Source organism: Primulina eburnea, chromosome 1 (genome assembly GCF_022965805.1).
Source record: "Primulina eburnea isolate SZY01 chromosome 1, ASM2296580v1, whole genome shotgun sequence".
In the NCBI taxonomy this organism is placed as follows: domain Eukaryota; kingdom Viridiplantae; phylum Streptophyta; class Magnoliopsida; order Lamiales; family Gesneriaceae; genus Primulina; species Primulina eburnea.
In genome coordinates, this window is record NC_133101.1 from 64,441,653 (window position 1) to 64,579,153 (window position 137,501).

General features: G+C 34.8%; 22 protein-coding genes across 47 annotated transcripts in view; 11 read left to right on the forward strand and 11 right to left on the reverse strand.

Moving 5' to 3' along the window:
* Positions 1-10,419: 10,419 nt before the first annotated feature.
* LOC140841645 (4-hydroxyphenylpyruvate dioxygenase) lies at positions 10,420-13,575 on the forward strand. The gene is made up of 2 exons (XM_073209206.1): positions 10,420-11,670; positions 13,159-13,575. The coding sequence occupies exons 1-2, from the start codon at positions 10,445-10,447 to the stop codon at positions 13,343-13,345; spliced, it is 1,413 nt and encodes a 470-aa protein (XP_073065307.1). The 5' UTR covers positions 10,420-10,444; the 3' UTR covers positions 13,346-13,575.
* Positions 13,576-15,567: 1,992 nt separating this feature from the next.
* On the forward strand, positions 15,568-20,995 carry LOC140841652 (WD repeat-containing protein 26 homolog). Its single transcript, XM_073209218.1, has 5 exons — positions 15,568-15,851; positions 16,744-17,629; positions 18,106-18,207; positions 18,649-19,278; positions 20,634-20,995. The coding sequence occupies exons 2-5, from the start codon at positions 16,835-16,837 to the stop codon at positions 20,847-20,849; spliced, it is 1,743 nt and encodes a 580-aa protein (XP_073065319.1). The 5' UTR covers positions 15,568-15,851; positions 16,744-16,834; the 3' UTR covers positions 20,850-20,995.
* Positions 20,996-21,804: 809 nt separating this feature from the next.
* On the reverse strand, positions 21,805-23,591 carry LOC140841656 (oxygen-evolving enhancer protein 2, chloroplastic-like). The gene is made up of 4 exons (XM_073209232.1): positions 23,287-23,591; positions 22,768-23,000; positions 22,316-22,366; positions 21,805-22,196 (listed from the first exon to the last, which is right to left on the reverse strand). Exons 1-4 carry the CDS (start codon positions 23,546-23,548, stop codon positions 21,936-21,938), a joined length of 807 nt encoding a protein of 268 aa, XP_073065333.1. The 5' UTR covers positions 23,549-23,591; the 3' UTR covers positions 21,805-21,935.
* A 9,105-nt stretch (positions 23,592-32,696) lies between these two features.
* Positions 32,697-37,634, forward strand: LOC140841689 (uncharacterized). Of its 2 annotated transcripts, none has more exons than XM_073209301.1 (7): positions 32,697-32,964; positions 33,499-33,646; positions 34,082-34,273; positions 34,963-35,091; positions 35,907-36,076; positions 36,506-36,600; positions 37,353-37,634. In XM_073209301.1, the coding sequence occupies exons 1-7, from the start codon at positions 32,697-32,699 to the stop codon at positions 37,425-37,427; spliced, it is 1,077 nt and encodes a 358-aa protein (XP_073065402.1). In that variant the 3' UTR covers positions 37,428-37,634. The 2 variants fall into 2 exon arrangements, with proteins under 2 accessions (XP_073065402.1, XP_073065391.1); XM_073209290.1 differs by having other exon boundaries at positions 36,470-36,600; positions 37,353-37,633.
* A 528-nt stretch (positions 37,635-38,162) lies between these two features.
* Positions 38,163-43,500, reverse strand: LOC140841665 (polyamine oxidase 2-like). Of its 5 annotated transcripts, XM_073209259.1 has the most exons (12): positions 42,332-43,500; positions 41,763-41,800; positions 41,579-41,676; positions 41,196-41,290; positions 41,029-41,117; positions 40,839-40,952; positions 40,447-40,534; positions 40,048-40,133; positions 39,861-39,963; positions 39,472-39,569; positions 38,951-39,380; positions 38,163-38,570 (listed from the first exon to the last, which is right to left on the reverse strand). In XM_073209259.1, the coding sequence occupies exons 1-12, from the start codon at positions 42,392-42,394 to the stop codon at positions 38,262-38,264; spliced, it is 1,611 nt and encodes a 536-aa protein (XP_073065360.1). In that variant the 5' UTR covers positions 42,395-43,500; the 3' UTR covers positions 38,163-38,261. The 5 variants fall into 5 exon arrangements, with proteins under 5 accessions (XP_073065360.1, XP_073065343.1, XP_073065352.1 ...); XM_073209242.1 differs by having other exon boundaries at positions 41,579-41,800; positions 42,999-43,500; XM_073209251.1 differs by having other exon boundaries at positions 41,579-41,800; positions 42,332-42,353.
* Positions 43,501-47,149: 3,649 nt separating this feature from the next.
* LOC140841690 (protein PAT1 homolog 2-like) lies at positions 47,150-53,097 on the reverse strand. Of its 2 annotated transcripts, XM_073209322.1 has the most exons (6): positions 52,781-53,097; positions 52,442-52,552; positions 52,341-52,396; positions 51,688-51,744; positions 51,156-51,231; positions 47,150-49,574 (listed from the first exon to the last, which is right to left on the reverse strand). In XM_073209322.1, exons 1-6 carry the CDS (start codon positions 52,842-52,844, stop codon positions 47,488-47,490), a joined length of 2,451 nt encoding a protein of 816 aa, XP_073065423.1. In that variant the 5' UTR covers positions 52,845-53,097; the 3' UTR covers positions 47,150-47,487. The 2 variants fall into 2 exon arrangements, with proteins under 2 accessions (XP_073065423.1, XP_073065415.1); XM_073209314.1 differs by having other exon boundaries at positions 52,341-52,552; positions 52,781-53,095.
* Positions 53,098-56,659: 3,562 nt separating this feature from the next.
* LOC140841714 (protein CYSTEINE-RICH TRANSMEMBRANE MODULE 9-like) lies at positions 56,660-59,458 on the forward strand. Its single transcript, XM_073209354.1, has 3 exons — positions 56,660-56,912; positions 57,993-58,155; positions 59,229-59,458. The coding sequence occupies exons 1-3, from the start codon at positions 56,888-56,890 to the stop codon at positions 59,272-59,274; spliced, it is 234 nt and encodes a 77-aa protein (XP_073065455.1). The 5' UTR covers positions 56,660-56,887; the 3' UTR covers positions 59,275-59,458.
* Positions 59,459-60,148: 690 nt separating this feature from the next.
* On the reverse strand, positions 60,149-68,870 carry LOC140841703 (uncharacterized). Of its 2 annotated transcripts, none has more exons than XM_073209343.1 (7): positions 68,721-68,870; positions 65,458-65,581; positions 61,583-64,828; positions 61,231-61,473; positions 60,937-61,095; positions 60,505-60,763; positions 60,149-60,408 (listed from the first exon to the last, which is right to left on the reverse strand). In XM_073209343.1, the coding sequence occupies exons 2-6, from the start codon at positions 65,542-65,544 to the stop codon at positions 60,518-60,520; spliced, it is 3,981 nt and encodes a 1,326-aa protein (XP_073065444.1). In that variant the 5' UTR covers positions 65,545-65,581; positions 68,721-68,870; the 3' UTR covers positions 60,149-60,408; positions 60,505-60,517. The 2 variants fall into 2 exon arrangements, with proteins under 2 accessions (XP_073065444.1, XP_073065436.1); XM_073209335.1 differs by having other exon boundaries at positions 60,149-60,413.
* Positions 68,871-71,716: 2,846 nt separating this feature from the next.
* On the reverse strand, positions 71,717-75,706 carry LOC140809623 (gamma aminobutyrate transaminase 1, mitochondrial-like). Its single transcript, XM_073167314.1, has 17 exons — positions 75,607-75,706; positions 75,288-75,372; positions 75,117-75,189; positions 74,622-74,719; positions 74,451-74,543; positions 74,148-74,221; positions 74,016-74,054; positions 73,826-73,914; positions 73,676-73,752; positions 73,489-73,563; positions 73,083-73,214; positions 72,893-72,980; positions 72,725-72,803; positions 72,312-72,402; positions 72,134-72,212; positions 71,920-72,035; positions 71,717-71,788 (listed from the first exon to the last, which is right to left on the reverse strand). Exons 1-17 carry the CDS (start codon positions 75,648-75,650, stop codon positions 71,717-71,719), a joined length of 1,404 nt encoding a protein of 467 aa, XP_073023415.1. The 5' UTR covers positions 75,651-75,706.
* A 5,679-nt stretch (positions 75,707-81,385) lies between these two features.
* On the forward strand, positions 81,386-85,165 carry LOC140841734 (choline-phosphate cytidylyltransferase 2-like). The gene is made up of 8 exons (XM_073209386.1): positions 81,386-81,624; positions 82,074-82,187; positions 82,517-82,612; positions 83,226-83,268; positions 83,402-83,557; positions 83,671-83,751; positions 84,402-84,512; positions 84,629-85,165. Exons 1-8 carry the CDS (start codon positions 81,485-81,487, stop codon positions 84,812-84,814), a joined length of 927 nt encoding a protein of 308 aa, XP_073065487.1. The 5' UTR covers positions 81,386-81,484; the 3' UTR covers positions 84,815-85,165.
* Positions 85,166-85,609: 444 nt separating this feature from the next.
* LOC140814052 (uncharacterized) lies at positions 85,610-86,788 on the reverse strand. The gene is made up of 2 exons (XM_073172916.1): positions 86,303-86,788; positions 85,610-85,889 (listed from the first exon to the last, which is right to left on the reverse strand). Exons 1-2 carry the CDS (start codon positions 86,711-86,713, stop codon positions 85,761-85,763), a joined length of 540 nt encoding a protein of 179 aa, XP_073029017.1. The 5' UTR covers positions 86,714-86,788; the 3' UTR covers positions 85,610-85,760.
* A 2,101-nt stretch (positions 86,789-88,889) lies between these two features.
* On the forward strand, positions 88,890-92,742 carry LOC140841722 (serine/threonine protein phosphatase 2A 59 kDa regulatory subunit B' zeta isoform-like). Of its 2 annotated transcripts, none has more exons than XM_073209365.1 (3): positions 88,890-89,134; positions 89,252-90,515; positions 91,949-92,742. In XM_073209365.1, the coding sequence occupies exons 2-3, from the start codon at positions 89,445-89,447 to the stop codon at positions 92,336-92,338; spliced, it is 1,461 nt and encodes a 486-aa protein (XP_073065466.1). In that variant the 5' UTR covers positions 88,890-89,134; positions 89,252-89,444; the 3' UTR covers positions 92,339-92,742. The 2 variants fall into 2 exon arrangements, with proteins under 2 accessions (XP_073065466.1, XP_073065476.1); XM_073209375.1 differs by having other exon boundaries at positions 89,367-90,515.
* A 249-nt stretch (positions 92,743-92,991) lies between these two features.
* LOC140841741 (uncharacterized) lies at positions 92,992-94,426 on the reverse strand. Its single transcript, XM_073209396.1, has 2 exons — positions 94,271-94,426; positions 92,992-93,621 (listed from the first exon to the last, which is right to left on the reverse strand). Exon 2 carries the CDS (start codon positions 93,572-93,574, stop codon positions 93,143-93,145), a length of 432 nt encoding a protein of 143 aa, XP_073065497.1. The 5' UTR covers positions 93,575-93,621; positions 94,271-94,426; the 3' UTR covers positions 92,992-93,142.
* A 4,170-nt stretch (positions 94,427-98,596) lies between these two features.
* Positions 98,597-102,019, forward strand: LOC140841752 (uncharacterized). Its single transcript, XM_073209409.1, has 5 exons — positions 98,597-99,082; positions 99,526-99,647; positions 100,725-100,816; positions 101,582-101,668; positions 101,764-102,019. The coding sequence occupies exons 1-5, from the start codon at positions 98,697-98,699 to the stop codon at positions 101,869-101,871; spliced, it is 795 nt and encodes a 264-aa protein (XP_073065510.1). The 5' UTR covers positions 98,597-98,696; the 3' UTR covers positions 101,872-102,019.
* Positions 102,020-102,636: 617 nt separating this feature from the next.
* LOC140841758 (ribonuclease 3-like protein 3) lies at positions 102,637-105,638 on the forward strand. Of its 2 annotated transcripts, none has more exons than XM_073209421.1 (4): positions 102,637-103,023; positions 103,426-103,796; positions 104,967-105,113; positions 105,265-105,638. In XM_073209421.1, the coding sequence occupies exons 2-4, from the start codon at positions 103,659-103,661 to the stop codon at positions 105,544-105,546; spliced, it is 567 nt and encodes a 188-aa protein (XP_073065522.1). In that variant the 5' UTR covers positions 102,637-103,023; positions 103,426-103,658; the 3' UTR covers positions 105,547-105,638. The 2 variants fall into 2 exon arrangements, with proteins under 2 accessions (XP_073065522.1, XP_073065530.1); XM_073209429.1 differs by lacking the exon at positions 102,637-103,023 and adding an exon at positions 103,966-104,133 and having other exon boundaries at positions 103,658-103,796.
* A 504-nt stretch (positions 105,639-106,142) lies between these two features.
* Positions 106,143-108,622, forward strand: LOC140841773 (uncharacterized). Its single transcript, XM_073209438.1, has 3 exons — positions 106,143-106,418; positions 107,800-107,823; positions 107,949-108,622. Exons 1-3 carry the CDS (start codon positions 106,226-106,228, stop codon positions 108,266-108,268), a joined length of 537 nt encoding a protein of 178 aa, XP_073065539.1. The 5' UTR covers positions 106,143-106,225; the 3' UTR covers positions 108,269-108,622.
* Positions 108,623-110,112: 1,490 nt separating this feature from the next.
* LOC140841783 (uncharacterized) lies at positions 110,113-116,823 on the forward strand. 16 transcript variants are annotated; one of them, XM_073209450.1, is made up of 6 exons: positions 110,113-110,411; positions 111,522-111,727; positions 112,544-112,598; positions 114,704-115,072; positions 115,180-115,777; positions 116,552-116,823. In XM_073209450.1, exons 2-6 carry the CDS (start codon positions 111,696-111,698, stop codon positions 116,674-116,676), a joined length of 1,179 nt encoding a protein of 392 aa, XP_073065551.1. In that variant the 5' UTR covers positions 110,113-110,411; positions 111,522-111,695; the 3' UTR covers positions 116,677-116,823. The 16 variants fall into 16 exon arrangements, with proteins under 16 accessions (XP_073065551.1, XP_073065559.1, XP_073065586.1 ...); XM_073209458.1 differs by having other exon boundaries at positions 112,547-112,598; XM_073209485.1 differs by having other exon boundaries at positions 112,547-112,598; positions 114,735-115,072.
* A 1,814-nt stretch (positions 116,824-118,637) lies between these two features.
* LOC140841866 (cyclin-U1-1-like) lies at positions 118,638-119,607 on the reverse strand. Its single transcript, XM_073209583.1, has 2 exons — positions 119,205-119,607; positions 118,638-118,967 (listed from the first exon to the last, which is right to left on the reverse strand). The coding sequence occupies exons 1-2, from the start codon at positions 119,588-119,590 to the stop codon at positions 118,691-118,693; spliced, it is 663 nt and encodes a 220-aa protein (XP_073065684.1). The 5' UTR covers positions 119,591-119,607; the 3' UTR covers positions 118,638-118,690.
* A 1,058-nt stretch (positions 119,608-120,665) lies between these two features.
* LOC140814063 (myb family transcription factor MOF1-like) lies at positions 120,666-123,163 on the reverse strand. The gene is made up of 6 exons (XM_073172925.1): positions 122,609-123,163; positions 122,416-122,492; positions 122,207-122,249; positions 121,697-121,769; positions 121,388-121,589; positions 120,666-121,079 (listed from the first exon to the last, which is right to left on the reverse strand). The coding sequence occupies exons 1-6, from the start codon at positions 122,736-122,738 to the stop codon at positions 120,843-120,845; spliced, it is 762 nt and encodes a 253-aa protein (XP_073029026.1). The 5' UTR covers positions 122,739-123,163; the 3' UTR covers positions 120,666-120,842.
* Positions 123,164-127,030: 3,867 nt separating this feature from the next.
* On the reverse strand, positions 127,031-128,727 carry LOC140841874 (D-galacturonate reductase-like). The gene is made up of 4 exons (XM_073209593.1): positions 128,307-128,727; positions 127,930-128,173; positions 127,451-127,630; positions 127,031-127,346 (listed from the first exon to the last, which is right to left on the reverse strand). The coding sequence occupies exons 1-4, from the start codon at positions 128,624-128,626 to the stop codon at positions 127,134-127,136; spliced, it is 957 nt and encodes a 318-aa protein (XP_073065694.1). The 5' UTR covers positions 128,627-128,727; the 3' UTR covers positions 127,031-127,133.
* Positions 128,728-133,099: 4,372 nt separating this feature from the next.
* On the forward strand, positions 133,100-134,753 carry LOC140841881 (uncharacterized). The gene is made up of 5 exons (XM_073209607.1): positions 133,100-133,249; positions 133,410-133,594; positions 133,719-133,803; positions 134,024-134,161; positions 134,328-134,753. Exons 1-5 carry the CDS (start codon positions 133,120-133,122, stop codon positions 134,615-134,617), a joined length of 828 nt encoding a protein of 275 aa, XP_073065708.1. The 5' UTR covers positions 133,100-133,119; the 3' UTR covers positions 134,618-134,753.
* A 1,112-nt stretch (positions 134,754-135,865) lies between these two features.
* LOC140841891 (sodium/hydrogen exchanger 7-like) overlaps positions 135,866-137,501 on the reverse strand; it is a 3,097-nt gene continuing 1,461 nt past the window's right edge. Inside the window, exons 3-4 of one of the 2 annotated variants that reach the window (XM_073209627.1) lie at positions 137,313-137,501; positions 135,866-137,084 (exon numbers count right to left, since the gene is read on the reverse strand). The exon at positions 137,313-137,501 is cut by the window's right edge and continues 110 nt beyond it. In XM_073209627.1, coding sequence (XP_073065728.1) covers positions 137,022-137,084; positions 137,313-137,501 — 252 coding nt within the window. In that variant the 3' untranslated portion in view covers positions 135,866-137,021. The remainder of the gene's footprint in view (positions 137,085-137,312) is intronic. The other variant, XM_073209619.1, reaches the window with a different exon arrangement.

Here is a 137,501-nt window from a genome sequence, read left to right on the forward strand (position 1 = left end):
ACTCTAAAATCATCCTTTTTAAAAAAAAAAAAATTCCTCATTTTTAATTGTTCAAAATACCAGTCTGAACCATGAGAGAGAGTTTCTTGGGGTGAACAAAATTTACAAGTACGATATGTTAAAAAAGGCGGTGAAAGATCACAAAGTTAGGTCTAGATTAATAGGACTGTGCTTGCTAGATTCGGATACTTGGTTGCTGCCAATCGCTTGTGTTTCCACATTTGCCCTCAGAAATCCACGTGCGGCGCCTGGAGTGTCCTGCGCTCAAGTTTTATTTTGCCTTGTTAGGTTTCGTTTTTTTTTTACTAAGAATGAAGTTCAATTTATCTTCCAAATTTATAAAAACAAAATTACCTCTCTTATTTTTTTTTTTAAAAATAAATTTAAAATTCGATTATAATTTATTTGACATAGGCTAGAGTAATAACTTTAATTACTCAAATCGAACATAAATTGTAATTCTACAAAATATTAGCCCGAAATATGCAAATATTATAACACTACAAGTAATCAAAATTACAAAAGAACATTATTTTATTTCTTATAATTGTAAAAGTTGGTAGACATATGAAACACTCCGATGGATGAATTTATTTCCGTGAGACGTTTCGATTCGATACATGAAATATAATATTTTGACATAAAAAATAATATTATTCATGAGTTGAACTGGTTCGATGATCTATCTCATAAATTTGACTCGTGGACGGTATATATAATAATAATTGTGAGTGTAAATGTATGTAAATATAACAAAGGAGATTAATTACCTTATGGTTAATGTTGTGAAAAAATACGTGTTCTCTGTTTCGGTCTGTTGTACTCTTTCCTTGGCGAGTGAATGGTGCTTTAGAATGACTTGTCTGATCATGTGTTGGTACCTCTTTCACTCCAATATTGCAAACATGTCTAAAGGCTCGTAGACAATAAAATAAAATATAAAAATTAATATATATAAATTCGAGCCAGCTCGATCGAGTAGAAGAGACGGGATTTACCGAATGGCTAGACCGATCGGACAAAAAAAAGGGTCGGATTCGAGCTGGCTCGGTTGATTTGAGATAGTTGTTAGAAGATGATGTGATAATTAAACTCAACGAACGACAATATATATATTTTTACCTTTGCGCGAACCAATGGTTGCAAATTGATTTATATTCTCGATAGTTATTTATAGAGAAATTTGTCGGCTCCTTCATGCTCCTATACATCTGATCATAAGATTCAAATAAATGAAATTTGATCAATAATAAAAAAAATCCCACACACATTAATTGTGTGTGTTTCCTATAATTTATCCTATCTCAAATGTTTTAACATCATTCCTTTTCACCGAGCAAAATATTAGTGATTCAGAATTTCAATCTCTCTTTCATCGTAATTGTTGATAACAAAGATAATTAATTAACAGGCTTATTAAGAATATAGTGAAGAGATTAACCATTAATGAGAAACAACATAGGATTTCTAACCTTTTTATTTTTCCAACACACTTAGGTTAAGCAAACCTAACCTAGTTTAATTTCCACGAAAAAATTCCGATTATATTTAAGAATTTTAATTCGTCTAAGATCAATGGCGGACTCGACGAGAACATGAGGCTATTAATGTTATCAAAAAATTTAAATGAGAACTTTATATATTTCTTAGTTTGTGTATGTATACGTTGGTCAAAAGATTATTTATCAGGCAAAAATTTATGTGAGACGGTCTCACAGGTCGTATTTTGTGAGACGGATCTCTTATTTAGGTCATCCATGAAAAAATATTATTTTTTATGCTAGGAGTATTACTTTTTATTGTAAATATCGGTAAGGTTGACTCATCTCACAGATAAAGATCTCACGAAGGCTCACAAGATACATACTCTATTTATTATTAAATTTTTCGCGACTTATCATTTGATATAACCCTTTCGATATATTAAGCAAGTGAAGATCATAAAAACTGTATTGATAGATTGATATGACCAGAAGTAAAATCACTAATCTAACCATATTTTTTACTAGTTAATTTATACCTAAAAAACCTCAAACAAAAATTCTAGATAAACAAAAAATTATACCAATATTATTAGTTTTACAGGGAAAAAAATATTTCACATAAAATTAAAATTTAATATATATAGCGTGCCAAAAATCGTTAGTATATATAAATTGTGGCTCTCAAATACATAAATTTTTGTATCTGAAGTTGAACTGCTGTGTATCTAAGTTCATCGTCTATGCTTGATTAACATTGCAGCTTTTATTATGAGAATTGGATGCAGTAAAATTTCACTAATCTTACATATTTTCACATTTATTAATGTAACAAACATCAATTAATTAATTATTTCGTATTTTTTATTGCGCTTTTTTCAATTATTTTTTAAAAAATAAACTTAATACATCATACCTGCAGATGACTTTTGATGTGAGAAACCTTCAACCCTTTCACTGCCATAACTTGCATGATCCGCTTTGGCGTAGCTTCTATTACATATATATATATATACAGAAAAATAACTCATGTTAAATATCCTTGCAGATTCTTCTTGTTGCCTTAATTATCTTAATAAAAATATTAGCTTCAGTATATTTTTATCCTAAGTGGCATCATTCCATGAAGAAAAACTAATTAAAAAATGGAAACCTTACTGTATTTGCCTCCAAGATTATGAACTGCTTGAACGAAATGATCGTGAAGCTCGGAGGTCCATCGTAACCGCGGAAGAGAAGATTTTCTGTATTGCCTGATCCTAGTTTTTTGAGAATTTTCCATTTCAAATAACTATACATCAGGCGATAATTTTTTAAACATAATAGAATTATATATATTGGATATCAGAGAATGTATATGTGTGTGTGTATCTGTATTAATGTGGCTATAGAGAAGGAATAATTAAAATTGTAGCGGTAGGAGTACCACATGCAGGAGAGTATTATTTTTTCTTTTGGTATCAAATCCAAAAATAAAAAAAAAAATAAGAGATTCATGTTTTCGATTTATTTTCCAAAAGACATTATGTTTTTTTTTCCTCTCCAAAGATCCATGTTCTTAAAATGCAAATTCTATTTCTCATGAATGTTTAAAGAAAAGTAAGCCTCATGTGATACGGTCTCATAGATCTATATTCGTGATCATATTGAAAATTTATCTCATGAAAGTTTTGGTGTTTAAAAAAGTGTTCCCCTATATTAAATATTGAAACAAATTAATAACAAATGAAACTTAATATCACAATCGTTTGTGCACCTAACTTTCGAAATTACGGATTCGATCTGGATATATACTTTTTTAATTTGTTTTAACCTTTTTTCCAGAGACAAAAATACGAACCGTGATGAATATTTTTTTATTTTTACAAACTTTGTTATTTCTTAATTGTTGGGTTTTTTTTTTAATTATTTGTAAGGGACCTCGATATCTCATTAGGAGTTAGTATAGTGACCTAAAAATTCAAGAACACTCGAAAATACTAATAAATTAAATTCAATATTTGTTAGGATTTGGCAGTAGAATTGTAGTGACCCGTTCCAGAATCACCTACTAGTCAAGAACTAAGCATGCAACTAACTTAATTAATTATAATCAGAGATAACAGCGGAAATATGGCCAACAACAATAGTTATACAACCCAATCGAAATCGAAGTCTAGACTAACTCAAAATGAAATATCCAGTACAACCATATCGAATCAAATGGAAAACACTGAAAACTAAACCAACCAGCTACTCAACGTCCTCCTCCTGCTCCTCCTGAGCCATCCAACCTGAGGCCTGCCCCGTGGGAATGGGGTGTCCAAGAATAAATAAAACCGAGGACGTGAGCGATAAGAACGCCCAGTACAAAAATATGAGTATACAAACCTATATGAAATGCACATGCTATGATATGATACCAGGGTAGTCAAGAAACAGGAATCACAAAGGATCTCAAAATGCTCAGTCTAGAGGCGCCAAGTGGATAGTGCCGCGCGGTCCAACCTCTGGGTCACTGCATCCACTACAAGACAGACGTGGACCTAAAATGTCCCGGACCACCGAAGCCCTCCCGACCCGTCGGCCACTGTGTACTCTCGGTGTCCATGCGTCCACAAGACAGGGCTGAGCGGCCCCAAGATATAGCTTATCTCGAAAGAGATACAGCTCAACAGTAAAGGCTATCTCGAAGGAGATACGGCTCAACATGATATGCAATATGCATCATAACTCGTGACATAATAGCATGCATCATATGACATATAACAATGCAGCAAATACTCATGCAACACATATATGAATGTATACTCAACCAGGATATCTCGGATAGTACTTTCGTACCTCTATCACAGCAAGCCTAGCCTTACGCAACACCGCTAATCAGGTTTAGCACAAGCCTACGCATCAAAAGCATACTCAATCAATACTACCATGCTCGACTAGCAAAACCAGTACTCCCTAGTACTACCAAAGGTTTAGGGTTTACCTTCGTCCGTCGACAGCCCTTTGATGTCGATTGCCTTGAAACTCAGGCGCCGCTACGCTACTACTCCTGGCAGCTCTTGGCTATCGCTCGACCAACAACTAACCCTAGAAACCTTCCAAACTCTCCAAAATGAGAGAAAACTCAAGAAATTGGCAAGTCAAAATGAGGAAATCCGAGCACTATTTATAGGCCATGTTCGGATCCTCCGAACAACACTTCGGAACGTCCGAACGCTACGTGTCCATTGGCTCTTGACAGCTCATGATCGGATCCTACGATCATACACTTCGGACCGTCCGAACATGCATGGAAAATGACGTGTCGATCAACACTTGACACCTATGATCGGATTCACCGAACTACACTTCGGATCGTCCGAACTCTTCGGTGCTTCCGAACCCTCTTCGGTCCGTCCGATCATGACCATAGCCAAAATTACATCTTAAACCTTCTTAATCACCATTACTCCGTTAATTACCCAATTTGGAATTCGAGCTACTACAAGAATAACCTGCCTTGGTTACTACTAATGTGGTGGGTGATTGTGATTCATGACGAGATTATATATAAGAGAAAAAAAAAATTAAATGGTGCTATATTGATTAAAAAAATACTTTATATATATTTTAATTTATATATAATTGGTCATATATAATTATAATACAACCAAAACGCATGTTGATATTGTAAACTTGTAATTATATTGATATTGTAAACTTGTAATTATATTGTTGGGTTTAGTTTTCGATATCAATTGTAAAATCGAGTATTATTGTCAAAATTTTGATTATTTTAATTTTAATTTGAGTAAGTCTTTTGTGAAACGATTTTACGAATCTTTATATGTGAGACGAGTCAACCATATCGATATTCACAATAAAAAGTAATACTCTTAGCATAAAAAGTAATACTTTTTCGTGGATGATCAAAATAAGAGATCTGTCTCACAAAATATGATCCGTGAGATCGTCTCACACAAGTTTTTGCTTTTTATTTTTTAAAATAAAAAAATATAGCAACATATAAAAGAATATTTGCTCCAACTTTATTCAGTATTTCAGTTTAGGCTAAGTCCACCCTAAGTATGGAATTTAGATGCATGCATGCATGTATGCCCACAGCTAGCCCACCCTGGCTCCCTCGAGTCATAATTAATAGTACATAGGGTATTTTAAGATTCTATATATATATATATATATATATATATATATATATATATATATATATGGGCTACGATCGTCTCGCCTTTCGATATTAACCAATAAAAATTAAATAGGCATTTATGCAATAGATGCTTACGAATTAAAGGGCTCGTTACTTAACAAAGTTTACATTATGATAATTAATTATTTGTGACTAAGAGCAACATTTTTGCGGCTAAATCTATGCCTTATCAGTCCAAATTTTATATTTTAAACCATATCTCGATATCGTGTATATCTTTTATTTTAAGATGGGTAACATATATTTTTTAATAGATCTCTTACGAGACAGTCTCACAGATTTTTATTAATAAAATGAGTCGATCTAGTCTATATATACAATGGAAAAATAATATTTAACATAAAAATAATATGAAAACATAAGTTTTCGATTTAGGACTTGGGTGAAGCATCTTTTGTATTTGAGATACAGATCTATAGAGATAGATCAAGAAAATTGTTTGGTCTCACCCAGTCCACATACATTGATACCATCGTCAAGCGGTTCTCGATTGATGACTCCAAGAGAGGACATCTATCAATGAGTCATGGCGTGTCGCTATCCAAGTCTATGTCTCCCAAGACTGATGCAGAGATAGCGACGATGACAAGCATTCCTTACGCATCTGCAATTTGTAGTATCATGTATGGGATGATATCTACACATCCTGACGTGGCTTTTGCACTAAGTGTAGTGAGTAGATATCAATCGAACCCTGGTCTCCGTCTCACAGATTTTTATCAATAAAATGAGTCGATTAAGTCTATACATACAATGAAAAAATAATATTTAACATAAAAATAATTGATAGGTCTTATGTGAAACGGGTCGATTCGATCCATACTCGTAATGAAAAATAATATTTCTGACATATAATAATAACACTTTTCATAGGTCAAATCGAATAGGAGATCTGTACCATAAAATTAACACGTAAAACACTTTCATACGAGTTTTTGTGAAAAGCACGTCATAACGACATAAACTTCTATATATTATTTTAGGGAGATTTCAAATCCACGTTTAGTTATTAATATAAGATTCTTTTATAATATCGTTGGTTTTTTATACGTATCATGTCGGTCTTATTTTATGGTGACATCATATAAATGATTTTTCGTTCTTACAAGCATCATTGTGAATTTGCTTATGGATCGAGATTCTTTGAATATGCTGTCAAAATTCCTTATAATGGCACTGTCATAGGATTTAACTTTCTTGCAAGCATCAGTCTAGGCTATTGCGAATTGTTTGATCGATTATCTTCCATAATTTCGAAGGGATTCAAACATGAAATATCCACTAAATTTGAATTTTTTTTAAAATCCAATTTTTTTTATTTTTATTTATATTTTTATCTATCATGGGTTGATTGCGTTGACACTTTCAGGTTTTCGGCCATAGGAACCAAACCTTTCGACCATACTGATATACTAGAATGAAATAAAATAGGAATAACATCTATTTTGAAATTTAATAAGATTAATACCATTCTAGTTATTTTTATAAGAAAAATGAAATGAAATGAAATTAATCATCGAATAATTTATTAGATAAAATTCAAAACATTAGCTACTAACAAATGTTTATTATTATTATTATTATTATTATTATCAAAAAATAATAAAAATTATAAGTATTGATATTCTATTAATTTTGAATAAATAAGAGAGATTTTATTTTTTTTAAAAAAAACTCTAAAAAGTAATCGACTAAATTCTTAATTACACGTTCGAAAAAATATATATTCGAAAGTTTGAAACTCAAAAGATATAATGTTATCGACATATACGTATAATTTTATTTTATTTTACTACAATTAAACTCACAATTGCTATATGTGTATTGAATAAATCTTCAAACTACATAGTGACTTACAATTTACAAATCATACTAGTCTGGTAAACCGAACTAGAAAAACTCATACCATATATTAATATTTAGGATGATATGAAAGGGAATGAAGTATTGGCACAAATTGAAGTTGGTATGCACCAAAAAAACAAATGTGTGCATTTTTTGGATTATTTATTCGTAAATCTACTGGATCCTACGTTCTATTTGCATACAAAAAAAGGTGAAAACAAAATTATTTTTGCTGATGAAGTTTCCCTCTGGTCTCCTACATTCATCTTTGGTGGCCTACAAGGCAAATTCTTAATGAGAGGGGTGAGAGTATATCGGGCTACGATGCAAAAATCGACCAAATATTTATTATAATATTGACTAGTCGACAAGGTAATCCATTAAGGGTGTGTTTGGTTGAGTGGATTAAATAAGGATAGATTAATAGTCCAATATTTATCGTTAAAATTTTAAGATGTTTTAATAATCATTTTGACTCGGTTTAAGATTCAATTTTATTAATCAAATAGTTATCCATAAAATTGGATCTTAAAACGGGTCAAAATGATTATTAAAACAACTTAAAATTTTAACGATAAATATTGGACTATTAATCTATCCTTATTTAATCCACTCAACCAAATACACCCTAAGTATTTGAGTTATTATATATTTAGGTATAGTTCAATATTTATAAGGGAAATTTTTTTTATATTATATTATAATTTACTCGTGCGATGAACAAAGTTTTATTTTATGTAATTAATGATTATTGATTAGATATAAATGATTGAAAAATTATTTAAGTTTATTGATATAATATAATCAATATATTTATATTTTAAATATTAATTAAAAAAAATCATTTTGCCCAAATGAGAATAAAAATATATTTTAATTCTTTATTTTGGTTAAGTAAAATTGTTATTAAAAAAATAATAATAATATAATATGTTATTTTGTTTATCAAAAATAAAATAATATTTTTTAAAAAAAATCAAATTTTTATTAGATTAACATATTTTGATTAAAAATTATTAGTGTTAAAAAATATTTATATTAAAACACATAATAATAATAATAATAATAATAATAATAATAGCAATTTACCGTCGATTAATACACCAAAATTTACGACAAAATTATTTTAAAAAGTTGAAAAACGTAATATTATTTTTTAAAAAATATTATTTAATAGGACAAAGACAAGTGATAATTAAATATATAAAAGTAATACAAAACTTAAAATCATAACCGAAATTGAATGAAATGATATAACCAATGCGGATATTTAGTTATAGTTTATATTTCAAGGAACATCAATTCAAATTTTAGTTTTAGAAAAAAAGTAAAAAGACTTCATATTTAATTACATGTTTATTTTTTTCAAATATTTAATGTGGTAGGTGAATGCGTTAATATTAATAAATATTTTTTTATAGCATATTGTCAAATATTTTTGTAATACGACGAAAACACTGTTTTATATGTATATATAGAGATATTATTGTAAAAATATATATACGTGTGACATATTTTTTTTTTTTGAAATATTTGAGATAGAAATTATATAATTGATTGCATAATTCCAAAATAAAATAAAAGAAGTGAATGTTCGTAACTTGAATTCTCTTCGTCGGATGATTTTATTCAATATTTTAAAATGCAAGAAATAATGAATTTATTGGAATCTAAAATCACGTTTATCATATTTCTATTTGCTTTTATCTATCTGAAAATATTTTTTTTTACTTTTTATTTAAATTAAAAATATTGATTTCATTTGTATTTAACATAATTTTGTTTAACACAAATATGCATATGAAATTTTTTTTTTAATATTAAAATAATACTTTTCATAATAAATAATTAAATTGAAATCTCGTGAATATAAATCCGTGATAGACAACCATTCTTTCGTGATCATTTGTTGACTATGAGATAAAAGTTAGACTAGTACGTGTAATGTATATCCATATAATCCATGCCTAAACCGATCATCTATGTTAATATTATTTATATGGATATTTTTTACATGTATATTATGATTTAAATATCACACATAAAATTATAAATAATATTTTTCTTTAATTATAATTTAAATGTGTCAATTCGAGTGGGTTAAGGTTGAGTTGACACATGATAGTGTTAAAAACTGATCAATCCCGACCTGAAAACCCCAAACCTAAACCCGGCTAACTCGATTCCACCCGATCAATTCGATTTTGATTTTTTAATTTTTTTAAAATAATTTTAAAAATAAAAAAACAATAATAACAATATTTGTATTTAAACACATACTAACAAAACATCTCTTAAAAATATATTTATTAACTCAAATATACAGTTATTTAAAAAATAAAAAATGTATAAAATAAATATTAAATAATGAAAAATTATAATAAAAATATATACAATATTTATTAATTATATATAAATATTAAAAAAATTAAAATGTTCGTATTAACTTGAACTCGACCCTATTACTTTCTCGAGTCAGATTTCGGGACAATCCTATTTGGCTTTTACTCAAAAATCTCTAACTCAAACCTATTTTTTTTATTTTTTTTTAATGGAACAAGGTAGAATTTGGTGGGTCTAGTACGATTTTGATACCTCTAAATAAAATACGGGAAATTTGGGTTCAGTCCCCAGCCGCCATTTTTTTTTGTGTTCAGTCCCTAGGTACTTTTTTAGTACCACATTTCCACATGAAGTGTACCACATTTCCACATGAAGTGTACCACATTTTGTATGACATAGTACCACAATTTTGTGGGTAGGGAGTGAAGCCAAAAAAATTTTTTGATTGAGAATTTTTCAAAAACTTCTCCAAAAAAATAATATAGTATTTAAATAAAGTACAAATATATTTTAATTAAATATTAAATTCAATAAAGGAATATATTGCAATTTGGCGCAAATCCTTCTCGCTATAAAACAGACGATGCTGGCACCGTTTTCGTCCTCGTTCACCTCGCCCACAATCCTCCATTCTCAAACCGACTCCACTCAGCACACATCAAATCAAACCGAACAAATGGGCAAGGATTCCTCCTCCGCCACCGACTCCACGGCGTTTAAGCTCGTGGGATTCAAGAATTTCCAACGCAGCAACCCGAAATCCGACCATTTCCTCGTCAAAAGCTTCCACCACGTCGAATTTTGGTGCGGAGACGCTACCAACACCTCTCGGCGTTTTTCATGGGGTCTGGGCATGCCATTATCTGCCAAATCGGACCTGTCCACGGGAAACTCTGTTCACGCCTCTTATCTTCTTCGTTCTGGCGACCTTAACTTCCTATTCACCGCCCCATATTCACCCTCTATTGCTTCTGCTGTATCGGCCTCTATTCCTACGTTTTCTTTCTCCAATCACTGTTCATTTTCCTCATCTCATGGTTTCGCTGTGCGCGCTCTCGCCATTGAAGTCGAATCCGCCTTCTCTGCCTTCTCTGCTTCCGTATCCCGCGGTGCCAGACCCGTCTCACCACCAGTGTTTCTGTCAGACAGTAAAACAGCCATTGCTGAGGTTCATTTGTATGGTGATGTGGTTCTACGTTTCGTCAGCTATGATGGTGACGATTCGGCGATTAATAATAAGTTCTCCTTTTTACCCGGGTTTGAGCCGGTGGAACACTCCGAATCTTATCAAGAACTGGATTATGGGATCAGGAGGCTTGATCATGCGGTAGGAAATGTGCCCGAATTGGGCCCTGTCGTGGACTACTTTAAAAAGTTCACCGGGTTCCACGATTTTGCTGAATTCACAGCTGAGGATATTGGTACAACGGAGAGCGGTTTGAATTCTGTGGTTCTGGCGAACAACAATGAGAATGTGTTATTCCCATTGAACGAACCGGTATTTGGGACGAAAAGAAAAAGCCAGATACAGACTTATTTGGAGCACAACGAAGGGGCAGGGGTGCAGCATTTGGCATTGGTGAGTGAGGATATTTTTAGGACTTTGAGGGAGATGAGGAAGAGAAGTTGGGTAGGGGGATTTGAGTTCATGCCCGGGCCACCTCCTACTTATTATAAGAATTTGAAAAGCAGGGCTGGAGACGTGCTTACCGATGAACATATTAAGGAGTGCGAGGAGTTGGAGATCTTGGTGGACAGGGATGACCAAGGGACTTTGCTTCAGATATTCACCAAGCCTATTGGTGACAGGTATATGTTTGTGTTATGATTGTTGTGGTTATTGTTCACTCTCTATGACTGCTGTAAATCAGGCTTGGTTCCCTGCATTGTGTTTGATGATACAATATGATTAATTCTGAAAGATCAATATTGGAATTGATTTTGGACAATGAACTTTGGGGTATTCAGAGTCCACATGTGCATGGAAAATTATAAAGAGATTGAGATGTATTCCTCAGTTACCTCAATATGACGACGTGATTAAAGAACGGATAAAAAGCAACACTTTTTCTTTGCATACGATCCTGTCTAGAATTTGTTACAAGCCAGTGACTTGGCTCAATGCTATGCAAGACTACTGCTTCGATCCACCACTTTATTCTTGTTGCCCGAGGGTACCCAAAGGGTACATAAGTTTGGTTAGAGCTAATGTGAACTGTAGTCTCCTGTTTGAGCTTTTACTTCTTGTGGACCAGAATTGATGGTTGACTCTTACGGTAGTTGATTCGATTTCCCAGCCTCCAACTGTGTTGTGCAACTAGCAGGGAATTCGCATGATCTCAGTCCTTTGTGAATCCCAAAACTTTCACGGGGAGCTTTATTGATTCCTTTTCATACTCTCCTCACATCTCTATCTTTTGATGAGATTTACACATTACATAGCTTCATCTAACAGGAAATAGACATGTCAACCTGAGAAAGCTGCTTGTGGAAGCCTTTCTATGCCTATGAATTCATTTTTAAGTGTTTTAACTAATAAAAAGAAATAAAGTTGATAGTAGAACTAGCAATGTTAAATGATGTGTGCTAATTTGCTTGTTTGGTGATATTTTCTCTTCTCACTTAGCGTCTGCCGTCTCTTTTCTTCTTATCGGTAAAACCACAAGGCATGATTAACTTGGATTGTTTGTTCTGCTTCTCACTTTGGAGCGTAAATGATATGAACTTTCTGCAAATATCAGCTAATATATAAATAGCACTATCCTGTTTTTTTTTTATTGCACAATATATTAGCTTATCTCAAAGGTTCTTTTCTTTACAGTAAGCTCATTCAGTTGTCACTATGGGTCCCATTGGCCATTGCATTTGCACTGAATTCATAGAACCAAATGTTTACGCTGCTGTAAAATTCAGGGAGACTATCAGTGTTGCTCTTTTTTGGTAAATGCCAAGAAAGATGCAAGCACCTGTGACATCAAGGGGACAAGGCATTATTTGACTCAAGAGACATTTTCCCATTGCTTGAGAAAGTATAGGACATTTTCACTCACACCAAGTGTTCCCATGGTCCTGATTCCTGACTGAATTTTTATCGTTATCTATGAATTTTCTTTTGAGGTTCTGTTTTCGTCGTTTTTAGCTTTTACTTGATTTGTTTCTCTTTCTCTGCAATAAAAAGATTGGAGTACTTTTTATTTTCTCATTTAGAATATCTGTGTGGGAACGGAAAGCAAAATGCTAGATCCTATATCGAAGAGTGTTTGAAAAGACTTGTCTAACTTTGTATACGTAGCACAGGCCAACAATATTTATTGAGATAATTCAAAGAATCGGGTGCATGCTCAAAGACGAAGGAGGAAAAGTATATCAGAAAGGTGGGTGTGGAGGATTTGGGAAGGGAAACTTCTCCGAACTCTTTAAATCTATTGAAGAATACGAGAAAATGCTCGAGGCAAAACAAGTCACTGAAGCAGCAACCGCTTGAGAATGCAACCATGCTTTCATCTCAAGTATGATCAAGTTTAGAAAACTCTATGCATATATATATATATATCATATTAACCGATAAGTTTGCAAATGAACGTTTATGTAAACAGAATGATATGATTTAGTTTTTCTTTTTGGTGATCTGATGTAATATTGCCAACAAACTTGGACTTCTGTACTGTTCATCTGTTACAGATTGATTATTATGCAGATATATTTTGCACAAAAGTCGTGCTTTGGCTCTTCTCGTGCTTGTGTGGCAACTAAATACTAATGTATACAACACATTTTGTTATCAAGAAACACATAAAAGTACCAAAATTTACTTAGAACCCTTGAAAGTTTGTTGGAAACTATACTAGAATGTTATATTGCTATTTCTGTTCATTATTTTATTTAACGTGTTTCTATGAAAAATGCATGTTCTTCTTGAATTTTAAGAGGGAGATAGATTGGAAAATCTTTTAAAGGTATAAAAACAAGAAGCATTTCCAAGCTATGGACATGATCGATGCCCCATGTTACTGGATAGTGCATTTACTACCGCACAAACTGTATTCGTTTTTCCCAAAAAATCACAAACCAGCCTAGCAAACTTCAAATTTTTAGATACTTGAATCAAATCGAACAATTAATAATTAATTGGTGGTTAGCATCCCTTTCAAGTATTGTGGACTTTAATCGGCTCCTTTCAGATTCGACCGAAGTAGAAAAGAAGTACTTTGAAGGCCAAGAGATGGCTTCAAAGACTTCACTCTTTCCTCTTTCGATATTAATGTTCAATCTTTGGTCTGGTACGATACAGTTAGTTAGCTTGCTCTTTGCTAGGGGATTGGAAAATTTTGGCATTGACAATGAATCATTTACGAGAATCCCTCACTCCAAATCCTTCTGTAAATGTTGTAGGATATAGAAACACACCATACCCTAAGGTTAAATCCGACAGACCACGTATAAATGGACGTGAAGTTGCTAAAAAATATAGGTACCTCACATGTATTTGGTTCGTTGTATATGACCTTGATGTATTACCATAAGGCTAGTGTTGAATTTATGACTAATGATATGATTACATATGATAATATGATTTACATCCGTTAAATTTTTTTAATAATGTATATTCAATAGTTCATCTTGATGTGTTATTGGACGAAATCAAAAAATGCAGACAGCACCTCTAATTAACTTTTAGACTCGAGAGTCCACATTCAAATCGTCATCTTGAATGCATATTTTTTTTATACAATAAAAATCAATTTCTTAATTTACTTACTATTATTTTTATTCTTTTTTTCACTTATCAGTAGCCGAAAACAATAAGATGACATTTTCCTACTAGATAATTTCTATCCCACTTGGATAAGAGTAATAGACATGATATGTCCATAATCAGATGTTTCAACGGGGATAGTGTGTACAGTCATGAATGATCTATATGAGTGGATAACAATGAAGTTTCAAGGGAAAACTGATGATGGCAAATCTCTAAACAGAACAGAATGTGTGTGTGTTGTGGCATCCACCTCCTGAATCATTTGTCAAATGCACTGTTGATGTGGCTTGTCCAAATGGTGCAGATGTTACGGGCTTGGGTATGATCTTGCGGGATGACTCTGGTGGTCTTGTAGACGAAGGGGAGGCTATGAGTTTGTTGGAAGCTATTAGTTGGGTGCGGAATATGGTTTATCAGAATGTGGTGTTTGAATTAGACTCGAAAAACGTGGTTGACGCAATTAGATATACTTGGGAAGACCTGTCTCAATTTGCTTCTATTATTGTTCGTTGTAAGCTGCTAACGGTGGAAAAGCCTGATAACTCGGTGCTGTTTGTGCGACGAAAAACGAATGAATTAACGTGAGTTTTGTCTTTCTGAATGATTTCAAAAAATTATATTTCGTCATTTCATATCTATCAATCAAGCGTAACATCATGTAATTCGAGTGAAATTTTCATTTATATAAACTTAAATTTTGCATTGTGCATGTATTTCTTAACTCAAAGAAACTTATCAAGAATTTAAAATCAAATTCAAATTTTCTTATACGCATTTCTTAACTCTACAAATTAATATAAAATCAGTTATTGTCTTAGCACGAGGTTTACTATCGATAGATTATTATATAAAAAAATTTAAACCAAAACCAAAACCAAAATCAAAATCAAAATCATGATCATGAAATAATCTTTTGAAATAAAAAAGAGAAGAAAAGGAAAAAATAATATGAAACGATAATCAAACCATGGTGTGTCGAAGCATATTTCGACAGATGCGGGATACGATATATATAACTTTGCCACGATCCCTCAGAGGATAATACTCCAAAAAATTATACAAGAAACCACCCACAATCTACTCACCAATCTATAACCCTCTATATCCGCCGCCGCTCGCCTCCGTAACGTCCTCACGCCATTAAAGTTCCTGCACATCCATCGGTTCCTTGCGTGGCCTCTCGGCTTTCTATTGTTAAATTTATTGTTTCCGCGATTTATCTTGATATTACGTGAGTTGGATTTTGATTTTAATTTGTTAGATATAATTTACTGATTTCCATTGATCGTTGTCCTTGTTAGAAATCAAACCTGTATCTGGTGAGATTTGAGGCTCGATGTTTGATTTGAACCCAATTTGGTTAAACCCTAGTGGTTTCGATTTGCTTCCACTTTGTTTAGATTGGGTTCATACGATTTGCTGGGGGTCTGAATGCTCTGGGGATCGGTGTATGACTTCCCTTTGTTTATACATTCGGTAGACGTGATTAGATTCATGGGTTAATGAATTGTTCTGATAATTTTGTGTTGGCTTTTGTTTCATGTGGCCCGTTCATCACTTGGTTTTTGGAAAAGCAGCTAGACTTTTAGCATTTTTTCCGTTTTCCCAGATGTTGCCTTGCCTGCTCAAAAATGGATTCCCTCCCACCACACCAGCCCACCCGATGATAAAAATTACTTCGGGAGTTTTTCTTGTTTGTTGTTCATGAATATGACGTTACTTCATTAAAAGTTTCATTCCGAGTGATTTATAGGATACTAACCATATAAAAATCCATCTTGATTCTCTCATTTTCGTGTGTGTACATGTGTTCGCCGATAGTTTACTCATTCTAATGGTTGAGCATTCATTCAAAGTTAAAATATTGAGAAAAATCCCTTCTTGATGCATATGACATGCATATGACTTTACCTTTATTGCTTTGATATTGATCATTAATATTTCATCTAATGCTTGTCATTCTTCTTGTGCATTTATAGTTATTGATGTTGAACTTTGGTTGCTAAATCTATGCTAGACACTGGATGCATTATTTGTGTTTTTACTCTTAGTCTTGCAGTTGCTGGAGGCAACATTTTATTGACAGATCAATTTATATCCTTTTTGTTCATCGTGATTTGCAGAACTTTGTCTTTCATTTATCGATACTGGAAAGAGTCATACTTTTTCACTGCTGTTTTGTGGCATTCATATATGGCCTGAATTGTGCTTTTCATGGGAGGTGTAGAGGATGACGAACCACCATCAAAACGTGTGAAAGCATCCTCTGAAAAATTAAGAGGTCTTTCAAACGGTGTATCCGTTAGAGATCGAGCTAGTTGCTCATTGGGTTACTCAATGGCTCGCCCCATAGAATCTGAAGGGGATGTTGAGGTTATTGGTTCAAAAGGTATTGTTAAGAAGGTTGAACTTGTTCGAATCATAGCTGAGGCGTTGTATTCTCTTGGTTACACAAAGACAGGGGCTCATCTGGAGGAAGAGTCGGGAATACCATTGCAGTCAACTGTAGTAGATTTGTTTATGCAGCAAATTCTTGATGGTAAATGGGATGAAAGTGTAGCAACATTACATGAAATTGGCCTTGCAGATGAAACTATTAATAAGCTGGCATCTTTTGTAATAATGGAGCAAAAATTTTTTGAACTTCTGAATGGAGATAATCTCATGGATGCTTTGAAGACTCTGAGGACTGAGATTGCTCCACTTTGTGTAAATGATGACAGAGTTCGCGAGCTGTCTTCCTCTATTTTGTTTCCCTCCCTGAATTTGTTCGATGGATTTTCTGGTCAGGAGTCTAGGCTAAAGTCGCGTAAAAAGTTACTGGAGGAATTGCAAAAATTGCTTCCTCCAACTGTGATGATTCCAGAAAAGAGATTGGTTCATCTTGTTGAACAAGCTCTTGATTTGCAAAGAGATGCTTGTAGGTATCACAACTCATCAGTCGGAGAAATGTCCTTACTCACTGATCATCAGTGTGGAAGAAACCAGATTCCTTCTCAAACCTTGCAGGTAATACCACTTTCGATTTTGACTAGTTGAGAATAATATGAAACAGTTTACTGGTAACAATAGCATGAGGCAGTCAATATGGTTTTCATTACATTGATGACTATGTGAATTCCAACTTAAACTTCTTCCTTTCATTTGTTATTCAAACTTGTCTAATTTTATTCTTATGTGAAAATAAAAAAGGAAGATGGTTTAAATGAGTAAAACAGCACACGTAATTGTCTGCATAATCGGTATTTGTGATCACCATCATTTCTTCTGTTTTAATTGAAACTTCTAGTAAACCAACTTATTTACTTTGTTTTATTGACTATGTTTTCTTTTTTTGCAAATATAATGACAGGCTTACCATATGTCTGATTTCTCAAAAAAATTATTTACTCCAAATAGGACTGGAATGCTATAATTTGTATTTTCCATAAAAGCTGCTGTGTTCGGTGACTACTGATATCTTGCATTGTTTTTTAACCCTCCAGATATTGCATGAACACAGTGACGAAGTTTGGTTCTTGCAATTTTCTCACAATGGAAAATATTTGGCGTCTTCATCCAGTGATGCTCTTGTAATTGTATGGGAGGTAATTCCTAAGTGTCTTTCGTTTTATTTATGAATGAATTGGTTAGTGTTGGTCATGTTTTTTCTAAACCCTTTAGACTCCTTTATGTCAGATAATCGGCTTGTGTATACTAGTTTTCCATGTCGTCATTTACAGTTACTGTACTCTAAATAACAATGAATCTTTAACGTATATTTTTTGATGAAATCTTTGACATAATTGGAGTTCCATTAGTTTCATGCATTTTGAACTTTTTTTACAAAAACGTTTTCGAGGAATGTGGAAGAGGCTTGCTCTTTAGATGATAAGTTGATATCCACCTCATCCATCAAGTGTTTATGACTACTGTGTTATCTTTTTTTTCTTCGCGATGATATGTTTTGGATACAGCTGTCTTTATTTGCAATTATATGTGATTGGATAGCTAGATGGACTACTCTATCGTTTTGTTACTCATTGTAGGTTGCAGTTGATGGTGGAGTTTCTGTAAAACATAGATTATCTGGTCACGAGAAACCTGTTTCCTATATGTCGTGGAGCCCAGATGATCGTCAACTTCTTACCTGTGGATCGGAGGAGTCTGTTAGACGATGGGATATGGTCTCCGGTGAATGCATTCATATATATGAGAAAAATGGTCTTGGCCTGATCTCTTGTGGATGGGCTCCAGATGGGAAGAGTATATTTTCTGGTGTTACTGATAAAAGCATCAGCATGTGGGATCTGGAAGGAAAAGAGGTAGATTGTTGGAAAGGGCAGAGAACTATTAGGATTTCTGACTTGGGGATCACTACTGATAGAAAAGAGCTGATATCTGTTTGTAAGGAAACCACAATACTATTATGTGGATGGGAATCAAAGTTAGATAAATTTATTGAGGAAGATCAGACAATAATTTCATTTTCTCTATCTGAAGACGGCAAGTTTCTGCTAGTTAGCCTTATGAATCAAGAACTTCATCTTTGGAATATAGACGGCTGTGCCAAGCTGGTAGCAAAATACAAGGGCCATAAGCGTACCCGCTTTGTTGTGAGGGCTTGTTTCGGCGGATTAGAACAAGCTTTCATTGCCAGTGGAAGTGAGGACTCACAAGTAATATTTCTATTCACCTTCTGATCACGATGTTATCTTTTATATTCCATGGTATTCTTGTTTATATGTTTTCTTTTGCTTCTATTTTATCTAAATTTCTAGTCCTGGGAAGAAAGAATACTCAGTTATGCATTTCTGTGGACTTCGTAATGCAAATTGAGAGAAATGGTTTTCTTGAAAAAAATCTAACTAGTCATTCGATGGTTTAGTTGAACTTTTGATTTATTCATAAGAGACAAAACTGGTGACGACTTGAGTCTTCCCTTTGTTACAATTTATGTGTCCATATATTCCTTCTTGTCGGAACTTTTAAAATTGATTGTAATTTGTGAAACTGGGAATTCTTCGAAAGACCTGTGCTTAATCGACTCGAAATCGGAAGATTTTGTAACCAATTCTGAGTCACACTGGGCCCGTACATGTGAAAAAAGAGGTTATGACGTTGTGTACTTACTGGTGGTAAAATTTACCCTGACCCTTCACCTACCCATAATGAATTTGTTGAATGCTTCTACCAAGTGGTTTTTTAATTGGAATCTCATAGGTACATGCGATGTGTCATTTAAGTTTTGCAACAAAACGTAATGATGCCTAATTTAACTTCAATCCTCCCTGTCTCCATTTCTTTCCCATATCCTCAAATGATAACTCCATGCCGCAGCCAGTCCAGGAATCACCGAACCTAATTCATTAGCACATTCTGCTATTCCATGATCTGTTTTTTCAGGGCTAAGAGTGGCAATAGTACGGTTGCTATTTCCTTGTATTATTGTATAATCAAACTTTGAAAATAAGAAAATTCCAGAACGTACTCAGTTTCATATAAAGTATAATAATTTTTCCTAGTAGCAAGGTAACCGAAGTATGGACAAGACAAGGAGGCAGGGTTACGGGTTTACTTTGCTTCAAGAATTAAAATTGCTTTTTCAAATCAAATTATTTCAAACCCAAAGTTTAAATCTATCCCAGTGGTTAGTGTCATCTTGAAATCCATGGATTTGAAGTCCATCTATTTACATGTTTAACTTGTTTGTATTGGATTTCAAATTCCTATACCAAGTCCTTTTTTATCCTTGAATATTTTTTTGTGCTGAATATCCATTCGTTAACTGTGGAATAATCAGATCATGGATGTTCTCTGCTAATATGTATCAGATTATCCATTCACTTAACTTTTATGGACTACGATACGATCCAGAAAAGTTTTGGAATTTCATGGATTGAATTTAAACCTCGATCCTCTTCTGATGATTACGAATTCTTGTGCGTTTTAATTGGAACAATAAACATGCTTTTTTTCCCTCAAATCCCCATCTCATGGAAGATAATTGCTAATAGCTCAATACTTTCTGTAGATTTATATATGGCACAGATCTTCAGGAGAGCTGATATTGACATTGGCTGGACATGCGGGAGCTGTCAACTGTGTTAGCTGGAATCCCGTCAATCCCCATATGCTTGCTTCTGCAAGCGACGATGGAACTATACGTATATGGGGCTTACATCAGGTAAACATGAATTACAATGGAAAGCAGAGTAATGGTGTCCACCACTGCAACGGAGGAACTTGATAAACACCATTCCTTCAAACATTGTATTCCTTTGCCATTGCTTTTATGTATATTCTTTTAAATGTCAATCTAACGATTAACTGAATTCAATGTGGACTTGCGCGGTCAGCGTGATAATAATTCTGGTACTTATTATTCTTGATTCATCATATTCTCGAGTGGTTTATATCCTGTGTGAATTATGGAAAATCTCAGTATCTGGCCTCCGTTTGACAGCGAGTATTGATGAAATGATATTCTGCACCAAAGGGGTGTAGATGAACTAAATTGAGTCGAATTTGAAGAAAACTTTAAAGCTCGAACCCGAGTTTGAGTTCAAGTTCGAGTTTAATGCTGAAATTTCTAACAATTTTGTGAGTTCTTCAAACTATCACTGAGAAATAAATATTTGAAATATTCAAAAATGTTTATTTTAATATAATTACATCACGCACCAGCTCGGTGATATTGTTTAAAGAATGCCGTTGTGATTTATTTTTTCATAATTTGTGAAAATATAGAAGATACAATTTTTTTGGCTGATGTAAATGTAAAAGATTATATTTTTTTTGGAAAATAAAGATACAAATGTGTTGAAGGAATGAGAGTAAAAAGAGAAGAAAAGTATGAAATAGTTGGTCTGTATTTTCCAAAAAGTTTCATCTTCAAAATATGTTATTCATCCTAATCTTGCTTCTTAATAGTAGACCGTAGACGACATGGAAATCTTCTTTGAAAAACGAACATTGTTTTTTCTTTTCTTCTCTTGAAATAGATTGATTTAAAGAATTTGGATTATTTTGTGATTTAGTTTCAGAATCTTGAAATGATAGAACTATACAGCTCTTTCTTTAGAAAATAGACGAATAATTCTTTTTGATATAAAATTATAAAATATATATATGAATTAAATTAAATGTATGTACATAATTTTAATATGTTGTAAATTCGTCGTGTATATTTACGTGAGCACGGCTACAAAACATGTTTGACATGTTATCCAATTGATAAGCCAACAGCTTTGGGCTGAGATAAACAGAAGGGATCAAGTACCTTAGGCCTGGGGTTAAAATTACATACAAAGTACTCGAATCTCCATCTCTCCATTCAGGCAAGAGAGAAAGAGTTTATCGCATTCTCAACATATTTCCTAGCACCTTTGAACCATCTTTTGTCTCCTGCCTGTGACTTGCAAATGTACAGCTTCCCATTTGACACCGTGGCAGATATCAGCTGGTGTTTGCCCCCCTCATCTCCATCGGCTGTTCGTGTCAAAACCGATAAAAGGTAGAAAGGCTTTCCACCGACCTCTGTGGTTGAAGCCTCCAATATATTTGCAGCTGCCACTGCTCCTGAATCAAATCCTCCCTGAAAATTGACAATGAAGCTTGTTCATGACCAGAAAATACATCACCAAATGTTAAGGATCCACGCCAATGATATTGCTACTGTATATGTAAATCTATCAGTGTAAACAAGTGATTTACCTCTGAGTCAGTTTGACCAAAGTATACTTGTTTTCCTAGAAGATAGTTCACCTGAAAAATTAGCAGATACACTTCCACATAAGCTCCGGTTTATCGTCTAAATCATGCTTCCAACTTAACAGAGAACACTCATGCTAGGAAGGTATAGATTATCAGAATGAGCTTTACTTGTTACTTGTACACATGTTACAAGGTTTGGTCGACTGAATTCATCATTGAGTTAAGGGAACTATCATGTCAAGTTTCGTTCTAAAGCTATTCTTGGGATAGCATAGATCGGAGGTGGAGTGGGGAAAGTTAATAACTGGGGAATGGCCAGATATCGGCATGGAATGATGGTAACTTTCAAAGTGTTGCAAAAAATAAAAATCATCCGGAACGTAGACCAGTACACCAAGACAGTTCCAGGGGTCCTATGTTTAAACAAAATTTAAGAGGATATGGGAAATTACTGAAGAAAGGAAGCTTTCCGGGGGTCCATAGTCAGTGATGGACTTCTTGTCAGTAGGAGTGATCATCACAGAAACATTGGTCGTGGAATCAAAGTTGTCCTCGTATCTCAGAATCTGTCCTGGAAACTCTACTTCTTTGCTTGGATTCCACTTTGATGGGATGGTTAATTTGAACCCGTCCCCGTTGTAAGGCGTGAATTCTGTGTTGGTCTTTGGTTTCCCAAAGATATTGGCTGCATATACCAAAAACACCACCAGTCATTATTTAATTGAATCTTGATCTGCTGTGAGCCCCAAGGTGGGAATTGAAGTAGGTGCTTTTATACTTCTCAAGTGAAATCGTTCACACTTTTACGTATAAATCAAATATTTGAAGTCATCAAAACACCTTAATCTGACCTCACATGTTTTGCACTAAAACTTCCCTTGCCATAGTATGTATTATTTTTCAGAGGCTACAACTTTCTAATAACCTTAACAAAACAATGGTTGACACGAGTATATAAAAGTAGCATCTACCAGATTCTCCATAAGCAGCATCGGCAGGTGAAACCTTGGACCCCACCGCAGCAGCACCGATCAACACAGTGAGAGCCAATCTACGCGACATTGCAGCCGCCTCGGCTGTGCTGCCACCGTCTTCATGAGCCGCAGACTGTTTCTGGGCGGCCCGGCACACCACCAGACCGGATTTCACCGCGTTGCTGCGCTGGGAAAAAGCTCTTGCAGCTGGAGAGGACAGTGCTGCAAGATTGTTCAAGAAACATGCAGTTGACGCCATTTCTTGAATTATATTTACCACTCTGTCACGACATATTCTTATATATTTTATAAGTAATATATATTTATTTATTGATTGTCTGATTTAGATGAACGTGGAGTGTGTGGGAAAATTTGTGGTGGTGATTTTTGGAGGATTGGATTTATGATAAGAGGATAAGGCTACATTGTTTAAGATTGGTGCCATGTCACAAGGAAGGACCCACAAAATACGAAATATCCCAGTAGGATAATCATCTCCAGTGAATCTCATGTTTGAATTTTGAACCAAGATAAGATTATTTTATCAAATGTTTGATTGTTTATCTCAGACTAATCAAACAACCAGATCATTAATACAAAATTAGGATATTATCATTAATATATTTAATTTTATTTATATTAATTATCAAAAAATATAAAATCGTAATTTACAGTTTTATTCAAATATAATCATTCGAAACAAACATATTGGTGATGTCTTGGAGATGTCCTAGTCATCTTTGGACTCGAATAGGAAGGAATGACCAAAGCAGAACCAAATTCCAAGTTGCTCCTAGGAAACTGAGTAGCCCCAGTAGAAGTTAGCCATGGGTCATCTCGCCCGATCGAGGTTCATCTCCTCCGACCAGGACTAGGGTTATCTCGCCCAACCAGAGTCATCTTGTCTTACCAAGGTTAATCTCGTCTGACCAGGGTTCATCTCCCTCAACCAAGGTCATCTTGCCTGAGTAGAGTTCATCTCGCTCGACTAGAGTTCATCTCGCCCGACCAAGGTCATCTCGCCTGACTAGAGTTCATCTTCCCTGAAAAGAGTCATCTCGCCCGACCATGGTCCATCTCCCTCGATCAGAGTCATCTCCCCCGATCAGGGTCATCTCGTCCAACCAAGGTGGGTTTCATCTCCCCCGGCCGGTTTCATCTCCCTCGACCAGGGTCATCTCGCCCGACCATTGTTCATCTTAGTTAATCATTAGCAAAGATATTTCTAGATCAGGTTCTTTCCCACTTTGGCCGATCGCAAGGAGATAGGCCCACTAGTATGGGTCATCATGCCTACTGACAAAGGACATTGTATGTATAGTGGTCAGAAGACACAACATGGGCAGTTGACAGAGGGCATGTCATGAGCAGATGTCTAGTCATGAACAATGTCTAAGCACTATAATCAAAGTCGTCTTTCCCCTATAAATACTCAGGTTTGCTCATTTATTCGAAACAAGTGATATTGCATTATACTGCATTTAATGAATTCTCTATCTACTTAATGAACCCTATGTCGACTTGAGCGTCGGAGTAATCACGCCAGAAACTTTTCCAACTCCCCATTGACATTTTACTTATTGAGTGTGCAAATCGTCTGACCCGAGTTGATCCTATCAGGCCAGTTCAGACTCATTCTACTTGGTCATGCCACTCGGACTCATCCCATCAGGTCGAACTAGGTTTATCCCACCAGGTCAGGCCACCCAAGCTCATCCCATGAGGCCAGGCCACTCGGGCTCAACCCATCAGGTCAGGTCAGCTCATCCTACCTGGTCAGGTCACCCACGATCATTCCATCATGCCAAACCAAGCCATCCAGGCTCATTCCATGAGGCCAGGTCACCCGAGCTCATTCCATCCGGACATGTCAGACTCATCCCACATGGCCATGTCAGACCACTCAGGCTCATACCACCAGGCCATGCCAGACCACCTTGGTTCATCTCATCAGGTCAAAAATCTTCATAGAGAAATAACGCTTACCAGGCTATTTAGTATTTATACTTTAAAAAATTACTAATTTTTTAAAACATAAAACATCGATCATTCAGAATTAAATGTATCAAAGTATACACTCAAAAGATCATCAATATATATATCGGTGTTTTCAACCAAAAAAAAAATACTTAGCAACACATGAACAATTTCGTTTGTTTGTCTACGAACAAGATGAACAGAGAAATTTGAGTTTACAGATAATATTTCTCGGCAAACTCAGTCAAATCCACATTTGTTGCCTTCACAGTTAGGAAGACTAGCTGTGTGTCCACCTCGAAGAGGACAATTGTGAAATATGTGTTGCATATCCATGACAGAGCTTCAAACATGCCTATAACTTTCTTCTCTTTCTTTGATACTTCATAGTCCTTTTATCAAAACTATTTTGACTATAATGAATTTTTCCTCTTCGTCGCGCATCACCATGCCTACACCAACGGCAAAAAAAGTAACTATTAAAATGTGGTATAACCGATATTCCATTTTATGTCTTCCAAATTATATGCATGCATAAATTAGAGTATAATATAGTTTTTATCTGTCACTTATACCTGACCACTAGTTAGCAAAATTTTGAATTATTATGCTTGTCTATTAAATACAAGTGAATAAAACATACATATTATATATGCTTGTCTATTATATACGTACATATATTAAATTGTGCTTTAGAACAATGTATTTTTACTATTTAAATACCTGTTAGCATAACATATACATGTTCTTTTTTTTTTTATAAAAGTTGAATCAGAAAATGATAAATTGAGTAGAACTTTCTTTAAAATACACACTTTACAAATACAAAAAACTTTTATGTGACTATATTATCTCTTATGAGAATAAATAATACTTTTTATGTCCAAATATTATTCTATCCAAAGTCATTTCTTCGTTGATTCAAGAGCAAAGGATCAATAAATATCTATCTTAATAGTTAAATGTGTGTCCAGCTCATATCAGATCGAATTTTTTCTGCAGTCTTTGACTAACCCTAAAAGAGTTTAGCAGTCAATCAGTTGACACATTCTCTTCGGATGAAACTCGGTACAAAGCATAAAATCTAAAACAAATATATGATTTTTCGAGACTAAATGTTTTAATGTGACATTAATATATGATTTTTGAGTATCTGAACATATATAAGTTTTTTTGATATTAATGATATGTGTTTTTCGGATGAAAATTCGACAAAAACCTTGAAAATATAGTATTAATATATGATATTTTAACACTAAATATTTCAAGTCAGACATTAAAATATGATATTTTTAGTACTTTAACTTGTATAACAATTTTTATTAATGACATATTTTCAGATGAAAATTTATATAAAACATTAAATATATGATATTAATAATATATGATATTTCATTATAAACTCCTTTCAATCGGATATGAATATATGATATTTGAGCAAACAAGTGTAATAAGTATTGATATTATTATAGTTGTTCTAATTTGATACTCAAAATTTTATATTTTATATTACATCTAAAATAATTTGTTCATCAATATCATATATATATATATATATATATATATATATATATATATATATATATATATATATATATATATATATATATTATATTAAATGTTTTGTATCGCTTTCATCGAAAAATAGTCGTGGGTGTAAGTTAGGGGTGTTCATCGGTCGGTTCGGTTCGGTTCGGTTTTCGACTTTTTATTTCGGTTTTTTTCGGTTTTACAAATATATAATCCGATATCCGAACCATTTTTCTTCGGTTCGGTTCGGTTTTCTACCGAAATGGTTCGGTTATTTCGGTCGATTATTTTGGTTTTGATACAATTATTTAAATTAATAATATAAATATATTATAAAATATAATATGTTATTTTTTTAAATGATTTCTTAGTAAAATATTTAAATATAAAGTACAAATGAATTACATAAATAACAATCAACTAAGTATTATTCAAAATAATTCTTCATTCACTAATATCATCTCAATAAATAATATAAAATAAAAATAACATTATTAATTTAATTAAATTTCGATTTTTTCGGTCGGTTCGGTTTTGATATTTATAATCCGAAACCGAACCAAATTAATTTCGGTTTTAACATTTATATCCGAATTATAAAATTCGGTTGCCGGTTCGGTTTAGTGTTCGATTTTTTCGGTTTGGATTTTCGATTTTTTCGATTTTATCCGAAGTTTGAATACCCCTAGACTATAAGTATTGCATAAACACCTTTTTTTTAAAAAAAAAAATCAGAAAGAGAGAAAATTTTGATATTACATAAATTAAACTCACATTTAGCTATGTGCCACAAATTTCGTCGAATATATTATAATATGCGGTCCACAAATAAAAAACCTCAATATTCAATTCATTTCCACACTCGTCCATTTCACAGAGTTAAACCTCAAGCGTTTGTCCCATTGTTGCCGGCCAAATACTATATTTCCCAAAAACACTGATACCCCCGGATTGAGGATGGGCTCGGCCCGCTCTCGGTAGCCCATCTAATTGAGAACTCTGCATTCAGGGAAGCGCGGGAGGTCATCTGGGAGGTCATCCCAACCGACCTCCCATAACAGCAGTTCCTTCGATTGGGGAGGTCAGCCGACCTCCCACGCCGAGCTCCCAAGCCGACCTCCCACGCCGAGCTCCCATGCCGACCTCCCAAGGTCATCCCAGCCGACCTCCCATAACAGCAGTTCCGTCGATCGGGGAGGTCAGCCGACCTCCCACGCCGAGCTCCCTGGCCGACCTCCCAAGCCGAGCCGACCTCCAAGAAGGTAATATCGGGGCGATTGGAGATCCTCTGCCGAGCTCCCGAGCCGACCTCCCATAAGGTACTGGCTTCAGGCGGGCTCATACCTACGAGAGCTCTTACTCAGATATTAAGCGCGTAGCCCACAGAGATCAAAGCCCAGAAAGGTAAAGCCCATTAAAGATCTAATTAAATCTGGCATGATATCTAAATCAAATCTGGGCAAGATCTAATCAAATCTTCTGAAGATTCTGAAGATCCTAATCTGCCAAACTAGGACTCTATTGTTCTCCTATAAATATCAGGTTCCGTTCATTGTTTAATTCAATTCATATATTCACATTCTCTCTGCACACACATTACTCTCTCTCAGTTTTCTGTTCTCTGACTTGAGCGTCGGAGGGGCTACGCCGGAACAACCTTTCGGCCCCCTTCTAACACTCTTGTTTGTGTTTCTTGATTTCGAGGTGTTTGATTCGAGCTCCCAAGGTGAAGATCCAACCTCCCAACCACCCTTCGAAGGTTTGAACCGAGCTCCACCAGTGAAATCCGACCTCCCAATGAGCATAACCGATTTCAGCAACATCAATTGGCGCCGTCTGTGGGAAGATTGAGCAAAGACGTAGACGTGAGAATGCAAAAGGAAATTGGGTGGAAGAGCTCCCAAGCATGCTATGGTCGTACATAACCACTCTGAAGATTGGCATCAGGGAGACGCTTTTCAGCTTAGTTTATGGAAATGAGGCCGTGCTCCCGGCAGAGATGACGAAGAGACCTCCCGAGTAATATTCTATGATGAACAAAACAGTGAGAGGCGAGCAGCAGACTTAGATTTCTTGGAAGAAAAGAGGGAAGCCGCGGCCATAAGGATGGAAGCTTACAAGAGACGCACAGCCCAATCGTACAATAGGAAGGTCATTCAAAAGGAGCTTTCAAGTGGGAGACTTAGTTTGGAAGAAGGTTCAAGATGTGGACGTGGGAAAGTTAGATCCAAGATGGGAATGACCATTCAAGTTGATGGATAAGCTTAGCTCGGGTGCCTACTACTTCGAAGATCTGGCAGAGAAGAAATTGAGGAGGCCATGAAATGCTTACAACCTCCGCAAATAACATCACTTAGATATTATACCTTTAATTTCTTTTATTCTGTCAGTTACTTTTGTAGAAAGGACCTAAGTATTCGATGCTATATTCAGTTACATTATTAAAATTACACTTTTTCTTTCAAAATTATTGAAGCTTACACGGGTTTTCACCATGTTTTGCAGGAGCCCAGAGCTCACCTCATCTTGGTTACGCCAAGTTTACAAGGGTTTTTAGCCTCAGTCAGTTCAGGAGCTCAGAGCTTACATCATTTTGGTCACGCCAAGTATGATAAGTGTTTTCACCCTCAGTCAGTTCAGGAGCCCAAAGCTCACCTCATATTGGTCACGCCAAGTATGATAAGGGTTTTCACCCTCAGTCAGTTCAGGAGCCCAGAGCTCACCTCATCTTGGTCAAGCCAAGTATGATAAGGGTTTTCACCCTCAGCCAGTTCAGGAGCCCAGAGCTCACCTCATCTTGGTCACGACAAGTATGATAAGGGTTTTCACCCTCAGTCAGTTCAGGAGCCCACAACTCACCTCATCTTGGTCACGCCAAGTATGATAAGGGTTTTCACCCTCAGTCAGTTCAAGAGCCCAGAGCTCACCTCATCTTGGTCACGCCAAGTATGATAAGGGTTTTCACCCTCAGTCAGTTCAGGAGCCCAGAGCTCACCTCATCTTGGTCACGCCAAGTATGATAAGGGTTTTCACCCTCAGACAGTTCAGGAGCCCAGAGCTCACCTCATCTTGGTCACACCAAGTATGAAAAGGGTTTTCACCCTCAGTCAGTTCAGGAGCCCAGAGCTCACCTCATCTTGGTCACGCCAAGTATGAAAAGGGTTTTCACCCTTAGTCACTTCAGGAGCACAGAGCTCACCTCATCTTGGTCACGCCAAGTATGATAAGGGTTTTCACCCTCAGTCAGTTCAGGAGCCCACAACTCACCTCATCTTGGTCACGCCAAGTATGATAAGGGTTTTCACCCTCAGTCAGTTCAGGAGCCCAGAGCTCACCTCATCTTGGTCACGCCAAGTATGATAAGGGTTTTCACCCTCAGTCAGTTCAGGAGCCCAGAGCTCACCTCATCTTGGTCACGCCAAGTATGATAAGGGTTTTCACCCTCAGACAGTTCAGGAGCCCAGAGCTCACCTCATCTTGGTCACGCCAAGTATGATAAGGGTTTTCACCCTTAGTCAGTTCAGGAGCCCAGAGCTCACCTCATCTTGGTCACGCCAAGTATGAAAAGGGTTTTCACCCTCAGTCAGTTCAGGAGCCCAGAGCTCACCTCATCTTGGTCACGCCAAGTATGATAAGGCCAAGTATGATAAGGGTTTTCACCCCCAGTCAGTTCAAGAGCCCAGAGCTCAGCTCATCTTGGTTACGCCAAGTTTGAATAGGGTTTTCACCCCTAGACAGTTCAGGAGCCCAGAGCTCATCTCATCTTGGTTACGCCAAGTTTACAAGGGTTTTCACCCGATCTCAGTTCAGGAGCCCAGAGCTCACCTCATCTTAGTTATGCCAAGTTTATAAGGGTTTTCACCCTTAGACAGTTCAGGAGCTCAAAGCTCATCTCATCTTGGTTACGCCAAGTTTACAAGGTTTTTCATCTACACTCAGTTCAGGAGCTCTGATGTCAGCATAGCTCGTCTGACCACGATCACGATGGACAGGTGTTAGTACTCACATCAGCTCGGCAAGAAATCCGTTGTTCAAAGTTTCATAATTTTCTCAAGTATTGGGCCGAGCTGAGCTCCCTCAGCGCGACCTCCCATGGCCGAGCTTACCTCCCACGGCACGATCCTACCGAGTTATTATTTTGTCAAGGGTTCAGCCGACCTCCCATGGCCGAGCTTACCTCTCATGGCATGATCTCCTCGGATTATTACTTTATGAAGTGTTGGACCGAGCTCTCGGTCGACCTCCCTCGGGATGACCTCCTCGGGTTATCATCTAAGTGTTGGGCCGAGCTCACGGTCGACCTCCCTCGGGATGATCTCCTCGGGTTATCATCTAAGTGTTGGGCCGAGCTCCCATAGCCCGGCCGACCTCTCTCAGGATAATCTCCTCGTGTTATTACTTTATGAAGTGTTGGGCCGAGCTCCCGGTCGACCTCCCTCAGGATGACCTCCTCGGATTATTATTTGGGCCAAGCTCCCAGCCGACCTCCCTCGAGATGACCTCCTCGGGTTATCATCTCAGTGTTGGGCCGAGCTTCCATAGCTCGGTCGACATCTCTCTGGATGACCTCATCAGGTTATTATCTATCAAGTGTTGGGCCGAGCTCCCATAGCCCGGCCGACCTCTCTTAGGATAATCTCCTCGTGCTATTACTTTATGAAGTGTTGGGCCGAGCTCTCGGTCGACCTCCCTCAGGATGACCTCTTCGTGTTATTATTTCATTAAGTGTTGGGCCGAGCTCCCGGTCGACCTCTCTCAGTATGACCTCATCATGTTATTATTTAGTGTTTGCCGAGCTCCAAGTACCTGGCCGACCTATCTCAGGACAGCCCATGGGCCACCGAGAGCTCAAACCACAACGAGCTTTTGGCTTACAACGTCAGCTCGACTTGAGGGGGGGACTCGTGATACCCCCGGATTGAGGATGGGCTCGGCCCGCTCTCGGTAGCCCATCTAATTGAGAACTCTGCATTCAGGGAAGCGCGGGAGGTCATCTGGGAGGTCATCCCAACCGACCTCCCATAACAGCAGTTCCTTCGATTGGGGAGGTCAGCCGACCTCCCACGCCGAGCTCCCAAGCCGACCTCCCACGCCGAGCTCCCATGCCGACCTCCCAAGGTCATCCCAGCCGACCTCCCATAACAGCAGTTCCGTCGATCGGGGAGGTCAGCCGACCTCCCACGCCGAGCTCCCTGGCCGACCTCCCAAGCCGAGCCGACCTCCAAGAAGGTAATATCGGGGCGATTGGAGATCCTCTGCCGAGCTCCCGAGCCGACCTCCCATAAGGTACTGGCTTCAGGCGGGCTCATACCTACGAGAGCTCTTACTCAGATATTAAGCGCGTAGCCCACAGAGATCAAAGCCCAGAAAGGTAAAGCCCATTAAAGATCTAATTAAATCTGGCATGATATCTAAATCAAATCTGGGCAAGATCTAATCAAATCTTCTGAAGATTCTGAAGATCCTAATCTGCCAAACTAGGACTCTATTGTTCTCCTATAAATATCAGGTTCCGTTCATTGTTTAATTCAATTCATATATTCACATTCTCTCTGCACACACATTACTCTCTCTCAGTTTTCTGTTCTCTGACTTGAGCGTCGGAGGGGCTACGCCGGAACAACCTTTCGGCCCCCTTCTAACACTCTTGTTTGTGTTTCTTGATTTCGAGGCGTTTGATTCGAGCTCCCAAGGTGAAGATCCAACCTCCCAACCACCCTTCGAAGGTTTGAACCGAGCTCCACCAGTGAAATCCGACCTCCCAATGAGCATCACCGATTTCAGCAACATCAAACACAAATAGCTTAATCCCACCAATCACACTCTCCTCTCCAAACAGCCCACTTCACTATATTAACAGATGCAACTTCTTGCAGGTTCTGAGTTCATTTTACGACCAAATGAAGCGGTATCGGAACCGGGAAATCTGGGATTTCGAGCATGAATTGGTGGCTGCCGCACGCGGGTTTAATGCGTTGAATGGTGGCGATGATGTGTTCTTGAATGGTGGCGTTGATGGCCTAAAAGTGATCCTGGGTATTGATGGTGGGACCAGTTCTACTGTTTGTGTGTGCATGTCTTTCTTACCATTCACTCAGCCGCTGCCCGACCCTCTGCCCATCCTTGCTCGGGCAGTGGCTGGCTGCTCCAATCACAACAGTGTTGGAGGTATATTTGTATCTCTTCACGTATGCATATTTACGATTTTTGTACTTTGTTACGTGTTGTAGTTGGAAAATTCGTGCTCATTTTTTTAGTTTAGCATGGTGCCTTGGTGGGATAATATCATTGGATAGTAAAAATTATCTTGGTTGTGTGGATTAATTCCTAGCAAAAGCAGCTGGGATACAGATATATACACTGTTTTTTTAAGTGGGTCGGAGTGGCTTTTGAGCATTGGTCAAGATTTTTCTTATAGTTTTGGTTTCAAGAAGATTACTAGATGAGGATTTCCCGAACAATAAAATTCTTCTAGCTGAAGACGAGTCATTTTCTTTTCAAATATATGTTGAATGCTGAATTTATGGAAAATCAATTGATATGTTACAATTTGCATTGACGTCCTGGAGTTAGTGACTTGATATTGTAAATGTGAAATATCACCTGAACTGAATGCATTAAGTGAAAAAAGATAAGGCGACAGGTTCGTCAACCTCATCTTATAACAGGAAATATGAATGATTCTTTGTCCTTTTCTAACAGAAACTGCAGCTAGAGACACTTTAGAGCATGTTATGGCAGAAGCTCTCTCAAAGTCAGCTTCAACACGTTCTACTGTTCAAGCTGTTTGTCTTTCGGTATCTGGTGTTAATCATCCAACAGATCAGTATCGAATACTCAGTTGGCTGAGGTCTACTTGACTAAGATTTTATTTTGCCATGCATTCTTATACATTTGCATTCATTCTTTTTCAGTGTAGAATCACTTTAACTCAGCATTCTTAGAACTTAGAAGGCCCTTACCCCACCTCCAAGTCTCAACTGGTCGCCACTATATACATGCTCGAATTTCATCATAAGATAAGGATAGTTTTGCAACATGACATTACCATCTGATTTCTCTGCCTCACTTTGGTACAGAGACTTGCTGGGACAACTTAAATATTAAGAATTTTACATTTCCATTCCGCGAATGTTTGCGAGATGATTGATCTCTGAGTATTTCAACTTTGATGAACTTGATCCATAAAATTTAAATAAACTGACACACCTTTTTAACCCTTACTCTGCCATTATTAACCACTACCTTTTCTGACTTTTAAGCTCAATTTCCATTTATATCTCAGGGAAATATTTCCCAGCCATGTCAGATTATTTGTCCAGAATGATGCTGTGGCAGCTTTGGCTTGTGGGACTATGGGAAAGCTTCATGGATGTGTTCTCATAGCTGGTACGGGTACCATTGCCTATGGATTTACAGAAGATGGGAGACAAGCTCGGGCTGCTGGTGCTGGACCAATTTTAGGCGACTGGGGAAGGTAGAGGTTTTATAGTACTTGTACATGCATGCCATCTTTGTCGAGATGTATTTACTTCTTTATACATGTACATATTCCAAAACTTATGCTCCTCTACATTATTGATAGAACGGTGCTATCATCATTCTAAATTTTGCCTTCAAATATTCTGAATCTTGCATATTGCAGTTTTAAAAGACCTTGTTTAATTGCCACTCGTCAGATGTTTTATCATAATTGTCAGAAAGATTTTTTTGAAGTAATTCAATCATGAAAGCAGTATTTAACTTTTTATCTGTCTTACTGATGAGTTTTTGGTAATCTCTAGCATCCAATTGGGCCTTCGGGCTTCATTATTAAATTTCACTTGGCGACGATTCAGTTACTACGACTTTCTTGACCTAATTCTGAGGAAAGCATTCATAAACTGAAAGATGCGATTCCAAACAAAAGAATTGCTAAACCGGAGAGAAAGTCAAAGGATTAAGATTTATCCGATGTTATTACCTCCAATCTTTGATGAATGAGCTTATCCGACCGAGGGCAGTTACAGTTTACCAAGGAATAGTCTAGATATTTAACAGTTGTACTTAATTCCTCCAATAAAAAATTATGTTCTATATGCCCATTGCATCTTTCCAAGTAGTCACAACTACATTTTCAATTTTTTTAGGTTAAAATTTTGTTATTTTTCTTATGTTGAGTTTCAGTGGGTATGGTATAGCTGCACAGGCACTGACAGCTGTTATAAGGGCTCATGATGGTCGAGGCCCAGAAACAACACTGATTGACTGTATCTTGCATGAACTCCAACTTTCTTCACCAGATGAACTAATCGGGTATGCTATTGATGCATAGACCAGCAGTGATAAAATTTCAATGTGCTAGTGGTAGTTGCATTTGAATAAAATGACTGTAGCTGATTGACAGGCACTTTGCAGATGAATTTGATTTTACAAAGTATACTAATATCCATGCCTTGTATCATTGTTGTCCTCAATTTTTGTTACATTCATGCAAGTTTGCAACACAACCAAACAGATGCTATTTGTTTTCTTCGATGGAAATGTGACTTAGAAGTTTGTAAGGTTGGATGCTATAGATTAGATGGGTTTATTCAAGACAAGATTTGGGCTTTGTGAAGATGCACTTTCTGTGGTAGCAGTGTAAATAATACTAATTTAGCTATCCATACAGTTAAGTTGGTGGCTGTTCTTACCGTGTTTGTGATGGAACACCTCTTGTTAGCTATAATATTGGTGTGCAAAACGTACTCCTTTGTTTGTTTTTCACTCCTTTGTGCTGTGTATTTGTATGTTTCCTAACCCTTTCTCTTAACACTATGCTAAGAACGACAAACTTTTGTAGTGTCATGGCTTCTTCAATAAATATAAAGTAGCTCATATTTACATATTAGCTCAAACTAAGATGAGAACAAGGATCCATTGATAATATAAATTAACTTTGAGCTGCTGTGTGGTATACCTCTTGATTCAGTCAGTTGTATGGCAGTGTGTGTCAATTGGCACCAGATAAAGCTAGAACCTGTACTCGCAGTTTTAAAAAAAAATCTTGTGCAATTTGATATGTGGAGAAAGATGAATCATTGGAATGGCAATACTGGGAAATAAGAATCACTTAAATTTGATTTTAGGTGGACCTATGCAGATCCATCTTGGGCAAGGATAGCTGCTCTTGTTCCAGTTGTGGTTTCTTGCGCAGATGCCGGTGATCCAGTGGCCAACAAGATTTTACATGATGCTGTTAAAGAGTTGGCTTCAAGTGTAAAAGCTGTCGTCGAGAGATTGGAGCTATGTGGCGAAGGTGCGTCATGCCATTCCATGGGCACAGAACTTAAAATTTATGATGCCATGTGATGTATGTTTTGCCTCTCTTGCATTTCCTATCTACCTATGTTACTCCAACTTTCCCACTGGTTTGAAAGTGGCAATGACACCAAATATTTATGTTTGAGATCCGAGAAATCTTTGAGCTTCTACATTTTTTTTATCAGAATGACTGCATGCTACTTACGGGTTTCTAATTGGACTCTAATTTTCTCCTACGTGAAAGCATCTATGAATAGGATATATTGGTTTTGCACTCGATGACAATTTGTTTTCTTGATAATATATCATCTGCTGTATTGGCAGTATACAATTAAGCCTAAACCACAAATTCCATTCACTATAAATCCTACTGAATTTTTCTATTCAGATCTAATGGATAATTTTCCTCTCGTAATGGTTGGAGGTGTTCTTGAAGCCAATAAGAGATGGGACATTGGTAGCGAAGTAATCAATTGCATCTCCAAGGACTTCCCAGGGGCTCTTCCTATTCGTCCAAAGGTGAGTATATCTTATTTGTTTGCTTCCCTTATTCACGCCATTTACATTAGACTCTCTGACATCTCATATATCATCTAATTTTTTTTATTTCGTCTCAAGATTGTGGATACTTGGATTAAGTAATCTTGTTGCGCAGGTAGCAGAATTTTTTTATCTTAGCAGGATATGCAGAAGAGGATTTAACGCCATGCCTTATGTTGTAGAAACCATAAGAAACTACCTTTTCATTATAATTGAGACAGTTGCCTTAACGCAATTAGGTAACCAAGTGGACCAGAAACTATCAAACCTCTTCATAACAAAATGATCATAACTCGCAAAATTCCGGCCGACTCGTCTTAAAATTGGTACAGTCATTCGTCCAATAATCTAATCTTTGTGCCAACAAAGGCAAGAAGTGCATACAACATCAAGAACTTTTATGTTATGTGATATCTTGACAAGAAGATCAAGTCATTCAAATTTCTCGCAGTCTCGTAGTGAAAATGCCAGGAGTTACCATCCTTGTCTGTATCTCTGACCGGAATATTACCATTCGATACTTAGGTTTTAGCTTATAAGCATCTTCAATTCCATTATTTACGTTTCTCATGTTCTCCGTAACACTCTTCTTCTCGGCAGCCTGCATCTCATGAGTGGAAAGCAATGTTTTTCGACTTCATTAAAATACTAGAAAATCCCATTTTGTACTCGTGATCATTCTCGGATGTTGACCGCGGTTTTTTCTTGTGTTTTTCCTTGGACAAAACCAGGTTGAGCCGGCCGTAGGTGCTGCTTTGCTTGCTTGGAACTCTTTAATGAGACAATCTCACACATTGGGAAGGTGACTCTACATATTATCGAGGACACCATTATTTGTACATCGAACGAGGTGAAATCACAAAGAAAGCAATCTTTTTTTTTTCTTTTTTTTGTGAAATTGTTATTATTATGTGAAACAGTGTTTCTTGCTGCTATATGTAGTCATCAAATGAACGAGATTTGCCGTCCATATATAATTTCAGAGTGATAGAACACACATTTTTTATGTTGGTTTTGTGTCATAAACCGAGTTGTTGCTTGAAAACTGTCATTATCTCGAGTTTTTCGGGTAAGTGTCTTTTAAAAAAAAAAAAAAAAAAAACTAAGGTAATGCACTTCTAAGCATTTGAAATAAGAATGAGTCTCATGTGAGACCGTCTCATGGATCTTAATATGTGAGACTCGTCTGTGAGACGGGTCAACCCTACCCATATTCACAATAAAAAGTAATAATTTTAGTATAAAAAGTAATACTTTTTCATGGATGACCCAAATAAGAGATCCGTCTCACAAATACGACCCGTGAGACCGTCTCACACAAGTTTTTGCCTTGAAATAAATGACAAGGTATCAAAATTGTAAACTCGACCATTACCTTCATGATAGATCTTACATATATATACATACACAAATGCATAAAGAAATTGAGCAAGTTTGTGAAACAGATTATTTGAAATATATATATGTGGATTGAAAGATTTCATTTAACACGAGTGGTGTTCGCGGTTCCTTTAGCAACACACATTCGTTCTGGAATATTCCATATTTCCACAATTACTCACAAAGCATCAGACGTCTAATGTGTTAGCAAACTCTCCATCTCCCATGCCAGAAATTTTCGACAACTTACTCTCTTGAGGTTACATACGAGAAATCAACAGCGGTATGGAAACCGAAACCTCCTCACACATGACTGGCTGGAAAAGTTCCAACTCCCCATACCGTTCCAGGACACGCATTCTGCAATTCTCGGCTGCCATTAATCCAGTGGAGTACGCACCATGGACAGTCCCTGTGTAATCCAAACTCGTAGCTTCTCCAGCGAAAAATAGGTTATCGACGGGTATTCTTAGCTTCTCAAACAGATCATGGGGTGTGCCTACAACATCATAGCTGTAGGAGCCCAATGAGTCTTCGTCCGAGCCCCAACGAGAAACTAGATACTGTATCTGCGTGATTCATAGAAAGAATTGAGTATGATAGGCTCTTTGGTTTCAATAAATAAAGTTGTTCGGCTTTGGGAATACTATTAAATAATTACTAGAATGACAAAACTATGTGATAGCCTGGAAGAAAAAAAATAATCTATAATGAAACAACTGGGTAGCATTTAACTACAAGTGTAAGGCACACTATGAGAGATTGTGTCTTTTAGAGGTAGAGCTAGGTAGAAATTGTCGGGAGCAGCTGTTCCTAGAATTCTGCTAGATTTTAATTATCTTCCTCAATAAACTCCTTCCGCTTTTTCGATTATTCACATGCACAAGAAGTTAAAGAGAAAAAGGTTGAAGTGAAAGCCTGAATACAGAAATAGAAAACACAATAATACCGGTGGAGACGCATTTGGAAGGATTCTTTTGAGTTGAACAAAAGCAAAATTAGCAGCAGCCTCATCAGACATTTTCTCGAGGACCCGTGCCAGTTGCCCTGCAGGCATGTAAACAAGGACAGGATGCTCTGTGGCCTTGTTCAGATTAAGAAAATAACTGCATCCATATGATGTATCTGCAACAACTCCAAGGAACTCAACATTTGGCCAAAAGACGGTTTCAAAGTGCATGACTATTTTATTCTCGAGCCCAACTCCAAGGGCATTAATAGCCTCTTCCTTCCATGCGGGTAATCTCGGCTCAAACTTGATGCGATTTGATTTGAGGACACCAAGAGGAACTGTGACAACTGCAGCATCCGCTACAAAGGTTCTCCCATCTTCAACGGTTACTTTCACTCCATTATGATGCCTAAAAATCTCTGTCACTCTTTTATAAAACAGAAACCAAAGGCCAAGTTAGAAGTAAATGGGATAGAAGAAAAATAATCCGTCAGTAGGAGCAGCCAACTATTTCTTACCGGTGTCTTAAACGGATGTCGATGCCTTTGGCTAGTGTATTGATAACAGGAAGATATCCCCGCACCATAAGCCCATGACCACCGGGAAGCAACTGTTCCTGCAAAACCCAAATGTTACAAAACGTATTAACCACTCAGGTCAACAAGCAAAGTTCATGATCTTAATTTCCAAATGATTTTAGGAACATCTCTACTGGCTCATGTGAGCTTCTTGCAAGTTTTAGGGAGCCATATTCTCTAGTTTTGGCGAGTCTCAAATGTTTTTGTGAAAGAATAGATGACATGTAAGAAGACATTCACAAGAATTAGTTTCATGTTATTTGAAATTATCTTTGACAATGACAGAAAGAAGAGAGAGAAAAGGGGGGAATCAATGACGAGGAAATGACCTGGTCCCAACATTTGAGTGATATGGTATCAGCATCTGCAGCAAACCACCCTTCCATTCTGCATATGTACCACTGCAGCACCTTTTGAGCAAGCCCCTCCAGTCTGTAATGCAATTTTTTAAAAAAACTTTGTAATGCCTTATAAAGACATAAATCAGAGAAAAATCATGTTTATACATCATAAAACCTTAAATCTGGTCTCCGCTCCAAAACAATGGAGATGGCACGTTGCATAGACATGTCCTCACTATGATCCTGTCGTATTACATCCGTCTGCAGATGGGACAGCAAAAAAAAAAACTGTTAAAAAAACATAGAGAATATATGCTATGACTTCCTTTCATATTTTTCTCCAAAATATTATATAAAGGGTAACGATGGCAAGAAAAAGCTAGAAGTTTGGGCACATCGGCATCTAAAAAGATGCAAGCCTTGTGGATGAGTTATGTTGATATTTCTCACTATTTCTCTTTACCCTATTCTTAATATTCCAGATTCAACAGAGACCCAATCCAAAAACAATGAATTTCCAGTGAAAAATAACATTCGCAGCAAGCGAGTAGAGAAGATGGTGAGGAAAACATGCCTCTTTCAGTATACTCTCAAATGTTTTGCCAACCTTTGATACTAGTTCTTGACAAACCTTTTTCCCATCCATATCGAACAAGGCATAACTGAAACAGAAATAATATATTAGCCACCAAAAAACACTGCCCAGTGATGCTAGAAAAGAATTTTCAAATGTATGCTGGCAAACAAATTAGAAAAGATATTACATGAAAACTGTGATGGAATAAAATGAAAATAGTCTAAAAAACTCTCACTAAAATTTATCAACGAGTTGCCTTAGTTATGAAGTATATTTTTTTCTTTTGAAGTGGATTTCACATACAAACTAGATGATTGGCAGAAAATGAATGGAACACATTCATCATCTTGAAGATGATCATATAACAAGTTGAAAGGCCAAAGAATAACCTTTCCAGATCATGGTCATACAAAACTGAGTTATCCTCGCTCGTGCGATAAAGGGGTAGCCCCAGTCTTCCTATAAGAGGTGCCAATGGATTCTCATTACAAATACCATGCAACCTGAAACAAGGATGTTCAGGTGGAGGTTAGAAGGTAACACTCTAACAGAGACTCCACGTATATAGAACTGAATTACCAAGATGCACCCAAATCAACGGGGAAACCAAGAGAATAGTCAGTTCGAACTCTACCGCCAATTCTATCCCGAGATTCCAGCACAATTACCTGGAAGAACTCGTACTTTTAAGACCACCCCTATCAATAATCATGAAACTGATACAAAGATATATACCAAGTTTATACCTGAAAAGAGGTATCATGAAGAGCTCGTGCAGCTGCAATGCCGGAAAGACCAGCGCCAATGACAATGACAGAAGGAGAGGCTGCATGCCTCGTTCCTGAGTAGAAAATAGCTAAAAGAATTTTAAAATTGACTCAGATATAACCTTTGAAATATATTAGAGAATACATCTCCTATCTTAGAGCATATATCTCCTCCCACCCAACGAGGTTGCACGGGTAGCAGAGCTGGTTAAATAAGAACGAATTATTTGTCATATGACAAGTATTCTGCCATTTTTATTAATATAACAGATCACAAAAAGAAATTTTTACAAGTATCAAACAAAGTAAATGATAATTAGTGAATTAGGGAACTTTAATCCATTGCATCTCAATTTTCACACCTGAATATTTACTTGATGAGGACGTATATAATTTGTTTGATTCTTGGAAACTGTTAAGAACACCCAACCGTATCTGGACAACCACCGTACTATTTTGCCTAGAATCCCCAATCAAATTTACAATTTGAAACGAAATAGGATGTACAGAATGCCTAAAATTCAAAGCAGGACAGCAGGAGCTTACCACCAACCTTGGCTTGTAGCCTTCAGATAAACTAGTTTCTGAAAATAAAGAAGTAACCTGAAGGTGAGCAATAATGTATCACCCAGTGAGTTTAGGGGGAAAAAGAATTTACATCTCAACCTGTCCCATTTCCTGATTACCTTTTTCACTTCACCGGACCTAACCAAACTTTATGGTCCCCACCCCCTTTAAAAACCCAAAAAATCATCACAGCACCCAGCCTGTAAATGATGCCATCACCCATTCCACTACCAACTACCAGTGCCTAACCCCACTTCGTCACTGAAAGTTAAAACCCACCCACTAGCTCACTTAGACCTCACCTCCCACTGCCATCTACCATGCTTCTCAACCCCATTAAAAAATAATCCAACCTGCAGCTTAATATACGACATCTATGCACAGTGATCGTGACATGAAAGTTTATCGATCAGTATGTTTGAATATGATATTACTGATGGGTGCCAAGAAACATTCATTTTCGGATTTATGCTTTTACGAATTAATGGCAGGAACATTTTTTGTTTAGAGAAACACATGACACGAAGCAAAGAAACTGAAACTGCCACCTGACATGGGAGAAAGAGAGGAACAAATATCATTTGAGATGGTAACTCGCAACTCTTTCGCATCTAAATACTTATCGCGTCACATATATAATATAAAAATAAATATATAGCATCCACGTATGAAACCCATAATTGTTTTTGTTGTGGTATAAAATTATGGGTTTCTACAAAGAGTAAATAATAATTTTGTATCGAATAAAATCATAAATGATGGTTCAGCTGGAGATATTTTTATGTTGAAGAACGATTACCCATTGCTGGGTAAAATACCCATCCTGCATAATATTTTTCAGATTTTAATTAAATCTGGGCAGACCCGAACCTGTGGTGAAGGATTCACCAAACGAGTCAAATGAAGATGCAAAAAAACCAGTGGTCCAAGTCAACATCGTACAGCCAAGATTCTGCCGATAATTTTACATAAAGCTAAATTATTCTTATTTTCCGCATATCATTTTTTTTAAAAAAAGATAATCTTTTACTCCAAAATTTTATTTAATTGGTTGATCTATAGACCTGTGGAACGAACCATTGAACCAACCCTTCTTCAGTTACTGTTCGAATTATCGAATTGTTCGGGTTCCCCATTTATCCAAAGTTCAGAGCAAATACTAAAACCAAAGCAATCAAAAAGGAAAAGATAGATGAAAAAGATACAAAAACGCACCTGCTTGCAATTGGAGATTATTGTTGTTGCACTGTGAATTCATGTTTCCAATTAAACAACAAAAATTGCGTCGAAAAGTTAACAGCAAACACAATCAAAATCAAGATCAATGGAAAAATCGTTCAATCTTAATCTCTGTCTCAACAGAAGCTTCGATAATCTCAACAGCAATATGAACAACAAGAAAGTGTTCGCCTTGGAGTAAGGAATGATGAAAGTAATGAAATGGTTGGAAATCGAAGAGATGCCCAGCTTGACCAACCCACTCATGCGTCTTCCAAACAACTCCTCGATCGATCAACGCAAAAAAAAAAACGAAGAGAAAGAAAAAGAAAAAAAGGAAACAAGTTTAATTAAGGTAGACCAAATCAAGTTACGATCACAAAAATATTGAAGAATCAGAAGCAAATTATGCTCAGATATCGCGCCAACTTTGAATGCAGAGTACTTTTCGACCGAGGAAAGAGTAGAAGTTGGGGGCAACGAAGAGTGCTTGTGGTAGTGGAAGTGAATCGGGGTTTTATTTATAGAGCACGGTCATGTCACGGCTTTAGGCCGTATCTAGAGACACGATTGTGTATATATAATAGATCATTCTTTTGTCTCAAACGATGTATTTTCTGAAGATGATCGAAAAATTCATTTCACATAATTATTCAATGAAGTTTTTGTAAGACCGAATGTTTATCGTTTTATTAAATGCTGTAGTTAGTAGTAATGATGCAACTCAAATTTTTTAAACCGCACAACATCTCAAGCACTACGGTTGCAATCAATGGGAATCGAACCTGTGACATTGACACTGATATCAATATTAGGACCGAGTGCTTACCGCTTTACCAAAAGCTATAACTAGTAGTAATGATGAATCTTTTAAACCGCACATCAGCTCAAACACCACGGTTCGATCGATCTACTAAGTTGAGAGAATTATTACACCCATCATTTTTTTTATATATTTAAAATCTCATAAAAATATAAGAAATCTGAAAAGTTTCTTTAACTAAAAAAGTATTAATCCAATTGTTGTGAGGTTAATATATAGCGGATTAAAACATAAATTTTCTTGGAGTCAAATGTGAATAAGATTAAATCAAATCTTCTCGTAATTAAATTTGGATAAGATTTTAATAAAATTCCGTATCGTTAATTCAATTCAGACAAGTTTTATCAACCGATAATGAAATATATGGTAGTCATATATACAAATTTTATCAGAAAATGAATTTTTTCTCGAGAGACAAAAATAGATGGTACAAAAGAATTTTTGTGTTGTATGAAATTGAGAGTATTTTGCTCTTGTAACCATAAAATTTAATATATCTATATGACAACTTAGAATTTGTCACTAATATTTTTTTATTTCAAAATTATCAAAAAATTTATATATAAAAATAGTAATAATTAATCTAAGCATTATCATAAGGCAAAAACTTGTGTGAGACTGTCTCACCAGTCATATTTTGTAAGACAGATCTTTTATTTAGGTCATCCATGAAAAAGTATTATTTTTTATGCTAAGAGTATTATTATTTTTATTGTGAGAGTTGACTCGTCTCACAGATAAAGTTTCATGAGACCGTGTCACAATCTGATCTTATCATAATACACTTAATTTTAGCTAATTTTTAAAATATTTTTATTGGCTTTTATCTTTGAGTAGAAGATTTTTGGGAAACGTCTACTTTTATGCGGTTAAAATCACTTGTATAATCATAGTTTTACGTGATAACAACATTCTAATGTGGTTATTTGTGACATGATAATGATTTAACTACCAAGTATTTGCCAAGCACGATGTTATTGTATGATAAATTATATATTTTCTAAAATATTATAGTTCTAATATTATTAAAAATAATACGTTAGCATGTAATATGACCAATAAAAAAATATTTTTTAACTTATAATAATTTTTTATAATATCAAATAACATTGTCTATTTATTCTCATTAATTTAAAACATTTTTTAATTCCTAATTTAAATGGAAAATTAATAAAAGATTGTGACTAAAGCATCAATCAAATAGTCAAAAAAGGACAACTACATTTGTTGGGATCATGGAACGCTGTTTTCTTAATTACAAAATCATAGCACATCAAGAATGCAAGTAATTATAAAATTTATAACATGTGTATATATAATTGCATTATTAAAATTTATAACATGTGTGTGTGTGTGTGTGTGTATATATATATATATATATATATATATATATATATATATATATATATATATATATATATATATATATAACATGTGTATATATAATTGCATTATTAAAATTTATAACATGTGTGTGTATATATATATATATAACATGTGTATATATAATTGCATTATTAAAATTTATAACATGTGTGTGTGTGTATATATATATATATATATATATATACACACATCTAACAAACGTTACGTTGACACATCCGGAAAATAATAAAATTTACAAAAATAAAAAATTAAAACTAAAGTTTAATAATGTAGAGAATCAAAATCCAAATTTTTAATAAGTATTTATCTTTTATCAAAGTTTTTGAAGTCGTCAAAAACTCCAAACCACTTCAATTCGCTCACGTAAGGATATTATAATGGCAAGTACGTACACGCATCAATAATCTCGAATGCATGCGTCTCTTGATTATTTATACATAAAAACGATTTAAAAACAATAAACCAAATGGACTTTATTTCACCATAAATGTGCAAAAGCCCAATAATCTCGACTAATATAACTTGTGGGTTAGTAATTTATTTAGCTTATTTTGGTCATTGAATTATCGTCACTTGGTATCAAGTTTCATTAAAATATGATAGACTCGTACGATTTATTATATAATGAAATGACCATTTTATCAAAACAAAATAAAAGTAAGTTTATTTTTCTTCTAACTCAATAATTTTCTTGGATTTATTACCATATTATAAATTCATGGTCGGGGAATTATTTTCCAAGCACCATTCTCCCTTCCCAAAAATTAAAATGAAATATCTCACTTTTTGAATTCGTTTGAAAAAGTATTTAAAATTTTTTCTTAACGTTTTATAAATTTAAAAAACTCAAAGCATAAATTTGGATAAGATTTTTGTAAAAAGTTTTTGAAAAATATTTTCCTAAAAATGTTATCCAAATATGTTTTTTAAAAACATTTGAGACGTGTTTATTTATGTTTTTAAAATAATCAAACATCTCATCAATCCTAAAAATATTTTTATACAAACACATTTGTCCCTAAAACAACATTTAAAACATTTTATAAAATTTTTGTAATTTTTTTTAATAAAAACATTTCATTTTTTTCCTCCAAAATAATCATCCTCATTTTCGTGCGTCCCATTGCAATTTACTGTCATTATTTTAGTTTCAACTTTCAACATTTCTAAGACGTTCCACATTATTACAAATCAATCAATTTTAATTGTAATATATATATATATATATATATATATATATATATACCTTACAATCTTTTGTTAATTCTTCTAGAAAATCCATTTTTATTGGATGGAATGTAAATTATGTAATCAATGTTACATATTTGTGAACAGGGGTCAGAAATCAGCGATTAAAAAACATAGCAATAGGAAAATCTGGACAGCACAACGCTCCACAAAATTTAGAAAAAATTACATTTTTTGTTATGCACGTTTATCTCTTTGAGATTTCGATCATATATGTTGCAAAATTCAGTCTTAGTCTACTTTCTTACTTTTTTTTGACAATTTCAGTCATTTTTTCATGTCACATCAGCAATCCAATGCATGATTACATCACAAGAAGAAATCATACATGACAAAAATACAATTATCCCTAATTATATTATATAAAATAACAAGGGAAAAGGAATAGCCGCATAAACTAATCAAAAACAAGAACGTTGTAAATTATTCATTCAAGTTTCCCAAGAAAAACAGGATCCAAATCTTCGCAACTGGGACAAATTAAGTAAATGTGTACAGTAAAACACCAAATTCATTCATTCTGATCCTGTTAACCGAGCTTCTATGTTTTCTTGATGACAACTTAATGCTACTTTCTGTTGAGAAAATATAAAATTTTCTCGTTCACCACCACCACACCCCCACCTAAAAGATGTGCATAAATTCACCCTTCTCAAGTTCCAGGTTCTATCCCAAGTTCAAAAAACAGCAATAAAACGAAGCCCTTTGTCATCACATTCAAAAGGGTATTGTTACCGAGTTTTTCGAGAGGTTTTACATAAAACACAATTATGCAAGGTATTATGTTCATCCAAATTAGCAGAACATAACCCTGACCTAAACATAGAAAACAAGGGGTAGGCAGGGCTAGGCGGCAAGGAGGAAACGTAAGACACTAAAATATAGCTAAAAGTAGAACTTTAGGCAATAAAAACATACCTAAAGAATGCATCATGCTTTGACAATAATAAAAGCACATAAACGGCGGATTGGGCTTCAGATCAGCATCTACTATGCACAGTTCCACTTGCAACTTTGCCAAAGTCACTGCTAACCTTTAACTGATTCTGGATTTATTTGGCTGCTACTTCCGCCATGAGTGCTAAATCCAGTAACAGGCATGGATCGCTGAGCAAAATTCAGCAACAGTTTCTTCTGATTCTCGTCAGTGTGTGGGAGACTAGCACGTAAAAGTTCGACGGGCATCTCCCTGCTTATAGCATTTGCAGCTTCTGAATCAATTACCAGCGCGTGTGGAGGATTTTGAGTGATTAATGATTGCACAATGCTGTCATATTTATTCACACAGTACTTTGTCAGAAGACCAAAGAAGGCATCAAATGAAGCCTGCCATAGGGTAGGATTCGGTATACAGAAGTTGCGGGCCAAATGAGGATCTTTTAATAAGTGAGTCGCTCTTTCAAGAACAGTCTTCAAGATGACAGAGGCACCATCACCAGCAGGGCCGCCTACCGGACGAAGAGGTGGCTGTTCCAAGGAACAAACGACGGCAGCTAGACAAGCACTGAGTGAATTAAGATCCATACCATTAACACAAGTAGAGACTGTCTCAGCAAGTTTGTTGACGGTAATAACAGCTTCTGGATCAGAGGGAAGGATCCCGAATATAAATCTTAAATGGCGGAAAATGGCCATGCAGACTATTCGAGCAAGCTCGCTACCTGGTAAAAGAAGTTGAAGAAATCTAGAGATGAGTTTTCGACCCTTGGATAGAGAAACCAAACGAAGAAACACGGTATCATCCTTGGGAGACAACCCAGCAGTATTGCCTCCTCTTCCAAGTGGGTCAACGAGCTGAAGAGAGGCTGCTAAGCCTTCTAGCAGAGTGTGGCGCTTTCTCCTAAGCTGCTTTCCACCATCTTGGGGTTGAGTAAACTGTAAGATCCTGTCAATATCATCCACATCCAGAAGTAGACATAGGCCATCCTCGATTGTCACCCTTGCTGCAACCATTGGTTCCTGTTCCAAAGGCTTTTCAGATAATTTCTGATTCGCGCTAACATCACCACAAGCAATGGGAGGAGGGTCAACTTCAAGAAGTGGGTGAGGCCGGCGAACTGAAGAAAAACATACACGCCCAAGAACATCCACATGGAGATGTGGTTGTGACTCAGAACTATTACGAGACCGGGAAGATTGCTCCTTCGGGTGAGATGGGCAGAATAGATATTTCGACCTTGTTTCAGAAGATTTCTTGGCAATACTAGCTTGATGGTAATAATCATCCACATACAAGTCATTACCATGGGTTGCAGCATGCTGCAATTTAAGAATGCTCTCTATTTCTTCGGCAGTCATGTGCTTTGATCTGAAATGTGATATGTTACTGTCACTTTTTTTACTACTAGCATCAGATCCTTGGTCAGAGAATCGCACTGTGTGTCTACCTTTTTGTACTGGTTTAGGTTTTAACTCCCTCTTATCAATGGAACCAGATTTACCAAAGGGTGCTGGTGTAGGAAAGGTATTAAATAAGCGAGATTGCATAGCTGAAAAATGGGCTAATGATGGTTGAAAAAACTGTAATCTCTGCTGTTGTGGAGACATCAGCTGAGATGGTAATAGTCCATTTTGATACCGATGCTGTAAAATATTATTTAAGAGGATCGAATTATCCCCATGAAGAAGACCAGCATGGCTATTCCAGTGGTTTTGCAGACGCGCATTATATGATATATTGGGTGAGGCCAGGAGCGACATGTTTGAAATACTATTATGGAACCCTCTTGGGATACCACCAAGCGAGAGAGAACGATTAGACAATGCAGAGTTGTTCAATGCAGAGAGGGGTGACTGCGTTCCACCAGTTAAAGATGAAAAATTAAGGTGATGAGAATTACTCAATAGAGCTTGTTGAGATACTGGGAGAGGGAAGGAAGTGAAAGATGACTCAGGTACTAAAATAGGCTCGCTATTATAGTGTTGCAGCTGTTGCGGCTGCTGCTCAGGGTATGACGATGCTCTGTATAATGGTTTTGGTTCTGGATGATATATCGAAGAGTGACGAGGATGCGATGACCATCTCTTACTTTCCTCGTAACATTCTGAGTCAGACATGTGATGGTCAAGCCAATCGGGAAAATCAGTCTCTCGTGCCCATTCTGTAGCTGATGAACCTGAAGTAAAATGGTATTAATCAGAGAGCACCAAAAGGTCCAATAATAATTATATGTATAAGGATATTTTCAAGAAATCGATCTTAAAATAAAGAAAATTCAAAAGTTTTAAGCTTATATTTTCTAAACCTCATACACAAAACACACACACACACACACACAAAAATTATATGATGCTACCATTCACAATGTAACTAGATAGCGATGAAAAGATATAAAATGAGAATCCACCGAAAAGCAATATAAATAAACCATTTTTAGAACAGATCACAGAGGAAAAACCTTGAAGTTAGACACCTAGATAAACTTTCTATACAGATATCTAAAAACATTTAGGAAAACCCACCGTCGCTCAAAAATCGTTTTTCTATCTCTAAGCTTGAGATTAAGATGGTCTGCCTTGGTATTTGCAAAACTAGTGAACAACTGCACTCAGAGTTAAAAAGGTTTTGGTTTAATTTGAAAAATGTGGCTTCAACAATTTCCTACTAGATCAATAATGTGATCCTAACTCATTTCATTACATTTTGCGATTAATCAAGTACGTGGTTGAAGCCCCTAAAAGCTCAACGATCCTGACTGGATTAGATCGCGCAATAATGGGAAACTTAAATGAATAGCAAAGTTATATCAGTATTCCAGAACAATAACACTATTTCAGTACAATGGTGCAGATAGTTATTTGCATCACATATAACAAAAGAAAACTTCGTCAATGCTTTACAATTTACATAATAATTAAGGGTTGCCCATGTCACTATCATATTTTTCTGGCAAAACTCGAGAAGTCAAAATATTCATTCCAACAATCATAGTTCTCCAAGGTTCCTCATCCCACCTATTATCTCAAACCCCATCTTCACCACAATCAGCCACCACTTCTTCAGAGAAAAATATTTTCCAGGGTGTTCGATACTGAAGCTGTAAAAATTACATACTAGATTTGGAATTTGATGGGTAACAGCTCAAATTACCGTTGAACTTGAAAGCTATCTAAAAGGGCATCTTATAAGTCATATTTACGCCTCCATCCATGAACATGATTTAAAATTAAAGTGGCATCGATGTCCAGCACAGGTCATGGCAGTAAAAAATTATAACAGCCCAGGATGTTCACAAAAGCATTTGATTTTTGCCGAAGGTTATATGAAGAAAACACAATTTTCAAACACTTGAACTAAATACTTTGTTCAAAAAAATTTAATAAAATCAATATCATGCACTTAATCTTCCTTAGAGCATCATTATTTTACTATGCTCTTTTCACTTAGTCACAACACAATATTACTCGTAATGTATCAAACCAACATTCATATCCAAACACAATTTCAAAAATACGTCAAATCTTTTTTGAGTTGGATCGAGCTTTAAGCCCAACTAAACACCACAGTAATTTCTAAATTTTACACTAGCATGTGACGGCGTGGAGCAAGTCTGGCTCGATATTCAGGACGGACAATATTTTGTCATTCCTAACAAGATATGGGTATGAAGAATTGACCATATAATACTTATAATACAGCAAATAACATGAAGAAAAATGGGAGTGATTCTACAATAAAGAAAAAGACAAGAACTAACTCTCCCTTGAAAACGATCCAGATCCCCGATCGCCGATTACTCCAGGATGTCTGGGTCCAGAAACAACTTTGTTCAACTGTGAAATTATAATCGAGGCAAATGAAAAAACAGAACAAGCAATAAATTGAATGGATAAAACAATTAGAAATGAGTTCCTTTAATTTTCTGTGTCAATAAAGGTACTTTCAATTACGTTTTTTACCAGATTTATCAGTTGAGAAAATTTCAGTATTCCATAGTTTACTTTGGATTATGCTTACCCAAAAATATACCTATTTGACAATGCCCAATGCATTTACTGTCTAGTCAAATGCCCACAACAAGGTAGTAGTTTCTCATATCATCCTGTTCTATGTTGTTTTCTTTTCTTAAGCCACGCTCATGGTTCTCAAAATTTGATAAAGATCAGTTACAAAATATTGTGCACGCTAAAAAAAATGAGAATCAGGTTGTCCTTTAACACACAAAGCACAGCACCCCAATTTCATTTTCTTATTTGGCTTGAAAAATATTGGTTATGTGGCAAGCTTACCTTCGCAAATGTAGTAGTCAAATCATCCATATCAGATAATGATCCAAATCCTGATCCCTGGGAAATGTAAATAAAGTTCAATCAGTAGGCCAATCACTCCATGCAAATAACTTCCAGAACAAACATATGCATTAAAAACCACTATTACAGATATTAACACAAAATACAACATCCATGTATGCAAATGCAAAACATTGAGATGCCGGAAAGTATATAAGAGTCAAGAACCAAGGCCATTATTGCATAAATTATGAAATGTATGTGAGATCAATACCGAGAATCAAATGAATGGTTCAAACAGTCTATAATTCTAGCAGCACGGAGAAAGCCTGGGATAGTGAACATGAAAAGGAATTTTTTTTATCATGGATGAAGCAATTAGCAGTAATTAGCAAGCTATCGACTTAGGATAGCATGTGCAAAATCAAGAAGCCCTTAGTTATTCTCTCATAAATAGTATTATAGTAACCATGAATGAGATGGTAATAATTTACACGCGTCTTTGAATTTCCAAACAGGGAATTCCTCACAGGAAGCAAACACCAAGAATGTTAAAATTCAAGAGCCAAATCTATGAATCGCTAGAGTCTAAACGTCATAGTCCATACAAATAATATTCGTACATCAAATATTTTACAATTATATTCCTGTACCTCATCTTTATCAAAAAGATGATACTGGTGCAACTCCACATCACCACCAAATCCACCTCCAATCACAGAAACGTCAGCTTCTTCATCTCCACCAAATCCACCTCCAATCACACGAACACCAGCTTCTTCATCTTCCAAACCCCCTATTTCCACATCACCTATTACATCGTTTCCAAAAAAATCATACTGGGACGCATCAAACAGCGCGCTGTCTGCACCACAAAGAATAAAAAACCAAACCATGATCAGGAAACTGAAACGGTAAATCCAGAAAGCTTTAAAACTAATTATCTTCTAACCGAAACCAAACATATGCCTAAATAGTCCTAAAAGTTCATTTCTTTTAAATAACAAATCATATATATATATTGATATGGATAGACAAAAAGTGGATCGTTGTAGATAAGGGGAAAAAACAAGATGGGAAGCTCAGCGCGAACCAGAGATGGAGCTGCTTGAAGGGTCGGAGAAGTCCGTAAAATCTTTTTCATCAGATCTCTCCATAATCAAGAAATCAACAAGGAAAAGCTAAAAACCGAACATTGCAACCAAATCCCTCCTCCTTTCCAATCCCCAACTGGGATTTCTGGGATAATCTAGGGTTTAGAAGCAGCTCACATGGCGAGCGGTTAGTTGTCGCGTGTAGTGAGAGGGGAATCTGTTGCTTTGTATGTGCGAATATTATGTATATAATCATGTGAAGAGAGGATGAATTTGATGCTCGTTTCCACGAAAGTGAAAGTCAATTTGTTTATTCAATTAGATATTCATTGCTCCTTTTAGTAGCTTACGTAGTAGTTTCTACATATTGGGATCACTTTACTATTCATGCCCTAATTTCTTTTTACAAAACAAACTTTATTAATTTATATAGTATGAAAAACAAAGAAATTTATACATTTAAGATGAAATTATATAAATATAATATAAAAAAATCATCGATAACTTCGCTTTTTCTTTTTGAAAAACTCAATATTCAAATATTAATTCGAATTATATAAATTTTAAATACACGTGGAAATTTGAACAATTGACGGACATATTCATCTATCAAAAAATAGGCAAAAACTTGTGTGAGACGGTCTCACGGGTCGAATTTGTGAGACAGATCTCTTATTTGGGTCATGCATGAAAAAGTATAATTTTTTATGCTAAAAGTATTGTTTTTTATTATGAATATGGGTAGGGTTGACCCGTCTCACAGATTAGTATCCGTGAGACGGTCTCACATGAGACCCGCTCCAAAAAATATAGCCTCTAAAGACAAATAAGGCTAAAGATTACCCTCTTCACATAACATAGATTATTTCAAATAAGACATTTTATTGTCATCTTGATGTATAGTTTCTTGCATCATATATCCGAAATTGGTTTGGACACACAAATTTTGAAATTATATTCAACATGACAAAAACTTGTGTGAGATGATCTCACGCGTCGTATTTGTGAGACGGATCTCTTATTTGGGTCATTCACGAAAAAATATTACTTTTTATGTTAAGAGTATTATTTTTTTATTGTAAATATCGGTAGGATTGACCACTCTCACATATTAAGATCCGTGAGACGCTCTCACATAAGACCCATTTAATCAAAATATCGTCATTCAAATTTTTATAATAAGATGTATTACTTTTCAAATTAATCATCAAACCGTAGGATATAAAATTATCATGATTATACATATGCTTAAAAAAATTTATTCTAGCCATATAATTTTTTAGACTAACGTATCAATAACATTATTTGAGAGTGACATTTTTAAATTTTTTTTTAAAAAAATAAGTAACTAAATGAAATTAGAGAATGTTATCTATACAATAAGAGTGACACACACGGTTATCCGTTGCTTTTGAGATTATAAAATTATTACAAATGTATTTTTGAAATTAAAGTATATTTGGAGTAGTTTTGTATTATAAAAGAGTGTTTGGTTAATAATTCGTAATGGTCGACACCTAATTCTTTAAATTAATGGGGAAACTGTTGAGTGGCATGTACGCCAAAAAATTGCGTGGGCTTCCATCAAAGTGTTTTAAATCAACCAATTTATGCGTACACAATTCAATTAAAAATACTAAGAAATTCTTTACAATTTAGTGTTCTTACGCCAGGGAAGAACGAACTCCATTTTTGCTTCCGGATAACATTTTCTCACATAGCAACTGTATTTTCAAAATAGTAGTAGCTCATCGTTCAATTCATATAAAAGTTGATACGACGGAAAATTTTAGTGCCTGTTTCCAGCAAGTGTCACTAGTTCAGACACAATAACGAATAAGATCGTTAGAAGGGGACCGAGAGGGTGTCCTAGCGTAGCCCTTCCGACGCTCAAGTCAGAGACTGATGATATATGAGGAGCAGCTAAGGGTGCTGCTGAAAACAATATCTTGAATACCTTGATGAGCTAGTCTTCCATTTGGACTAAGGATGAGCCAAAGATAGTGGGCTCATCCATAGGGTATCAAAAGTAATAATTTGGGTAGTTTTCGTGTCATTGTTTTATATTTGTGAGGCGAGTAGACTCGCTCCATACTTGTAATTAAAAGTAATATTTTGACATAAAAAATAATAATTTTCATGAAATAAACGGGGTTGGAGATCGGTATCACAAATTGATCTGTGAAACAATATCACAAAATTTTTTATATTTCTAATTTCTGTGTGTTTAGAAACCATGATTCACGTAACGTAATAAATCTACCCGACCAATAGAAGAATCAAAATAACGAAAAAGATAGAAATGACCTAGCTTGGAGATCAGTATTACGTGGGTCACCAAATATCAATTGTTCGTATATCATATCTACAATATTGATGCACATTAGAAGTCAACTGCATTTATTTTTACAAAAAGATAATTAAATAAAATAAAGTGAAAAGACGATGAACGATTAAATTCACGTGTATAAGTAATATCGCTTCAATTAATTGATTATCTATATTATATTATTCTATGTCAAACGAGTAACTGCTATGGTTATTTTAATTGATGAACAAAAATATAATTTACTCCATGACAAAAATTTGTGTGAGACGGTCTCACGAGTCATATTTGTGAGACGAATCTCTTATTTGAGTCATCCATGAAAAAGTACTACTTTTTATACTAAAAGTATTACTTTTTATTGTGAATATGAGTAGGGTCGACCCAGTCTCACGGATTAAGATCCGTGAGACGGTCTCACATGAGACCTAAAGTGAGCGATTTCACCTTTTGGAGAAACGTGCACATGAATTATCGTATTTGTGGATTGCTGACATGTATAATATGAATCAATAAATAAATACTCCATAAGGTGTAAAAGAATCACAAAGATGAGTTTTTTAATTTATAAAATTTCAAATATTTTTATTGAATTCAAATTGGTAGATTGAACGAATTAAAGTTCGAGGATAAATATTTTATTTTTATTTTTCAGCTTTAATTCGATTAAAATTTTATTTTATATAATAATTTTTTCATTAAAATCATATGAAACCGTCTTATCAGTACATTTGTTAGATAGATATCTTACCCAATTAATTTTATGAAAAATACAAATTTTTATGTCAATTTTTTTTATTATAAATATGAATGAGTTGAATTATCTCGGATATATAGATCCGGTAAACCATTAGAAGCTCATGTAATCCATAACGGATTAATCGTTTTCTGGGCCGAGATAATAAACATATTTGAAGTAGCTCATTTCGTTTCAAAGAAGTCTATGTACCAACAAGGGTTAATTTTATTTTTTCGTCTAGCTGCTCTAGCTGGGTAGGTCCAAGAGAGAAGTTATACTTTTCTATATTTTACATTTGAAATACTTCATTTAATTTTCTCTCCGGTATTGAACTTTGATAGTATTTGCATAAATAATAGGTCTTTTGTGATACATTTTTACGAATCTTTATTTGTGAGACGGGTCAATCTTACCGATATTCACAATAAAAAGTAATACTTTAGCATAAAAAGTAATTTTTTTTTCATGGATGACCAAAATAAGAGATCTGTCTCATAAAATACGACCCGTGAAACCTTCTCACACAAATTTTTTTCTTGAATAAAATCGTCCCGGTGTTTCTACTGCTGACCAACCTGGCGCTATTATCTATGCATGCATAAAACAAACATGTCCATGTTTTGTGGTTGTTGAGGATGAGTGACCTTATAATTTACAAACAAACAAGTTAAAAATCGAATCTTAATTATTAATCTATTTTTATATTATAAATTATGTAAATTGTATTATTTTATGAATAAATTTTCAAATATTTATTTTTTAAAAAAATTATAGTTATAGTAACATACATTTGCCGTGTGGTTTTAAGTCTCATATATGATACGGAAGTTTCCGCTGGGTAGCGTCGCCTCTTCATTCACGCGGTTTTAGCCGCCAAACCCAGATTCTCTTTTAACAACTTCACCACGCTCGGCGATCTATATATACACCTATACAAGCACAAATATTCTCCATACTTTCCTAATTTTGCCTCGCGATTAATCTCTCTGCGACGCTTAATTCTTGTTCCTTCCGTTTATTTTGAATCATAAATCCATCGATATGAGCAGCCCCAACGAGCCTCAAGGTATGTTTCTCACTTCTCTCCGTGCATTTATGCTGCTCGTTTTTGATTTCACAGCTGTTAGTGCATTTTTTTGCTGATTTCTACGGATCTAGTGAGAAGCGGATGATAATCGAAGATCAGTTGACTGTGGATGACGATTCTGTGTTTTTTTTTCGGAGTCATAATGATGATTCTCTCGTGAATGTTTGTTCGGTTTGTTTTAGGTGTTCGATTTGATTGATCGTATTTGAGCACATTGAATATGATATGGTTTGCTATCCAGCTGTAATTTGGTGGATCCAAAAATATAGATTATAAAATCAATAATTTCGTTGAATTAATAAAGAAAATCATGCTTGTTCCAAAACCAGTAGTACTATCCATACTAGGAATTATATTTATTATTATAATTACAATTTACTAAAATCATCTGTATCATTTTTTGAATCTATTATACTTGTTCTTTCTGAAAATTTAAATCTGATTTATTAATATCCAAATGTTTGGTTTCAAATTTAAATTAATTTATTGTATTGTATAAATAGGTATTTATGTCATTTTCTTACTTATAAAAAATGTCCAATAATATATTTTATTCATTTTTGACTTCTTTTTTTTTTCTAAGATAATACTATGGTGGATTAGTTCATATTTAGTCGATTTAGTTATTAAATGAGCTCTTAGTCGATTAAATATTTACATTTTTAATTTATTTGTGCAAAATATACATTTCGTACACATGTTTGTTATATTTTCACGACTTTTTTCTATTTCAAAAATACTGTTAACAAATCCAAGAAAATAATTTTGGAAATCAAAGGTGAACTTATAACTCATTGTAAACTTATTTGACTTTCCTGATAAGAAATTTTAACATGAAATAAAAATATCTTAGATATTAAAGCTTGCTTTTAAATAGCAAGTTTCTTAATGTGACTTGCTATATTTGTCTTCTCCACAAGCCACATTTATGCATGGATAAATATAAGTTTTTTAAAAAATAATTTTGTTACACAACAGATAAATTTTTAATTTTATTCCTGCGGTTTATGTTCTCGTTTCTTCTTAGTGCATTATAGAGTAATCACGTTGCTTTTTCAGTTGCATATCCCCCGCCGGCAACCGCGTACCCCATGGAAACACATGGTGGGTTCATGGCTCCGCCACCGCCGGCTGGTTACCCGACGAAAGATTGCCATGAGGGGCAGATTCAGGCACCAAAGGCCACCACCAAGTCTAGAGGTGACGGCTTCTGGAAGGGATGGTCAGTTATCTACATCTATATTTGATGAGAAACTATTACAATACAGAATTTGGTGAATTAGTTACTTTATTAAAAATCTAGTTTCTCAGTTATAAAGGAAATGGTTCCATTTTTTAATATATATAATATATGTGATATGAGTTCTATAAACTTAGGTTGCGCTTGGATTCCAGATCCATGAATTTCAAATATATTCAAATATATTTCTGTTGTTTAGAGAAGTAAGACCATAAATTTCTAGTACACCTCTTACATATTTATATAATATTTTATGTTAATTATGATATATTTTAAGTTCATCCGATAATTGTGTCATTTGAAATATATTTTATTTTATATTATTAATGTGCAAAAAAAGCAAGGTATTTATTTAAAATTTGATATATTGTTTCATTTGGAGTAGTTTTATTGTTTCATTTGAAGTGATTAATAAAACTAATCGAAATCCATGAATTTGAAGTACGTCAATCCAAACACAGCATGAGATAATTTGGTAGTTTGTGATTTGAGTATCATCACGTCGTGATAGTTGATTTAGAATAGCTTTTTGAACAATAACTTCGTATAATATCTGAACATCCATTGAATAGATGTGAAGACTGACTTGAGTTTTTTCCCCTCAAAACTCACAATTTTTTGTTTCAAATGTCGGTTTACTCACAATTTTTTGTTTGTATGAAATGGTGTATTTAAAAGTTTTGATTGTGAGGCATTTAACATATTGAGAGGATGGAATTTATATTCGATGCGCACAACTTCATTTTGTTTCATTTGAAAAAATTAGGTTCCGGTCCTTTTGCCCCTCTTGTAAAAGAATCAGTGAACTTCACAAATAAATAGAGCAAAGGCAAAAGCTTCATAACAAGACTCCTAATCCACAGCATTCCATTCCATATTCTATATTAAAATTTATTTTGGAATCAATTTATCGACAGATAACATTAGTCTCATGTTACAAACAAGTGGATTTAGAACGAAAGATTTGAATACACTAGGTATTTCCATTGCTCCACATGTTCAATGTTCCAATTTAGACATGATTTGGTAACAGAATGTTGCTATGTTTTCTGCAGTTGTGCTGCCTTATGCTGCTGCTGTGTATTGGATGCTTGTTTCTAAGTTCTTGCCTGGAGGCTTGTTTTTCGAATTTGTTGAGGTTTCTATGTTATCTTTTGGGCATATTTTATTTTATTTTATTTTGTGTAAAGATTACTTGCGTATCTGTACTTTTGTTCCTTCCATCTATTGAATTCTTGATAATGCTGCTAGCATTATACGGTTTTATTGCAATTTTTTTACCCGACCCAAAGGTCTTAGATGTTCGTTAAAAGATACATATAATTTCTTTATTTTCTTTTTTAAAGAATATAGAAGATAATTTTCCTCTAAAGCTACTGGTGTTGGGTCAGTGGCATCAGCTGATTAGCTTTTCTCCCTCCCACAAACCATTCTTTTAAGTCTAGGAGGTTTGATAATGTAGAAACTGACTATGAAACGAAGGGTACAAAATCAATCAGATTTATTTTCGATCAAAAGTACTATTTAAATCTTCGGTTTTTCTCTCTCTCTGTCCCTGTCCTTCTCATAGATATAGTGTTTGGATCAAAAGAGAACCTTTTCCGTTCCAATGTTTGAATCAAAAGAAAACCTTTCTTCTGTATTTATTCTAGTTCCATTCCAATTCTTTCCATATATCTCCCAAGGAAAATATCGAATTGGATAAGAAGTTTATATAAAAAAACACCAGCAAAGTAATAAAAAAAAAGTAATGAATTTAGCGAAGGAGAATTGTACAATCCAAGGGCCGACCCAAAAACAAAAGTGACGGCGTTGCGATGTTGAAGGATGATTTTGAACATTTCAAGAGAGTGAAACTAATATTATTCAAAATTGCACTTAAAATTTTTACTTTCTTTTGGAGCTTAACCACCCCAATTGGCAGAGGATAACCTCAATTAGGAATGTAACTATAAATTCATTAAAGAAAACAAAATAATAAATAAATAATTTATCTGTGACAAGAATAATAGTGTGCTTTTAAGAAAGACAATACATCAAATCTGAAGTTTTTATCAAAGTCCAACCACCCCCGCTAGAAAATTAGAGCTTGATGAGGGAATATAATGGTCAATCCTTCAAGAGACAATATAATAAGTACAGACTTGATTACATCGAGAATCATGGTGAATATTCTTCATTGATCCTTTTTCCATGCTATGTAACTACGGGCCAGGTTTCAAATCAAAACCAATCCTGACCTAATCAAAAGATCAAACATCAGAGAAAAATAAAAGTACAAAGCTCTAATCCAAGTGGCGAAAATAATTAAAATGGAAGCCGAATCCAAACCTCAACTCCAAAGCTAATACTTCTTCCCAAGAATAATGCCAACGATAACTGAAACTAGAGCCACACCTAAAATGAATTTACGCGTCATGCCTGGTGACACCTGTGAGGTTTGAATCTGTGTGTCTGAGGAAGATGTTTGAGCTGAACGTGCCTCCAATTTTTTCTTACTCTTTTGTTTGGGAGGAATGTTGGTAAAGGAATCGATTTCCCGAGATTTTATTGTTTCATCCTTGGTTTCAGCAGAAATATTCTCAACTTCCTGTATTATGATTAAATCAGTAATGCTTATGCCAAGTATTTAGCTACTTCAAGACTATTTTGTTGTTAAATGTAGAGCATGAATTATGAAATGTTCTGCAATTGATAGTTAAATTGGTGATATGAAAAGATGACAAATATGCACGTGTAAGTCGATGCAAAGTAGAATCGAACCTTTTCTTTAAGTTTTGTGTCAGCCAGATGCAATTTCTCCTCAATTTCTTTAACTTGAGTTTCCAAGAGTACAACTTTGTGTTTATTGGCGTCAAGTTCTTCCAAGGAATGTTTCAAAGCATTTTTTTGTTCCAGCTCCTGTTGAGAGTTCAACTCTTTCTGTTTCCAGAAATAGTAACAGGAATTTACCAAGCAATTCAAAGCAGCGTATTAAAAATAGTCTCAATATTTACAATCTACAACGATCAGTTAATCAAACTGGTAGACTCAAACTGGTAAAATAATTGTCGTTACCTCTTCTTTAAATCTAGCTTTTGCACTTGCTAAGTGTTCTTCGAGTTCCTTTAGTTGATCTTGCAGCTCAGATTTTTGGTTTACCTCAGTGTTGAGGATTTCCAACTTAGCCTTGAGGGCATCTTCATTGGATTTGTGGTCTTTCAACTGTTCTTCAAGATTCATTATCATTGCTTCAAGATCCTTCTTGGAACCATGATATGTTTGTGTAAGCATGTTGTTCTCTTCCATAATAGAATGTATCTGCACAATGAACATATTGATAAGAAAACCTTGAGTTTCACAAACACAAAAAGTCCCTAATAATCTATCTCAAGTAGTACAATATGTCGCAGCCGAGAAGATAACTAACCTGAGATCGTAGCTTCTGACCTTCAGAAGCAAGCTGCAGAGTCAGCTCTTCTATCTCCTTTTTCGAAGCATTTAGTGCTTCACTTTTACCATCTTTCTCAGATGACAGAATGGACAAATTCTTTTCTAACTCGTTTAGTTTAGATTCATACGAGGCAAGCTCCAGAGTAAGCTTTGAGTTTGTGCCAATTAGTGCTTCAACATCCTTTTCAAACTGACCTGATTTTGTGTGAAGTTCTCTCTCCAGATCAGTAGATTTCAAGAGAGTGTGTTCCAATTCTAATTCTAGACTTTTCACCCGTGCAGATGTTTCCTTAGCCTGTTCTTCGTATGCTATTACCTGTGCTTCAAAAGCTTTTACCTTCTCAGTCAAGGCCTTAGCTTCTGAATCTCTCAGGCCAAATTTCTGAATTTCTTCTTGCAATTGTGCTTCGGCTTCTAAGATACGGGCTTCAGCTGTCAACTTAAGTTCAGAAACTTTAGAATGGCGCTCTGTTAGATCAGCGATAGTGTTTGTGTGGGAAGCTAGATGCTTGTTAGAGGCTTCCAAGTCAGAAAAGGCGGCATTCAGCTTTTCTTCGAGATCTCTTGTTTTGCTGCTGAATTGTGCATTAGTTTCAGACAACAGCAAATTTTCTTCAATGTGCTTATCGACTTTACCTTCTGCTTCCAAGATCTTACTTTTGAGTTCCTCATTGGCATTTTCAGAAGAAGCTAGGTTCTCTAAAATCTGATCCATCTCTTTTTTATTAGTTTCATATCTTTCAGCTGCTTCGGCAAGCTGCTGTTGATAACTGATCACTTGATCTTCAAGACTTTTTACTTTATCGATTAAAGATTTAGCCTCCGAATCCCTGCTGGTGAAATTTGCAATTGCCTCCTGGAGTTTCAACTCAGAGTCCCTCGTTAGAATCTCATGAGATGATTCAAGTTCTGCACTTCTCGCAGTCTCTTTCTCCAAGACTTTGATTTGTTGCTCTAGCTGTTCTTCTGCAGACTTAAGCTTCTGCATAGCTTGGGTTTCATTCATTCCCGAAGCCATGAGCTCCTTTTCAATGGTCTCCAATTTCTCTTGGGAAATATTGATTTCCTTCCGTAAGACATCTAGTAAATTTTCTGCCTCCGATAGCTTTTCATTCGAGGTTTTTGACAGATCTTTCAAGATTCTGTTTTCTTCTGTAGTTACATTCAAGGACTCTATCAGATCATGTTCCTTTTCAGTGGACGCTTGCAGGGCAACCTCTAGGCTCGACACTTTTAATTGGGCCGCCTCAAGCTGTGCTTCAAGTTCAGATACATTATTATGGCTTTTCGTGAATTCTTCTTCTACACCCAAACATTTCTTTTCCAATAAGCTCGTCATCTCTTCAAGCTCCTTAATCCTGAATTTCTCAGTTTCAAGAAGGAGCTCTAACTCGCTCACTTTTTTGCTAGCATCCACTGCTTTGGAATCTGATGCCTGCATTAATTGCTCAAGATCAAGGCTTCGCTGATGAATCGTATTGGCTCGTCCCTCGTGCTCATCTGATTTGTCTATAGCATTCTTTAGCTCCAGCTCAAGCTCCGACTTATGTGCCATCACCTTCCCCAATTCGGACTCCATTTGATAAACTTTGGCCTTGTATTCTTGCAATTGGGCATCTAATTTTTCTTTCTCCTCCTCCTCCTTATTGAGTGTGGCATGCAGTTCTGATATTTTGTCAGATAACTCTCTCGATTCTCTCTCAGAATCATGGCATTTCAATTCCGTCATATTCATCTGTTGCTCTAGCTCGATTTTTTTCTGTTCCAATGCGGTACATCGTGTTTCATATTCTCTCACCTGCAACTTTACTTCTTCAGTTGCTAAGTTCAAGGCTTTTACCATGTCTTCGAGCTCTAGGTTTTTCTGGTTCGCATTATCAGCTACATGACCGGACTCGGCGTGAAGCTCTTCAATGGTTTTCAGTTTCTGCTCCAGTTCTTTGCTCTTCGCCACTGCTTGGGATAAAAGAGAATCTGTTTTGCTAAAATTCTCATCCGAGTGCTGCAACTTAGCCTCAAGTTCATCACACAACTCCTTCAACTGGGAACTTTTGTTGGTTAAATCAGCCACCTCACCTTCCAGCGTTTCTTTTTCTTTACTTGCTTTGGTTAGTTCTTCCTGCATGCCCTCCATCTTTGTTTGCTGGAGTTTCAAATTTTCTTCTATGTTTTCCTTTGTCCTGAACTCCTCCTCTAATTTCAACTTTACAACTTCAAGATGGGATTCCTTCTCTGTAAGATTTTCTTTTGTTGACGACAGCAACTTCTCAAGTGATTCATTTTCTTCCTTAGCTTTAGATTCAGAAGCCTTGGCCAGTTCCAATCCCTTTGTCAATTCATTGACAAGATCTTCCTTCGAAGCTAGCTTCTTCTCCAAATCTTGCGTCAGTGATTTTGATAACTCCAATTCACATTGGACATTTGAAAGCTCAGTAGTAGTGTTCTTTAACGCCTCTTCGATTTTCAGGCTTTCAGCAATCTTTTCATTTAAGCTTCTGAGCTCATCTTGTAAAGAAATCATACGATCTTCCACCTCTTTCGTGCTAGATTTTGCGACCTCTAGCAACCTCTCCAACTCCAAGGCTTTCTGTGACTCCGATTCAGCATGTAAACCACTTTCCTTATGCAACTCCTCAAACTTTTTGGTTTCCACATTAGAATTTTCGAGCTCGAGCTCCAGATCAGTCATCTTCTTTCTTGATGTCTCGAGCTCAAGACTGAGACCATCAAATGCTTCCTTCACACCAGTCAATGCTTTGTGCTTCTCTTCTTGAGCTTGTAATGCATCTTGCAGAGTTTTCAGCTGCTCATTGTATCTCTTCTCAGTTTCTAATATCTGATCCTGCAGTTTTGTGTGTTCGAGTTCAAATTCTTCGTGTTTCTTTGAACTCTCCAGATGCTTCTCTTTTGTCCGCAAAAGTTCATCCTTCAACTTCAAGTTCTCGGATTCAGATTCTTTCAAAACACCTGAAATTCTCTGCAATTCGTGTTCAAGATCTTTAACTTTTTCTTGTGATTCCAACAACTCTCTACCAGCCTCAGGATTGCTGGTAGCGGAGCTACGCTCAACGATAATTGGTTTTTCATCGGCTATGGTCTCAGCAGGATCCTTTGCATCAAGAGATTCCCTCTCTATTTTTACGAACTCACCATCAAGATTCGACGTCACTTCTTCCTCTTGCTTTCCTTCCTTCTCCCCCTGCTTTGTGTTTTCTTCTGTTATCTGAAATTAAAATTTTGTGAAGAAATAAGAAGCACACTTGACCAATTCCAGCTTTGAAGTTTCCATAATGAAACAATTCTTTCTATTTTTTAGAATTCGTGATAAAGTACCGCTTAATTTTTCGACTTATATCATGTTTACCAGAATTTCGTTTTAGAGCATATAGAACTCTACATGATTGACCACCAATAAAAGTCTGATGTTATGATGTCGAGCGTGAGAAGACATGATGCTATGTGAGAAAGGAATGGCAGGAACAAAGGGTGCGAGTGCGACACCGGGGCAGAGGGGAGTTCAATAAAATTCGAAGTAATTACAATTTTTACTTATATTAGGGATGTCAACGAATCAAATCACTCGCGAGCTATTCGAAGCTCGGCTTGATAGAAAGCGATCATATCAAGCCAAACTCGAGCTCGATTTTGAGCTTGACAATTTAATCAAACCAAACTCAAACATAAGGATATCCGGATCATGCGCTTGAGCCATAGAGCCCGGAGTCTTCAGGTTGAGTTTTATAGAGAACTTTCACAGAAACAACAGCAAAATTTGTATGAAATTTATTTATTCTGGGTTCCCAGCCCAGCCCATTATAACCCCAAGGAAGACCCTAATCACTATAACTTTACCTTAGCGGGAATCACTCCCTTGCTCTCAGCACCCTCCGCCACCTTTTCAACTACAGTCTCCTGGCTTATAGGTGTCTCTTCTGCCATCACCGAATAAGATTGCAGCTTACCGATTTCTAAAACCCTGAAAAGAATTTTACGAAATTAATAGATAAAGTCGATTTTTGATTGTAAGATTCCGTCATCTTTTGCAAAGGACAAATGGTATAAACTCATATTCTGGAAATTTTCAAGGGCGTAACTAATTATTTGACATAATTATTCTTGAGTTATATGTTTTTTCAACGATATTTAAGTGCATTATATTAATTTCATAATAATGGTAAACGTAAAGTATACGTTGCTAGTTGAAACGCTTAGTCCCATGATTAGTGACTAATGATGTTGCCTAGACGTATTGATAACTATGACCCACACGCAAGATTTTAATGCTTGTTACAATCCCTGCTATTTTTGAGCGGGAAAGGAAATGATTTCATGACAAAATTCACTAAGAGCATAGTATATTTAAAATATGTATGTATAATAAAAAAATTATCTTGATGACTCTTTCAACTATTGATTTAGGATTAGATTATAAATTTTCTAAGACTAAAAATATGGGAAAGAAACAGATATTTCCGTTTATGAAGGATTTTAAGGGAGAACACTATAAACTTTTTTAAATCATAATAATATCATAAAAATAAAAATAAAAACGTTTTACAGATAAGGATAACATTATATTTTAATCAAATATCACGTCACTTCGATTTCTCGGGGTATTGGCCACTCAGAACTCGAATAATTTAATAGAAATAAGCTTGATGTGATAAATTCCGTAATGCATAATACATATATGTTTGGATAGTCACAAGCAGTTCAAGGTGTTAATCATCAAGACAAGGACTTTGGTTTCGATGGTGCTTTAATTCTAAAAATTAGAGAATTTGTCAAAGCTCACAGATTGCTAACCATCAACCACAAGACGAACACCCAATGAAGCGGCGCATCAACTAGCTAGACGGGCTCTTAAGAATTCAGTCAACATAGAGTAGCTAAAAGGTGTTTTTCTAGTCTGATTTAATGATATTGTATATAAATACAGTTCCAATTCGTCTTAATGTAATGTTAAATTTTTTTTAAAAATAAAAACATATAAGAAGTCATTATATACTTTATTATTCCCAGACAGCAAGGAATATTGACACACCAGATATAAAAGGACATTCTAATTCTGAAATAAAACAATATATATATATATATATATATATATATATATATATATATATATATATATAAATATATATATATATATATATATATAAAATATAATATAAAATAAATAAATGCATACAACTGTGAACAAATTCATCGAACCCATTGCACCTACCACCAACACTACCAATTCCAATTTGATTATTATACTATATATTCCATACACGTGAGGTAATGAGGCATGTGAAGGATATTTCTAAACGGAAACCTGGGAATCTGAAATTCGGGTTCAATAAATCCGGCTAGATTAAATTTGGCTACGTCGATTTTGGTTATTTTGACCTATAACATTTTTCTTCCGCGCTTAATTTGACCCCATATTAAAACCTGGGAATTTTGAAATTCTGGTTCAATAAAATGTGGAAAGATCTCATTTGGAAATCAATCTAGAGGATTGCATTTGGACTAGAGGGAATACAGGAGAGAATGATTTTAAAGGATTCCGCATATTCGAAATCTAACACAGTGATTATCAAGATAGATAGGTGAGATTTAGAGTTGTTAAACGAATTTTTCCAAACAAACAAATGTATTTGAAACTAAACATTTTAAATTCATCAATCAATGTAATCTCCACTGAGTTTGACCCTATATTAGATTTAATAAACTTCTATTTTTTAATTTTTCATTTATATATTTTTATAATTGTATATGTTATTTAAAAAAAATCATTGAAATTTTCACAGGAGAATCATGAAATACAAGTTCATGTGTTTCAGAATTACATTCTTTATTTCTGACGATAGAGTTATTATTTTATTTTATTTTTAAAAATAAAAATATAAAATGTGAAAAAAATATTATGGACCCACTGGATCCGGGTTTTATCCGGGAAAATTTAAATAGGATTGATTAATTCCATGTCAACCTGGATCGATTAGAAAAATAGACCGAAATAATCTATTCCCCATGTATTGAAATTGAATTAGAGAATGAGATAACCAGAGTGTGTACCCCATTAAGGGAAAGAAAATAATTATTGTTTTCTAATCTAAACAAAAAAGAGAATATTGAGAATTGTCTTTATCAAAGCTAGTGGAGCCCACAAAGGTTTTGTAAATTCTTGTGATATTTTACTATTTCCTTTTTTTTCCACAAATACTTTACCATTTCACATACATATACAAATACAAAATAAATAAGTGAATCACCGCCACTTAAAGACAAAAAGTTGACATGGCATTGACCAAACGGACCAAAGTATTTTGGGAAATTTTCAGTCTGCCGAGACTGATGCACCTTTTCCGTTTACAAGGGCAATAAATTTAACATTCAATAATAAGTGCAGAAAAATATACATGCGTAAATTATTAAATCATTCAGCGTGTCAAAAATTTTGTGACAAAATCCGCGCATTTTAAATTATTGAAGATTGTAATTTTTATCATGTGCGACTCTTTTGGACTTTCACATGGAGTAGTGTACAGGCTGTGAAGAACAGGGAAAAAACAATAGTTGAAACTTCGTTTTCTAAACAGGTTACAATGTTAGGAGTATTCTGATGCCAAAATTTATCAATTAAATTGTAAATCTGCACCTAAGATTTCAAAAATCACACAAATAATCAGATTAATCGTAGAAATAAAGTATCAACAGGGAAAAACATTAATAAAAATTGATAGTGCAACCAAATTCCTCCTATATGATCATCACCATCATAAAAGTGCTATGCGATTTGTTCATATTAAGAACTTTTTGTATATAAAAAAAAAAGCACGTTGAAGATCGTCGATCAATCCAGTTTCAGTGTCTATTTTTGACTGATTTAAGTCAAAATCAGCACAAAAAACAAATCATCAAATCAGTTCATCGATAAAAAAGGATAAACACACGCAGAAGAAATTCAGAGAGAGCAATAGATTGAAGAATAAACAGATCAGATTCGATCAATCAAGGAAGTATAATAAGCAATCAACAGAGCAAAAATCACAGAGAATCTGCAGAAGCACATCAAATTCGAGAGAAACACAGAGATCAAACACGCAAATATATAACACACAACTTGCCTATGGAATCGGAGATGCGTGATGAGCTGATCTTGCCTTTTTCTGCTTTAGATTTCGGAGGAATATCGTTTTTTTTAATGCGAAATTGAGAGTTTAGGAGAAGAATGATGGGGAGAAAGGGTCTGAATTTGGATTTAATAGGGAGAGGAGAGGAGAGGAGTAGCCCTCGTCTACGCGGCGGTGCAGTGGGCTCGGTGTGGCGGGACCTTTGTTGGCCAATTCGAAATGTTCGGTTCCAACCTAAGACGCGTTTGATAGGGTTCACATATACTATTATTATTATTATTATTATTATTATTATTATTATTATTATTATTGCAATTTGCCATTTATTGGATCGTCAAAATCCCAAAAAATTAGATTGTCAGACGTATTTATGATTAGCGTAATTTTATAACACCGTCTGGATTTTGTTAATTTTGAAAATTGATTTGAGAGTGGGTCTCATGTGAGACCGTCTCACGGATCTTAATCTGTGAGACGGATTAACCATACACAATTCATAATATAAAGTAATACTCTTAGCATAAAAAATAATATTTTTTCATAGGTGACGTCTCACAAATATGACCCGTGAAACCGTCTCACACAAATTTTTACCTTGATTTAATCATTCGAGATCCAAACAAAATGTGGACCATATACCGTCAAATTAAAAACTTGAACATTGAACCTATTATGATTTACCATGAAGTTAGTCTCATGCTTATTAAAATTTAATTGTAAGTCTTTATTTATCCATGTATGATATCAGGATTATGACTATATATTTCATATTTTAGAAAACAAAATAACGTTGGTTTGGTCAATGGACAAATTAATTAAACGAAAACTTTAGATTAAAAAAAAAAAAAAAACTTAGACATAAAAGAACATGTAGTGGTGGAGGCCACAATCAGCCAACCAAACCGCCCTGTGTACGTCTGCGACGATGACATGGGATAAAGATACATTATTCTTACTTTTTAGCACCCATTTCCCGACTATCTTTTTTATAAAATATTTATTTTTTCAATTTCTATAATAATAATATATAATAATTTTTCCTAGCATTCTTCACCCCTTTTTTTATCATGACTCACTCGACTTTGAGGAGTCAAAAAAAACTTGAAAAGAAAAATAATGTGGTTATTATAACTGTTTAAAAAATCATTCATCGATGGAGTGTTAGTTCATTTTTTTTGTGAATATAGATATTTTCGTAATAAAATATATTGATTCTTTTATATTACATTGTGATCGATATACATAAATTAGTTTTTTGAGATTACATAAAAAAATAATAACTTTAAAGAAGATATTTTATAATATATTATGATAAAAAAAGCATATTAATTATTTAGACCATGTGAATATAAATTTGTTTTTTGAGATTATATATATATATAAAAAAAAGAACTTTAAAGAAGATACTTTGACAGATTTTGATCATAAATTAAAATATTTATTTAAGTAATATTTTTGATTAGTTGTTTTTAGAATTCAGGGTGTTCTATAATATATATTTTATTATTTTAAATTAGTTTAGTGTAGGTTTCTTGTGAGAAGGTCTCACGAATCTTTATCTGTGAGACAAGTCAACCCTACCGATATTCACTATAAAAAGTAATGCTCTTAACATAAAAAATAATATTTTTTTCATGGATGATATATAAGAGATATGTCCCACAAAATACGACTCGTGAGACCGTTTTACACAAGTTTTTGTCATTAGTTTAACGTATATGATATTTTGTAGACGCATCAATTAATATCGAAATTTTTTTTTGACAAGTATAATATCAAGTTATTTTGGTGACACACAAACACACGTATATTAATAAATGGATATTAATTTGTAGGTTTTAAGTTATTTCAAATTTATTGTCACTTTGAAATTATAGAAACCCTATAATTCATAGAAGTACCATCCTATCATTTGTTTTCATTACACATGTGTGAAAAATTTTCATTGTTAGTACAAGTGATTTTGATTGAAAAAAATTACAAATTTTACGAATAGAAATTACTTTCTCTTATTAAAATAACAAAATAATTAATTTCAGATTACAATACTATATCAACTGATGATACAGTGACATAAATATCTACGAGAGTCGTATTTAGATATATCATATATACATATATAAGTTTGACTTTGAAATGAGTCTTCTAACATATGAACATATAGCCGGCTATGAGGATTTTGACTTGATCCACCAAATTGACTTTAAAGTACTAAATGGTCAAAAAATATACTAATTCCCTAATTTGACTGCAACGAAGCACCATATTAACGCAAGAATGGACTGAGTTCAAAGAAAATGACCATTCAATGGTAACATTTGATTTTAAATTTATATATTTAAAAAAAAACCTTATTTTGAATTTTGTCATAACAGCAAAAAAAGTTTGAATTTACGCTTAAAACATTTTTTAACGTGCCAACCAGATCCAAATTGGAAAAGATGACCACCCTTCAACTTTAACCACAAAATCCAGTATATAATGATGAAAATGAACATTTACACTAAGATGTATAAAAATGAATGTAATTTAATTTAATTTAATAAAATATTATAAATCCCATTTTTCACAAGATATAAGATTGAAGGTTAAATGGCTTTCCTTCACAATAAATAAAGTCCCATGAACTTGATATACTCAAACTCACAACCAAACTTATAACCAAACCGAAGCTCTAACATTAAACCAGTTTTTTTTTTTCCCAAAAAACATTAAACTAATTGATTCATCACAATTCAATTCGATTCAGATCCTGGTTTAACTATAGTGACAGAAGGGCTGCAAGAAAAGTCCAAACAGCAAAATCTTTAGAATTCTCACTTATAATTTCATGAAACAGTGTAGGATCATCACGTGAGTGCTGTCTTGATGCAAGAAATCCGTGTAACTTTGTTATATACTAAATTTACTAGTTTTTAGTATTATTATTATTGAAATGTAAAAGATAGACATATCACAATGCACTACTCGTACATCATTTGTTTTCACTATTATTTCTTAGATTTGAGCTCTTCCACCATTTCTTCTGTCTTCTTCAGAGCTATTCCATAGATCCGTATGATCTGAAAAAGTGAAAAAGGAAAGATGAATCAGTTTTTTTATTCGAGTTATGCCCTGTTTTTCAAATCGAACACAGTCGATAATGAGTCCTTGAGCCATAATCTTTCAAATGCTATATTTACAGAAAACTCGCCTCATCAACTTCTTGAGGAGTTAATATAAGCGGAGGAGACATAATTATGATGTCGCCCAAACCGCGTACTAACAAGCCATTCTGCCGACATTGTACTACAAAATATGCACCAACACCTTCAAATTCAATGAAAGAAAGGAAGATCTAGTCATGTACCAACATTTGATCTATCTTTGTTTAGTAATCATTAACGTTAGATGTAGCAAGGTTGTACCCCATTCAGGAGGAAATGGATCATTTGGTGATTTGTTATCAGTGAATTCTGTTCCAAGAATCAAACCAGTTCCACGTATCTTCAAGAAAGAGTGTTGATAAAAAGACACAATAAGAAACCATCCATAGCATTCGACGTGAAAACTTGTAGAAATGAATCTAATGAAATGTTCGTGTACCTCACCGATGATGGGGCTGTCGGAAAACGCTTTCAAACCTTCTTGAAATTTGGGTGCTATTCTGTTCACCTGCTCAACAATGTCTCTCTCTCTGTAAACAAGGAAACCTTTTATGATGAACTAATTCTTTCAAGGGTCTTGATTGATGTTCCCCATCAATAATCGAATATGCAGCAAATAAGTCTTGTGCAAAGAGTGGTATTGTTAAGTACTAAGAATTATGGCAATAAAATCTAAAATATAGACACTTGGTAATCTCAGTAAATCAAATTTGATCCCGTAATAAATGTTCTGTTTTCTGAGATTCTTTCTTTGTGCAAGTTCACTCCTTACATTGATTGTAGCAGAGAAGTCTATCAATCTTTCGATCAAGATAATGATCAATTGTAAAGGAAATAAAAATGACAACATACTTGTAGATCTTAAGTGCCTCCAAAGCAACAGCACAGGATACAGGGTGTCCAGAATAGGTGAATCCATGGGAGAAAGAACCTTGAACAAAACAAATTTTTGAGCAACTCGGTACATAGGATTTATGATGAAAATCATATCAGATTAAAAGTTTAAATGTCACCACCAACCAAGCTTGTTGCTCTGAGAATATATGACATCGTAAAATTCAGGGCTCATAAGAACAGCTCCAATAGGTACGTATGCAGAAGAAAGAGCCTGGATATTATCAAAATTCAAAAGCAATGGAAATTGAGAATATGAAAAAAAAAAGAAAGAAAGAATAACTGCTATAAAATCTAGCTTGAGGTGAACTTGTACCTTGGCCAAGCTGACGAGATCGGGTTTAATCCCATACTTGTCACTACCGAACATCGTCCCGAGCCTTCCGAAGCCACATACTACTTCATCAGCAACGAAAAGAATATCATACTTTTTAAGTACAGCCTGAATCTGCACACACTTGAAAATATTTAGATCAACGTTCATTTTGCTGCATGAATATCAAATTCTTCTCGACTCCCGCCGAAGAAAAATGGGTGCCCAGATGCCTTTTGAACATAGTTTGGACATTGATATCAAGATTCAAAAGTGACATAAAGATGTTATCAACCATTTTTCTCCAAAAAATCAAGCTGATAAGACTTGTAGGAGGCAAGGAAACAATAATTTTATGCTTTATCATGCTGTCCCAGATTATGGAAGTAAGTATGTAAATGAAAACAACCTTCTCGAAATAGGTTGCAGGCGGAGGTATCACACCAGCTGCCCCCATTACAGGTTCAGCAATAAAAGCAGCAATCTGAAATATCAGAGTTTGTTAGTTGATAAACACAGCCTCTGTTAAACCGGAGAAAGAAATGCGTTCAAAAAGAAAAGAAAATGGAATGAACTTATCATCAAACTCCAGTTACCGTCTCCGGATCCTCTTTGACTATAAGATTCTCCAGGTTATTGGCCAACCTGGTAGAAAACTCCTCCTCGGTTTCGCCTGCAAAGATTTGTTTAGTTTGATGAGATCGTGTAAGCAGGTAGACAGTAATGACAAAAGATTGTGCCAACACCTGGTAGATGATAGCGCCAAAAATGTGGGCAGTCGGTATGTAACACAAATGGGTCTGGAAGATCGAAATTCTGGTGGCATAACGGCAATCTATTTAAAGATGGTGAAATATTTTATCAATAATTTTCACCAAACACATCCATACAAGTGAATTTTGAGTTTTGGATAGTTGAATGGTAACTAGCATATACCCTGAAAGACTGGTTGTTGCAACTGTTGAACCATGGTATCTGCCAAAACAAAAGAAGGAAACAACATTGAAAAACAGGCAACCAATGGTATAAACTATAAACTACAAGCATATCGGGACCCGAAAATATTACGCATTCGCTCGAGCAATAAACTTCTTTTTGTTTGGCCTTCCAAGTGCGTTGTTGTAGTACCAAACAAGCTTAACCTATAAGGAAAAAAAATTCAGAATTATGATTGAATTTACAAATGGCCAAAACTGTAAAAACGAAAAACTCTAAATTGTTCTGTGTCTATCTTGACTGAGATCCCTATTCCAGGCTTTCTGCCTTTACAACAACATAGAGAAGCAGTGAAATTTCATGTGTGACAAATTTAAAAAGAACTGCTGATAAATTATATAATAAATGTTTCCGGATATGATTGAAAACTTCAACCTGTGAATCGTTGGCCTCTGACCCACTATTTGCGAAGAAAACTTTAGACATCTTATTGGCAGTGAATAACTCTACAAGTTCTTTGGCAAGATCCTGAATATATTTTACCATGAAGAGTACAGTGTAAAATTTCCAAGTTGAAGCTTCCAAGTAAATCCTAAATCATCATACCAATGGGGGTTTCGTTGCTTGGTTAAAAAAAGAGTGTTGAAATGGTAATACGTTTAGTTGTTTAGTAGCAGCAGCAACAAGACGAGGCTCACTCCCACCTGAAAGAATGCTTGATTAAGCATATAAGCTAATATAGTGGCGACACATACATAATCTTGTCCGAAAATAAATGAATGAGAACCACAATTAAGAAAGACATGGATGCTACATTACTACATATATTAATGTTTCCAAGGTATCTGCTAGAAAACGAAGGCTAGTTTTATCAAATCTACATCCATGCAAAGCCAATACATACTACTGGCTTGAAAGACAAAAGTGTAAAGAAGAATAGCCATTTCATTATAATTAAACAAGTTGACCGTAAATTATAAAGATGGATTCTTTCCCATCTATGTAAAAGGCAGTGCAAGCGGCAAACATACATATTTGACAATCAAATGGAAACTAGATAAAAATATCGGTGCTAGATATCCATGTTAAAAGAGCAAGTACCTAGAGCTGTGCACCATAATCCGGCGACGGAATCAAGATACTTTTCTCCATGAATGTCGTAGACATAAGAGCCCTATAACATGTAAAAATGTAAGCATGTAACTGCAAAACGAAAAATCATTTCGCCTGAGAAACTCAAACTGAAATCAAACAACTTCTGTATACATATACCTTCGCTTTCTCAAGTACTAGAGGGTTCACATCTCTACTCTGCCATCCAGCAGTAAAAGGAGCCAGCATATGATGCCCCTTGAAGCTATAAATGCCAACTGTGAGTACTCTTGAGCTCAAAAATGAAATTCTAATATATATATATATATATATATATATATATATATATATATATGAATTCAAGATTTGTTGAGAGTTATGGAGAAATCTATATAAGGTAAGTCTTCCTTACCTTAAGTAATGAATTGAGTGAAATGGCGTACTAAATGATTTTCACTTTTATGTGAAAATGAAGAATAGCTAAAGAGAAGATGCATACCCTCTATGATCATCGGTCGATGAAACATCATTCTGGGATAACATGTTGTGTCGTATGTTGGCACCAGGTGCGCAAATATGAGATAGAAATGTGAAAATGATGAAATACACACTCAAATATTGAATATTGTAGAGAAACTCGAGAACTAGAGCTCTATTTATACATAAAATGTGCTTAATTTTTTCTTCCATACTCAGCCATTTGATTTCGCGGAACGTATCTGTTGCCGCTACAATTATTTTATCTTCCCTCTTTCTTTGACCAAAGAGAGAACGTGCATGAATTTTTATACATATAATAATAGTGGCCAACTTGTCAACTTTTTATCTCACTTGTAGATTTAATTAAAAATCAAAGACATCTTCGCTTATGAACGATTGTTTCATGTTGCTTATGTTTATGTTAGGCCACTCTAAGGATATATTTACAACACTCAAATATTCAAATTTATCTGTATCAATTAGTGGCAGTGATTAGTCGTGTCATGTCTCTCTTTGTAGTAGCCCGAATTCCAAATTGGGTAATTAACGGAGTAATGGTGATTAAGAAGGTTTAAGGTGTAATTTTGGCTATGGTCATGATCGGACGGACCGAAGAGGGTTCGGAAGCACCGAAGAGTTCGGACGATCCGAAGTGTAGTTCGGTGAATCCGATCATAGGTGTCAAGTGTTGATCGACACGTCATTTTTCCATGCATGTTCGGACGGTCCGAAGTGTATGATCGGAGGATCCGATCATGAGCTGTCAAGAGCCAATGGACACGTAGCGTTCGGACGTTCCGAAGTGTTGTTCGGAGGATCCGAACATGGCCTATAAATAGTGCTCGGATTTCTCATTTGTGACTTGCCAATTCATGATTTTGCCTCATAGTTGAGAGGATTTGGAAGGTTTCTAGGGTTAGTTGTTGGTCGAGCGATAGCCAAGAGCTGCCAGGAGTAGTAGCGTAGCGGCGCCTGAGTTTCAAGGCAATCGACATCAAAGGGCTGTCGACGGACGAAGGTAAACCCTAAACCTTTGGTAGTACTAGGGAGTACTGGTTTTGATAGTCGAGCATGGTAGTATTGATTGAGTATGCTTTTGATGCGTAGGCTTGTGCTAGACCTGATTAGCGGTGTTGCGTAAGGCTAGGCTTGCTGTGATAGAGGTACGAAAGTACTATCCGAGATATCCTGGTTGAGTATACATTCATATATGTGTTGCATGAGTATTTGCTGCATTGTTATATGTCATATGATGCATGCTATTATGTCACGAGTTATGATGCATATTGCATATCATGTTGAGCCGTATCTCCTTCGAGATAGCCTTTACTGTTGAGCTGTATCTCTTTCGAGATAAGCTATATCTTGGGGCCGCTCAGCCCTGTCTTGTGGACGCATGGACACCGAGAGTACACAGTGGCCGACGGGTCGGGAGGGCTTCGGTGGTCCGGGACATTTTAGGTCCACGTCTGTCTTGTAGTGGATGCAGTGACCCAGAGGTTGGACCGCGCGGCACTATCCACTTGGCGCCTCTAGACTGAGCATTTTGAAATCCTTTGTGATTCCTGTTTCTTGACTACCCTGGTATCATATCATAGCATGTGCATTTCATATAGGTTTGTATACTCATACTTTTGTACTGGGCGTTCTTATCGCTCACGTCCTCGGTTTTGTTTATTTCTTGGACACCCCATTCCCACGGGGCAGGCCTCAGGTTGGATGGCTCAGGAGGAGCAGGAGGAGGACGTTGAGTAGCTGGTTGGTTTAGTTTTCAGTGTTTTCCATTTGATTCGATATGGTTGTACTGGATATTTCATTTTGAGTTAGTCTAGACTTCGATTTCGATTGGGTTGTATAACTATTGTTGTTGGCTATATTTCCGCTGTTATCTCTGATTATAATTAATTAGGTTAACTGTATGCTTAGTTTTTGATTAGTAGGTGATTTTGGAACGGGTCACTACACTCTTCGAATTTATTAACTCGATCATCCATTCTCAGAAAAAACAATTAGTTCAAGTTTAAATATTCAAATTTAATTTCCACCGCACCTTATTTTTAGTTAAATAGAAACAAGTTTTTTACTCAATTTGTCAAACTGAATTGAATACACCGCTCGGTATCTTTCCTCGTGTGTGAGATCGTGCTCTTTTCTCCTTATTTTTTCCCACTCATCGCAGAATACACGATTTAACCAAGAGCACTTCTCCATCTCGTGTTTATTCCTTCTTTGTTTACCAAATTCTTCAGTAGAAGCTGAAGAATCAGCCACACTCTTTTTCTTCTTCTCTTTCCGTGTTACCGAACACATCCATTAATTTTGTTTCTTTTCGCCATTTTGATTCTGAATTCAACATTCTTATTTTTATGCAATAAAAAAACCATTATCAAGAACTATAAAATCAATTCAAACCTAATAACTATTAATGAACTCCAATAAATATATTAAAATATGGACACATGCATCAATTGGCTTGGTTAGAAACACCAGCTGGGTTATATGAAAATATAATTTTAATATTAAATTTATTTCCCAAGATCAATTTTTTCTTGTTGATATGAGTGCGAGTATTTAATTATGGTTTTGTCTTTCTAGATAATGTAATAATGAATGTGATAATTATGGTGAGATTTTTGTGACATGATATCTTTGTTTAAAAAAGAATTTGTTCTTAATAAAACTCTTATTTTCTATATTGTGTAGGTTTTCTTGTTGATAAACCTTAGGGCTATAAATAAGATGATTCATCTCATGCAAAGAGGAAGTGATTTACGTAGAATCATATTATACTATTGCACCTTTGCACGCCATAAACTTTAGAGAAAACAATCTATAAGGTTGGTGCTGAACGAATAAGTGGTGAATCTACGTGTTTGGATTAGATAGCTCGAAAATGTATCCGGAACCATCTTAATCTGGTCGGGTCGAATCTTAACCCGTAACCATGCAAGATCTCTAACTGAGACAGCGGAGCAACACTCGTTCAGGCCTGTGATCATAAGCCACCATACATGGTCCTTTGAGTGACAGTAGGTTTGGGGTTTCGTTGTTTTTTGAAGTAAGGAGGCCAAGGCATTTTCACGGAGGGTTTTCGGCCTAATGTTTTTGAGGTAGCTGTAGCTACTTTTCCATTAAAAAAACTTGTCTTAATTCCCCTCTAAGCCCTCTTCTATATATCTATTTGCAGCTACTTCTGCAGCATTATTAATATACATGCCTATATCTAGCTTATTTGATTCTAATGCATGCATTTATGTTATTAATTATTAATTATTATATATATTGCTTGAGGTGACCACCTAATGGAAATAGACTAATAGATTATTTTATGGGCACCAAATGATACTTAACTTAGTACCGAACAGTATTTCATTTATTTATTTGTGAATTATTCCTTGCACAATTATGTGAATATTTGATTTGAGTAAGGGTAAATTGCTCTTTTAAATCCTAAATCCCAAAATCAAGGAGAAAGTGATTCTACACTCTCCTTGATATACAAGAAATTTTTTTAATATATGAGTGTAAATATATGAGTCTTCTATTTCAGATCTGGTAGAGAAACAAATGTGTGGAGTATAAAATATTTGATCTATATGTATTTTACATTTCATATCTCAAAAAGTGAAAGATTAAATCATGATTTTACCTATTGGCAAAAACTTGTGTGAGACGGTCTCACGGGTCGTATTTGTGAGACGGATATCTTATTTGGGTCATCCATGAAAAAATATTACTTTTTATACTAAGAGTATTACTTTTTATTGTGAATATGGGTAGGGTTGACCCGTCTCACAGATTATGATCCGTGAGACGGTCTCACATGAGATCCGCTCTTACCTATTTGAGTCAATTGATTCTATGAATATATAAATCAATACGTTGATTTAATATTTTTGTAAGTAAAATTTCATAAATTAATATGAAAACATGTATAGTAAGTGTTGATATTAATAAAATTGTTCATAGAGGTGACCGCAATGTAGTTTTGCAGTTTTTCTTTAAAATCAAACCAAATTGTCATATTCGGTCATCAGTTAAATCTTTAAAAAAAATTGTATTTTTGTATATGAAATTAGTTTTTCGGTTTTTAGATTTGCGTTTTTTAATGATCAAGTAGAATGCAAACTATTAGAACATATTTTCACGAGTGGGTCTCATGTGAGACCGTCTCACGGATCATAATATGTGAAACGGGTCAACCATACACATATTCACAATAAAAAATAATACTCTTGGCATAAAAAATAATACTTTTTCATGGATGACCCAAATAAGAGATTTGTCTCACAAATACGATCCGTGAGACCGTCTCACACAAGTTTTTGCTTATATTCAAATATAATTGATTCCGAAACAATATTCAATAATCAAGATTCGAAACTAAGTTTATAATTGAACACAAAAAGACATTCACAACAAAAATGACATTTGTACAATGCTTTCATTTTTCATCCTTCCAAACTTCGATTAAAATATTTGTAACAAAAAAAAAATTCTAACGAAAACAAGACTAATTTTAAGAATATTTAAGAAGATGTTTTATTTTGTAGGAGGAAAAATTTTGAACGAGAATTGAGAGAGTGTGAATGACAACTTCCTTAATTGACAGTGCTTTATATATTATTATGCCAAATACTATGACAATTGATAAGCAGTGCAAGCAGGACGGTTTGGTACGATTCTTGACAAAAAATAACTACATACAGATCAATTTATAATTATTATTTTTAATCAAGATTTTTAGAAAAATTATAGGATGTCACTTAACAAAAAAAATTGATCACCCCAACAATTTATAAACAAAATCTTTTTTTTATGGAATCCAAAGTAATATCGTATATTAATATTATATTTTTAATGTTTTATAACCATTTTTTTCCATAAAAAATACATGAGCAAGAGCCTTCATAAAAAATTCCTTTTGGATGAGAGAGTTCAAAATCATTTTATGTCAGGACACTCGACTCAAACTTAAAGTTAAACCGGATTCCTTTGAAGAATTCAAATAACTCTTTAACATTACGGGTCCGCAGTAAAGATACCGCCGCAATTTATTGTTAGGTAACATTTTGAATTAAAAACATATAACATAATATGCATTTGACTTAATTTAATTATATATCACGAATACTGAAAACCTTTCTTATTAACATTTTCCTTGTCTAAATTATTGTCACGTTCGAAATTTAATGGTAGGTAATTTGCATGCCGTTGCAGCATAATGCTACACAAATACTAATTAATAAATGATTGTCGCTCTTACCTGATAATTTCTTGAAAGAGGATGCAAGAAATCAGTGCAAATTAACTTTTTTATGTTATTTTTGTATTATTATTATTATTGAAATGTAAGAGATAAATAGACACGTCTCATTGCACCGATGAAAAGAGGGAAATAGAATTTAGATATCTATATAAAGAAGCATAACAATTCAGTTCTTTTCACCTTTTAGTGGTTAGATTTGAACTCTTCCACCTTTTCTTCCGTCTTCGTCATAGCTATCTCATTCACATGAAAAAGTGAAAAAAGAAAAAAACAAAACAGATTTTAATTCCGAATTCTGCATGGTTTTTCAAATAGAACGTTTTGATAATTTCAACATGTACCCGAAAAACTAACATTATCACTAACGAGTCCTTCCCAGAATAAGTGAAAATTCATTTAAAAAGTAAAATCAATTATTATATTCAAATTTTACAGTGTGTATTTATTAATTAATTATTATTATCATTAATTTTGTGAATCTAAAAAAAATAGGTATTTATTTTATACAAGGTGGGGTATTTATTTTCCCACGCGCACACGACTTTGATTTCGTCAAAATAAAATATATGGGACACAAATCTAATTGGGCCGACACCCCAGTGGGAGAGAGAAGGGCAACGGCTGAGCGATGGGCGGAAGCGGCGCTGGTATCAGCAATTCCGTGGAACCTCCATCCTCGTCCGACTGCCCCGTTCGTGTGTACGCCGATGGGATCTACGATCTTTTCCATTTCGGCCACGCTCGAGCTCTCGAACAGGCCAAACTTGCGTATGTCGTTGCCGCTTTACTTTATTTTGTGGGTCTGATTTATATTTTTGTTTCTTGCTATTTTTGGGTAATTGACATATCTTCGAAATTTTGTTACTTGTTCGCTAGGCGTTTCGTTTTATGTACATTAAATATGATGAATCCGATCTATTCTGCCACCCGTTTTTGGGAAATCACACGTTTAATTTTCTACTTTTTGATTAAGGGTTGATCGCCCCGTTCCTCGTCCGCCTGAACCCGCTTCGGTCTCCCTTCATTTGCGCCTATATAGAGTGCCTTTTTTCATCCGTTTTAAAACATCGTGTATTTTGGTTTTATCATTTATTTGTGTTCATGATTTATTTGCGCATCAAGTTCTGTCAATTTAGTCACATCAAGCCTTGTTTTTATCTACGGCCGAATGAATTCTGGTGGCCATGTGTAATGGTGTCATGTATATATCTGCGCAGCTTCCCAAATACGTACTTGATGGTTGGATGTTGCAACGATGAGACTACTCATAAGTACAAGGGAAAGACTGTTATGACCGAATCTGAGCGCTATGAATCGCTTCGCCATTGCAAGTATGTTTGTCTTTTTTTGTACATTCCTGTTTATGAAACGGCGTCATGCATTTTTAGCTGATTCTTGATGACCTTTAGGTCCAGTCATGGCATTGTTTCTTTTTTTAGTTCAGTTTAGACACTACTGGGTTGTTGATGATTGTTAAGCATTTTCAATTTTCACATTTCCGCTATGATAGTTTTTCATTATTTTTCACGTGATAATGTTGATGAAAATGATTAATTGTTTTAGTTTTATGTCTATACAGATGTTAAAATAGTTTCACTGTCTTACCTGCCGAATATTTTGAGGACCAGATAGTGTTATGCCTGGCTTCTTTGTTTGGCAGGTGGGTTGATGAGGTTATCCCTGATGCCCCATGGGTAATAAACCAGGAGTTTCTGGACAAGCACCGAATCGACTATGTGGCGCATGATGCTCTTCCGTAAGTCCGAGGGTTCTATCCTTCTTTTGATAGTGGCCGTATCCTTTTTCCATTTCTTTATCATGTTGAGCTGCAACAATATGAATCAGGATTCTGTAGAATCATAGAACATTATGTGATCAGAGACTTTGGTTGGTGTTATCGCCTTCCCAAGTGTCTGAACATCTTTCTCGATTACGGTTTGATATTTTATTAATTAACCAAAATTACCCATTTACCCTAAAAGTACATGTTGATGAAAAAGCTCTTCAGGATCTCTCAAGTCTTTTGTTCTGGAAAATTTTATGACAAATTTATCTAGAAAATATCGGGATGGTGTGATAATGTGGTTTTTAATAGCTGATTTTGATTGCTATTGGGTTGATATTTTATTGTGATTATGTTATGATTCCTGTGTATGGCTTTATTGGAGTTTGCAAATTGCACAAGGAGGCTTTTGTTTGCACTTGCAACATGGCAAATGCTAGTGGGAAGTAAAACCTTATTTACTTGTTATGTTTTCCCTTTGATTTGATTTGTTCTTTCTAAATTGTGGTTGGATTTGTAATATATGCTAGTTGTCAACGAAGCACACGTTTAAACTCTTTTAATTCTTATAAGGGATTTTATACAGTTATGCGGATACCAGTGGAGCTGGAAAGGATGTTTATGAATTTGTAAGCCTGGCATTGTATTTTATAATTTTAAGCTGTAGTTTATTTATTAAATTTTCTGTGGATGTTGGTCTTGTCCACTCCTTTTCATTATGTCGACATTTGAATATCATATATTATGCTACTTTTGTTACAGGTCAAAGCTGTCGGAAGATTTAAAGAGACTAAAAGGACAGAAGGAATTTCAACGTCGGACATCATAATGAGAATAGTCAAAGACTATAATCAATATGTCTTGCGGAATTTGGATCGTGGATACACAAGAAAGGAGCTCAATGTTAGCTATGTTAGGGTATGGTGTTCCTAATATTCTTATTTTACTCTTGTCCTGATTGGATTCTGATATTTCTGATAATCTATATCACTAGAACTCTTGCATTACTAAGATTTGTGTAAAATCCGCAGGAAAAGGGATTAAGGGTGAACATGAGACTGAAGAAGTTACAAGAAAAAGTCAAAGAACACCAAGAAAAAGTGGGCGAGAAGGTAAAATTTGTTTCTTTGCATAAATTTACTTCTTCTGATCTGATGCCAATGTGTTAGTTCGAATGAAGCGCAAGAATTTTTGAAGAAATTAGGCTTTTGGCATTTGCCAAAGTGAGTCAGCTATTGGTTACAAAAATTTGAAGAATGACTTTTTTCTGAGGATGTAGCTGATGATTATATAAGTTGCTGATTGTCATATCCTATCTGCCATAATATGTGCAACCTCTAGTCCTCTACTTCTTCAATCCCGAAATCCTGTTAACTGGCATCCATTTCCACCACACACAGTTTCATTCTAACAAGTGTCATATAGTCCCAACTCTCAGTACTGGTTTGCCTGCACTTCAGCCAATGTCCCTTGTATAGAAAATGTATATGTCGTAAATGTATGTTGTTCCTTTCTCGTTTCTAACATAATTAGAGCTCGATATTAGTTATTCATCCAAATGTCGCCCCTATCGCTCGCTAAAGTGAAATATAAAAGGGTCTCCTTATAAATTTGGCCCATTCTTGACTGGTCGAAAGTCATTTTTTAAGTGCCATTATTTGCGTATTTGTATGTGTCATGCAACTTAGTAGCGAGCAAAGCTTACTCATCTTATGGTCTTATACATGGCCCTATTTATTCATGTTTAAATCCCTGTTTGCAGATACAAATCGTTGCAAAGACAGCTGGCATACATCGCAATATTTGGGTTGAAAATGCAGATCGTTGGGTTGCTGGATTTCTCGAAATGTTTGAGGAAGGCTGCCATAAAATGGTGCATACAAAAATACATATATAGATTATAGGCACAACACTCAAACACATACATCTAGGTTCAACTATAATCCAATCCTACATTTGTGTGATTCGTACTTCAAAACTTGTGTTCAGGGAACGGCCATTAGGGACCGGATTCAAGAATTAAGCCAACAGGGACAGGGATTGCTACTAAACGGGCAAAGAAGTAGCGATGATGATGAGGATGAGTTCTATTACGATGAGGATGATGATGAATATTATTATTATGATGAGGATGAGGATGATGTAGAATACTATGACAGTGATGAGAAGAAATGACATGCAAGTCACTGAACCAAGGGTGGTGTACTCACACTCGCCTTGTGTAAAACGGGTCGTACGTTAGCTAAGTTAAATTACTATCTGTGGGAGATTGCATTAGGCTTTTAATCGGTTTGGCGCTTTTCTCTTTTATTTTCTTTGCATTTTTTTTTGTGTTCGGTTTGTTCCAGATTATCATTATTTATGATTTTTGTTATAGCCATTTGAACAAAGATGAATGTATATTTTGCTTCGTTACCGTTTGATAGAACATTTTCGTTTTGGAAACAACGTATTGGGGTACGCCCCCTAAATGTATTATGTGAACTAAAATCGTGATTGGGAGAAAAAATCGTGTTTGGCGATGGACGAGATGAGATTGGCGAATTCGACGATTTGGGCGTGACACATCACCGGCCATGGGATGAAAATCAATTCACCGTTGCTGGACTCCTCCATTATTCTCTCTTTTTACTGCTAAATTGTTCCTGTACACCTTTTCCAATTATATATATATTGTATTTAGCTGGTGAGGGATTCGTTCTGGTCGTGTCTCGACTTCGAGATCTCATTCTATCTTGACATTCACGTGTGTCTTTTGGGTCGATGATGTGAAGGTGGGAGAGCATGAGAGTTTGGGTTGATGAAAATCTTTATAAAAAGTTCACTTTATTCTGCGACAAAGGAAACAAATCTAAACAAATGGGGTGGGGTAGGCCGGCTCTAAACCTCTCTTTTACAATATTTATTAGATGTATAAGTCAGGTGAGTTTGTGTACATTAAACAAAACGAGTCAAAAAATTGTGATATATGTGCAAGAATCAAAATAACTAGATTTGGAACCGCACATTAGCTAGTACATAATACTGGTCCGGGGAAATCCTAGAAATACTGAGATGAAATAAAATAGTTGCTAATCTTTTTTCGTGGAATCTTGATAATTTGAATGATTCTAAGTTTCTATTATAAATCACAAGTTGCAGTCTGGCAGGTAACTGGAGAGATCTTTCTTGTAAATGAAGATGGATTGGATCTTTCTTTTTGTTTTTTCTTGAAATGTTTCGAAGCAGCTTTCATGGCTTTAGCCCATTTCTGCACATAACACACAAAACAAAATGAATCCATACATTTTCATGTAAAAAGAAGTACTCCATTTTTCTATGGCACCCAAGATTTAACACATCCTATTACTCTATCAAATAATAAGTCCAAGAACAGAGTAAAAAATATTCTTATTACTAAACAAAAATATACCCAATCGTTAGATTTCATGGTAGAGCCAACCAATATCGGAATAAAAATCTAGTGGTGGCACAATTTTTACATCTCAGTTTTCCTTAAAAATAATATCAATATTATGCCACCGACTAGTAAAAAAATTGAGAGTTAAAACCCAAAAATGTATATTATAAAATTAAAATTATATTATGTATAATTCTGTAATTGTGGACTGGATATGGGATCGCAATACGTACACCGCTTATTATGTGAACTGAAAACCGTACCTTTCTTGGTGTTGGGGAAGACGCCTTAAGGCGACCGGAAGACGGCACCGGAGAAAAACCAAAGGACTTCCTCTTATTCATCTTCATTCTTTGGTACATGCATATGTTATCAGAGACAACACTGGTGAACTTTTTCTTGATATTGGCTGCAAATTTCTTGGAATTTTTTAGCAACCCCGTGAAATCATTTTCATCGTACTGTAGCTTTCTTGAAAGTTCTAGGCATCCATCCCTGCCATTAACAAAGTTCCGAGGAACCAAAGGGGACCAAATAGAACTCTGGGAGTAATCGAAGTCGAAGGCAGAGTTGTCCGGGAACTTGCAGAGAAGCTCGCTGGACATGAATGATTCCAAATACTCCACAACTTTTACAGGTGGTAATGGATTCCCATGGGAAGAAATGTGAGACATTGGTAAGAAAACCGAAGAGATTTATGGGATTTGCGGAGTTTTTATGGTGGTATTGAAGTTGCAGAGAAAGAAGACTTTGGGAGATCACAAAAGTAGCCGTTGAGGGAGGGGCCGACGCATTAATTTATGGAGGACCAAATTTAATACAGACCTCAATTGAATAAAATAATGTTTGTTAGCAGTCAAACCAGAAAAAATAAAGATTGTATGATCTAAAAAAAACCAAGAATAATGATTGAATTAATTAATTAATTGAAAAATCTCAAATATTTGTTTTTAGATAATCATAGTTTTTAAATATTATTCAAGAAAGAAATTGTCATGATCCATTGTTCCTTTTTTGTAGAACTTTAAATAATGTCTTGAGATTTAATTAAGTTTAAATTTTTTAAGTGAATAATGCATGAATAAATATTAAACTTACACTCTCCCAAATGAACTAAATTATAGAGATTTTTTTTTTCAAAAAAAGAAAGCAAAAACTTTAGGAGGAAACTAGGACGGCCAAACAATATTTAAATGATAAGATTTGCTTTGTCTTTTACTCAAAATTTTCCATGTGATTAAGTAGCTAATTTCATAATACTTTGCGATTTTAATCAGAGATACATCATAATATGCAAGGGAGTGAGTCTCATGTGAGACGGGTCAACCCTACCCATTTTCACAATAAAAAATAATACTTTTAGTATAAAAAGTAATACTTTTTCATAGGTGATCCAAATAAGAGATCCGTCTCACAAATATGACCCGTGAGACCGTCTCACACAAGTTTTTGCCTATAGAAGGATAAAAAGTTAATAAAAACAAAAAAGACAAATTGAAAACGAAGTATTATATCATGAAAAGAGAAAAATCACAGTGTGGAAGCCCTATGTTAGAGGTATTTATAGGGCACCAGAATCGATTACCGTTCCGAAATGCTCATGTAAATGATAACGATTCACATCTTGACTTTATCATGATTTGAGAACGTGAAAGAGAATATGCCCTGTGATTATCAATGAATATGGTACATGATCAATCAACTTAGTCTTCTTGTATTGCTCGATTAAGGCCATGAGCCCAGGATTATACAAGTTGATAGTAGTATACTAGATTTCTTGAGTTGATACATGTCTTGAGTGGCTTAAATAGGGTACTCTCTTCATACCAGAGATGCCCTCCGCCCGATCTTCTCTTGTCTTCGTTGGACTAACTCTGAATTTGCCCTGTTTTAGTGTTTCTTTCCCAGCTTGGTCTAAAAACCCTTTCAAGATATCATATAATAATCCAAAATATAAGTTTGAAAATATTTAAATAATACTTATTAAAAGAATTATTAAATCAATGTATTTTTAAAATTATCCATCAAATCAAACACAATTTTTAGTTCTCGGTCTTAGGAGATGCCTTGTTACGTCGTCCTATTTTTTCTCCATTGAGGCAACCCCGGCCGAATTGGGTGCGGCCTCAAGGCCCTCTATGGTCTAAGCGAAACCGATCTTAAACGAATTAAACCACGTGAGAGAAATACTCCCAAATAAAATGGGAAAATTAGTATATAACATACCCAAATAAAAACAAGTCAAGAGATCAAATGATCATATCTCGAAGAAAACTCAAACTAGATATCTTTCATTGTCAAAGTTTCCGGTCAAATCCAAACCAATCAAACTAAGACAAAATCTAGAGAGCTCAATTCAATTTGTTTGAACATAGTAAATAAATTATCCTTTTTAAAATAAGAGGAGGAGCAACAAAAAATTTATCACAACGTACCATTTATTATGTCGCAAAATATATGACAACGTACCATTTATTATATTTTATGAGTTCGTCACTACTTAATAAAAATAAATTGTGGAATCAGTGTGATTATTTATCTGAATTTATAAGTTAGTTTGAACCGTGCGCTCCAAAAAAAAATAGAGGCAATAGGTTTACATGTTATATATAAAAAAAAAAAAGCAAAAAAATTTATTTTACGGATCAATTTTGTAAGATAAACTGATAAAACTCAGTAAATATAAGTAAGATCGTCATAAAATTTACATTGTTTCATAAATGATATCATCTGGTAAAAAAAATGGTTGAATTATAAAATATTTTAGTGAAACTTTGTTAAAAAAAAATCAAAATTGATTATTCGATGAAATATATTGCAATGGGCAAACCAAAATAACCCAAGTATCCAGTTGTTGAAAGCCTCGTTGACTAGACGGTGTGCGTTCAAATCCACTCCCACACCTATTCTTTCTATTCTCCACTTCACAGCTTTTGAGGGTTTCTTTTCTGTTTTTTTCCTTTTTAAAGAAGGGGGAGAAGATTGAAGAAGCTTAATTGCAATCAGTTTCTTTCTCGGCAAATTGCAGCATCAGCAGTAGGAATAATCGAACTGCGAAACTACATTAAAACCTCAGTTACTTGTTTCTGATTTGGGTATGATTTTTTCGCTTTTTTGTTGCTGTGATCAATTTTTAGTTGTGATATTCTTTGATTGTGCATAATTATTATTGAATTAAATTGAAATTTTGTTGGGTTGGTGGGATTTCGGAGCATATTCGCAAGCCTCGGTCGAAGGATTTAACTAAGTTAGCTCGAATGATTCAGACTATGATTTCATCTCAATCCTTGCCTCTGGTAATTCTAACTCAAACCATTATATTTCTAGCGTCAGCAGGGCGGCGATTAAAGAGGCGGCTGATTGAAGAATACCGCAAATTCAGAGACACCCTTCAGTTCAGCAAGTATGGGTCCTTCTCGATCTTTTAGCAATGGGACAAATGTCCCAACAAACTCAAACCAAGTCAAAGGATCGAGCTTTGATGCCAACCCCACATTGGTGAATTATGCAGCCGCTTGTGAAGGGTTGCCTAGCTTGCGAGACACCCTGAGCTCAGAAAGAGAGAATATTCTTATAACAAAGTTGAGAATGTGTTCTATAGTATTTGATTTCACAGACCCCACTGCACATGTGAACGAGAAAGATGTTAAGAGGCGGATGCTGCTTGAGTTGGTCGATTACATTTCATCAGTGAATTCAAAGTTCAGTGAGGTTTCCATGCAGGAAATGACAAAGATGGTCTCAACTAATCTGTTTAGAGCGTTACCATTATTCGATCATGACGTTAAACTGCCAGGTGGTGTGTATGACCCAGAAGAGGAAGAGCCGAAGTTGGATCCTTCGTGGGGACATCTCCAGGTTGTGTATGAGTTCCTATTGAGATTTGTCGTTTCGTCACAAACTGATGCTAAGCTGGCCAAAAGATACATTGACCATTCTTTTGTGCTGAGGTTGCTCGACCTGTTTGATTCAGAAGATCAAAGGGAGAGGGAATACTTGAAGACTATTCTACATCGTGTATATGGGAAGTTTATGGTGCATAGACCTTTTATCAGGAAATCAATCAATAATATATTCTATAATTTTATCTTTGAGATAGAGAAGCATAACGGCATTGCAGAATTGCTGGAGATATTGGGAAGCATAATTAATGGGTTTGCTTTACCTCTAAAGGAAGAGCACAAGCTTTTTCTTGTGCGGGCACTGATTCCCCTTCATAAACCAAAGTGCATGTCTATCTACCATCAGCAGCTGTCTTATTGTATCATTCAATTTTTGGAGAAAGATTGCAAGCTGGCTGATTCGGTCATCCATGGTCTTTTAAAGTACTGGCCTTTAACCAATAGTTCCAAGGAGGTAATGTTTTTAAGTGAATTGGAGGAAATCATGGAAGCAACCCAAGCTGCTGAATTTCAGCACTGCATGGTCTCTTTGTTCCGTCAAATTGGCTTCTGTCTCATCAGCTCACATTTTCAGGTCCTATAATCTATCTATTTATGTTTGCCATCCTGCTAGCTTGGTTGATTTTTGGTAAATTTGGAAGAATGAGCTCGAACCTTTGGCATACCATTACCATATGATATGCATTCAATTAGTGTTGTTTTGATTGTCATCAAAAATACATTTCTTGGCTTGCCCCAAGAAATTTTGTTCCTTTTTCAACTGAAATTATTTTTTGTTCATGCTTTGGGTGCATCCTTTTCTTGCATAAATCTCGCATTTTTAAAGGAGAATTGAGGAAGAATTAATTGAAGATAAAATTTGAGAAAGCATGAACGTCACTTATAATAATTATATTACATTGCCTTCAGAACTTGCTGAGTCCTAAGAAGCAGCCATTTTTAGGCCCTCCGGCCTCCATCAACAATAAGTATTTACACCAGTTTTATTGTAAATTAGAATGAAAGTTTTGAGCTCTCGTGTCTGAATTGAGTTAGTTTACTGGGCTGATTTTTATGCTGACCCGAGTTTTGTCTTCAACTTGTGTGATTGTAAACTTATAATTGTGATTGAATATTTTTGAAGTTAATAAGAAAGGTTTATTGAACGATCACATAAAATTTAGTAAGTACTTTTTCAAATTTTGGATGAAATGACCGAGTGCAATTTGTATTTATGTTTAACATTATTGAGTATTGTCATACCATAAGTTTTTCCTTTTTCTTGGCTGAGAATGAAGAGTCGATACTTCTCTGGCTCATATTTAAAAAAAAAAAAAATCTGGTGTTGGACCATGAGGATGAAATTTTCATTACGGGACAGTGCAGGCTCACCCTGTCTACAGTTATTTTTACTTTCTACAGGATATTTCTTGATGAGAATGTTCAAGTTGCACAGCTGTCTTCAAATTAAGCAATAATCAGGAGATGTTGATAATAACAATTGAATAATATATACACGTGGAGGAACAATTGATGGTGAATAAAAGTTTAAAATCCGTGGAAGAAGGGAGTTTGCTTCCGTGCTTGGCACAAATTTATAGCTACCGTTTAATTATGACCCGTTCGTAGGTAGCAGCTCTGTTGCCAACTGCATTTGCATGGAAAGTTTGTTTGAATCAATTAATTTTGTATGGTAAAAAAAAATATCACATATGTTCCTCTCATTAGGTCATCTATGTTACTTTCCGCATATCTTGGTTTTGCGATATCATCTGGCCAGAAAAAATATTCTCTGTCATGATTATTATTAGTTGATACGAAACTAGGAAGAACAAAATAATTTCCTACTTATACCTTTTGAAACTTTTTGATGATTTTCTTACTATAAGAAGACATAAGGATTGTGTCTGAGCTAATAATTTTCTAATATTACTAAGTAGAATGCTGCATTCTTAACAAAACTCAGTCTTTTGTTAGACTTGATTTTGCATCTCAGTTTTAGAGCTCTCTTTTTCCCCCAACTTACAGGTAGCTGAACGTGCTCTCCTGCTATGGAATAGTGACCACATAAGGAATCTAATTACTCTAAACCACAGAGTAATACTCCCTATTATACTCCCTTCGCTGGAGAAGAACGCAAATAATCACTGGAATCAGGCTATTCAGAGCCTAACTCTTAATGTACGAAGTGTGTTTACTGATGTCGATCCATCACACTTTGAGGATTGCTTAGCAAAATTCAAAGAAGACGAGATCAAGAAAAAGGAAACACTGAAAAGGCGAGAATCAATATGGAGGGCGTTAGAAAATGTGGCTTCCTCTACTGCTTTGAGTGGTGAGGCTATCCTTTTATCTAAGTTCCAATCTTCTGTTGGCATAGCTACCACGGCTAGTTCCGAAACAGTTGTGGGTGGTTGAAGATAGGCTGATCATCAAAATTAGGAGATTTAAACCTTTGAAAGAAACGAGCATCGGCGGGAAGGCTAAGAACTCTTCCCCGGGAAAGGGAAGAGTGGGGAGGGGAGGGAATTCGTTGGATATGGGTCTTTTTTTCTTTTGATTGTTGCTTTTGGGTGGGGAATTATGGCTCATTATTTTGGTTTTTATCAGCCATGGGATTCTCATCAGAATGATGTTGGGTTTGGGTAGATGATATGGAATTTCTACATGACAATTATTTTGCTTGGGTGCAAATATTCAGAAATATTTTCCTTTGGTGATTTAACATACATTTGTGTAATTATTTGTTCGTCTTGTTGATTGAATCTGATATTCTGAATGCATTTAATGGTATTTTCCATGGCAAATGTAATTCTTTTTTTATATATATTATTTTCATGTACTTGTGATATAGTTATTTAAAATTGGGCCTAGATACCATTTTGGTGGCTCTGTTCAGATAATTTAGTTAAGTTGAAATTGAAATAATCTGAATAGATCAGAATCCAATGAAGCTCAAATTGAATCGACATTTTTCAATTTAAAAGAGTTCAGGATTTAGAACTTTTTTCAAATTTATTCTAGGAATTTCACACAACGATTCTCTCAAATTTTGTCACGAGACTCGATAATATCCTAATTTTTAGCAATTATTTAATGATTTCTTGCCAAAAGGATCAATATATTGAAGGAACGATACGAAGTACGTACATATTTTGTTTTTTCATAAAAGAAATACCACAGACAATCTACGTTGCATTGAAGAAACATGTAGCATTCATGCTAATCATCACCGTAAGCTCTGAAGCTATACCGCTCCTGATAAAAATCATTGAAGTAAAGATCTGCTTCAAGCCATTTCGGATACCGAATCAAGTCCCCAGCCAAGAATTGCATGTACCGCTTGCTCCCTTGAGGCACGACCCTCACTTCCCCTTCCTCGACATAAACCAGCTGATCGACGTGCCAGTCCCATGGAATCCTGCATTTTCCTGTCTTCCAGACAGACCACCTCGAAACGCCAAGCTCCGATAACCTGTCTTTTGACACCTTCCTTTCCACTCTCACGTTGTAGAGCTCCTCCAGTGACTTCTCTATCCTCATAGCTCGTATGCCTCGACAATTTGCGAGACTGGTGCTTGAAAATTTATGATGTGTCCTGGTTATGTTTGTGGTGAAGGAGGTAAGGGATGGACCCACCGTAATGCTGGTCATTGCGTGTTCTTAGAGTTTGACAACACAAACCTATGGAATGGGTAATCCTGCAGAATTGGCAAATAAACATTCAACAACCAATATAATAAGTTGGATTTTGCACCTTTATTTAATGAAGCTTTTGCCTAAATCAAACAAACAACTGCAACGTAAATTCTTACAGCATCAAGAATATGAAGTTCATGGAGGCCAAAAAGAAAATAATATTTTTTTCTTAATGCTAATCTGCAGTTACTGACACAAAATTATGAACTCCAATACGTTGAAGCTTTGGTGAAACAGCAAACTAACGCCACACGTTGAAGCTCGGATTAACCGATGTTAGAGCAAAGACTTATTTCAAAACCGAATCTTACTGGGTGTGCAGATTCTAAAGAAACAAGAAGTTCATCACTTTCACGCAAATGAATCAAACAAGACTACCACATAAGAATTCAAATACCCATTCCAGGAAAAAAGTAAGAAATGAAATCACCAATCAATTCTATCCATGAACTGAAACAACATTCCTAGTCAGAATCTGGACCAGATATGCGTACACAGTACAGGAATCCAACACTCTTAACACACAAATTCCTTCAATTCGATGCCTAATTTTTTCCCCGGAAAAAAAAGTAATTTCAACTCGGCAATCCCTTATTTTCATGCTCGTCAAATTGCCGAGTAAATTGGAACTAAAAAATGTCGAATTCTTACCCTTCTTCGCGATTGCTCGAAATGAAAAAGCAGGCCTCGTCTTATTGCAAATCTTCAGCTCCCGAAAAGAACAAAATATCAGCAAAACCCACAGCCCGCGTCTATCTGTTAATCAGAGGGGTTTAACGTTTATTCTCATTCGGTCCAGTCTGACAGAAGTAATTCTCGATGAGCCCCTCAATTTCCAGTTAACTCTAAATCAAGTCCCTAGTGTTTTGGAAACGCCCAAACTAGTTTCGAGCAACCATCGTGGATAGGAAATTTATAACATAATAATAGTATTTTAAAATATTATACAAATTTAAATTTATTTTAATTTACTGAAATATATCAAATCTTAGGAAATTTTTGGTGTTGGATTAAATTACACATCTAACTATTTATGACCAACTCAAAACTCTATTTTAATATAGATTTTTTTTAATAAAATAGTTAATTCATGTGTTAAAAACAAATTTTCTATCACTCATTTATTTTAGTTTGTGTTTATATTTCAAATGTATTTTATAGTTCAAATAAAGAATATCATAAACTTCAAATGCACATCCTCAATATTTATATAATATTTCATGTTAACTATGATGGTTCAAGTTCACCAAATAATAGAAGGGTTTAAAATTCATTCTACTTTGTATAACAATTGTGTAATTAAGTAAGTTATGGACTTATAATTTCATCTTTTGTTTTATAGTTAACCATTAAAATATAATCAAAATCCATTTATTTTAAATATATTCATCTAAATGCAACCTTATTTTGATTTTTTTTAATTATAATTCTTCGAATATTTATTGCTTTTATTTATATTTGTAATAATAGTTTTTGTGATTAATTGATTGATCAATTCAACTACTATACATGTGAAAGAGGATAACACACTCAGGGTGTGTTTGCTTTGAATGATAAGAAGTGGATTAATAAATAATCAGCCACAATCATTTGTTTGGTACAATTTTTAACCTTTTTTTATTATCATCAAGGCCCGCATATGGCCCGCACTATACACACAAAAATGGAGATAATTAAACCCTTCCTTGCCAAGTGATTGTAGCAACTCAAAATGTCGGCTAAATTGTAGCAAAAATGCAAGATTCATCCTCAAATAAACAAGAAGAGAGAGAATGAATAGGGGTGAGTACGGTACGGTATATCGTACTGAACTATGGTACCGTATATCATATCGAAAATATCGATATGAAATTTTTCCATACCGATATCGATACCGCGGGTTTTTTTAAAAAATAATTTAAATTTTAAAATTAATTTTAAAACTAATTAAAAAAAAGTCTTTCAAAACTAATGCAATCCGCGTTTACGAAGCGCGGACGCTGCTCACGTGGAGCAGCGTCCGTGCTTCGTAAGCGCGGACGCTGCCCAGATAGGGTTAACTCGTCTCACAGATAAAGATTCGTGAGACCGTCTCAAAAGACCCTACTCTAGAGATATTATGCACGGGATTGAATAGAGGAACTCCCAAACATTTGGCGATCTCAGATGTGTCGATATCAATGGTGACTCATTATTTCGATGCATCAATCGAATCACTGTTCGCGACCCAGGATTCTATTTTATTATCAATCCAATCCCCGTGGATTATAAATAACATATTGCTAAATAAGCAATACCATTCAAAAATTTCCAACTAAATTGAGTTACATACATGTAACGATCCTCTTCTTTATTAGGAAAAGGAATTAGAATCCTCCTGGTCGCGAAGCTTATCCAGGGGATGTTTTTTATTTGCATGATATTCGTCTAAAAAGCCTTTTTTTATTCAAGGATAAAGTTTTTAATCAACAAAGAACCCCAATTATGACATTCCTTCTCTGCCACTTCACACCTCGGAACGCACGTCCTTATAGAGATAAAACAGAAAGGGAGAAATCACTGAAAAAGATAAATCACTATCTAGTACAGACCTCTATTTCCCCTAATCCATAACCCCTTTCCCGATTAACTCTGAGGGGTAGGAGGCTTGGCTAGAGGTTATCGAAAAAAATTTCTTTCTTTTTTCTATAAAAAAAAGATTATCCATCGAATATAATATTGATTATGTCAATTCCATACAATATATGGAATTAATAGAATATATTACATGATCAGAATTTGTAGATTGATCTATAGAATCTATCTTGATTCTAGATTAAAACTTTATAGAATAAGAGATCGATAGTATGGTAGAAAGAAGGATTCATCTATTTCTTTCTTACCATACTATCAAATTAATAGAATACTGCCGATTAAAGTCCCCTCATTTCATTTAAGTTAAGATGCGAAATTGGAATCCTCCTCAAGACGGAATCCTAGGATTCCGTCTGTTTTCAGTACAAAACCTTGTTTAATTCTTGAACGGAACATACAAGAAATTCTCAGATAAAATAAAACAAAATTATCAAATGAGTTTAAAGCAAAAAAACCTATGGACAGAAACAAATAGACCCACTTCACTAAACTTGTTGAAGAGATGAAATATAACCAAGGTATATCTTTTTGATCAGAGGTTGAATCGACCATCAGAAGAAGAATTAGGCCAAAAATTAGGATACATTCTGGAAAAATCAAACTGAGTTACTAACATGCAACCTCTTATTACTTGCATAAATAGTATGGCATCCCAGGCCTCTGCTATCTCTATTTGTGCTTTCTCCTTTTTTTTGTTCTCCTCGAAGCTCGGATATTAATGAACTCTATAGAAGAGTTATCTCTCTTTAACAGAATATATCATTTCTTGTTACGGAGCCCGTAAAGGGGTTGTGGATACTTCAACAGCCTTCGATGGTTATATGGGTATCCAAAGTACGAACATGATGGATGTTTGTTGTCCCAACCATTCTTTTAGTATAGTGACCCTGCTGCTGTAAAAAAATATGCTAGACGCGCTCAATTGAGTGAAATTAGCGACGATTTTAATATGTCGCCGATTCAAATGAGCGACGGTTTGTAAAAACCGTCGCGGATATGATATTAGCAACGGTTTGTGGGATAAATTCTGTCGCTAAATCTTCCGTCGCGCTTATGTGGCTGGAGCCTCCGCGCTTACGAAGCACGGACGCTGCTCCACGTGATCAGCGTCCGCGCTTCGTAAGCGCGGATTACATTAGTTTTGAAAGACTTTTTTTTTTAAATTAGTTTTTAAATTAATTTTAAAATTTAAATTATTTTTTTTAAAAACCCCGATACCGCACATTCGGTATGAAAAAAGTTCATACCGGTACCGTACCGACACATAAAATTTTGTCGGTATACCGAAAAAATTGTCGGTATATTTTCGGTATACCCACATTTTTTCGGTATACCGAACTTAAATTTAAAAAATAATAATAATATAAAATTATTTTCGATATTTCGGTATATACTGAAATACCGAAAAAAATATTCTGTACCGATACGTATACCGAAATTTTCGGTATGCCGAAATTTTCGGTAAGTTCGGTATTTTTTTCGATACGATTTTTCGATATTTCGTTATTTCAGTATTTTTTCAAACTCGTTTGAATGAATTCAAAAGTTAAAAGACTCTGCCAAATTAAAAATATTGTTCCAATAATGTAAAGATTATTTCTCAAAGAAACAAGACGGCAAGAGTCCGAACTATTTTCAAAAGCAATAAAAACATTGTCCTTCATTTCAAGATTTTCGCCAAAATAATTCTAGAATCCCTTAGTTCAAGATTCTTTTCATGGAGTGAGTCTCATGTGAGACTGTTTCACAGATCATAATCTGTGAGACGGGTCAACAATACTCATATTCACAATAAAAAGTAATACTCTTAGAATAAAAAGTAATACTTTTTTATGAGTGACTCAAATAAGAGATCCGTCTAACAAATAATACTCGTGAGACCCTTTCACATAAGTTTTTGTCCTTTCCATAATAATTGAAGAACTTATCCAAATAAATATTTAAAAAATGGTAAAAACTTGTGTGAGACGGTTTCACGGGTCGCATCTTATTTGAGTCATTCATGAAAAAATATTAATTTTTATGCTAACAGTATTAATTTTTATTGTGAATATCGATAGAGTTGACTCATCTAACATATAAAGATTCGTAAGACCGTCTCACAATAAACATACTAAAAAATACACGATTCCATCATAGATAAAGATATATTTGTTGATAACAAATATTATATAACAGAAAACCAATTGCTTCTTCTTTTTCACTTGATTTGCAAGTCGAACAAACCAAAAAATCGGATATTTAGAAAAATAAATCTGTTCAATTATATTAAAAAAAAAAAACTTCACCCCCAAGAAAAAATAAAAAATGATCGGGGTCCAAGGATCAATCTCTTGTCAAAATGTACAACCTTGTCCGAAGCAAAGTCTTCTGACATGTTTCCTCGGAGAACAAATTTTGTTCGACATATAAAAATTCCAAATATATATTTTTGACCAAGAAAGAAGAAAGATCGCAGGGAGAGATGAGTTTCCTCGCGGGGAGATTAGCAAGCATAGAGGGCGCTTATTTCTTGCAAGAATCCAAACAAACCGTAACCCGATTCCTTCAAAACCAAAAAAACACCAAATTACCTAAACCAATCGGAGAAAACAATGAAGCTGGCGCATCATCATCCATAACAAATGAAACTACAGCTGATGTTCTTCCTGAGGTTTTGAGGCACTCTCTGCCGCCAAAGATTTTCCAGTCTTCGCTGGATAATTCGAATTCTTCTTCCTTATCCACAGCCTCGAAATGGGTCCTGCAATCGAACCCGAAAAGCGGCAGGGTTTCAGTTTTGTCCGCTGACGCGCTTAATCCTCTCAGGGCTTATGTTTCTCTTCCCCAGGTCACGTTTGGACCTAAAAGGTTTGATCTTTATTTTGATCTGTAGTTTTTTTTCCCTGTTTTGAATTTCGATATATTTATATGGTTTTGGGTTGTGTGGAACAGTGGATTGTGGAATTGTGCTTTCTTTAATGAAGCATTGCGTTAATTTGTACTTAATTCGTCATTCATCCTTCACATTTTCATGCTCGCAAATGCTCTTTGATTCTTGATACCGGCCTCATGGTCATATGTGTGCAATTAGAATTTTTCAGGGCGGCACAGCACTGTAGTCCTGCTCCAACAAAGGCCGGTGCCAAAATGTCGCCCGGTTGGAGAAGGACTAACATCATCTTATGATGGCTTCCCTGAATCCACCATCTCTAGCCCCGATTGCTTGGGGATTCCCGTTGCAAATGCTGTTTTTTTAACTGTCGAGTGTTAAACGCTGAATATTTTCATGGAATGAAATGAAAGTGATTCAGGTGGCAGCTGCCTAGTATGGAAAGCTCGATTGTACCATCAACAGCTAATGACTTAAGACATGACAAGTACACACCTATCAATCCCGAGAAGTTGAAGGCTGCAGCTGCAGGGCTTTCTCAAAGTAAGGCGTAGTTATAAATTCAGTTATGGCGTACTGAAATTCATTAGAGTGTATACAATTAGATTTATCTGGTTCATATGTTTTAGCAATCTAATTATGTGATTTCAATTAGGTTCTCTGACTATTGATTATCAAAAACAAAATAAAACTTGATCCCATCAGAAGAAATTATGTCACAGGTGGGACGGAAATGTAAAAAATATAACCTGAAAACTCGTGGGATAATGGAAATATGAACGCTGTTATTCCACCAAATGTCTTGTTTTAGGTGGTCTGTATCCCCTCTTCCATTTTAAAATTCACCCTTCACTTGCAACTATTAAATGCCTTATCTTTTTCGTCACCAGGATTTTAAGTTCTTTGAGGGGGAAAGAACTAACCCATGGATCATGCGCTTAATCCTTTATAGTCACAGCCCAATGAAAAAACTTCTCAACAATTATTTACATCAATAGAGACAGCTCAGTAAATATGGACCTTGGGACATCACATTTTATTTTTTGGGCGGACTATCTGAAATTTCAGGCATTAGTTAGCTGTGACAATTAAAGTTGCAGAATATGGTTAGAAAGCACTCATGTGCCAATTTTTGTACTCAAAATTGTTCTTGATTAGCAATTCATGCTTCAACTTTAGTTCTTGACATAGCAAGCTGAGTTCAACTTTGAGGTCTCAATTAAAACATGAAATATAAAGTTTAGAAATTCTCAATAGTAATTCATTACGTTCTGCACTTTGTGCTAGACTGCCTTGGTAAATTTGATCAGCATATGTATATAACAAAAATGCTACTGATGATTATGGACAATCCATTAATTACTTCATGCTTCTGTTTTGGAGTCGATCTAGAAAATGAATATAGGGTGGGTACAGGGACAAACTATAAGCTTTCTCAATGCGTATATATTGGGAAATGAAGGAAGAAGGGGATGGATCACCTCTGTTAAATTGGATATAAGCGAATGATGGTTCATCCATTTTCATGATCTTGGAGCCCTTTTTGTCATAATCTATATTTAAAGAACTCTTTTTTCCTCCAAGTTTATTTATTTCTGTTGTTTTTTCCTTTTATGACAGTCGGATCAGCTTTTGCAATCGCCACCGCAATTGTATTTGGCAGCGGTGTCTTGATCTTTGGGGTTGCAGCATCCAAACTGGAGGTGCACAATGTAAGTATAGATTTCTCCCAGCCCTTGAAAAGGCCCCTGAATGAATCAATTAGTTTTGTTTCTTTATGCTTTTATTGTTTAGGCCTCAGCGTTTTATACTTTAACTTCTATGATTTTCATGGATAACTTATTAGTTTATAAGATTTTCTTGGATAGCCTTTCTCGAAACTTCCTCTGAAATAGCTGGAAGTGAGGTATTTGGCATTTGATTGTTAAAATAAAATGACGAGGAAGATGTTACAGCTTATTTCTTCCATTAAGAAATTCTTGGTAAAATACAGGTGACAAGCTTGGAACATATAATATATATTCTGTGGAGGGGGACATCAAGTTGATGATTTGAACTATAACGTTTACAAATATAACGAGTGTCCATTTCTTAGATCCTTGACTAACGAGGTCGTGCTTGAGCACGATAATTGTGTCTGTTCATAACATGGTTCATTTTTTGTGCTTCTATCTGATACTATATGTTATTTTATTTCATATATCATCCATCGTCTGTGGAGATTAATGTATGTTCTTGCACAGATATGAACATGCTCGCTCGAACACCTACATAAGATAGATGGTTTGAACGAAGTTACAGTCATTTCTATATGATATCATTTGAACGTAAATAATATGAACTATGAGTCAATTTGCTGAGGTCTTAGACACGAATACCTGGAACAGATGTCCCAAGTCGGTGATCAAATATTTTTGTCAGCACCTGTCCCTCGCTTGCTCTTTCTCCTTTTTCATGGAATTTCTCTATCTTGTCAGACTGATGACCTGCGGACTAAAGGGAAGGATTTCTTTCAACCAAGGTTTGAAACGATTAGGGAGCAATTGGCCCCATACCGAACTTGGGTACGTGTTACATGAAGATACTCTAGGTGAAAGGAAATAGTAATGGCGTAAAAAATTGCTGATCTTTTTTGCATTTATATGTTGTCTTATTTTAGACCGAAGACATGTCAAAGAAATGGCATTTGGAAAGGGAAGAATCCTTCAAAGAGAGACCTCTGATGAAAGAGCTGTCTAGGACACTCGGTTCCAAGACGGCCACTTGAGTGTCTTTTGTAATATATGTCCTCCATTGAAGTGCAGAGCAATGACTGTTGTACAAAGATAATGAAATAAAGGACACTGTGAGATGTGTGTGCACTTTCGATTAAAATTTCTATTAATAGTGTTGAAGAGTCTCTAAATATTATATTAGCTATGTTTGTTGAAGAGTCTGTAAATATTATATTAGCTATGTTCAATCTTGGTTTATCACTTTAGCGAGTATAGTTAAGATCTTAAATTTGGGTTCGTTCGATCCTACCTGTGGGGCACTGCCCCCACAAGATTTAGATGGTCCAGATTTAACCACATTTGTGATTTAAAAAAAAAATAGTAGATCCTATGTACTTGTGGCTAAATCTGGACATTTGATCTACACATGAGGGTACTGTCCCCACATGTAGGGTGAAATATTCGAGACGGAGATAGGAAGTTCGAGATCCAGTAGTATCTATCTTCTGTTTCATCTAAAATATTCATGATCTATAATAAATAAATAATTTTATAGAGGTCATGAAAATGGATGATATATTTGTTTTTTTTCCAATTAAATGGATAAGTGAAGATAACATGATAAGCCATACCAACGCTTTTTTCCCCCACTCAAAACTATGAATTGAATGATGTTCTTCGAGTCTGTGCCGAAAATTTTAAATGCACAACTTTGTTTAGAAAAATCATACATTATAAAATATTCTCTTCTTTTTTAAATCAGAATCATGCATTTTTATTTTTAATTAATTATACAATCTTCTCTTCGTTTTTTAAACATATGCCATTAATTTAGCTATTAGAACTGTGATACACTGTATTTAACTTAAACTTTTTAGGAAATCACTGAATAACCTGATTGTCTTGTATTACAAAACTTAAATTGATTGAATTTTTTAAAGATATTTAATTTGCAAGCTGCCGGCATGGGGGCAAAGTTGAATGAGAGAAATTTCACAGTGTAAACCGATCGATCCGATGTCCGCCAAAACAGCAAGTTTGCTCCACTTCCCAAATGGTGCTCCTTGCTCTTGTTTTTCCCATTTGAATGAATAGTCAAAATCCCATTAAAAAAAGCTCGAATTATTCTCAAATGGCATCATGGTTGGAGTCTTTGATGTCTCTCGCGAAGACTTGGGCTCTCACTCGACGCCTCCGCTAGTATGGTATGTTCTTTTTAATCCCTTTATGTATGCTGAATTTGTGAGAAAACTTGGGAGATGGGATGGTGTTTATCGACCGTCTGAGGTGCAAATTAGCATGCATTGCGTACAACTCCCTAAGCGTTCCGCCGCTTGCCAATTTGTTTTTTTCCTGAGGATACCTCATTGTGGTGGCTGTGCTAATGAAATGAATACAGGAATTTGTTTTGTAGCATGATTTATGTAAAATAAAATAAAATTAGTAGGGGCAATTCACATATCAAAGAACTTTTGATGGAAAAGGAAATTGAAAGATTTTAACTTTTTACCATTATGTTCAGTGATATTTTGGTCTAAATGTGGATTTCTTTGAAAGGTCTGAGCTTTTTGAATTTCCTCTTAAATGGCGAGTATACTTTCTGCCAGGAAATATATTGAATAGTTACCTGAACGGCGGCACCAAGGCCGAAGCTGAAATTAAACCATTGCCGAGTCTCAAAGAAGTTGAGAAGATTATTGGTTACAGTTTCAATAACCATAGTTTACTGGATCAAGCATTTACGCATCCATCATATCATAAGGACTGTGTGTCGTATGAACGTCTCGAGTATGTAGGTGACTCGGTGCTTAATCTCTTAGTTGCAAAAGAACAATTCTCCATGTACCCAGACCTCCCACCAGGGTCATTAACTCCTCTTCGTGCTGCCAATGTTGACACCGAGAAGCTTGCACGTGCGGCTGTCCAGCACAACTTTCATCTATATATTCGTCATGAGAATCCAGTCCTTAAAAAACGAGTAAGTTCTTGCCTTTTATGTTCCCAGTTTGAACTTTTGATCAACTTTTTCTGCAAATTTTCCAGTACTTGTTCCATAAATTTTTTGCTGCATTCCATGTCCTAAGTTCCCATCATCCTCTCTTTACTTGCAATTCTCTCTATTCCCTCACTTGAGATGCAACTGCAAGGTGGTGGGGGGATGCGAAGCAGTGCTGTAAGGAGTAGGGAAAAGTCAGGGTCAGAGGGCATGACTGCGAGTTTATGGATTACTTTGTGCTGTTGGGCTACTGTGGTGGTGATGCCAGGTAGCGCAACATGGGAAAATGAGACAAAGAGTGGCATGTGGGACGAGCAAGGTAGCTATCTATTCTTGGGGTGATTGAAGTAAAAATTTGAGGTGTCAGTTTGGTGCATGATGGACTTAACTGAATCATATTCCATTTCAATAGCAATTCCTTTAATCTGACATGTAAATACATATTCAGCAATTTGAATAACTGACATCTCAACATGTGGATTCAGATGCCATGATAATACCCCCTTCACATTTTTCAGATGCCTTGTGGATTCAGAAAGATTCATTTCTTGGAAAAGATTATTGCCTAATATGAAGACCTGTGAGGAAGCAGACTTTTGTAAGTTGTCGTCGAGAATCTAATAATGTCTTGGTCAGTGGTTGTATCATACACCATTCTGACCATTCAATAAAAGAAGGCCATTCTCATACTAAACAACCTATAAACATGACATTGATATAAAAATATAGAAGGCCAGATCTCTTCTCTTCTGGACTGATGATGATTTATAGTCTATTCTTGATACCTCAAAGTCCAGCTGATAGAATGTGATGTGGCACTGTTAATCTCGAGACCTGTATTATGCAAACTTGCATTGATGAAAATCAGTCACTGCCCTAATATCAATAATACGATGACCATCTGATGTGGGTCTTATCACTTAGAACGCAGCATAACGTAAAGAAAGCAATGTGTTGGGGGAGATGATCATCTTTAATAAGCTGTACTGAAAATCTCTCACTCTTGCTTGCTATGTATATCTGATTAGGTACCTCAAGGATGATATTGCCTACTAATGTTTGCCTCGACTTTTTTTTTGGGGATTCTGATTGTTTTTTTAATTTTATACCTTGTCAGTATTTTTAACAGTACTGAACCGTATACTTTTGCAGATTCAGTCATTTATTGACGTTCTTCCTAAACATCCTGTACATTCACATGGACTAATTGATGCTCCAAAGGTGCTTGCGGATGTCGTTGAATCCACCGTAGGGGCTGTCTTCATCGATAGCAATTGTTCTATTGATACGACATGGGAGGTGATTCCTTTGCCTCAATCATGAGTTTACTTTCAAATTCTCCTTTGGATGTGTGAGAAATCTCATTTTACTTAGTCACGGGAAAAGAGTCGTTAATCTTGTATGCGCGTTACCTTTCTGTCATGGCAATACAGTTGGCTGGTTTGTGCAGATTGCCAGCTATCTACTTAAACCCATGATAACTCCTGAAAGTCTTCAAGCAAATGCAGTGAAGAAGCTTTTTGAGATATGCCAAAAATACAAGCTGAAAGTTCGACTCGTGGATCTGTGGTCGCAAGACGGTACTTACAAAGTTTTTGTCAATAATCAACTCAAAGGTAAAGGTATCTGCCATGAAAAGAAGGAGATTGCATTAAACAGAGCTGCAAATGATGCTTATAAAGAAGTTGTTAGAAAGATGAGCATGAGAAGATCTCCAGATGCTAACTTGTGATATTTCTTTTCAGAGGTTGTTTATTGTCCTGAAAATTTTTGCAGCCATGCGGCATTGATGCTAGTGTATTAATCTAGAAAACTTTATTTTCACTCGTCTCGAAGAAAATATTAATAAAATTTAAAGAATTTTTTTTTTAAAATTTCAAAATGGGTGCTTATCCTTGCTCAAAATGTCAAATATTTTTATGCTAAAAAAATTAATATTTATTTACGGAAATGAATCTTGGGTTCAGATTGACATTTCATTTTTATGAAACATAAAGTAAGTCAAGCCAACAAGTAGATAGCACCCAGCTTAGACTGAGTAGGTATTCTGTTAGACGGTCTCACGAATCTTTATCCGTGAAATAGATCAATCCTATAGATATTTACAATAAAAAAATAATAATTTTAGCATAAAAAATGATATTTTTGTGGATGATCCAAATAAAAGATATGTCTTACAAAATACGATTTGTGAATCGTATCACATAAATTTTTGTCAATAATACGAACTTCGGGTTATTTTAGTACTTCTAAAATCTTTATATAAATAATTATTAAATTCTATATAGATTAATAATAAAATATTTATAATAAAAATTCCAAAGCTGACGCGCAAACATAAAATCATAATCATATTCACATCTTGGTATCGATCTTATTCTATTTGCTTGGATTCGAGGGAGAATTGTGATATGGCAATGAGAACTGGGGTTGTGAAGGCAGCTCTCGCGATAATGGCAGTATGCTTGGCCGGATACATAGTGGTGCCGCCTCTATATTGGCACTTGAAGGAAGGAATCGCTGCCGTCAGCCACTCGTCTTCCCAGAATTGTCCACCCTGTGACTGCGACTGTGATTTTCAGCCTCTTCTATCCATTTCCCAAGGTACACTTCATGTTCGATCTGTTGAGATCTCTCGGTTTGAGGCTTTGAGTTCTTGGGGCTTGTTTGTTAATTGTTATGCTCACTTTGATTTTTACCCCCTTTTTAATTGTTTCAAATGTTGATGAAATGATTTTTTCTCATGGTTTGGAATTAGAGGATTTTGAGATCTGTTGAACCTCTTGAAAAATCTAGTGACATGGTCCACCGACTGTGAGTATTAGCTCTTTTGCTGTGAATTTATTTTTGCCTTCCGGTTCTTAAATTCCGTTGACTGCAAGAGAGTAAGGGGATTCATGGCCGGATCAAGTTTTAATGGATCTGATATTTCATTTAAGAATTTTATAGTATGTTAGAACTGGTGACTGGTGAGTAAGAGATAAAACCACCGAATTTTGTTTTTTCATAAAAAGATTCCGAGTAAAATTGTGAAGGAGAAAGCATGAGAAGTAAACCAAATAAGGTGGCCTCATAGTTGCCGATCAAATAAGAAAGTACCAGTGCTCAATGTTGTAAAAGGCCGGAGGTGGCTAGGTTGAATTTTTTTTAGCAATTTTTTGTATGTAATTAATTATATATAATAATGAAATATAATTACAAATAATCATCAATTTTTATATGATACGTAATTAATAATGTTTATGTATAAAAAAACTTCATACACTATAATTCAATCTAGACAAAGTACAAATAAATATATAGATACAAACTAACAAGATAAATAACGGGGTGGTTGAAGAAGGGAGAATGCACTCTTTTATTGACAACTCTTGCCAATTTACATGTGATTTTTTTATAACTATCACGTGAAGTTTGATTGAACTTTAGATGTAATTTCCATAAGAAAAGTGGCGAATCATTGACGGTGACATGAGCATTATATTTCTTCCAATAGGATACAAATAGATGAAAAATAGTACGTTTTAGTGAATTCATTTCAATCAACCTAGTTAAGGTTGAATACTGCATTACTCCAGCATATAAGTTCCTATCTATGATCTGTTCATCTGTTCATGTGTTTCTTGTTAAGGTCCCTGGAAAGTATATGTTTTTCACGTATTAAATGAAGTGTTAGAGCTCAAGATGTTTATATGGGACCACTCATCTTAGCGTCTTCTAAAAACCTTAATACTGTGATACCTGTGTATCTTTGTATCTTCATTTTCATGCTATTTACGTGTCACAAGTTGACAGCTGTTGATACTCATGGCTTCTTTTAAGCTATCAAATCTAATGGGGAGTTGGTAGTGTTTGTAATGGACACCTTCTTTATGTGAACTTATATTTTGTTTTTCGTAACTTCTCTTCTTCATGTTTCGTCCGGTCTTCTGGTCGAAGCTTGCATATGCTGATCCACTGTTATTGCTATTATTTTTTTTTGCAGGACTGAATAATACTTCTTTTTCAGGTATATTTCTCGTGTCTCTGTTTTATCAATTTTAAGTAGCATTTAATTTGGTTTCATTTCCATTTAAAGTATCTTTGTTAAATTATTTTACCGTCCGTGTCATTTTTATCTCCCTACATCTATAGATTGTGCAAAACATGATCCAGAAGTGAATGAGGATACACAAAAGAACTTTGCCGAACTACTATCTGAAGAATTAAAGACTCGAGAAGCAGAAACTTTGGAAAATCAACGACGTGCTGACATGGCATTGCTTGAAGCTAAGAAGATGACTTCCCAATACCAGAAAGAGGCAGATAAATGCAATTCTGGAATGGAGACTTGTGAAGAGGCAAGAGAAAAGGCTGAAGCAGCTTTATTAAATCAGAAACAAGTTACCGCTATGTGGGAGCTGAGAGCTCGACAAAAAGGTTGGAGTGAGTCACAGTCTCAATCCTTGAGGTAAATCTCGGGTTTTTTTTCAAACACGGGTGTGGGGTGTGTGTCTTCGTATATGCTTCTTTGATTCAGAGCATTTGGTCATGATGCTTTTATTAGTACGAGTACTCCATGCAACAGAAATAGGAAATTTATTTTAGTTTGGAGGAGGTGAATAAATGATCCGACTCAATAAAAAGAAACCTCTTTTTCCGTTATTATTCTTTGTTACATGTTTGTCAAAGTCTGAACTTAGTCTGGATGAACTGATGTGTATATAATTACATTATCATGCATGTTATGCATGAATTCTCACTGTGTACGAAGAGATCTGTATTAATTCATCAATGTGTAAAATCGGAAAGTATATCTTTGGTGTTAACTTTGTTCTAGTGAGTCTCTTCTCGAAATTTATGTATGTTTTTGGGTTTCCGAGTTAGAAGTTGCACTTTACACCATTTTTTCTTGCTAGACCGAAACAAATGTTTATCGTATATATTATGATACCTTCTATGTTAGTTGATGGGAAAGTGTGATTTTTTTACATAACTTTCGGTTGAAAGAGTAAAAATGTTCTACTTTTTCCTAATCACTCAGTGGTGGTGACCAGCGATTGTTGAAGGAGACAGCAACGTAGTGTTAGAAAAAAAGTTACCATTTGCAGAAACATAATGCGTAAACTTTTATGGTACCACCAAGACAATATTTTTAAATTAATTTTTATGATATTTAATAACATTATATATTAATATCTTTAAATTATTTTTTGGTATTAAATAATTTTTTGACATAGGTGGAGATAATATGACTAATAAAAAAATAAAACGATATTGTTTTTTATGGTAGGGTATTATTTTATTATTTAAATTATGTCAATATAATCATTGTAATTCTCATCTTTTTCGGATGTAAATTCATCCCCGAAAAGTTTTCTAATTCTAGATTACACATAAATATGAATTTTGATGTGTTCGGGCAAGTCAACAAATCAATTTCTTATTGGACTTTGGTTTAGGTCTTATAAAAAAAAATTACTTTTCATTTTTTTATTAGATTTAAATTTTAAATTAAAAGACAAAAATAAACTTTTAAAAAACCAAAAAAATATAAAACTAAAAGCTCTAACCACCTAAGACTGCGCAACCTCGCCGACTAACCCTTTTTCTAGGTGGTCTGTCGCCGCCTAACGTGTGAAAGTAGGTTTTTTGTGAGATGATCTCACAAATTTTTATCTATGAGACATGTTAAATTTATCGATATTCACAATAAAAAAGTAATATTTTCCGTATAAAAAGTAATATTTTTACATGGATGATCCAAATAAGAAATCCGTCTAACAAAATATGACATGTGAGATCATCTCGCACAAATTTTTATCAACGACAGCCACTCAGGTCTATTTTTAAAACAATGTTTATTATACACATCTACTCTATCACTATTTTAGCGTACTTATTACTTATATGTTATGTTTTTCATAATATCAAGCTGTATCACTTTAAATTTCATATTTTTTAAGTATAAAAAATAGTATTACTGATCTCAAGTTATATTTAATTTAATTTATAAGATATTATATTATAATTAAATCAAAATTTTTTTTGAGAGTATTAAATAATCAAGAATTTCACGAACAAAATATAATACTATGTATATAATTATACAATAATGCGCAAACTCTTTAAAAATTATTAATTTGATAATTTTAGTAGATGAACAAAAATAACATTATTTTATCTAATAAAAATATTTTAAAACAAATTTTTAATAAATTTTAAAAATAACAAATTGTTTGTTAATTATGATAAATAATTTAAAGATTTTTAAAAAGTTAATTACATTAAAAATATTTACATGCGAATTACACCTTTATTGTTTTTGTTGGGTTGTCGCCGAGGGGGAGGCAAACAAACTGTGTAGAGCTGCCTCTGCTCCGATTGGGTGTCCTTTTGGGAAAGTGTGCGGCGGCAGCGGCAGCGGCAGCAGCGCCGCCGGTACCAGGGATGTGGAGTCTGGTACCACCCGACGTTACCGGACTTCTCTCTCCAGGTGGCCGGCGGTGCTGTATGCACGGAATGAAATTTTATGTGTAATTTTTCTAAAATAGGATTACAAGACAAACCTCAGGCATGGAGCCTGAGCCCCCATGTGGATCTCTGCTGAAAGTTGAGGTACCGTCTCGTAAGAAATAGATTAAGCATTTTCAGAGAATTAGGTTATAGTTTGGTGATGTTTCATGACCGTTGGACGGATTCTAATGCTTGAATCTTGATCCCGTTCTAATGTGTTGTGTTAGTCCGGGCTTAGATCAGTCCTATGAAATTAATTGCGCCTTTTTTTATCTGCTGTTCTGTTTTGTTACTTTTGTTTTATGCTCTGATACATGACTTGGGCCTAATAAGTCAAATCTATGTAAAGAATGAGCATATTCATTTGTTAGGAAATATTAGTGTTTTTCATTAGGGTATTCAAGTTGAGATTTGCTTGCATAGAATATATTTGATTAGTCAAGCACGATGTGCAATTTTGATAAGTTATTCAGACCATGGGAATATTATCCAATGATGTACTTTTGGTTACTGTAATCTTGTGCTCCCGAGCTTGTTACTCCTAAAGGTTTGGGGCGTAACATGTTTGAGTTTTGTTGGCGTATCAGAATTGTTATTGTTAGATTGATTATTTGATGGTTTCCGACTTGTTTGACTTGCACTTATTTTCTCATGTTAAATTAATTATGTGAGTTAAGAGGATTCTTTTTTATTGGAATTTGGATTATAATCAAATAATGTTACGCATGTAACAGGAGATGGAATCAGCTATTTATCGTTGAGCATTTGGACAATTATTTTTCATGACAAATAAAGTAATTTTATCAACCGCACCCAATCACTAAATGACTGCAAGAATATTGGTCCCATATTATATTTTAATTGATATCACGACTCTTATCATGAGATTAAATATGTTATCGAACATGCAAACAAATGGAAGTTTTAGCATATATAAATATAGGTGTGATCGGAGATTCATTGATGGTATAATTTGACGTAATAAATTAATCATAGTTTGGAGGAATAAATAATTCCACTAAATAGTTTTGAGAGTTGAAATTGATGTGTTCAATTTTTTCGCCATTTAATTAATTATTTTATGTTTCCGTTTTTTTTTTGTCCATTCTGGGGGTTATGCATGAATGGATGAATAATATTATTTGATTATCTGGAGTTTTGAAGGTTCCTAATCCATGATTGGAGTAATTGCCTAGCGTTCATTCATGACAGATAAAAGTACTTGGGTTGACGGATTCAATTGAACTGGAAATTCAAGGAATCATATTATGACTGTAATAGTCAAGAATTGGCTAACAAAGGGGTCATGGACTATATCTGAAGATGAGATCCTGGTGGAGCTTGTAAAGAGCATCATGGAGGGAATATGGGTTCAAACTTCAAATTATGGGAACTCTGGGCAGTGTAGACTTAGAAAGGTGAAGCTTCTGAGGCGTAATAAAAAAAGATGCATTATGTACTGAGAAAGAAAGATTTATTGTTCAGCTTCATGGAAACACCGAATTTAAAAGACATCAACAATATTGGTTTGACAATTTACCTTAAAGAGACATCCTGCGAACATTAGCCACTCAGTTCTTCACCATGGCCTTAATTTTATCTCTTTTAACTTCATTTCAACCCGATCCAAATTCTTTGTATTTCTCCTAATCTTCATTATGTTAAAATGTATATTACCAAAAGATCCTTCACAAAACATGCTTGATATTCAAATATACGATTGAACTTAGTGTAATTCAAGATGTTGAAGTTGGTAGTGTCCATGAAATTTAGATATTGCTCTGCAAGCCATGGCAATACCATTTTTGAAAATTACTAGGAAGATAATCTCCAACGAAGATAATTATTAGTGATTATAATGCCATAATGAATTAGTTTTATACTATTGACGTTTTCGCTTTACATTGTGTTCTAGATCAATTAAGCTATATTTTGGAATCACTCTTGTTTGGTCGTGAAGCATTAATTGCCTTGCTGCATTCTCACTCTTGACATTTTATTTTTATCTAGATCCTTATCATATTTCTATATGAAGATTAACTTGTTTTAATTTGTCAGCCTTACTCCATAAAGAAACAAAGGAAGTGCTGTGACTTTTTGCGCAAATCACGAATTTAATCCTTGTTTTTCCACGTGTGTCGATGACAGATGGTTAATCAGCTCAATAAATGTAATAAGGCATTAGAATGTCATCTGAAATAAGAAACCTGAACTTTGGTCTATTGGTGTTTGAGCAGCGGAGCAGCACAACCAAGGAGGGAATATGGAGGCAGGTCACTCAACAATGAAGTAACCCCGCCTCTCTTCCTTTTTATTAGTAATCAAATGTTATGAATTACACCCATTTTTTACTTCAAAGAATAAATTATATTGCCATCAAACTATTATAATTGCTTATATATCTGTTGTGTAGTACTTCTGAGTTCTGTCTTCTTTCCACGGTTTTCTCTCGGTCTTGAATTATTCTTGATGAATATGCTTTCAGAAAAAAATACATGTTTTTTTGTGAAATGTCTATTCTATGCATAAAAAGAGAACACGGATCGTTTTACTGATACTTTTTATGTGAAATTTATCATATTATATTTTGACAAAAGAAAAATAATTATATTTGTGGTAGGTAGTGAACTGAAGTTGGAATTCGGAATTGGAAAATTCAGTGGATTTTTTTCCTGGATTTTAGTACATGGAAAAGTATGTTTTTTGTGAACGAGAAGTAGCCAGACGTATTTTCTATCTCAGTGGGTATTATTTTGAGAACCTGTTGGGTGAAGCTAGGGCTTATTAGTTCCATAAAATGAAACGGGCTTTGTTTGTAAAGACTTTTTCTTGTGTTATATATATGGATACTGTATGGGAGCTTTAAAAGCAGATTGATTCTGTTTATTTGTTTCTGCAGAGTCAGTAAACAAGTAGATAGTTCTATTTGGGAGCATGGGCTTAAACAATCCATGTATTAGTTTATGTGTTGTTTCTCTTTCTTGTTTCTAAAAGACAAAATATCTTTCTTATCCTTCGTGTTATGTGTGGTAACTTTTTATTACTATAATAACTTTACCGCCCAAACTATTTTTTCTATTTGTATATTTCATCATCATCGTCATAGCACATTCCCGCTAGTGGCGGGGCACGGATATTAGTTCTCCAAACTAAGCGATTTTTCCACATATCATCTCTTAAACCAAGATCACAATTAAGTTGTGTTGCGAATGATTGACTAAGGTTTTTGAAGTAATTTGTATGACTAACCGATAATGATTTATTTTTTAGCATATAATCTTTTTTATATCATTTCATAATTCCATAATCCATACTATCAACATTTTAATTTTCACTTGATTTAAATTTTTGATTCAAGAATTCTTTTTGTTAGCTTTTTGTGACCCCCTTCAACGAATTTTTCGTTTTAAAAGGTGTCAACATAATAAAATTTGATTAGATATGTAAATATTTTGGGGCTCAAAGATTGTTTTTGTGCATCTTATCCTTGCCATGTTGCCTTAGCAGAAACATGTCATTTTTGCCAATGGAGCTTTCAAATTCTGAAGAAAATCTATGGGTTTTGGGAAGATTAATAATGTAATAAGTCCTCATTTTTTAATGTATCGATTTATATGAGGATATAATTGTCAAAATATGGTTCATAACATAAACTCCATGCGTGGGTCACTTTTGGTCAGTCTTTGGGATTTAGTGCTTTTCTTGAAGCATCAGATGTAGGAGACAGTTTTTCCATTGGGATAAAATGATGCCGGCTAGAGATAATATAAATATGAACTACAGGTTGAGTTAGCAAGAAGGTTTGAGTGCTGGTTAGTTTTTCCATTGAAGATAAATCTTTTGTCATGTTGTAATTAACTGTTTGCTTTTTTTTTATGTTAATTATGCTGATTTGAGTAATTAAATCTCATACAATACTAATTTTATTTTAACGATTAAATATCATGGTTGATAGTTCACTGGACGAAATTAAATTGAGGTGCTTGGAAATGAGGTTGAGAGAATAATATACCACCTCACATCCAACTAGTAAATTGTTGGTAACAAATTACTTGATTTTTATTGGGTGAATACATTGAGTATGATATGATGGTGTCAAAGATTGCCAAAATCTAGGAAGGGAGGAAATCGCGTTAAAAAATTTTCCGCTGTAATGCAATAGACAAAAAGTGTTAATGGACTTACCCGTTATTGGTTGTATGGTTGCTTTACAGTTCATATGGACACGTTGTATTGACTAGCATTCAAGTCGGGGAGAAACACTAGGTTTTTGCCTATAAATTATACGCGTCCCATTAGGGTTCTTATGCTCTTTCACAGCCTCCACAGCCACCATTCTCAACTCAGCTTTTGTCCTACAAGAATTCTCTTTCCCCCTTTCTAAATCAACCCAGTTTTTTTGTTTATCAATTTGTTCTGTTTTAGAACAAATAGAAGTATTGAGGTCGATGGCTTTTAATGGATCTGGATGCTCAAGATCTACATCTGGAACAGCTGAGACGGAGCGTGGGCTAAAGAAAACGCCATGGACTCTATCAGAGGATAACATCCTAAGGGAGTATGTAAAAAAGCATGGTGAGGGAAATTGGGGTTCGATTCAGGAGATATCTGGACTAGATAAATCGGGGAAGAGCTGTAGAAACAGATGGACCAATTATTTGAGGCCTAATCTGAAGAAAGGTGCATTTTCTGCTGAGGAAGAAAAACTTATTATTGAGCTTCATGGGGAGCATGGTAACAAATGGGCTCACATCGCTGCTCAGGTTATAAATTTGTCTTGGATGATTATATATTTATTTTTTGTGGTTATTTTTTCATCATGGATTTACTAAAGGGTTCAACATTATAATTTACTTTCTCATGTATATAGCTTCAAGGTAGAACAGACAACGAGGTCAAGAATTACTGGAATATGAGATTGAAGAAATGCCAACGTTCAGGTTTGGCAATTTACCCTCAAGAAATGTCTCGACTGAATCAGCCCCTAAATTCTTCACCATCACCAGCATTTTCATCACATTTAGCTTCATTTCAGCCCCAAGATCCAAATCTTTTATGCCTATCCAATTCCATCGTATCACCATCTCCAAATGATCCTTTACCGAACATGCTGGATAAATCATGTTCCGCTAACTATTTGACGTTTGCTCGAGAGAGCAATGGTGGTATGGCCTTGTCATTGATGGTCTCAGATGCCTCAAATGAATTATTTTCTTCACCCACTTTAGTTACAGTGCCTTCTGTCAATCAAATCTTACCAAATTCATTGCTAGCGCATCCAGTTCAAGAAAATTTTCTCAATTTTGGCTTCAATCCAGACCCGAACAAGTGGGTTTTAGGCCTTCCATCCATGCAATCACCAGGGATGGTCACATTAACTCGTGAACCTTTTTCAAGCGATAATGTGATTGCCACCCCAAATAGCAGTGCTGGGGATTTTGAGGTGACGAAATCAGAATTTTTGCAAGGTAATACAATGATTTACGGATATATATTACCATGGAAATTGTTGATAGGCAATCTAGGAAGGATTTTGGTACAATTCAAGTTATGGGAATTGGTTGTGTTGATTGAAATTTAATTTTTAGTTTGCAATATATGACAAAACCACCTTTGAATTTTTTCAAAGGACGATAACTCTCCTGTTGTTTTTGCCATTTCGATGTATTTTTTTCACTTTCTTTTGCTATGCATATTTTTTCTATAGTATCAATGCAATTTCCAAAATTTTCATTTAGCTGAAATACTGCCGTTATCGTTGTGAAGTGACTAAAGACCAATAAGAATCTACCTTCTTTTCATGTTCATGGATTTTGAAGTTCAAGGACGAGTAATCAATTAATTTCCTCTTTTTTGGTTTTGCCTTTTACATGAGCATTTCAGAGAAAATACGCAATACATTTGAGTGTAATTAGATTTATGGTTGCTCAAAATTTTATTAACTCCGATCAACCCGGACTCCATGAAGAACTATATACAACAATTTGCATAATTTTTTACAAAATTAAAACAGTTGGATGCCAGTATTGATTTTTCATCCTGCATTGTGATGAATGCAACTGCAAGGTAAGCAACATTGATTTGAGTCTTGTTTGCTGACAAATATGAACTCTTTGGGGTTATTGCTGCTAATGGCATCAAATATTTGTAGCCTGACTCGGTGTTACTTGATTCATGAACGAGTTTCTGTCAATCTCGTGTCGCAATAGATGTCACCTTTATATAATTTTATTTGTTTGCAGGCCCAGAGAACAAGGATTCCCGGGACGACTTCAGGTTTCTCGATGAAGAACTCTCAAAGCTTCTTGATGTCCCATTATCAGCGCCCATCCCTGAATGGGATGATTTAGACCCACGCCCTTTCTGATTTCTGATTCATAGCGCTAATCTTCGAGTATTTCTTTTGTTTTTTGGTCATTTGTATGTGTTAACATGGGGCATTTGCCTGTTTAACGTGAACTTTTTACTGTGTTAGTTTCTGCTTATTTATATATTATTATGTTTATTGGTGCCATTCACGTTTCTTAGTATTTATAGTTCGGATTGATACCCATTTTGTTTTTTGTTTTTTTTTTTCATTTTGGTTTTAAGGAAAATAAAATTGAATATGAGAATCCAGAATGCAATAAACATTAAATTTATATTTCTGATATATATCAAGCTGCAGTTCTCCAGTTCTCCTTTGATATTGTTGATGGATTTGTGGTTTAAAGCTCAACTTTATATACCCTTATTTTTGGTGATGGATGTATGTTATTATAAATTATAATGTTTGATTTTGTAATTTGATGCTCGATTAACTTTTCAGCTTCAGATGTTTTATACGTATGTTTTTCTGGCCAGATTTTTTCTTCGTGATTTTTAGCGACTATATGATATTCAGATTTTCAAGAGCAAAAACTTGTGTGAGACGGTTTCACGAGTCGTATTTTATGAAACAAATCTCTTATTCGGATTATCCATAAAAAAATATTATTTTTTTAAATCTTTCATCATTTTTTTCATTCTTCCATCTCACGAGTCAAACGGTATCATAAAACTAAGTATCGCAAGTGCTTTGCATACTCTGCTGCTCAGCATCCTGGAGAGAGGAGACGAACGGAGTTGAGAACGCGGCATCCTATTGAACATAAATATCGAAATGAAATTCGAGCCACAAGATCGACAGCCATTTGCCAAGAACTTCCCTGAAAATGGTCAGGGTTTCATATATTTAGGTGATCGCGGCAGTCAGAGGCTCCTGCATACTTGGCAACATATATATTTTCTTTGGAGCGACTAACGATTTTCTTAAAAAAAAATTAATGTTTATTGCCTTTATACGTTATGGGCCGTAACCGTTTCCAATTTGTTCACAACGGGCCTAATATGGGATATCTATGCTATTAACAAACCAGTTGTTCGGCCCAATTTTCAAACCCATTAAATTCAACATGTTCAATAGCTCAACTATTTTTATTTTATTTTTTGACTCGCAAATCCGCACCCTGGACTCTGTATCGCTCGCCTCGACCGGTATTTTAGCCGCATTCAACTAGCAAGACGATGTCTGAATGATGAGCCCCAGAATATTTGCTGGTGACTGAACCATAATTCGGGTCATCGTTTTCAAAAAGCACGATGATTTCCAAGTACTGTTGAATCCCATATTAGACGTCTAATTTCGGAAATCATCGTCCATCTCCAATCCACAAAAGAATAGTGTCGTGCTCTTTATAGAGGTGCCATCGACTATATGGATCTTTCCCTTTAAGCACTTTATGGTGTTGTAGTTGTCGACTGCTACTTCGAGTTTTCAGGAAGAGAATTGCAGGGGTGACTTTGATTTGCTTGTTGTTGGGTTTTAGGGTAGGTGGGGATGTACGTGTTTGATAAAAAGGGTAGTTTTTGTACCCTCAGAAACTAGTGGATAATCCGATAAATCGAGGTCGTCGATCAGTTACCAGTCCCAAACTGTTAGGATTTGTGAGGACACGGGGATGCCTAGATAGCTTTGTAGTTCGGCTTTTATTTCAAGGATCGGTTCTCGAAATGCTACATCTAAGGATAATTGGCAGTCTTTCATTACAATGTTGATCTTCATGTGGAGAACTAAAATACTCTCTTGGCCTAGATTTTGATTGATCAACGATACTTTCAAAGAAGAGAACATGTGGAGAAAATGAGCGTTACAGTTTCAGTTGGTGTGTGCAGCATGAAGAAATGCATGCAAAAGGCGCATGCAAGAACTAACTTAAATTTGGATTCAAAGTTATTTTAAATGTAAGATCATGAAATATCAATATTTTCATGTTTTGATGAATTAGTTGCAAGTCCATAACCGAAGGATTATATATACTAATGAAGATATCGCAATTAGATACATATATAAGTATAACTAGTCAACTAGCAGCAGAGACGGTGATGAGGAAATCTGTGTCTTCGACAGAAATCTCGGTGATGTCATCGGCGCAGTTGTTGGTAGTTGCGGGACTTTCAATGACGCCGCCCCCATTACACAGCACCACCTCCTTCTCCAAGTGCTGGCAGTAGCTTTCGAAAACCCTGGAGCTCACTGTAACTCCAAAGTCTAACAGGAAAAGCAGCTCTATTTCCAGCCTGTTCAGCTCTGTGATGCTCACTCCTCCAACACGAGCGTAAAATGCATTGTTGTAGTGCCTGAAATTATTATAATTAATAATCAAAAGATTTAGATTTGATTCGAATTTTTTCATTAAGAAATGTTTCTAAAGATTGAAACAAGGGGTGACACGTTCATTGACTATTGATTAAAAATACATTTTCACTCAGCACCCAAAAAATAACCCAAGTAAGTCGATCAAATTAATTCAATTTAAAGAATTAGACTGAGTAACAAATAATGGATAAATCTTTGGAAAAAATGAAAATACTCACACATCATCGAGGATCTTGGAAGCCACCAAAACACTGGTAAGCAGCAGCCTATGAACATTGAGTGAAACAAGAAGTGAGTCGGGATACTTATGCAGAACCCGATCGATATACACGAACCCAACCACGAAACAAGAAGGGCTACAGCTCGTATACTTGTATATTCTCTCTATATATTTTTCAAGGCTAATTCCAGGCTGTCTCACGCCATGAAAGGAGCTCAAGCTTCTCCCTAACCACAAACCACCAGTACTCTTTTCGTGGTTGTCCAGGAGTTGGTCATTCCGGCTCACGAGCTTCTCGAGCATGTAGGATAGAATGGTCAGCACTCGCGGCGTCGATGCCCCTTCTTGTCCAGCCTGCGGTGGCGGTGGCGGTGGCGGTGGCATTCTAGTGTTTGATGAATGAATTGGTTTTTGTGGCCTCTATCAATGCACCTTATCTAGATGTGATGCCTGAATGACACGTGGCGGTGTTTTTTGCCCCGTCCAATTTTGTTCAGTTCCCATTCGTTCTCAGAAATTTTTTTCCTGAGGATTATTATATTGTGGATGAGAAGGGGAACTTTGGTCAAACCTCAAATTATTTTTATGAATAAATATTGTCTTTACTGGCAATACTTTCAAGGAAGGTAAAAATATTCAATTCCCATAATAAAATAACATATCATTATTTAATATTTGTTTAATTTTCACACATGTACTTTTATTTATATTATTCCATTAATTTGTTGTTTCTGGTTTTTCTTTCTTTCTTCTTGAATGGCCAAAACTGTGGACATAGACAATTTTGGCCATTGCATAAGTTATTAACAGCTCATATATAACTGCACGCAATCGTTTATATAATTTATTAATAACACACACAAATACATGCTGCGGATAGTGTTTTTACTGCACGCCGTTATTTATGTCAAGTGCAACAATATTAACAACACACATATGGGAGAACGCCGTTAAAAGTAATATTTGCAGCATGCAATATTAAACACGTTGTTGATAACGTCCCACAGAAAATCATTTTTCTTTGTAGTGAATATAATCTAGAGAAAAACAATTCAAAGAACAAATTCCGGCGTAGATTGTAAAATTAAAACCAAACAATGTGTATATATCTAATGATTTCATACCAACCTGTGACATTTTTTCATTATTTGTATGTAAAAAGTGCATTTTTGGTTCAATATATTTCTGTTTTTTCGAGTTCCATTATCCATGTTATCAAATTTAAAGCTTAATTCGTTTTCTTTAAATTTTTTACAATGTCATTTTTTTATATAAAAATGCTTATATGCAGACACTATACATTTCAGTGTCAACGCAAAATGACTGAATTTTTTTACCCTACATTAGTCCTTAGAGTCGACAACATGATCCTTTTTCAAAAAAGTGAATTGTTAGATTTTGAAAATCTGGAATTTGATTCACAATTTAATCAGGTTAAAAATTAGACAAAAAGAACTCGTGAAAAATGCGCATTTGCACCTTGTCCGACCTTATTTTAAAATTTTCAATGTCGGTAACCCAATCCTACTAATTAATACACAATGAAAAGCAATCTTGCACAGTAATATATAAAACATAAAACCAACTAAAAGTTTGGTGCATTTCTTGAATAAACTTGATGTAAAATACATATTGGTCAAGAATTACATAAACCAATAGAAAGGTTAAGATTCAGCCGATGTAGTTGTCGGAAAGTAACATCAGAATCTTTGAAGCTATTGAATGAAGAGATTGCAGCTTCGCTCGTCTCACTCCCCGTTGAAGACACGTTACTCATCTGCCATGTGCGACGAGGCAAGCACAAAGACAGCGACAATTCGATTTCATTTGCAGTCTCCTGCAACTTGCAAATCCTGATCTCATCATCTTCGTCCTGACAACCCCAATATAATTCTAAATATATTATTATTAAATAACAAAACTAATCAAAGTTTACAATATATGAATATTTCTGATTTATTTTTTTTATGTTATGATGATTTTTTTACATACGATCATTTAAAAAGCAGTTCCCAAAGAAAACCCATTACTTAAAATGGTTAGTCATTTCTTTTCAGAAACAAAAGAGTCCTGAAAAATGGACAAAAAGAAAAAGAAATATTCAAGAGGGAAACAAAAAAAAAAAAATAGAGTGTATATCCTGTATGCATGCAGAGAAAGAGAGAGGATATTGTAGTGTACCCTGAAAAGGTCAGGTTCCAGCACAGTCTGGTCAGAAGTGTATTCTTGAATATGCTGTTTGAGAACACAACTTTCTTCTTTCTCCTCCATTAATATTCCTCTCTTCTCAGCAATTGTCTGCATGTAATCATCATTACTGTACGGATTCCTGACTGGCTCACGCATTCCTTGGCTGCATTGTTGCAGATTCTCGATTCCAGCTCTATTTTATAATATGATTATTATTGTAGAATTTCGATTTAATCGTGTTCTTTGATGGTTAATTATCTTGAAATCCGAGAACAAACAAGAAAGGAAGGGCTAGTTCACCTTTTCGTCGGGATAGGAGACATGTAAAGCACATCTGTGTGAGGACGTTTTCCTAGCTGTGGAATGCTCCTATCTGCGTGCACAGATTTTCAACGCAGCAAACGCCAAGGCATCGGAGAAAAAAAGCCAAAAGCCAGATTGGATTTACGTGCACGCATTGGATACGAATATAAATAATATTTTTAAAAACAAATGACCTGCTTATGACAAATTAGTTCAGCGATTAACTTCCATTTAATCAAACATTTTACTGTCCTACGGCTCCTGCTTTTTAATCTATCACGCCATGCTCACTTACTTTTGACAGAAATTATTTGAAGTTGCCATTAAAAATGGAAAGCAGTAGAATAGAGCGTGTGATGAAGTTTAACAGCCACAGATTTACGTGCGGAAGAAACGAAAATCAAAGGGGAAAGTTACGCATTTATTGAAGTGTATATATAGATAGAGATAGATCGATGCATACATGTATAAACTAATTACCGCAAGATAGAAAATATTTTTGAGTACCTTGTCCATTAAAATCAGTAGGAAGCCGCATGCTTCTGTACATCTGTAGAGCAAGAAAGAGTGAAGATTAGGCCAGATTTTACAAACAAGTGCCGATAGGAGTTGGGTTGAGATCAAGAAAATAGGTAAAGCAAACTCTAATATTTTTCTTCCCTGAAAATCAACGGGCTTAATTGAATGATAAAGTAGAAAACTAGTAAGAAAGGAACCTGAAGATGACTTTTGACGTGAGAAATCGTGAGCCCTTTGACATCCATCAACTGCAGAACCAGTTTTGGGGTCGCCTCTGCGAGCACATATATGTAACCCAAATACGAACACTTTACTTTCATAAAAAAAGTAAGATTTATGGAGTAGAAAATTACTACACAAACATTAACAAAAATGGAGAAAAGAAGCTACTTTCTTGGCCTCCAAGCGCTTGAATTGCATGGACAAAACACTGGTGAAGATCAGGAGTCCATCTGAGCCGCGGCATCTTTGATCTTACATACTGTCTGACCCCATGAACATTCCTTCCATAGCTAACCATTTTTCAAGAAATTATTATATACGCAAGAACAAAATATATATTTTGAATTGGGTTTTTCCTTCAGCTGTTTCCAAGTAAAACCCACCCACCTACTGAAGGCTGGCTAGCTAGCTAGCTAGTTTCTGAAAGAAGAAATGAAGGTATATAGAAAAGACGGAGACAAATGGTATAATTGGAGGTGGAGGATCGCCTGCGAATTCTTTTAACTGGTTATAGATTTTATGAGGAGATTTTGAATAACTGCAAAGGAGAAAAATTCTCATCACGAGTCTGCTGATCTTTCCATCCGCAATCATTACAAATCCAAAAGAATTCTACGGATACCAACTGCTGCGCTGCTGCTCGGTTTGACTCTGCTCGCTTTCTCTCTCCAGATTCTTAATTATACGCCAGCATACTGCATACATACTCATCATCACAAAGAAACAGCCCCCCCTTCCGATATATATACAAACGTTCAGTACCTTTAATGGGACGGACGCACATTATACTTACATGGTCTATTTTTGTTTTTCATAAGATGTTACTGATGAATGCTACGTTAACAATTAACTCAATGTAAATAATTAGAATTCTTCATGCAATTATACACAATAGGCATCCATGTCTACGTTTGTACAATTAACATTTATAATTAATTTGATTTATATTTAAATAAAAAATACTATCATCACAAAAAAAATAACCGACATTCATATTACAATTTGAATTGATATCCACATAATGATGATATCATAATCGTAACGATTAACAAGTGAATAAATTACTATTTAATATGATAAAATATAGGAAAAAATTTGTGTGAGACGGTTTCACGGGTCGTATTTTATGAGATAAATATCTTATTTGAGTCATCCATGAAAATATATTATTTTTATGCTAAGAATATTATTTTTTATTGTGAATATCGATAGAGTTGACCCGTCTCACAGATAAAGATTCGTGCCCATCTCACAAATAAAGATTCATGAGACCAGTCTCACAAGAGCCCTATAAATAAATAAATATATATATTAGTAATTTACTGCATTTTTTTAAATAAATCTTATATTGAATTAAATATAATTCTTCTTATGTTTTTAATAAATAAGAATTACATAAATTTATAATTTATGCAAATGTGATATTTACATAAATTTCAATATATATCAGTAACATTTATATTTATTTTTTGGTAAAAATTTGTGTGAGACAGTCTCACGGGTCGTATTTGTGAGACGGATCTCTTATTTGGGTTTTCCATTAAAAGGTATTATTTTTTATGCTAAGAGTATTACTTTTTATTGTGAATATGGATACGGACGGTCTCACATAAGACTCACTTTTATTTTTTTATCAATATATCTTTTAAATAATAAATATATACAAAATATAAATATATTATTATGTCCCTAAAATATTTAAAATACTGGATATTCTTATATAAATTTACAAATAATAAATTTAATGCTAAATTATTTTTATCATATCAATCTTGCTTTTTAAAAGTATTAACATAAAATTATCAATATATAGAGTCAAGAATGCCGAATTTAATAAAAACTCATCCGTTTGCTTTTTGTCTTCACATTCTATCATATCAACAGAGAAATTGACGGTCAAAATCATATAATTAAATGAATTGACTGTGTTCATAAATATAGATTTAATATTACCAAAAATATCCAAGAAAAAAGCTTCTTATAATCATGGTATTCATTAATTTCTTGCAATTATCAATTTTTTTTATTATATGGTTTTTTTAAAAAAATTTATCTATTTGTTTTTAAAAAAATTCTTCTGTGATATTTTATGTTTTTTAACTCTAAATCATAATTCGAATAAATGATTTAATTATAAAATATATATATATTTTAAAATTTACGAAATATATTATTATAATAATGATAATGATATATATAATTAATAAATACACGGTTTTTAATTTATTTTTTAACAAATAATATAATATATAGCTCTCAGGTGGCCTAGTTTTGACCTTATACACGTTGCTCCTGTTGAGCTGATGGCAGGTGCATCGATGCTGCTGGTGTATTTTGGCGTGCGCCGTTAGTTTTCCTGCTTCTCCGATTACAAGCGACTCACCAAAAATTCTTCTCATCAGGATGGCAGGTATTATCCTGCAAATACGAAGATAACCACGTGAATAGACGTCGGAGAGATATTCGGCATGACCACTCTAATGCTAAAATCAACAAGTGAATAAAAAAAATCAATATAACAAGGAAAAATATTGTATTAATGATGTTTTCTTCTAGAGTAAAATGATAGGAGCAACATATATATGAAAAAATTAATGTTTAACAAATCTGATATTTATAGAAAGAAAGTTAATGATGATATTGTTTTCAGTACCCACTTACTAATTATGGTAATATGGTTGTTCATACCACGTCAAACTATCTCTTTTGCCATGTCAAATCCATGCAATTTTATCAGTGATGATTACCAAGATAAGATATATCATACTTGTGCACTCGGGCTAAGTACTATTATCGAGATAATTAGGGTAGAGAACTATAACCAGAGAACTCATCTGGAAGCCCGGCTTTTGATAGCCCAAGAAAATGATCATGTCTCGGACAGTCATTTATTCGTGTCACGCCCCGAGACTCGGGTTTGACACCGACGTTGTTTAACGATCACGCGATTGAAAACAACAAGCCTTCGTAGCACAGTTTAAACCGAAACCAGTCTATGATTCATATTTCAACCGAAATAAATATTGTCTTTACAATAATGAAATAAAAAAATACGACAGAGTTTATAGTGCGGAAGCGTAAAAAAAATAACTTAAACTAAATTCTTCTAGCGTTCACCGTCCCCAAAATTGTTCGGACTCCTCATCCTCGAGTTCTTCTTCAGACTTATCTGGGAAGGTTGTAAGGGGGGTGAGTATTTGGGAATACTCAGCAAGCGGGGGAATATCGAGCACAATAAAACAACATGCATAATTTTCAAAAAAAACACATACTTGCATAATTTTTCCAAACACTGCGATTTATCTACCTTCTATGGTTTACTGACGTCAGTCCCTAATTTTTACTCCTCTAAGGGGGCGAGGCCGTATAGCGGTTATGTCCCCCACCGCGTAAGGGTACGTCATGGTTGGGATTCCCTCCGATATACGGTCGATTCCTCACAGTGTTTTTAAAATCGTATGACAACACAAAAGTAGAAGAAAAATTGTACTCGACTATTTTTTTCTTTCAAAATTTTCAAAAATAATCCCACATGCATAACCGAAATTTTAAACATTAAAATAGCCCACTTACCTTAAATTTCTTGAAGAAAACTTGAAAAACTACGGTGGCTGGACTGCGGCAGGGCTTCGCTGTGCTCGAGAAAAAAACCTAAGGAACTAGAGGGGAGGGGATTCTCGAAAGCTTTGAGGGAGAAGTGGTGTGATTTTGAGTTAGGTGACCCTCCTATTTATAGGGGTTGGATGCTATCTCGATAGGTATCATCCGTGTATCAAATCTCCATCAAAATCGTGATCTAAATCTTGGTGATACGCGAAAATCTAATCTTTATCCAACCAAATTTTCGAAATTTGTATGATATACAAACTCTTGAATTCGAAATTCTAGGGTTGGTATTATATCATGCTTGATTTTTATCCCGGTATCTCAATATCAATTAACTCTTGGATTCTTTTCCTGTTCAAATTTTTGAATAATATACATGATATTATTATTCACTAAAATCTTGCAAACTCTCACATCCTAAAATTTAAATAAAAATCCGGTATCCAAAATATACTGTCATGATAAAACGATAACTTAAAAATCTTGGATTTTACAATTCGGATATTATCAAACCCCCAAAGCTTGTTGGACGGAATCATTCAGTACCCAAGATCCGAGCTTCCCCGGGGGTATCATTTCAAATTGCTTATCGTAATAGCATGCAATTAACATTATTGATCGACGGTGGGGCGACTCTATGATTTTAGAATGAAAATAAGTCGATGGTAGAAATTGGCCATTTGGCAACCGACCGGCCGACCAAAATATAATAATATATAGTCATCATGCAAAAAGAGTCTGAAGCTACTTTTGTATATATATATATATATATATATATATATATATATATATATATATATATATATATATATATATATATATATATATATATTATATGTTAAAATTGCTGTTTGACACTCGTTAGACTGGACTCAACTGAACGAAGCAAATGAAACGTAAATGTACTGATTTTTTTTCCTTTTTTCTTGGAAAAATGAAGATAAGGTAATCTCAACTTGATTTGCATGATGTACACGAAATTGTAATTTAAAAAATAAAAGCTCCTATGATAAATAAATAAAAAGCTCCTGACATTTATTCTTGATAAATATCTCATGAAATATATATATTTGAATATTTCAACATGTCAAACCAATGCATCCAACTCCAAAACAATGTCGTGGGGTCCCAAAACCGAGGCCAAAGTTGTCCCTTTTCGCTGTGGAAGTTGGTTGATCTTTTCAACATCTTCTTCGCTCAAAGACCAATCCAATATGTCGAGATTTTCTTTCATCCTCTCCTTGTTGAAACTTTTCGTCACAACGCTCACTCCTTGCTCATATACCCATCTCAGAGCCACCTACATGCATGTAAATATATAGTCAAAGAATTATATTTTCGACATATGAATTCATAGAAACATTATTCAAACTAAAGGGGATTTATAAAGATTAAATATATTACCTGAGCGGTGGTTTTTCCTCGAGATTTCGCGATATCGGCAAGAACTTCATTGTCCAAGATTCTGTTGTCTCCCCATTTGGTGTTGTTTGCACCCAAAGGAGAGTATGCAGTGAAGTGAATCCCTTTCTCTGTACAAAAGTTCTTCAATTTCTCTTGTCGCCATAGTGGGTTCAGCTCAACCTTTTATCAAATTAAGATAAGATGCTAATTATTTGTTTGAAGAGAAGAAGATTGGCACTCTATACGCAAATTTTGCCCATTTCAATTGTGATAGTCGATGTTACATTGATTGTTACTGAGTAAATTGACTTCGGTTACGAATGAGTTACGATTGGACTCTGTCCCACAACTTTTGGCCTAGCCGACAAAAACGACTAAATAAACCCAAATAACTAATAACGTTAAAATGTGTGACAATAAGATATAAAAAAAATAAAAAAAATTAGTTATTTTAAAATATTTAGTTAACATACGCTCACCTGATTGACCGCAGGCGGAATAGTGGCAGATGAGAGGATTTCTTCAATCGTTTTGGTGGCGAAATTGCTGACACCGATGGCCTTGGTGAGGCCAAGCTTTTTGCACTCTTCCATGGCTGCCCAAGCACCCTTCACGTCCAAAGGACGCACGACTTCTCTAGCGACGGGGGTTTTACTTACCATTTCGGTCAATCTTATTGGCCAATGTATCAAGTAAAGATCCACATAGTCCAGCTGAAGGTTTCTGCATCACAAAATGGTAAAAACAGAAAGGAAAAAAGAGAGGAAAGTTTAACAAAAAAACTCGCAAATTATCTGTTGGGATTATTTAATTTATTTGGAGTTATATATAGTTCAGTTCGCGAGAGGAAACTTGCCGCAGACTCATTTGACAAGCGGGAACAATCTGCGTGGGCTCCGCAAAGCTGCACCAGAGCTTGGTGGTGATGAAGAGTTCATCCCGGGATTGGACGAGCCCGAGGCGTACCGCTTCCGCTATGGCTTCCCCCACCGGCTTCTCCGATCCGTAAGCGAAAGCCGTGTCGAAGTGGCGGTATCCCACTTCGATGGCCTCAAGAATAGCCGCCTTGATCTTCTCGAAATCGGCTGGCGGGTACGATGCCGTGCCCATGCTGAGCACCGGCATAGCCTTTTCACAGCCCTTTAAGTTGACTGATGGAATTGTTGTAGCAGCCATTTTTCAGTAGATCGACTGCGTAGCCTGATTTGATTTTGTTCGTGCTAAAGAATTTGTCTCACGTATTTGTAGTGCTCCCAGTATGATGTCCCCAAAACACGTTGGCATTAAGACAAAGCCTAAAAGTTCGGCCAATGGGAGGTTACCCAAGCGGACAATATCTTTTGACTTTTCTTCAGCTATTTTTTTCTTTTGACTTTTCTTCCACTGATATTTTGTTGCAACTTTATGCCTTCATTGTCATTCATTACTTATCATATTAATTATTAAAAAAATAAAAATATAAGTTTACCAAAATATTATTATTTATTAATACATTTAACATCTTCCTCAAATATTTTTAATGTTGCTAATATTTTTTATATATACAATCTTATCAAATTTTGTCGACCCAATTAAACAGACTTTATCATTTTTCAAGGAGCATCCCATTCAAATAATATTAAACTAACTTTCCAAATTTATATGAGTTCCTTTTTCATATATAAATTCTGAGCAATTCCACTTAAAAAAAATCTGGATAATTTGCTTTGTGGGTGCGCTACTTTACTTTTCAATTAAGGGCAATAATTTTTTCAGATTTATTTTGGGCGCACTATTATTTTTTAACTAAAATAGTGCACTATTTTTTATTTTTTTAATTTAATTGTTGTTTATTTTGTTTTGGTCGCGTGTGATACGGTCTAATGGATCATTCAGTTATGTCCAATTTTACAATAATAGTAATATTTTGTTCTAATTTTTTTTTATGATAACTTAAATAAGAGATATATCACACAAAATTGATTTTTGAAATCATTTCAAATAAATTCGTGTTGTTTGTTTTATGTGTCAAATGGATGCCACATATTTGATCCAACGTTATGTGGTTGGCCTGATAGAAAAACAAGCAAGAATTTTGTGGAGAGGCGAGCCATTTTATAATTGTCATGTTGTGATCGATCCTTCCAGGATTTTTTTCGAAACTCACTATTGCTTATCCATCGTTCACGGCTAGGATTACTACTGGGGTATCTAATCCCATTCGCTCCCCTAGCGAATCAATTTATTTTTCGGCGGGAACATGTACATCATAGGAAACTGTCAAAATGTAATAAAAAATATGAAAACTAGTAATTCTCGTTGGCAAAATATAGAACTTATGTTATATTTAAAGATAAATTAATATTTTTATTATTTTAAATTTGAAAAGTTAATAGTGACAATTGTATTTTTTATTTGATTGCTCTAGTTTTTAAGTGAATTATTAGGAGTCATAATTCCGAAAATAAGTGTGCTGAAACTAAAATATTAGCTGTAACATCCCAATGTCATATTTTTTAAAAAAATAAACTCGAAATTCATAAAATAAATAAGATCTTGGTTTACAATATTATTAGCACTTGAACACTCGAACTAGCATAAAATACAGGAGACCTTATTTAGAGATGATAATGAATCGGATTCTGATGAAATTTCATATATTTTGTCATGTCTCCATTTATTATATTTACATTTATCCCCATCCCCGTCAAATATTCGATTTTCAACCACATCATCATACATGTGGCATGATCGGATGTTCATACCCTAACTAAATATCATATTACTACCTGCAAAAATTAAATTACTTCGATTAAACTATACATATTTACAAATTCTTAAGAGAAACTCATTAAGAAAAACATTAAAGATAAAATTAACAAACTAAATATTATGTTTATATTATTGGAAAAAAATATTATGTTATTATGTAAGTGCTATATAAATAAATTTTTTAGGTTCGATTAGTCTATTAACTTACTCCATGAAAGACAAATTGCCAAAAGTTTCTACTGGATTGTCCGTCTCCCCTTCATTCATTAGCCCACCAAAAAATGTCCAAATATGTATTTCATTAATCAAAATGTTCATACTTGCTTTGACAAGTTTACATAATATGGAAAAATAACAGAGATTTTAAAAAGAGCACATTTGAGGGCGACCAGAGAGAGCACATTTGAATTCCATTTTCACAGTTTCTGGTGAAATTGAAACTTTTGAAAAGTATTCAACTATCTTCGGCGGCCTCAGCATCCAATGGTTCGTTGTTAACAAGGACGCCGTCGTCCCAAAACTCTCGTGTACAAATGCATGACTGAATATAGATTCAGACGAACCGTTGGGGTCTATTAAAAACTAATCTTATGGTTGAATTCACGCTGAATGTTCAGTTTCAATATAGTAAAGCAACATTTTCAACAATGGTAATTATATTTAGGTGTTGCGAAGTCAATCATAGAGAAGGGAGATTTGAGGAAAAAAGGTTGAGAACCAAAGAAAGTGACCCATGTCGCCAACCCTCTTTGAATTGACCAAAGAACACATCACCGACCTTTGAGTTGAAACGGCCTTCTCCATTAGCCTTCCCTTTCCAGAAATTCACAAACCATCTATCCCCAGTATGAAAGTAAAACCAACCTTAAAGAAAGAAACCCAAAGAGCAGAATTAGGAACAATTAATGGTAAAATTATATATCTTAAATATATTTTTATTGTTTAGATAATAAATAAGATCACAAAACTTGAACTTACTCATATTCAATAGAGTAGGTCTCTTGTGAGACCGTCTCACGAATCATTATTTGTGAGACGAGTCAACCCTACCGATATTCACAATAAAAAGTAATATTTTTTATGGATAACCCAAATAAGATATCCGTTTCACAAAATACGATCCATGAGACTGTCTCACACAAGTTTTTGCATATTCAATAATATTGTCAATTTAAAATTCATTCTACTTTGATTTACTAATGTATAAATAAGTAATGTGCGGATTTGATATTTGATCAATTATTTCATTTTAAACAAATAATGCTCGATCCAAATATATACATACTGGGCTTGGCTAGATCAGAAAAACTAAGAGCCGTTTAGCTTTCATCAACACCATTCGAATATGTGCTAATCTAGACTGGCCCGTTTCCAACTTTTGTAATTATGGATCAAGTAAATAGAAGTGTTACAACGTTATTTTATTTGATGTTATATATAGAATTGATTTCTGGTACTCGTATAGTGCATCTATGTGAACACAGATGATTTTATATATTAATTGTGATGAAATTATATATTCAATAGATGAATTTTACCTAAGCAGTGGTCAGATAAGTACTCATAGTAAGTGTTCAGGAGATCGAACAGACGCACACACTTCTTTATGGTCACAAAGAAATTGCAATTAATTTGTTGCCTTTAAAAAATGAATAAATTAATATTTAGCCCTTGGTTGATAAACCACCCCAAAAGGGGGAAAAAGTCAGCACTTGTGAATTAGTCTAATCTAGAATTCTTGATAATTTAAAGTGAAAGGAAAAGATAGTCGAGTGACCCTACGATGACCATTATCAAGGAAAAGCCAGATGATGAAAAACAAAAGGAGAAACAGCAGGGAAACAAATTCGAAGAACAAAAAATAAAAAAGGGAAAGCATGAGATTTTGAATTGTTTCTCAACCATGTAGCATTGAATATAACATATTTTAGATCCTTTTTGTCTATATATGCTCTATGTAAATTCAACGTTATCAGATAATTTCAGTCTCTCGCATTTTTATGAAAATACACATAATGTCTTAATGGTTCATATGCTAAGATTTACATTTGAGAATACTCTAAGTAGCGCATATAGAAGAAACATTTCAGATCTTGTAACGATAATTCAAAAAATAATTAAATAAGGCATGTAACTTGTTAACTTAATTGATTTTGAATGTTTTTTTTTCATGTGTTAAAATTTGTGAAAATAAAATAATGAATATGGTGATGCCCAACCAAGCCAAGCCTATGAATATGTATTTAAATGATTAAATCTCACTTTTAATTATATTTTTCATATAAAAATTAAAAAGAAGCTAAGCATTGATCTTTTGTAGATTTGATATGGGATTTCAATAATTAAAAAGTTTGAATAAAAAATCAGATATTAGTTAGCACCATTGAATTTGAATCCATGTTTCAATTAAACATATGAACCCCAAGCTTTATTCATTATATTAAATAATACTACTTTGAAATATGAGCATATCTTTTTCCCAATCCTACCAATATCTCTCTTTCAAAACTTTCTTTTTACATGCCATACAAACATGCTATTATAGCCCATTGCAATAATTTAAAAGTAAACAATTTTTCCCGAATCCCAATATAACAAATCCTCCTTTAGTTCTTGCTGGCAGTTGACTACATGTTACCTTCTATCTCGAATCATTTTGCTAATTTCAAACAATTTAAAAGGTAGACAAATGTATAATTTAAATATAATATATTTTATATATGGATTTTTTCCATTTTAATAATAAAAATATTATTTCACCCTTGTGTTTCACTTGCAAAAGAAATATTTAATTTTGAATTTTACCTCAATCTTTAAATTTTTATTATTATCATTTGATCTATAATTAATTAACCGGCTAGTGTTATTGTGTGTATATATACACACATATATAGATCTTTGGCTTTATAGAACTGTATATGTCCATACATTTAAGCAAAATAATGGGTGAGCTTAGTTCCATTGCTTTCAGGAGTAGCTTCCATAGCTCTTCCCTAGGTTTTGATTTCCACAATCTTGAAGTTTTCAACGCAGAAATGTTTCAATTCAGTGAGTATAAATTATAATATAAGTAATGTGACCCTTTTCTCTTTTTCTTCGGTTTATTCTTTCTTTGTTTTCTCCTTGTCCTGCCAATAATTTTTAGCACAAATTTAACATGCCTGATATTCCTATATTAAGTAATAAATTTGAGTGAATTTTGAAACAGATCATGAGATGGAGAGTAGTATGATCGATAGTAGTGCTTGGACTCCGCCTTCTGCTGAAGCCTCTGATTTTTCCACTGGTTATCTTGAAGATGTTTTGTTTGAGTTTAATTGTAAGAGAAGACGGCTGTTCTTATTCAGTACTGAACATCAAAACCAAGATTCAATGGACCACAATTCCATGGTGGTACGTTATGGTCTGAAAAATAGCAAGTTCTTGAGCTACAATTATTCTTGAATTTTACAGGGTTTTTGTTTATTATTCTGTCGATTCTTTTCACGATTGCCTTTATTTTTTTGTCGATCCACAGAAGTGCTGGAATTCAAATTTCATGCAGGATTGTTGTGAAAACTTTGACAGCGTGAGTCAAATAATCAAGTGTGACACCATTTCAGGTAACTTAACTAGCCATGATCGATGAGACATAATTGTCTAGAATCGAAAACAGTGAATATACCTTTCACTGTAATTATTTACAATTTAAACATCATCCATTTTTAAAGATTTTCAACCTGTTTCGATACGAAAACATTGCATGCATATTCAGATGAAGCATTTAATGAATGTAGATATAATGTAGGTACGTTTATATATATGTTTTCTTGATTCTGTCAGACATGAGAACACCTGAAGAAGCAGTCTCAGAAACATACGATTCTTTATCTTCTTCTCTTAAAGAATCATCAATGGACTCTCAGTACACACCAGAAAAAGAAAATCTATGCATCAGAGGCCCTATAGTTTCTTCTGCAGGTACTATTTTCTCCCTCTGCCTCACAAAATATGTATACTATTACTAGCTGCACGATAAAGTATATTTCTTAATTAATTCCTCGAGTTTTAAAATGACAACTAATCGCATGACCAGTCTCATCAAGAGAAAAAGTTCGAGTACTTAACATTACACTAATTTGATCAGGGGGTAATGATCCAAAAAAAAGAAGCAAAAGGGCATTGGCGAAGGTAGTAATGTGTCCATTTGCATTAGTGAAACCGGGAGGATTTGAAGGGAATGTAACATTAAACGACATTAACAAGAGGAACTTAATGCCGCCGACAAGGGCCGTGCGCCACCCTGTTGGAGATTTCGCCGCCCGGTCATTGGTGTCACTGGAGGGGCCGGGATTGTCTGGGAAATCTGTGGTGGCATTCACTAAAATTCAGACCCATGGAAGAGGCACCATCACAATTATTCGTACTAGAAACTAATTTATTTCAAATCTTTTCGCATTACCCACTTTGGAAAATAGTCCAAGTTTGTAGAAAAATAAGTTTTTGTCTCATCTCACCTCGGACGTGTGAAAAGTCCCATGATTGGAAAATATATCAAATATACATGCAGAAATTATACTACATAAACATTATTATAACAAAAGAAATTAAAATTATTACACACATATTTAACATATAAAGAAATTAAAATTACCATTATCATTTATCAGAAATTAGTAAATGCGCCACGCGATTCTTGCCGTCTGCTCCATAAAAAGGGATATATTGTACGTAATTTTTGAGAAATATTTATGGATCTCCCATCACTCTCCACAACAATTTTCGTGCCTATAATATATGTTTGCTGTCATGTTGTACGTTTCATTTATTTTCTTCATTGAAGAATTGTGCATCCTATATTAATTAGTATCTTCATTGGGTTCAAGCTCTGGCTAGACTAACTATATGTTCCACCCGAAGTAATCGTTCTCATATCTCAACCTTTTGGGATGAGACATATTTTAATGAAAAATTTACATAATTTGTTGAAGATCATTGACTAAAATTTGAGCATACTCTATTAGAGAAACATTTCAGATGAATTATTGAAAAATCTCTCTAGCTCACATTTATAATAAGCTAAAATAAAATCTTAAAAAAACTTTTCAAGATTCAGAACACTCATTTATAAATGGAAGTGAACAGAAGATGTGGGGAACCAAATTAAAGAAAACAAAAGCGGTAGAGGAGGAGAAGTTGTCGGCAATTAATGACATATTGAAGGGATCATATCGGAGTTAGTAGATGGTGGTTGACGGGTGGTATACACATCAAGAGAGCTTTATAAATAGAGTTTATTTCCCTTCGAGTCGATCATTCATCCTATTTTCGAGTTCTTTTCTCAACTAAATAAATTCTTATTTGAATGTTTAGTTTTATAATCTTTGTGAGGTATTTATTCTCCTATATTAAGAGAGTGTGTGTTATTTTTGGAAAAATAACTGATTGATTATACACCAAAATAATATTATAGTGGCAATCTTTTGATATTTTACTTGGTTTTTTGCCCTAACATTTTTTGAGATTTTCCAAATAAATCCCGATATTCAATTTATTATTTAGTTTTATATTATTATCTCAAATTATGGTACACGATATTAACACAGGAACACGTGCTGTTTGCAGGCATTCTTTAAACTGTGTATTATTTGACGTAACGTTAACACGTTTGCAAAGGTACGCAACTCGTGCTCATCATGCATGCCTGCGTCCCTGTGTACATTTCTTGGGTTTAATCTGTTGTTTGTAACACAATTTTGGGACAGCAAAAGCAAGAAGCCGACATTTCAGCCAATTTTGTTTGATCGAAAAGGTATTGAGTTCGGATAATAATACGATATCAATATACTCTCTTAAAGATGTTCTTAAAATACGTAAATGTAAAGATAATCTATCTAGTTTAGTAAAAAATACATCATTCCAATCAAATATTGTAATGTATGGTATTTTTTTTTTCAAAATTGTTCTCGAACGTGATTTGCTATGACGTTGCTTACTACCGATGAGAAACGACTGCCTTCTCCATATCTAAATTCTGGGTTCGAGCCAGATTGTTGAGTTATGTGTGCAGCGGTTTAGGCTCGGTTCAACCTAACGCAACATGTTAATCTAGGTACCAACTTTCATGATTACCATGGGACCAAAATTTTGAAATTTTGATTCTCAAAATGTGGTCACAATGTTGTGACCACTTAGATGACAGCATTTTTCACAAGTAATTTACAATATTTATTCAAGTATACTATATATGTTGTGTATTTTCGTATTCTCGATCATTTTAGAATATTTTCATTACATCTAGGAACTGAACCTGATCACAGCCTCAGCTTCATTTTGCAGCCACAACATCAGTGAGATGTTGATATAAATGTTCCTCAACGCTTGCTAGTTGCTCTATATAATGGGGGACGATTTAAAAGAATATTAGGTAATGGACTGCGAAAATAAAGTAAAGATTAACCAAGTTAAGGGATTCATGGAGCGTGAGGAAAAGAGGCCGTAGCCCGGATGGCTCGTTTTTTTCCTTATTTTTTATACATAAAATTTTGTTCAATTTTCTCGTAGCAAGGACTCCATTTGTCAATACTAGGTCAACTCTAGCCCCGCACTGCTGCTAGGCGAGTTAATTCTCACAATATGTTCATCCTTGCAGCCAGAATCATCGCTCGAGTCATCTCTTGTTCCGCGAGTTTCAATCTGATGCAATTTTTCAAGCTGCAAAATATGACTTTCTACTTTGCTCTCTTGCATGCCTTTATTTCCCAGCGTAGCCAGACCCTTCAGATTTTGCAGAAACAAGCTAAGAGGTGGCCGAGGATGAGTCACAGTGGGATATGACTGGCTACGGGTCGGGGTACTTTCCTACTTCTTTGAAGCTTGGGCCACGTCGTCTTCTAACGTATATCTAATCATATTGGTAACATTTCAACAAGTTAGTATCAGCCCATTCCTCTATCAAAATACAAAGTTTTGGGGGAGATAAATTCAAATAATCTCATCCCCTGTTGAATAAAACACCAACATATATATAGGGTCGCATCAATATCTCTTTGGACTCAAAAAACTGTGAGTCATGTCAATGATTTTGTACCAAATAAATATAAGTATGGGATAAAAGATGAGTTGTATCTACCAAGCTGCCAAAGATGCTGAGTTGCACAGCCCTTGCAGATAAATCGTTTTCTTGTTGATTCAATGCTTCAAGATCTTCAAGTTTGGGATGGAAAAATTGTTCAGGCCAACTCATCAGACCACTATGCTCTCTACCGAGAGATCCAGAGGGGTGATCTGCAGATTGTGATATTCTTGTAGATGACCTCTT

Excerpts from the sequence above, each read along its gene's own strand:
- LOC140841645 (XM_073209206.1), top strand. The coding sequence starts at position 10,445 with ATGCTGGCACCGTTTTCGTCCTCGTTCACCTCGCCCACAATCCTCCAT. Across the intron at positions 11,671-13,158 it reads ACCAAGCCTATTGGTGACAG|GCCAACAATATTTATTGAGA; the intron begins GTATATGTTTGT and ends TACGTAGCACAG.
- LOC140841652 (XM_073209218.1), top strand. The coding sequence starts at position 16,835 with ATGGGAGGTGTAGAGGATGACGAACCACCATCAAAACGTGTGAAAGCA. Across the intron at positions 18,208-18,648 it reads CTCTTGTAATTGTATGGGAG|GTTGCAGTTGATGGTGGAGT; the intron begins GTAATTCCTAAG and ends TACTCATTGTAG. Across the intron at positions 19,279-20,633 it reads GTGGAAGTGAGGACTCACAA|ATTTATATATGGCACAGATC; the intron begins GTAATATTTCTA and ends TACTTTCTGTAG.
- LOC140841656 (XM_073209232.1), bottom strand. The coding sequence starts at position 23,548 with ATGGCGTCAACTGCATGTTTCTTGAACAATCTTGCAGCACTGTCCTCT. Across the intron at positions 22,367-22,767 it reads CGGAAAGCTTCCTTTCTTCA|GTGAACTATCTTCTAGGAAA; the intron begins GTAATTTCCCAT and ends CTAATTTTTCAG. Across the intron at positions 22,197-22,315 it reads TTGGTCAAACTGACTCAGAG|GGAGGATTTGATTCAGGAGC; the intron begins GTAAATCACTTG and ends GTCAATTTTCAG.
- LOC140841689 (XM_073209290.1), top strand. The coding sequence starts at position 32,697 with ATGAAGCGGTATCGGAACCGGGAAATCTGGGATTTCGAGCATGAATTG. Across the intron at positions 32,965-33,498 it reads CAATCACAACAGTGTTGGAG|AAACTGCAGCTAGAGACACT; the intron begins GTATATTTGTAT and ends CTTTTCTAACAG. Across the intron at positions 35,092-35,906 it reads TCACCAGATGAACTAATCGG|GTGGACCTATGCAGATCCAT; the intron begins GTATGCTATTGA and ends ATTTGATTTTAG.
- LOC140841665 (XM_073209242.1), bottom strand. The coding sequence starts at position 43,041 with ATGAATTCACAGTGCAACAACAATAATCTCCAATTGCAAGCAG. Across the intron at positions 41,291-41,578 it reads CTCATCAAGTAAATATTCAG|GAACGAGGCATGCAGCCTCT; the intron begins GTGTGAAAATTG and ends TTTTCTACTCAG. Across the intron at positions 39,381-39,471 it reads GACATCCGTTTAAGACACCG|AGTGACAGAGATTTTTAGGC; the intron begins GTAAGAAATAGT and ends GTTTTATAAAAG.
- LOC140841690 (XM_073209314.1), bottom strand. The coding sequence starts at position 52,844 with ATGGAGAGATCTGATGAAAAAGATTTTACGGACTTCTCCGACCCTTCA. Across the intron at positions 52,553-52,780 it reads TTCAAGCAGCTCCATCTCTG|ACAGCGCGCTGTTTGATGCG; the intron begins GTTCGCGCTGAG and ends TTTGTGGTGCAG. Across the intron at positions 51,232-51,687 it reads TGACTACTACATTTGCGAAG|TTGAACAAAGTTGTTTCTGG; the intron begins GTAAGCTTGCCA and ends ATAATTTCACAG.
- LOC140841714 (XM_073209354.1), top strand. The coding sequence starts at position 56,888 with ATGAGCAGCCCCAACGAGCCTCAAG. Across the intron at positions 56,913-57,992 it reads CAGCCCCAACGAGCCTCAAG|TTGCATATCCCCCGCCGGCA; the intron begins GTATGTTTCTCA and ends TTGCTTTTTCAG. Across the intron at positions 58,156-59,228 it reads GACGGCTTCTGGAAGGGATG|TTGTGCTGCCTTATGCTGCT; the intron begins GTCAGTTATCTA and ends TGTTTTCTGCAG.
- LOC140841703 (XM_073209343.1), bottom strand. The coding sequence starts at position 65,544 with ATGGCAGAAGAGACACCTATAAGCCAGGAGACTGTAGTTGAAAAGGTG. Across the intron at positions 64,829-65,457 it reads AGGGAGTGATTCCCGCTAAG|ATAACAGAAGAAAACACAAA; the intron begins GTAAAGTTATAG and ends TTTTAATTTCAG. Across the intron at positions 61,096-61,230 it reads AAGCTAGATTTAAAGAAGAG|AAAGAGTTGAACTCTCAACA; the intron begins GTAACGACAATT and ends TTCTGGAAACAG.
- LOC140809623 (XM_073167314.1), bottom strand. The coding sequence starts at position 75,650 with ATGTTATCCCAGAATGATGTTTCATCGACCGATGATCATAGAGG. Across the intron at positions 74,222-74,450 it reads CAGAGGCCAACGATTCACAG|GTTAAGCTTGTTTGGTACTA; the intron begins GTTGAAGTTTTC and ends TTTTCCTTATAG. Across the intron at positions 73,215-73,488 it reads CTGCAACCTATTTCGAGAAG|ATTCAGGCTGTACTTAAAAA; the intron begins GTTGTTTTCATT and ends AAGTGTGTGCAG.
- LOC140841734 (XM_073209386.1), top strand. The coding sequence starts at position 81,485 with ATGGGCGGAAGCGGCGCTGGTATCAGCAATTCCGTGGAACCTCCATCC. Across the intron at positions 81,625-82,073 it reads CTCGAACAGGCCAAACTTGC|CTTCCCAAATACGTACTTGA; the intron begins GTATGTCGTTGC and ends ATATCTGCGCAG. Across the intron at positions 83,752-84,401 it reads AAGAAAAAGTGGGCGAGAAG|ATACAAATCGTTGCAAAGAC; the intron begins GTAAAATTTGTT and ends CCCTGTTTGCAG.
- LOC140814052 (XM_073172916.1), bottom strand. The coding sequence starts at position 86,713 with ATGTCTCACATTTCTTCCCATGGGAATCCATTACCACCTGTAAAAGTT. Across the intron at positions 85,890-86,302 it reads CTTCCCCAACACCAAGAAAG|AAATGGGCTAAAGCCATGAA; the intron begins GTACGGTTTTCA and ends TGTTATGTGCAG.
- LOC140841722 (XM_073209365.1), top strand. The coding sequence starts at position 89,445 with ATGGGTCCTTCTCGATCTTTTAGCAATGGGACAAATGTCCCAACAAAC. Across the intron at positions 90,516-91,948 it reads TCATCAGCTCACATTTTCAG|GTAGCTGAACGTGCTCTCCT; the intron begins GTCCTATAATCT and ends CCCAACTTACAG.
- LOC140841741 (XM_073209396.1), bottom strand. The coding sequence starts at position 93,574 with ATGACCAGCATTACGGTGGGTCCATCCCTTACCTCCTTCACCACAAAC.
- LOC140841752 (XM_073209409.1), top strand. The coding sequence starts at position 98,697 with ATGAGTTTCCTCGCGGGGAGATTAGCAAGCATAGAGGGCGCTTATTTC. Across the intron at positions 99,648-100,724 it reads AGCTGCAGGGCTTTCTCAAA|TCGGATCAGCTTTTGCAATC; the intron begins GTAAGGCGTAGT and ends CTTTTATGACAG. Across the intron at positions 101,669-101,763 it reads TGGCCCCATACCGAACTTGG|ACCGAAGACATGTCAAAGAA; the intron begins GTACGTGTTACA and ends GTCTTATTTTAG.
- LOC140841758 (XM_073209421.1), top strand. The coding sequence starts at position 103,659 with ATGTACCCAGACCTCCCACCAGGGTCATTAACTCCTCTTCGTGCTGCC. Across the intron at positions 103,797-104,966 it reads ATCCAGTCCTTAAAAAACGA|ATTCAGTCATTTATTGACGT; the intron begins GTAAGTTCTTGC and ends ATACTTTTGCAG. Across the intron at positions 105,114-105,264 it reads CTATTGATACGACATGGGAG|ATTGCCAGCTATCTACTTAA; the intron begins GTGATTCCTTTG and ends TGGTTTGTGCAG.
- LOC140841773 (XM_073209438.1), top strand. The coding sequence starts at position 106,226 with ATGGCAATGAGAACTGGGGTTGTGAAGGCAGCTCTCGCGATAATGGCA. Across the intron at positions 106,419-107,799 it reads TCTTCTATCCATTTCCCAAG|GACTGAATAATACTTCTTTT; the intron begins GTACACTTCATG and ends TTTTTTTTGCAG. Across the intron at positions 107,824-107,948 it reads GAATAATACTTCTTTTTCAG|ATTGTGCAAAACATGATCCA; the intron begins GTATATTTCTCG and ends CTACATCTATAG.
- LOC140841783 (XM_073209450.1), top strand. The coding sequence starts at position 111,696 with ATGGGAACTCTGGGCAGTGTAGACTTAGAAAG. Across the intron at positions 111,728-112,543 it reads GGCAGTGTAGACTTAGAAAG|CAGCGGAGCAGCACAACCAA; the intron begins GTGAAGCTTCTG and ends TTGGTGTTTGAG. Across the intron at positions 115,778-116,551 it reads GAAATCAGAATTTTTGCAAG|GCCCAGAGAACAAGGATTCC; the intron begins GTAATACAATGA and ends ATTTGTTTGCAG.
- LOC140841866 (XM_073209583.1), bottom strand. The coding sequence starts at position 119,590 with ATGCCACCGCCACCGCCACCGCCACCGCAGGCTGGACAAGAAGGGGCA. Across the intron at positions 118,968-119,204 it reads TCCAAGATCCTCGATGATGT|GCACTACAACAATGCATTTT; the intron begins GTGAGTATTTTC and ends TAATAATTTCAG.
- LOC140814063 (XM_073172925.1), bottom strand. The coding sequence starts at position 122,738 with ATGGTTAGCTATGGAAGGAATGTTCATGGGGTCAGACAGTATGTAAGA. Across the intron at positions 122,493-122,608 it reads AGCGCTTGGAGGCCAAGAAA|AGGCGACCCCAAAACTGGTT; the intron begins GTAGCTTCTTTT and ends ATGTGCTCGCAG. Across the intron at positions 121,770-122,206 it reads TACTGATTTTAATGGACAAG|ATAGGAGCATTCCACAGCTA; the intron begins GTACTCAAAAAT and ends CTGTGCACGCAG.
- LOC140841874 (XM_073209593.1), bottom strand. The coding sequence starts at position 128,626 with ATGGCTGCTACAACAATTCCATCAGTCAACTTAAAGGGCTGTGAAAAG. Across the intron at positions 128,174-128,306 it reads GCTTGTCAAATGAGTCTGCG|AAACCTTCAGCTGGACTATG; the intron begins GCAAGTTTCCTC and ends TTTGTGATGCAG. Across the intron at positions 127,631-127,929 it reads TTCCGCCTGCGGTCAATCAG|GTTGAGCTGAACCCACTATG; the intron begins GTGAGCGTATGT and ends ATTTGATAAAAG.
- LOC140841881 (XM_073209607.1), top strand. The coding sequence starts at position 133,120 with ATGTCCATACATTTAAGCAAAATAATGGGTGAGCTTAGTTCCATTGCT. Across the intron at positions 133,250-133,409 it reads CGCAGAAATGTTTCAATTCA|ATCATGAGATGGAGAGTAGT; the intron begins GTGAGTATAAAT and ends ATTTTGAAACAG. Across the intron at positions 134,162-134,327 it reads CCCTATAGTTTCTTCTGCAG|GGGGTAATGATCCAAAAAAA; the intron begins GTACTATTTTCT and ends TAATTTGATCAG.